This window comes from Hyperoodon ampullatus, assembly GCF_949752795.1.
Source record: "Hyperoodon ampullatus genome assembly, chromosome: X".
Classification (NCBI taxonomy): Eukaryota; Metazoa; Chordata; class Mammalia; order Artiodactyla; family Ziphiidae; genus Hyperoodon; species Hyperoodon ampullatus.
In genome coordinates this window covers 147,340,159-147,484,337 of record NC_136913.1, presented here as the reverse complement: position 1 = coordinate 147,484,337, position 144,179 = coordinate 147,340,159, and positions in this window count along the sequence as shown.

Genomic DNA, 144,179 nt, shown 5'->3' with positions numbered 1-144,179 from the left:
ATCACAGTGCTACATGTCCTTATCATCACAATGCTCCATGTCCCCTGACATCACAATGTTCCATAACCCCTGTCACAAAATGCTCTATGACCCATTTCATCTTAATGCTTCATGACCCCTGACACACAATGTTCCATAACCCCTGTCATCAAAATATTCCATGACACTTTTATTCAAATTGCTCCATGACCCTGTCATCACAATGCTCCCTGCCCTTCTCATCACAATGCACCACGCCCTTGTCATCAAAATGCCCCTTGACATTTGTCATCACAAAGCTCCATAACCCTTGGCATCACAGTGTTCCATGCCATTGTCATCACAATGCTCAAAGAAATCTCTCATCACATTACTCCATGCCCTTGTCATCACAATGTTACATTACACCTGTGATAACAATGCTCCATGACCCCTGCCATTACAATGTTCCACGGCCTTGTCATCACAATGCTCCATGACCCTTGTCATCGCAATGTTCCAAGCCCTTGTCATCAAAATGCTCCATTACCTTTGTCATCTCAATACTCCATGACACTTAGTATCACAATGCTCCATGCCATTGTCATCACAATGGACAATGACATTTGTCATCACAATGAAATCAAAATGCTCCATGTCCTCTGTCATCACAGTGCTCCAAACCCTTCTGATCACAATGTTCCATAACACTTGTCATCACATGCCCCATGACACTCGTCATCACAATGATGCAAGGTCTTCTCATCACAATGATCCATGACCTTTGTCACCACAATGCTCAATACACTTGGCATCAAATGCTCGCTGACAATTGTCATCATTATGCTCCTAGAACACTGTCATGACAAGGCTCCATGCCTTTTTCATCACAATGATCCATTCCCTTTTCATCACAATGCTCCAAGACCCCTGTTATCACAACGCTCCCTGACTCCAGTCATCACAATGCTTCATGACATTTGTCATCACAATGGTCCATGACCTCATCACACAAAGCTCTGTGACATTTGTCACCACAATGCTCCATGAAATTTTAATCACAATGCTCTGTGACCCTTGTCATCACAAAGCTCCATGCCGTTGTCAGCACAATGCTCCATGACCCTTGTCATCACAATGCTCGATGCACATGTCAGCACAATGCTCCATAACCCATGTCATCACAATGCACCATGCACTTGTCATCACAATTCTCCACATCCTTGTCATCAAAATTCTCCATAAACCTTGTCATCACAATGCTCCATGCACTTCTCCTCAAAATGCCTTCTCACCACTGATATCACAATGTTCCATCAGTAGTCATCACAATACTCCCTCACCCCTGTCATCACAATATTCCATGACCCCTGTAATCACTATTCTCCATGCCCTTGTCATCACAAATCTCCATGACGCATGTCATCAGAATGCTCCATGGCCTTCTCATCACAATGCTCCATGCCCTTGTCATCACAATGCCCCAACACCGCTGTAATCACAGTGCTCCATGCCCCTTTTCATCTCAATGCTCCATGAACCCTGTCATCACAATGCACCGTGCCCATCACCATAATATTTCATGCTATTGTCATCACAATGAAATCAAAATGCTCAATGACCTCTGTCATCACAATGAACCAAACCCTTCTGATCACAGTGTTCCATAACACTTGTCATCACAATGCCCCATGATGCTGGTCATCACAATTATCCATGGTCTACTCATCACAATGCTCCATGATCTTTGTCATCACAATGCTCAATACACTTATCATCACAATGCTCCCTGATAATTGTCATCAGTATGCTCTTTGAACCCTGTCATGAAAAGACTCCATGCATTTTTCATCACAATGACCCATTCCCTTTTCATCACAATGCTCCAAGACCCCTGTAATCACAATGCTCCATGTCCTTGTCATCACAAACCTCCATGACACATGTCATCAGAATGCTCCATTGCATTCTCATCACAATGCTCCATGCCCTTGTAATCACATTGCTTCAAAACCACTGTAATCTCAATGCTCCATGAAACTTTTCATCAGAATGCTCCATGCCCTTGTCATCACAATGCTCCATGACACCTGTCATCATAATGCTCCATTACCTTTGTCATCACAATCCTCCATGACACTTGGTATCACAATCCTCCATGACACTTGGTATCACAATGCTCCATGCCATAGTCATCACAATGGACAATGACATATGTCATCACAATGCTCCCTGACACCTCTCTTCACAATAGTCCATGACCTTGTCATCACAATGTTCCATGCCCTTGTCATCACAATGCACCATGCCCACTGTCATCACAATAATCCATGAAACATGTCAGACCAATGTTCCATGCACCTGTCATAACAATGCTCCATGCCATTGTCATCACAATGCTCCATGACCTCTGTCAACACAATGCTCCGTGACTCCAGTCATCACAATGATTCATGACCTTTGTCCTCACAATGGTCCATGCCCTCGTCACACAAGGTTATGTGACCTTTGTCACCACAATGCTCCATGCGCTTGTCATCTCAATGTTCCATGCCCTCTGTCATCACAAAAATCTATGAAACTTTTCAGACCAATGTTCCATGCCACTGTCATCAATTTGCTCCATGCCCTTGTCATCACAATCCTCCATGACCACTGTCATCACAATGCTCCGTGACTCCAGTCATCACAATTATTCATGACCTTTGCCCTCACAATGGTCTATGCCCTCGTCACACAAGGCTCTGTGATCTTTGTCACCACAATGCTCCATGAAATTTTCATCACAATGCTCTGTGTCCCTTGTCATTACAATGCTCCATGCCTTTGTCAGCACAATGCTCCATGACACTTCTCATCAAAATGCTCTCTCACCACATATATCACAATGTTCCATCACTAGTCATCACAATACTTGCTCACCCCTGTCATCACAATGTTCCATGACCACTGTCATCACAGGGCTACATGCCCTTATCATCACAATGCTCCATGACCCCTGACATCACAATGTTAATTAACCACTCTCACAAAATGCTCCATGACCCATTTCATCACAATACTTCATGACCCCTGACATCACAATGCTCCCTGCCCTTCTCATCACAATGCACCATGCCCTTGTCATCAAAATGCCCGTTGACTTTTGTCATCACAAAGCTCCATAACCCTTGGCATCACAGTGTTCCATGCCATTGTCATCACAATGCTCAATGAAATCTCTCATCACATTGCTCCATGCCGTTGTCATCACAATGCTCCTTTACACCTTTCATAACAATGCTCCATGACCTCTGCCATCACAATGTTCCACGGCCTTGTCATCACAAGGCTCCATGACCCTTGTCATCACAATGATCCAAGACCTCTGTAATCACAATTCTCCATGCCACTTTTCATCTCAATGCTCCATGAACACTCTCATCAAAATGCACCATGCGCAACACCATAATATTTCATGCTATTGTCATCACAATGAAATCCAAATGCTCCATGTCCTCTGTCATCACAATGCTCCAAACCCTTCTGATCACAATGGTCCATAACACTTGTCATCACATGCCCCATGACGCTGGTCATCACAATTATGCAAGGACTTCTCATCAGAATGCTCCATGACCTTTGTCACCACAATGCTCAATACACTTGGCATCACAATGCTCGCTGACACTTGTCATCAGTATGCTCCTTGAACACTGTCATGACAAGGCTTCATGCCTTTTTCATCACAATGATCCATTCCCTTTTCATCACAATGCTCCAAGACCCCTGTTATCACAATGCTCCGTGACTCCAGTCATCACAATGCTTCATGACACTTGTCATCACAATGGTCCATGACCTCGTCACACAAAGCTCTGTGACCTTTGTCACCACAATGCTCCATGAAATTTTTATCACAATGCTCTGTGACACTTGTCATCACAATGCTCGATGCGCGTGTCAGCAAAATGCTCCATAACACATGTCATCAAAATGCACCATGCACTTTTCATCACAATGTTCCACATCCTTGTCATCAAAATGCTCCATAAACATTGTCATCACAATGCTCCATGCACTTCTCCTCAAAATTCCTTCTCACCACTGATATCACAATGTTCCATCACTAGTCATCACAATACTCCCTCACCCCTGTCATCACAATATTCCATGACCCCTGTAATCACAACTCTCCATGCCCTTGTCATCACAAAGCTCCATGACGCATGTCATCAGAATGCTCCATGGCCTTCTCATCACAATGCTCCATGCCCTTGTCATCACAATGCTCCAACACCCCTGTAATCACAATGCTCCATGCCCCTTTTCATCTCAATGCTCCATGAACCCAGTCATCACAATGCACCGTGCCCATCACCATAATATTTCATGCTATTGTCATCACAATGAAATCAAAATGCTCAATGACCTGTGTCATCACAATGCAAAAATCCCTTCTGATCACAATGTTCCATAACACTTGTCTTCACAATGTCCAGTGACGCTGGTCATCACAATTATCCCTGGTCTACTCATCACAATGCTCCATGTTCTTTGACATCACAATACTCAATAAACTTATCATCACAATGCTCCCTGACAGTTGTCATCAGTATGCTCCTTGAACACTGTCATGACAAGGCTCCATGAATTTTTCATCACAATGACCCATTCCCTTTTCATCACAATGCTCAAAGACCCCTGTAATCACAATGCTCCATATCCTTGTCATCACAAAGCTCCATGACGCATGTCATCAGAATGCTCCATTGCCTTCTCATCACAATGCTCCATGCCCTTGTAATCACATTGCTTCAAACCCCCTGTAATCTCAATGCTGCATGCAACTTTTCATCACAATGCTCCATGCCATTGTCATCACAATGGACAATGACATATGTCATCACAATGCTCCCTGACACCTGTCTTCACAATACTCCTTGACCTTGTCATCACAATGTTCCATGCCCTTGTTATCACAATGCACCATGCCCACTGTCATCACAATAATCCATGAAATATGTCAGACCAATGTTCCATGCCCCTGTAATCACATTGCTCCATGACCTTGTCATCACAATGCTCCATTACCCCTGTCATCACAATGCTCCGTGACTGCAGTCATCACAATGATTCATGACCTTTGTCCTCACAAAGGTCCATGCCCTCGTCACACAAGGCTCTGTGATCCTTGTCACCACAACGTTCCATGAAATTTTCATCACAATGCTCTGTGTCCCTTGTCATCACAATGCTCCATGCCTTTGTCAGCACAATGCTCCATGACACTTGTCATCAAAATTTTCCATGCCCTTGTCAGCACAATGCTCCATGACACATGTCATCACAATGTGCCATGCTGTTTTCTTCACAATGCTCCACATCCTTTTCATCGCTATGCTCCATAATACTTGTCATCACAATGCTCCATGCACTTCTCATCAAAATGCTCTCTCACCACATATATCACAATGTTCCATCACTAGTCATCACAATATTTGCTCACCCCTGTCATCACAATGTTCCATGACCACTGTCATCAAAGGGCTACATGCCCTTATCATCACAATGCTCCATGACCCCTGACATCACAATGTTCCATAACCCCTGTCACACAATGCTCCATGAACATTTCATCACAATGCTTCATGACAACTGACATAACAATGTTCCATAACCCCTCTCTTCCAAATATTCCATGACACTTTTATTCAAATTGCTCCATGAACGTGTCATCACAATGCTCCCTGCACTTCTCATCACAATGCACCACGCCCTTGTCATCAAAATGCCCCATGATATTTGTCATCACAAAGCTCCATGACCCTTGGCTTCACAATGATCCATGCCATTGTCATCACAATGCTCAATGAAATCTCTCATCACATTGCTCCATGCCCTTGTCATCACAATGCTCCATTACACCTGTCATTACAATGCTCCATGACCCCTGCCATCACAATGTTCCACGGCCTTGTCATCACAAGGCTCCATGACCCTTGACATCACAATGCTCCAAGACCTCTGTAATCACAATTCTCCATTCAACTTTTCATCTCAATGCACCATGAAGGCTGTCATCACAATGCACCATGCCCATCATCATAATGATTCATGCTATTGTCATCAAAATGATATCAAAATGCTCCATGCCCTCTGTCATCACAATGCTCCATTACACCTGTCATAACAATGCTCCATGACCCCTGCCATCACAATGTTTCACGGCCTTGTCATCACAAGGCTCCATGACCCTTGTCATCGCAATGTTCCCAGCCCTTGTCATCAAAAGGCTCCATTACATTTTTCATCTCAATACTCCATGACACTTAGTATCACAATGCTCTGTGACCCTTCTCATCACAATGCACCACAAACTTGTCATCAAAATGCTCCATGACGTTTGTCATCACAAAGCTCCATGACCCTTGGCATCACAATGCTCCATGCAATTTCATCACAATGCTACATGAAACCTCTCATCACATTGCTCCATGCCCTTTTCACCACAATGCTCCATGACGCTTGTCATCACAAAGCTCGATACACTTCTCATCACAATGCTCCATGCCCTTGTCATTACAATCCTCCATAACACATGTATCACAGTGTTCCGTGCCCTAGTCATCACAGTGTTCCATGCCGAATCTCATCACAATAATCCATGAAATTTTCAGACCAGTGTTCCATGCCCTTGTCATCACAATGCTCCATTACCCCTGTCATAACAATGCTCCATGACCCCTGCCATCACAATGTTCCACCGCCTTGGCATCCAAGGCTCAATGACCCTTGTCATCACAATGCTCCAAGTCCCCTGTAATCACAATGCTCCATGCCCTTGTCATCACAAAAATCCATTACACATGTCATCAGAATGCTCCATGGCCTTCTGGTCACAATGCTCCATGCCTTGTCATCACAATGCTCCAAGACCCCTGTAATCACAATGCTCCATGCCCCTATTCATCAGAATGCTCCATGAGACTTGTCATCACAAGGCTCCATGGTCTTCTCATCACACTGCTCCAGGACCTTGTCATCACAATGCTCCATTCCCTTGTCATCACAATGCTCCTTGACCACTGTCATCACAATACTCCATGAATATTTTCAGGCCAATGCTCCATGACCTTCTCATCACAGTGTTCCATTACACTTGTCATCACAATGCTCCATGACCCCTCTCATCACAATGCTCCATGACACCTGTCATCAGAATGCTCCATGCCCCTTGTCATTACAATGATCCATTACGCTCTTCATCAAAATTATCCATGATCTTTTCATCACAATGCTCCACGGTCTTGCTATCACAGTTCTCCATTCCCTGTTCATCACAATGCTCCATGTCCCATGTCATTACAATTCTCCACCTCCTTGTCATCACAATGCTTCGTGACACATCTCATCACAATGTTACATGATCTTGTCATCACAATGCTCCATTCATTTGTCATCGCAATTCTCTATGACCCCTGTCATAGCAAGCTCCATGCGCTTGTCATCACCATGCTTCACGACGTTGTCATCAATATTCTCAATGGCACTTGTCATCAGAATGCTCCATGCCATTGTCATCACAATGCTCCATGACCCTTGTCATCACAATATTCCAAGCCCTTGTCATTAAAAATGCTCCATTACCTTTGTCATCACAATCCTCCATGACACTTGGTATCACAATGCTCCATGCCATTGTCATCAAAATGGACAATGACATATGTCATCACAATGCTCCCTGACACCTGTCTTCACAAGACTCCATGACCTTGTCATCACAATGTTCCATGCCCTTGTCAACACAATGCGCCATGCCCACTCTCATCAAAATAATCCATAAATCTTGTCAGAGCAATGCTCCATGACCCCTGTCATCACAATGCTCCGTGACTCCAGTCATCACAATGCTTCATGACATTTGTCATCACAATAGTCCATGACCTCGTCACACAAATATCTGTGACCTTTGTCACCACAATGCTCCAGGAAATTTTTATCACAATGCTCTGTGACCCTTGGCATCAAAAAGCTCCATGCCTTTGTCAGCACAATGCTCCATGACCCTTGTCATCACAATGCTCGATGTGCATGTCAGCATAATGCTCCATAACCCATGTCATCACAATGCACCATGCACTTGTCATCACAATGCTCTACATCCTTGTCATCAAAATTCTCCATAAACCATGTCATCACAATGCTCCACGCACTTCTCCTCAAAATGCCTTCTCACCACTGATATCACAATGTTCCATCACTAGTCATCACAATACTCCCTCACCCCTGTCATCACAATAATCCATGACCCCTGTAATCACAATTCTCCATGCCCTTGTCATCACAAAGCTCCATGACACATGTCATCAGAATGCTCCATGGCCTTCTCATCACAATGCTCCATGCCCTTGTCATCACAATGCTCCAACACCCCTGTAATCACAATGCTCCATGCCCCTTTTCATCTCAGTGCTCCATGAACCCTGCCATCACAATGCACCATGCCCATCACCATAATATTTCATGCTATTGTCATCACAATGAAATCAAAATGCTCAATGACCTCTGTCATCACAATGCAGCAAACCCTTCTGATCACAATGTTCCATAACCCTTGTCATCACAATGCCCCATGACGCTGGTCATCACAATTATGCATGGTCTTCTCATCACAATGCTCCATGATCTTTGTCATCACAATGCTCAATACACTTATCATCACAATGCTCCCTGACAGTTGTCATCAGTATGCTCCTTGAACCCTGTCATGACAAGGCTCCATGCATTTTTCATCACAATGATCCATTCCTTTTTCATTACAATGCTCCAAGACCGCTGTAATCACAATGCTCCATGTCCTTGTCATCACAAAGCTCCATGACGCATGCCATCCGAATGCTCCATTGCCTTCTCATCACAATGCTCCATGCCCTTGTAATCACATTGCTTCAAAACCCCTGTAATATCAATGCTCCATGCACCTTTTCATCAGAATGCTCCATGACCCTTTTCATCAAAATGCGCCATTACCCCTGACATCACAATGTTCCATAACCCCTGTCGTCAAATTGTTCCTTGACACTTTCATCAATTTGCTCCATGACCCTGTCATCACAATGCTTGCTACCCTTCTCATCACAATGCACCACGACCTTGTCATCAAATGCTCCATGACGTTTGTCATCACAAACCTCCATGACCCTTGGCATCACAATGCTCCATGCAATTTCATCACAATGCTACATGAAACCTCTCATCACATTGCTCCATGCCCTTGTCACCACAGTGCTCCATGACGCTTGTCATCACAATGCTAGATATTCTTCTCATCACAATGCTCCATGCCTTTGTCATTACAATCCTCCATAACACATGTATCACAGTGTTCCGTGACCTAGTCATCACAGTGTTCCATGCCGAATCTCATCACAATAATCCATGAAATTTTCAGACCAATGTTCCATGCTCTTGTCATCACAATGCTCCATTACCCCTGTAATAACAATGCTCCATGACCCCTGCTATCACAATGTTCCACCGCCTTGGCATCCAAGGCTCCATGACCCTTGTCATCACAATGCTCCAAGACCGGTGTAATCACAATGCTCCATGCCCTTGTCATCACAAAGATCCACGACACATGTCATCAGAATGCTCCATGGACTTCTCATCACAATGCTCCATGCCCTTGTCATCACAATGCTCCAAGACCCCTGTAATCACAATGCTCCATGCCCCTATTCATCAGAATGCTCCATGAGACTTGTCAACACAAGGCTCCATGGTCTTCTCATCACACTGCTCCAGGACCTTGTCATCACAATTCTCCATTCCCTTGTCATCACAATGCTCCTTGACCACTGTCATCACAATACTCCATGGGCATTTTCAGGCAAATGCTCCATGACCTTCTCATCACAGTGCTCCATGACCCTTGTCATGAAAATGCTCCATGACCCCTCTCATCACAATGCTCCATGACACCTGTCATCACAATGCTCCATGCCCCTTGTCATTATAGTGATCCATGACGCTCTTCATCATAATTATCCATGGTCTTTTCATCACAATGCTCCACGGTCTTGCTATCACAATTCTCCATGCCCTGTTCATCACAATGCTCCATGTCGCATGTCATTACAATTCTCCACGTCCTTGTCATCACAATGCTTCGTGACACTTCTCATCACAATGTTACATGATCTTGTCATCACAATTCTCCATTCACTTGTCCTCGTAATGCACTTTGACCCCTCTCATAGCAAGCTCCATGCGCTTGTCATCACAATGCTTCACGACGTTGTCATCAAAATTCTCAATGGCCCTTGTCATCACAATGCTCCATGACCCATGTCATTAAAATGAGCCATGCACTTGTTATCACAATACTCCACATCCTTATCATTGCTATGCTCCAAAGCACTTGTCATCGCAATGCTCCATGCACTTCTCATCAAAATGCTCTCTCACCATATATATCACAATGTTACATCACTAGTCATCACAATACTCCCTCACCCCTGTCTTCACAGTGTTCCATGACCCCTGTCATCACAGTGCTACATGCCCTTATCATCACAATGCTTCATGACACCTGACGTCACAATGTTCCATAACCCCTATCTCAAAATGCTCCATGACCCATTTCATCACAATGCTTCATGACCCCTGATATCACAATGTTCCATAGCGCCTGTCATCAATATATTCCATGTCACTTTTAATCAAATTGCTCCATGACCCTGTCATCACAATGCTCCCTGTCCTTCTCATCTCAATGCACCATGCCCTTGTCGTCAAAATGCCCCATGACCTTTGTCATCACAAAGCTCCATGAAAATGGCATCACAATGCTCCATGCCATTGTCATCACAATGCTCAATGAAATCTCTCATCACATTGGTCCATGCCCTTGTCATCACAATGCTCCATTACACTTTTCATAAGAATGCTCCATGAACACTGCCATCAAAATGTTCCACGGTCTTGTCATCACAAGGCTCCATGACCCTTCTCATCAAAATGCACCAAGACATCTGTAATCACAATTCTCCATGCCCCTTTTCATCTCAATGCTCCATGAATCCTGTCATTACAATGCACCATTCCCATCATCATAATGATTCATACCATTGTCATCACAATGAAATTAAAATGCTCCATGACCTCTGTCATCACAATGCACCAAACCCTTCTGATCACAATGTTCCATAACACTTGTCATCACAATACCCCATGACGCTCGTCATCACAATTATGCAAGGACTTCTCATCACAATGCTCCATGACCTTTGTCACCACAATGCTCAATACACTTGTCATCACAATGCTCCATGACCCTTGTCATCAAAATGCTCGATGCGCGTGTCAGCACAATGCTCCATAACCCATGTCATCACAATGCACCATGCACTTGTCATCACAATGCTCCACATCCTTGTCATCAAAATGCTCCATAAACCTTGTCATCACAATGATCCATGCACTTCTCCTCAAAATGCCTTCTCACCACTGATATCACAATGTTCCATCACTAGTCATCACAATACTCCCTCACCCCTGTCATCACAATATTCCATTGCCCCTGTAATCACAATTCTCCATGCCCTTGTCATCACAAAGCTCCATGACGCATGTCATCAGAATGCTCCATGGCCTTCTCATCACAATGCTCCGTGCCCTTGACATAACAATGCCCCAAGACCTCTGTAATCACAATTCTCAATGACCCTTTTCATCTCAATGCTCCATGAACACTGTCATCACAATGCACCCTGCCCAACACCATACTATTTCATGCGATTGTCATCACAATGAAATCAAAATGCTCCATGTCCTCTGTCATCACAATGCTCCAAACCTTTCTGATCACAATGTTCCATAACACATGTCATCACATGCCCCATGACGCTCGTCATAACAATTATGCAAGGTCTTCTCATCACAATGCTCCATGACCTTTGTCACCACAATGCTCAATACACTTGGCATCACAATGCTCGCTGACACTTGTCATCAGTATGCTCCTTGAACACTGTCATGACAAGGCTCCATGCCTTTTACATCACAATGATCCATTCCCTTTTCATCACAAGGCTCCAAGACCCCTGTTATCACAATGCTCCGTGACTCCAGTCATCACAATGCTTCATGACATTTGTCCTCACAATGGTCCATGACCTCGTCACACAAAGCTCTGTGACCTTTGTCACCACAATGCTCCATGAAATTTTTATCACAATGCTCTGTGACCCTTGTCATCACAAAGCTCCTTGCCTTTGTCAGCACAATGCTCCATAACCCATGTCATCACAATGCACCATGCACTTGTCATCACAATGCTCCACATCCTTGTCATCAAAATGCTCCATAAACCTTGTCATCACAATGCTCCATGCACTTCTCCACAAAATGCTTTCTCACCACTGATATCACAATGTTCCATCACTAGTCATCAAAATACTCCCCCACCCCTGTCATCACAATATTCCATGACCCCTGTAATCACAATTCTCCTTGCCCTTGTCATCACAATGCTCCATTACACCTCTCATAACAGTGCTCCATGACCCCTGCCATCACAATGTTCCACGGCCTTGTCTTCACAATGCTCCATGCCCTTGTCATCACAATGATCCTACACCCTTGTAATCACAATGCTCCATGCCCGTTTTCATCTCAATGCTCCATGATCCCTGTCATCACAATGCACCGTGCCCATCACTATAATATTTCTTGCTATTGTAATCACAAAGAAATCAAAATGCTCAATGACCTCTGTCATCACAATGCACCAAACCCTTCTGATCACCATGTTCCATAACACTTGTCAACACAATGCCCCATGACGATGGTCATCACAATTTTCCACGGTCTTCTCATCACAATGCTCCATGATCTTTGTCATCACATTGCTCAGTACACTTATCATCACAATGCTCCCTGACAGTTGTCATCAGTATGCTCCTTGAACCCTGTCATGACAAGGCTCCATGCATTTTTCATCACAATGACCCATTCCCTTTTCGTTACAATGCTCCAAGACCCATGTAATCACAATGCTCCATGTCCTTGTCATCACAAAGCTCCATGACGCATGTCATCAGTTTGCTCCATTGCCTTCTCATCAAAATGTTCCATGCCCTTGTAATCACATTGCTTCAAAACCCCTGTAATCTCAATGCTCCATGCACCTTTTCATCAGAATGCTCCATGCCCTTGTCATCACAATGCTCCATGACCCTTGTCATCACAATGTTCCAAGCCCTTGTCATCAAAATGCTCCATTACGTTTGTCATCACAATCCTCCATGACACTTGGTATCACAATGCTCCATGCCATTGTCATCCCAATGGACAATGACATATGTCATCACAATGCTCCCTGGCACCTGTCTTCACAATACTACATGACCTTGTCATCACAATGTTCCATGCCCTTGTTATCACAATGCACCATGCCCACTGTCATCACAATAATCCATGAAACATGTCAGACCAATGTTCCATGCCCCTGTCATCACATTGCTCCATGCCCTTGTCATCACAATGCTCCATGACCCCTGTCATCACAATGCTCCGTGACTCCAGTCATCACAATGCTTCATGCCACTTGTCATCACAATGATCCATGATCTCGTCACACAAAGCTCTGTGACCATTGTCACCACAATGCTCCATGAAATTTTTTTCACAATGCTCTGTGACCCTTCTCATCACAAAGCTCCATGCCTTTGTCAGCACAATGCTCCATGACCCTTGTCATCACAATACTCGATGCGCGTGTCAGCAAATGCTCCATAACCCATGTCATCACAATGCACCATGCACTTGTCATCACAATGCTCCCCATCATTGTCATCAAAATGCACCATAAACCTTGTCTTCACAATGCTCCATGCACTTCTCCTCAAAATGCCTTCTCACCAATGATATCACAAGGTTCCATCACTAGTCATCACAATACTCCCTCACCCCTGTCATCACAATATTCCATGACCCCTCTAATCACAATTCTCCATGCCCTTGTCATCACAAATCTCCATGACGCATGTCATCAGAATGCTCCATGGCCTGCTCATCACAATGCTCCATGCCCTTGTCATCACAATGCTCCAACACCCCTGTAATCACAGTGCTCCATGCCCCTTTTCATCTCAATTCTCTATGAACACTGTCACCACAATGAACCGTGCCCATCACAATAATATTTCATGCTATTGTCATCACAATGAAATCAAAATGCTCAATGACCTCTGTCATCACAATGCACCAAACTCTTCTGATCACAATGTTCCATATCCCATGTCATCACAATGCACCATGCACTTGTCATCACAATGCTCCACATCCTTGTCATCAAAATGCTCCATAAACCTTGTCATCACAATGCTCCATGCACTTCTCCTCAAAATGCCTTCTCACCACAGATATAACAATGTTCCATCACTAGTCAACACAATACTCCCTCACCCCTGTCATCAAAATATTCCATGACCCCTGTAATCACAATTATCCATGCTCTTGTCATCACAAAGCTCCATGACGCATGTCATCAGAATGCTCCATGGCCTTCTCATCACAATGCTCCATGCCCTTGTCATCACAATGCTCCAACACTCCTGTAATCACAATGCTCCATGCCCCTTTTCATCTCAATGCTCTATGAACCCTGTCATCAGAATGCACCGTGCCCATCACCATAATATTTCATGCTATTGTCATCACAATGAAATCAAAATTCTCAATGGTCTATGTCATCACAATGCACCAAAGCCTTCTGATCACAATGTTCCATAATACTTGTCATCACAATGCCCCATGACGCTGGTCATCACAATTATCCATGGTCTTCTCATCACAATGCTCCATGATCTTTGTCATCACAATGCTCAATACACTTATCATCACATTACTCCCTTACAGTTGTCATCTGTATGCTCCTTGAACCCTGTCATGACAAGGCTCCATGCATTTTTCATCACAATGATCCATTCCCTTTTCATCACAATGCTCCAAGACCCCTGTAATCACAATGCTCCATGTCCTTGTCATCACAAAGCTCCATGACGCATGTCATCAGAATCCTCCATTGCCTTCTCATCACAATGCTCCATGCCCTTGTAATCACATTGCTTCAAAATCCCTGTAATCTCAAAACTCCATGCACATTTTCATCAGAATGCTCCATGCCCTTTTAATCACAATGCTCCATGACACTTGTCATCGCAATGTTCCAAGCCCTTGTCGTCAAAATGCTCCATTACCTTTGTCATCACAATCCACCATGACACTTGGTATCACAATTCTCCATGCCATTGTCATCACAATGGACAATGACATATGTCATCACAATGCTCCCTGACACCTGTCTTCACAATACTCCATGACCTTGTCATCACAATATTCCATGCCCTTGTCATCAATATGTGCCATGCCCACTGTCATCACAATAATCCATGAAACATGTCAGACCAATGTTCCATGCCCCTGTCATCACAATGCTCCATGCCCTTGTCATCACAATGCTCCATGACTCCTGTCATCACAATGCTCCGTGACTCCAGTCATCACAATTCTTCATGACCTTTGTCCTCACAAAGCTCCATGACTCTTGGCCTCACAATGCTCCATGCCATTTCATCACAGTGCTACTGAAAGCTCTCTTCACATTGCTCCATGTCCTTGTCACCACAATGTTCCATGACGCTTGTCATCACAATGCTCGATACTCTTTTCATCACAATGTTCCATGCCCTTGTCATTACAATCCTCCATGACACATGTATCACAGTGTTCCGTGCCCTAGTCATCACAATGTTCCATGCCGAATCTCATCACAATAATCCATGAAATTCTCAGACCAATGTTCCATGCCCTTGTCATCACAATGCTCCATTACCCCTGTCATAATTATGCTCCATGACCCCTGCCATCACAATGTTCCACCGCCTTGGCATCCAAGGCTCCATGACCCTTGTCATCACAGTGCTCCAAGACCCCTGTAATCACAATGCTCCATGCCCTTGTCATCACAAAGATCCATGACACATGTCATCAGAATGCTTCATAGCCTTCTTGTCACAAAGGTCCATGCCCTTGTCATCACAATGCTCCAAGACCCCTGTAATCACAATGCTCCATGCCCCTATTCATCAGAATGCTCCATGAGACTTGTCATCACAAGGCTCCATGGTCTTCTCATCACACTGCTCCAGGACCTTGTCATCACAATGCTCCATTCCCTTGTCATCACAATTCTCCTTGACCACTGTCATCACAATACTCCATGAACATTTTCAGGCCAATGCTCCATGACCCCTCTCATCACAATGCTCCATGACCCTTGTCATGAAAATGCTCCATGACCCCTCTCATCACAATGCTACATGACACCTGTCATCAGAATGCTCCATGCCCCTTGTCATTAAAGTGATCCATGACGCTCTTCTCTATAATTATCCATGGTCTTTTCATCACAATGCTCCACGGTCTTGCTATCACAATTCTCCAAGCCCTGTTCATCACAATGCTCCAGGTCCCATGTCATTACAATTCTCCACGTCCTTGTCATCAAAATGCTTCGTGGTACTTCTCATCACAATGTTACATGATCTTGTCATCACAATTCGCCATGCACTTGTCATCGCAATGCTCTAGGACACCCGTCATAGCAAGCTCCATGCGCTTGTCATCACAATGCTTCACGACGTTGTCATCAAAATTCTCAATGGCCCTTGTCATCAGAATGCTTCATGCCTTGTCATCACAATGCTCCATGCCCCTTGTCATCGCAATGTTCCAAGCCCTTGTCATCAAAATGCTCCATTACCTTTGTCATCACAATCCTCCATGACACTTGGTATCACAATGCTCCATGCCATTGTCATCCCAATGGACAATGACATATGTCATCACAATTCTCCCTGACACCTGTCTTCACAATAATCCATGACCTTGTCATCACACTGTTCCATGCCCTTGTAATCATAATACACCATGCCCACTGTCATCACAATAATCCATGAAACATGTCAGACCAGTGTTCCATGCCCCTGTCATCACATTGCTCCATGCCCTTGTCATCACAATGCTCCATTACCCCTGTCATCACAATGCTCCGTGACTACAGTCATCACAATGATTCATGACCTTTGTCCTCACAAAGGTCCATGCCCTTGTCACACAAGGCTCTGTGATCCTTGTCACCACAACGCTCCATGAAATTTTCATCACAATTTTCCATGATACTTGTCATCAAAATGCTCAATGCGCTTGTCAGCACAATGCTCCATGACACATGTAATCACAGTGTGCCATGCTCTTTTCATCACAATGCTCCACATCCTTTTTATCGCTATGCTCCATAAAACTTGTCATCACAATGCTCCCTGCCCTTCTCATCACAATGCACCACGCCCTTGTCATCAAAATGCCCCATGACATTTGTTATCACAAAGCTCCATGACCCTTGGCATCACAATGCTCCATGCCATTGTCATCACAATGCTCAATGAAATCTCTCATCACATTGCTCCATGCCCTTGTCATCACAATGCTCCATTACACCTGTCATAACAATGCTCCATGACCCCTGCCATCACAATGTTCCACGGCCTTTTCATCACAAGGCTCCATGACCCTTGTCATCACAATGCTCCAAGACCTCTGTAATCACAATTCTCCATTCTACTTTTCATCTCAATGCTCCATAAACACTGTCATCACAATGCACCATGGCCATCATCATAATGATTCATGCTATTGTCATCACAATGAAATCAAAATGCTCCATGTCCTCTGTCATCAAAATGCTCCAAATGCTTCTGATCACAATGTTCCATAACACTTGTCATCATATGCCCCATGACGCTCGTCATCACAATTATGCAAGGTCTTCTCATCACAATGCTCCATGACCTTTGTCACCACAATGCTCAATACACTTGGCATCACAATGCTCGCTGACACTTGTCATCAGTATGCTCCTTGAACACTGTCATGACAAGGCTCCATGCCATTTTCATCACAATGATCCATTCCCTTTTCATCACAATGATCCAAGACCCCTGTTACCACAATGCTCCGTCACTCCATTCATCACAATGCTTCATGAAACTTGTTATCACAATGGTCCATGACCTCATCACACAAAGCTCTGTGACAATTTTCACCACAATGCTCCATGAAATTTTTATCACAATGCTCCATGACCCTTGTCATCACAATGCTCGATGCGCGTGTCAGCACAATGCTCCATAACCCATGACATCACAATGAACCATGCACTTGTCATCACAATGCTCCACATCCTTGTCATCAAAATGCACCATATACCTTGTCTTCACAATGCAGCATGCACTTCTCCTCAAAATGCCTTCTCACCACTGATATCACAAGGTTCCATCAAGTCATCACAATACTCCCTCACCCCTGTCATCACAATATTCCATGACTCCTCTAATCATAATTCTCCATGCCCTTGTCATCACAAAGCTCCAAGACGCATGTCATCAGAATGCTCCATGGCCTTCTCATCACAATGTTCCATGCCCTTGTCATCACAATGCTCCAACACCCCAGTAATCACAGTGCTCCATGCCCCTTTTCATTTCAATTCTCCATGAACACTGTCACCACAATGCACCGTGCCCATCTCCATAATATTTCATGCTATTGTGATCACAATGAAATCAAAATGCTCAATGACCTCTGTCAACACAATGCACCAAACTCTTCTGATCACAATGTTCCATAACCCATGTCATCACAATGCACCATGCACTTGTCATCACAATGCTCCACATCCTTGTCATCACAATGCTCCATTACCCCTGTCATCACAATGCTCCATGACTCCAGTCATCACAATGCTTCATGACCTTTGTCCTCACAAAGCTCCATGACCCTTGGCCTCACAATGCTCCATGCCATTTCATCACAGTGCTACTGAAAGCTCTCTTCACATTGCTCCATGTCCTTGTCACCACAATGCTCCATGACGCTTGTCATCACAATGCTCGTTACTCTTCTTATCACAATGCTCCATGCCCTTGTCATTACAATCCTCCATGACACATGTATCACAGTATTCCTTGCCCTAGTCATCACATTGTTCCAGGCTGAATCTCATCACAATAATCCATGAAATTTTCAGACCAATGTTCCATGCCCTTGTCATCACAATGCTCCATTACCCCTGTCATAATTATGCTCCATGACCCCTGCCATCACAATGTTCCACCGCCTTGGCATCCAAGGCTCCATGACCCTTGTCATCACAATGGTCCAAGACCCCTGTAATAACAATGCTCCATGCCCTTGTCATCACAAAGATCCTTGACACATGTCATCAGAATGCTCCATGGCCTTCTCATCACAATGCTCCAATCACTTGTCACCACAATGCTCCATGAAATTTTCATCACAATGCTCTGTGTCCCTTGTCATCACAATGCTCCATGCATTTCTCAGCACAATGCTCCATGACACTTGTCATCAAAATACTCCATGCGCTTGTCAGCACAATGTTCCATGACACATGTCATCACAATGTGCCATGCTCTTTTCATCACAATGCTCCACATCGTTTTCATCGCTATGCTCCATAAAACTTGTCATCACAATGCTCCATGCACTTCTCATCAAAATGCTCTCTCACCACATATATCACAATATTCCATCACTAGTCATCACAATACTCGCTCACCCCTGTCATCACAATGTTCCATGACCACTGTCATCACAGTTCTACATGCCCTTATCATCACAGTGCTCCATGACCCCTGATATCAAAATGTTCCATAACCCATGTCATCAAAATATTCCATGACACTTTTCATCAATTTGGTACATGACCCTGTCATCACAATGCTCCCTGCCCTTCTCATCACAATGCACCACGACCTTGAATCAAAATGCTCCATGACCTTTGTCATCACAAAGCTCCATGACACTTGGCATCACAATGCTCCATGCCATTTCATCACAGTGCTACATGAAATCTCTCATCACATTGATCCATGCACTTGTCACCACAATGCCCCATGACGCTTCTCATCACAATGCTCGATACTCTTCTCATCACAAAGCACCATGCCATTGTCATTACAATCCTCCATGACACATGTATCACAGTATTCCTTGCCCTAGTCATCACAATGTTCCATGCCGAATCAAATCACAATAATCCATGAAATTTTCAGACCAATGTTCCATGCCCTTGTCATCAAAATGCTCCACTACCCCTGTCATAACAATGCTCCATGACCCCTGCCATCACAATGTTCCACCGCCTTGGCATCCAAGGCTCCATGACCCTTGTCATCACAGTGCTCCAAGACCCCTGTAATCACAATGCTCCATGCTCTTGTCATCACAAAGATCCATGACACATGTCATCAGAATGCTCCATGGTCTTCTCATCACAATGCTCCATGCCCTTGTCATCACAATGCTCCAAGACCCCTGTAATCACAATGCTCCATGCCCCTATTCATCAGAATGCTCCATGAGACTTGCCATCACAAGGCTCCATGGTCTTCTCATCACACTGCTTCAGGACCTTGTCATCACAATGCTACATTCCTTGTCATTACAATACTCCATGAACATTTTCAGGCAAATGCTCCATGACCTTCTCATCACAATGCACCATGACACCTGTCATCACAATGCTCCATGCCCCTTGTCAATACAGTGATCCATGACGCTCTTCATCATAATTATCCATGGTCATTTCATCACAATGCTCCACGGTCTTGCATTCACAATTCTCCGTGCCCTGTTCATCACAATGCTCCATGTCCCATGTCATTACAATTCTCCACGTCCTTGTCATCACAATGCTTTGTGACACTTCTCATCACAATGTTACATGATATTGTCATCACAATTCTCCATGCATTTGTCATCGCAATGCTCTATGACCCCTGTCATAGCAAGCTCCATGCGCTTGTCATCACAATGCTTCACGACGGTGTCATCAAAATTCTCAATGGCCCTTTTCATGACAATGCTCCATGCCATTGTCATCACAATGCTCCATGACCCTTGTCATCACAATGTTCCAAGCACTTGTCATCAAAATGCTCCATTACTTTTGTCATCAAAATCCTCCATGACACTTGGTATCACAATGCTCCATGCCATTGTCATCACAATGGACAATGACATATGTCATCACAATGCTCCCTGACACCTGTCTTCACAATAGTCCATGACCTTGTCATCACAATGTTCCATGCCCTTGTCATCACAATGAGCCCTGCCCACTCTCATCACAATAATCCATAAATCATATCAGAGCAATGTTCCATGATCCCTGTCATCACAATGCTCCATGACTCCAGTCATCACAATGCTTCATGACTTTTATCATCACAATGGTCCATGACCTCGTCACACAAAGCTCTGTGACCTTTGTCACACAATGCTCCATGAAATTTTTAACACAATGCTCTGTGACCCTTGTCATCACAAAGTTCCATGCCTTTGTCTCCACAATGCTCCATTATCCTTGTCATCAGAATGCTCGATGCGTGTGTCAGCACATTGCTCCATAACCCATGTCATCACAATGCGCCATGCATTTGTCATCACAATGCTCCTCCTCCTTGTCATCAAAATGCTCCATGTGCTTGTCAGCACAATGCTCCATGACACATGTCATCACAATGTGCCATGCTCTTTTCATCACAATGCTCCACATCTTTTTCATCGCTATGCTCCTTAAAACTTGTCATCACAATGCTCCATGAACTTCTCATCAAAATGATCTCTCACCACATATATCACAATGTTCCATCACTAGTCATCACAATACTCGCTCATACCTGTCATCACAATGTTCCATGACCACCGTCATCACAGTGCTACATGCACTTATCATCACAATGCTCCATGACCCCTGACATCACAATGTTCCATAACCCCTGTCATCAAAATGTTCCATGACACTTTTCATCAATTTGCTCCATGACCCTGTCATCACAATGCTCAATGCCCTTCTCATCCCAAAGCACCACGACCTTGTCACCAAAATGCTCCATGACCTTTGTCATCACAAAGCTCCATGACCCTTGGCATTACAGTGCTCCATGCCATTTCATCACAGTGCTACTGAAAGCTCTCATCACATTGCTCCATGTCCTTCTCACCACAATGCTCCATGACCCTTGTCATCACAATGCTCGATACTCTTCTCATCACAATGTTCCATTCCCTTGTCATTACAATCCCCCATGACACATGTATCACAGTGTTGGGTGCCTTAGTCATCACAATGTTCCATGCCGAATCTCATCACAATAATCCATGAAATTTTCAGACCAATGTTCCATTCCCTGATCATCACAATGCTCCATTACCCCTGTCATAATTATGCTCCATGACCCCTGCCATCACAAAGTTCCACCGCCTTGGCATCCAAGGCTCCATGACCCTTGTCATCACAATGCTCCAAGACCCCTGTAATCACAATGCTCCATGCCCTTGTCATCACAAAGATCCTTGACACATGTCATCAGAATGCTCCATGGCCTTCTCATCACAATGCTCCATGCCCTTGTCATCACAATGCTCCAAGACCCCTGTAATCACAATGCTCCCTGACTCTATTCATCAGAATGTTCCATGAGACTTGTCATCACAAGGCTCCATGGTCTTCTCATCACACTGCTCCAGGACCTTGTCATCACAATGCTCCATTCCCTTGTCATCACAATGCTCCTTGACCACTGTCATCACAATACTCCATGAATATTTTCAGGACAATGCTCCATGACCTTCTCATCACAATGCTCCATGACGCTTGTCATGAAAATGCTCCATGACCCCTCTCATCACAATGCTCCATGACACCTGTCATCAGAATGCTCCATGCCCCTTGTCATTACAGTGATCCATGACGCTCTTCTTCATAATTATCCATGGTCTTTTCATCACAATGCTACATGGTCTTGCTATCACAAGTCTCCATGCCCTGTTTATCACAATGCTCCGTGTCCCATGTCATTACAATTCTCCACGTCCTTGTCATAACAATGCTTCGTGACACTTCTCATCACAATGTTACATGGTCTTTTCATCACAATTCCCCATGCACTTGTCATCGCAATGCTCTAGGACACCTGTCATAGCAAGCTCCATGCGCTTGTCATCACAATGCTTCACGACGTTGTCATCAACATTCACAATGGCTCTTTTCATCACAATGCTCCATGCCCTTGTCATCACAATGCTCCATGACCCTTGTCATCACAATCCTCCATGACACTTGGTATCACAATGCTCCATGCCATTGTCATCACAATGGACAATGACATATGTCATCACAATGCTCCCTGACACCTGTCTTCACAATACTCCATGACCTTGTCATCAAAAAGTTCCATGTCCTTTGTCATCACAATGCGCCCTGCCCACTCTCATCACAATAATCCATAAATCTTGTCAGAGCAATGCTCCATGACCCCTGTCATCACAATGCTCCGTGACTCCAGTCATCACAATGATTCAGGACCTATCTCATCACAATGCTCCATGTCCTCGTCCCACAAGGCTCTGTGATCATTGTCAACACAATGCTCCATGAATATTTCATCACAATGCTCCATGCCCTTGTCATCACAATGCTCCATTCCTTGTTCAGCACAATGCTCCATGACACATGTCATCACAATGTGCCATGCTCTTTTCATCACAATGCTCCACATCATTTTCATCGCTATTTTCCATAAAACTTGTCATCACAATGCTCCATGCACTTCTCATCAAAATTCTCTCTCAACACATATATCACAATGTTCCATCACTAGTCATCAAAATACTCCCTCAGCCCTGTCTTCACAATGTTCCATGACCACTGTCATCACAGTGCTACATGCCCTTATCATCACAATGCTCCATGACACCTGACATCACTACGTTCCACGGCCTTGTCATCTCAAGGCTCCATGACCCTTGTCCTCACAATGCTCCAAGACCTCTGTAATCACAATTCTCTATGCCACTTTTCATCTCAGTGCTCCATGAACACTGTCATCACAATGCACCATGCCCATCATCATAATGATTCATGCTATTGTCATCAAAATGAAATCAAAATGCTCCATATCCTCTGTCATCACAATGCGCCAAACCCTTCTGATCACAATGTTCCATAGCACTTGTCATCACATGCCCCATGACGCTCGTCATCACAATTATGCAAGGTCTTCTCATCACAATGCTCCATGACCTTTGTCACCACAATGCTCAATACACTTGGCATCACAATGGTCGCTGACACTTGCCATCAGTATGCTCCTTGAACAATGTCATGACAAGGCTCCATGCCTTTTCATCACAATGATCCATTCCCTTTTCATCACAATGCTCCAAGTCCCTTGTTATTGCAATGCTCCGGGACACCAGTCATCACAATGCTTCATGACACTTGTCATCACAATGGTCCATGACCTCATCACACAAAGCTCTGTGACCTTTGTCACCACAGTGCTCCATGAAATTTTTATCACAATGCTCTGTGACCCTTGTCATCAGAAATCTCCATGCCTTTGTCAGCACAAGGCTCCATGACCCTTATCATCACAAGGCTCGATGCACGTGTCAGCACAATGCTCAATAACCCATGTCATCACAATGCAGCATGCACTTGTCATCGCAATGCTCCACATCCTTGTCATCAAAACGCTCCATAAACCTTGTCATCACCATGCTCCATGCACTTCTCCTCAAAATGCCTTCTCACCACTGATATCACAATGTTCCATCACTAGTCATCACAATACTCCCTCACCCCTGTCATCACAATATTCCATGACCACTGTAATCACAATTCTCCAAGCCCTTATCATCACAAAGCTCAATGACGCATGTCATCAGAATGCTCCATGGCCTTCTCATCACAATTCTCCATGCCCTTGTCATCACAATGCTCCAACACCCCTGTAATCACAATGCTCCATGCCCCTTTTCATCTCAATGCTCCATGAACCCTGTCATCACAATGCACCGTGCCCATCACCATAATATTGCATGCTATTGTCATCACAATGAAATCAAAATGCTCAATGACCTCTGTGATCACAATGCACCAAACCCTTCTGATCACAATGTTCCATAAGACTTCTCATCACAATGCCCCATGACGCTGGTCATCACAATTATCGATGGTCTTCTCATCACAATGCACCATGATCTTTTTCATCACAATGCTCAATAAACTTATCATCACAAAGCTCCCTGACAGTTGTCATCAGTATGCTCCTTGAACCCTATCATGACAAGGCTCCATGCATTTTTCATCACAATGATCCATTCCCTTTTCATCACAATGCTCCAAGACCCCTGTAATCACAATGCTCCATGTCCTTGTCATCACAAAGCTCCATGAATCATGTCATCAGAATGCTCCATTGCCTTCTCATCACAATGCTCCATGCCCTTGTAATCACAATGTTTCAAAACACCTGTAATCTCAATGCTCCATGCACCTTATCATCAGAATGCTCCATGCACTTGTCATCACAATGCTCCAGGACCCTTGTCATCGCAATGTTCCAAGCCCTTGTCATGAAAATGCTCCATTACATTTGTCATCACAATTCTCCATGACACTTGGTATCACAATGCTCCACGCCATTGTCATCACAATGCACAATGACATATGTCATCACAATGCTCCCTGATACCTGTCTTCACAATACTCCATTACCTTGTCATCACAATGTTCCATGCCCTTGTCATCACAATTTGCCTTGCCCACTGTCATCACAATAATCCATGAAACATGTCAGACCAATGTTCCATGCCCCTCTCATCACAATGCTCCATGCACTTGTCATCACAGTGCTCCATGACCACTGTCATCACAATGCTCCAGGCCCTTGTCATCACAATGCTCCATGACACCCGTCATCACAATGCTCCGTGACTCCAGTCATCACAATGCTTCATGGCCTTTGTCCTCACAATGGTCCATGCCCTCGTCACAAAAGGCTCTCTGACATTTGTCAGCACAATGTTCCATGCACTTGTCATCTCAATGCTCCCTGCCTACTGTCATCACAATAATCCATGAAACATGTTAGGCCAATGTTCCATGCCCCTGTCATCACATTGTCCCATGCCCTTGTCATCACAATGCTCCCTGACCACTGTCATCACAATGCTCCTTGACTCCAGTCATCACAATGATTCATGACCTCTGTCCTCACAATGGTCCATGCCCTCGTCACACAAGGCTCTGTGATCCTTGTCACCACAACGCTCCATGAAATTCTCATCACAATGTTCTGTGTCCTTTGTCATCACAATGCTCCATGCCTTTGTCAGCACAATGCTCCATGACACTTGTCATCAAAATTCTCCATGCCCTTGTCAGCACAATGCTCCATGACAATGTCATCACAATGTGCCATGCTGTTTTCATCACAATGCTCCACATCCTTTTCATCGCTATGCTCCATAATACTTGTCATCAAAATGCTGCATGCACTTCTCATCAAAATGCTCTCTCACCACATATATCACAATGTTCCATCACTAGTCATCACAATACTCGCTCACCCCTGTCATCACAATGTCCCATGACCACTGTCATCACAGTGCTACATGCCCTTATCATCACAATGCTCCATGACACCTGACATCACAATGTTTCATAACCCCTGTCACAAAATGCTCCATGACCCATTTCATCACAATGCTTCATGACCCCTGACATCCCAATGTTCCATAACCCCTGTCATCAACATATTCCATGACACTTTTATTCAAATTGCTCCATGACCCTGTCATCACAATGCTCCCTGCCCTTCTCATCACAATGCACCACGCACTTGTCATCAAAATGCCCCATGACATTTGTCATCACAAAGCTCCATGACCCTTGACATCCCAATGCCCCATGCCATTGTCATCACAATGCTCAATGAAATCTCTCATCACATTGCTCCATGCCCTTGTAATCACAATGCTCCCTTACACCTGTCATAACAATGCTCCATGACTCCTGCCATCACAATGTTCCACGGACTTGTCATCACAAGGCTCCATGACCCTTGTCATCACAATGCTCCAAGACCTCTGTAATCACAATTCTCCATGCCACTTTTCATCTCAATGATCCATGAGCCCTGTCATCACAATGCACCATGCCCATCATCATAATGATTCATGCTATTGTCATCACAATGAAATCAAAATGCTCCATGTCCTCTTTCATCACAATGCTCCAAACCCTTCTGATCACAAAGTTCCATAACACTTGTCATCACATGCCCCATGACGCTCGTCATCACAATTATGCAAGGTCTTCTCATCACAATGCTCCATGACCTTTGTCACCACAATGCTCAATACACTTGGCATCACAATGCTCGCTGACACTTGTCATCAGTATGTTCCTTGAACACTGTCATGACAAGGCTCCATGCCTTTTTCATCACAATGATCCATTCCCTTTTCATCACAATGATCCAAGACCCTTGTTATCACAATGCTACGTGACTCCAGTCATCACAATGCTTCATGACACTTGTCATCACAATGGTCCATGACCTCATCACACAAAGCTCTGTGACCATTGTCACCACAATGCTCCATGAAATTTTTATCACAATGCTCTGTGACCCTAGTCATCACAAAGCTCCCTGCACTTCTCTTCACAATGCACCACGACCTGTCATCAAAATGCCTCATGACCTTTGTCATCACAAAGCTCCATGACCATTTGCATCACAATGCTCCATGCAATTTCATCACAATGCTACATGAAACCTCTCATCACATTGCTCCATGCCCTTGTCACAACAGTGCTCCATGACGCTTGTCATCACAATGCTCGATACTCTTCTCATCACAATGCTCCATGCCCTTGTCATTACAATCCTCCATAACACATGTATCACAGTGTTCCGTGGCCTAGTCATCACAGTGTTCCATGCCGAAACTCATCACAATAATCCATGAAATTTTCAGACCAATGTTCCATGCCCTTTTCATCACAATGTTCCATTACCCCTGTCATAACAATGCTCCATGATCCCTGCCATCACAATGTTCCACCGCCTTGGCATCCAAGGCTCCATGACACTTGTCATCACAATGCTTCAAAACCCCTGTAATCACATTGCTCCATGTCCTTGTCATCACAAAGATCCATGACACATGTCATCAAAATGCTCCATGGCTTTCTCACCACAATGCTCCATGCCCTTGTCATCACAATGCTCCAGGTCCCCTATAATCACAATGCTCCATGCCCCTATTCATCAGAATGCTCCATGAGACTTGTCAACACAAGGCTCCATGGTCTTCTCATCACACTGCTCCAGGACCTTGTCATCACAATGCTCCATTCCCTTGTCATCACAATGCTCCTTGGCCACTGTCATCACAATACTCCATGAACATTTTCAAGCCAATGCTACATGACCTTCTCATCACAATGCTCAATGACACTTGTCATGAAAATGCTCCATGACCCCTCTCATCCCAATGCTCCATGACATCTGTCATCACAATGCTCCATGCCCCTTGTCATTACAGTGATCCATGACGCTCTTCTTCATAATTATCCATGGTCTTTTCATCACAATTCTCCACGGTCTTGCTATCACAATTCTCCATGCCCTGTTAAACACAATGCTCCATGTCCCATGTCATTACAATTCTCCACATCCTTGTCATCACAATGCTTCGTGACACTTCTCATCACAATGTTACATGATGTTGTCATCACAATTCCCCATGCAATTGTCATCGCAATGCTCTATGACCCCTGTCATAGCAAGCTCCATGTGCTTGTCATCACAATGCTTCACGACGTTGTCATCAAAATTCTCAATGGCCCTTGTCATCACAATGCTCCATGCCCTTGTCATCACAATGCTCCATGACCATTGTCATCACAATGTTCCAAGCCCTTGTCATCAAAATGATCCATTATCTTTGTCATCACAATCCTCCATGACACTTGGTATCACAATGCTCCATGTCATTGTCATCACAATGGACAATGACATATGTCATCACAATGCTCCCTGACACCTGTCTTCACAATAATCCATGACCTTGTCATCACAAAGTCCCATGCCCTTGTCATCACAATGCGCCCTGCCCACTCTCATCACAACAAACCATAAATCTTGTCAGAGCAATGCTCCATGACCCCTGTCATCACAATGCTCCGTGACTCCAGTCATCACAATGATTCAGGACCAATCTCATCGCAGTGCTCCATGTCCTCGTCACACAAGGCTCTGTGATCTTAGTCACTACAATGCTCCATGAATATTTCATCACAATGCTCTGTGTCCCTTGTCATCAAAATGTTCCATGCCTTTGTCACCAAAATGCTCCATGCCCTTGTCATCACAATGCTCTATGCCCACTCTCATCACAATAATCCATGGAACATGTCAGACCAATGTTCCATGCCCGTGTCATCACATCGCTCCATGCCCTTGTCATCACAATGCTCCATGAACCCTGTCATCACAGTGCTCCGTGACTCAAGTCATCACAATGATTCATGACCTTTGTCCTCACAATGGTCCATCCACTCATCACACACGGCTCTGTGATCTTTGTCAAAACAACGCTCCATGAAATTTTCATCACAATGCTCTGTGTCCCTTGTCATCAAAATGCTCCATGCGCTTGTCAGCACAATGCTCCATGACACAAGTCATCACAATATGCCATGCCATTTTCATCAAAATGCTCCATGACCCCTGACATCACAGTGTTCCCTAACCCCTCTCACAAAATGCTCCATGACCCATTTCATCACAATGCTTCATGACCCCTGACATCACAATGTTCCATAACCCCTGTCATCAAAATATTCCATGACACTTTTATTCAAATTGCTCCATAACCCTGTCATCAAAATGCTCCCTGCCCTTCTCATCACAATGCACCACGCCCTTGTCATCAAAATGCCCCATATCATTTGTCATCACAAAGCTGCATGACACTTGGGATCACAATGCTCCATGCCATTGTCATCACAATGCTCGATGAAATCTCTCATCACATTGCTCCATGCCCTTGTCATCACAATGTTCCATTACACCTGTCATAACAATGCTCCATGTCCTTGTCATCACAAAACTCCATGACGCATGTCATCAGAATGCTCCATTGCCTTCTCATCACAATGCTCCATGCCCTTGTAATCACAATGCTTCAAAACCCCTGTAATCTCAATGCTCCATGCACCTTTTCATCAGAATGCTCCATGCCCTGGTCACCACAATGCTCCATGACACTTGTCATTACAATGCTCGATATCTTTTCATCACAATGCTCCATGCCCTTGTCATTACAATCCTCCATGACACATGTATCAAGTGTTCCGTGCCCTAGTCATCACAATGCTCCATGCTGAATCTCTTCACAATAATCCATGAAATTTTCAGACCAATGTTCCATGCCCTTGTCATCACAATGCTCCATTACCCCTGTCATAACAATGCTCCATGACCCCTGCCATCACAATGTCCCACGGCCCTGTCATCCAAAGCCCAATGACCCTTGTCATCACAGTGCTCCAAGACCTCTGTAATCACAATGCTCCATGCCCTTGTCATCACAGTGATTCATGACGCATGTCATCAGAATGCTCCATGGCCTTCTCATGAAAATACTCCATGCCCTTTTCATCACAATGCTCCAGGAACCCTGTAATCACAATGCTCCATGCCCCTTGTCATTCCAGAGCTCCATGACGCTCGTCATCACAATTATCCATGATTGTCTCATCACAATGCACCACGGTCTTGCCATCACAATGCTCCATGCCCTGGTGATCACAATGCTCCATGTCCCATGTCATCACAATTCTCCACATCCTTGTCATCACAATGCTCCATGACACTTCTTATCACAATGTTACATGATCTTGTCATCACAATTCTCCATGCACTTGTCATCGCAATGTTCTATGACCCCTGTCATAGCAAGCTCCATGCGCTTGTCATCACAATGCTTCACAACGTTGTCATCAAAATTCTCAATGGCCCTTGTCATCACAATGCTCCATGCCCTTGTCATCACAATGCTCCATGACCTTTGTCATCACAATGATCCAAGCCCTTGTCATCAAAACGCTCCATTACCTTTTTCATCACAATCCTCCATGACACTTGGTATCACAATGCTCCATGCCATTGTCATCACAATGGACAATGACATATGTCATCACAATGCTCCCTGACACCTGTCTTCACAATACTCCATGACCTTGTCATCACAATGTTCCATGCCCTTGTCATCACAATGTGCCATGCCCACTGTCATCACAATAATCCATGAAACATGTCAGACCAATGTTCCATGCCCCTATCATCACAATGCTCCATGCCCTTGTCATCACAATGCTCCAAGACCCCTGTAATCACAATGCTCCATGCCCCTTGTCATCACAGTGTTCCATGACGCTCGTCATCACAATTATCCGTGATTTTCTCATCACAATGCTCCACGGTCTTGCCATCACAATGCTCCATGCCCTGGTCATCACAATGCTCCATGTCCTGTGTCATCACAATTCTCCACGTCCCTGTCAACAAAATGCTCCATGACACTTCTCATCACAATGTTACATGATCTTGTCATCACAATTCTCCATGCACTTGTCACCGCAATGCTCTATGACCACTGTCATAGCAAGCTCAATGTGCTTGTCATCACAATGCTTCACGACGTTGTCATCAAAATTCTCAATGGCACTTGTCATCACAATGCTCCATGACCCTTGTCATCACAATCCTCCATGACCCCTGTCATCACAATGCTCCGTGACTCCAGTCATCACAATGCTTCATCACCATTTTCCTCACAGTGATCCATACCCTCGTCACACAAGGCTCTGTGACCTTTGTCACCACAATGCTCCATGCCCTTGTCATCTCAATGCTCCGTGCCCACTGTCATCACAATAATCCATGAAACTTGTCAGACCAATGTTCCATGCCCCTGTCATCACATTGCTCCATGCCCTTGTCATCACAATGCTCCATGACCCCTGTCATCACAATGCTCCGTGACCCCAGTCATTACAATGATTCATGACCTTTGTCCTCACAATGGTCCATGCCCTCGTCAGACAAGGCTCTGTGATCTTTGTCACCACAATGCTCCATGAAATTTTCCTCACAATGCTCTGTGTCCCTTGTCATCACAATGCTCCATGCCTTCCTTTGTCAGCACAATGCTCCATGACACTTGTCATCAAAATGCTCCATGCGCTTGTCAGCACAATGCTCCATGACACATGTCATCACAATGTGCCAAGCGCTTTTCATCACAATGCTCCACATCCTTTTCATCGCTATGCTCCATAAAACTTGTCATCACAATGCTCCATGTACTTCTCATCAAAATGCTCTCTCACCACATATATCACAATGTTCCATCACTAGTCATCACAATACTCGCTCACCCCTTCATCAAAATGTTCCATGACCACTGTCATCACAGTGCTACATGCCCTTATCATCACAATGCTCCATGACCCCTGACATCACAATGTTCCATAACCCCTGTAACAAAATGCTCCATGACCTATTTCATCACAATGCTTCATGACCCCTGACATCAAAATGTTCAATAACACCTGTCATCAAAATATTCCATGAAACTTTTATTCAAATTGCTCCATGACCCTGTCATCACAATGCTCCCTGCCCTTCTCATCACAATGCACCACACCCTTGTCATCAAAATGCCCCATGATATTTGTCATCACAAAGCTCCATGACCCTTGGCATCACAATACTCCATGCAATTGTCAGCACAATGCTCAGTGAAATCTCTCATCACATTGCTCCATGCCCTTGTCATCACAATGCTCCATTACACCTGTCATAACAATGCTCCATGACCCCTGCCATCACAATGTTCCACGGCCTTGTCATCACAAGGCTCCATGATCCTTGTCATCACAATGCTCCAAGACCTCTGTAATCACAATTCTCCATGCCACTTTTCATCTCAATGCTCCATGAACACAGTCATCACAATGCACCATGCCCATCATCATAATGATTCATGCTATTGTCATCACAATGAAATCAAAATGCTCCATGTCCTCTGTCATCACAATGCTCCAAACCCTTCTGATCACAATGTTCCATAACACTTGTCATCACATGCCCCATGACGCTCGTCATCACAATTATGCAAGGTGTTCTCATCACAATGCTCCATGACCTTTGTCACCACAATGCTCAATACACTTGGCATCACAATGCTCGCTGACACTTGTCATCAGTATGCTCCTTGAACACTGTCATAACAAGGCTCCATGCGTTTTTCATCACAGTGATCCATTCTCTTTTCATCACAGTGCTCCAAGTCCCCTGTTATCACAATGCTCCGTGTCTCCAGTCATCACAATGCTTCATGACATTGGTCATCACAATGGCCCATGACCTCGTCACACAAAGCTCTGTGACATTTGTCACCACAATGCTCCATGAAATTTTTATCACAATGCTCTGTGACCCTTGTCATCACAAAGCTCCATGCCTTTGTCAGCACAAGGCTCCATGAGCCTTGTCATCACAATGCTCGATGCGCGTGTCAGCACAAGGATCCATAACCAATGTCATCACAATGCACCATGCACTTGTCATCACAATGCTCGTTGTGCGTGTCAGCACAATGCTCCATAACCCATGTCATCACAATGCACCATGCACTTGTCATCACAATGCTCCACATCCTTTTCATCAACATGCTCCATAAATCTTGTCATCACAATGCTCCATGCACTTCTCCTCAAAATGCCTTCTCACCACTGGTATCACAATGTTCCATCACTAGTCATCACAATACTCCCTCACACCTGTCATCACAATATTCCATGACCCCTGTAATCACAATTCTCCATGTCCTTTTCATCACAAAGCTCCATGACGCATGTCATCAGAATGCTCCATGGCCTTCTCATCACAATGCTCCATGCCCTTGTCATCACAATGCTCCAACACCCCTGTAATCACAATGCTCCATGCCACTTTTCATCTCAATGCTCCATGAACCCTGTCATCACAATGCGCCGTGCCCATCACCATAATATTTCATGCTATTGTCATCACAATGAAATCAAAATTCTCAATGACCTCAGTCATCACAATGCACCAAACCCTTATGATCCCAATGTTCCATAACACTTGTCATCACATGCCCCATGACGCTCGTCATCACAATTATGCAAGGTTTTCTCATCACAATGATCCATGACCTTTGTCACCACAATGCTCAATACACATGGCATCACAATGCTCGCTGACACTTGTCATCAGTATGCTCCTTGAACACTGTCATGACAAGGCTCCATGCCTTTTTCATCACAATGATCCATTCCCTTTTCATCACAATGCTCCATGACCCTGTCATCACAATGCTCTGTGATCCTTGTCATCAGAAAGCTCCATGCCTTTGTCAGCACAATGCTCCATGACCCTTGTCATCACAATGCTCGTTGCGCGTGTCAGCACAATGCTCCATAACCCATGTCATCACAATGCACCATGCACTTGTCATCACAATGCTCCACATCCTTGTCATCAAAATGCTCCAAAAACCTTGTCATCACAATGCTCCATGCACTTCTCCTCAAAATGCCTTCTCACCACTGATATCACAATGTTCCATCACTAGTCATCACAATACTCCATCACCCCTGTCATCACAATATTCCATGACACCTGTAATCACAATTCTCCATGCCCTTTTCAACACGAATCTCCATGACGCATGTCATCAGAATGCTCCATGGATTTCTCATCACATTGCTCCATGCCCTTGTCATCACAATGCTCCAACACCCCTGTAATCACAATGCTCCATGCCCCTTTTCATCTCAATGCTCCATGAAACCTGTCATCACAATGCACCGTGCCCATCACCATAATATTTCATGCTATTGTCATCACAATGAAATCAAAATTCTCAATGACCTCAGTCATCACAATGCACCAAACAATTCTGATCACAATGTTCCATAACACTTGTCATCACAATGCCCCATGACGCTGGTCATCACAATTATCCATGGTCTTCTTATCAGAATGCTTCATGATCTTTGTCATCACAATGCTCAATACACTTATCATCACAATGCTCCCTGATAGTTGTCATCAGTATGCTCCTTGAAACCTGTCATGACAAGGCTCCATGCATTTTTCATCACAATGATCCATTCCCTTTTCATCACAATGCTCCAAGACCCCTGTAATCACAATGATCCATGTCCTTGTCATCACAAAGCTCCATGACGCATGTCATCCGAATGCTCCATTGCCTTCTCATCACATTGCTCCATGCCCTTGTAATCACATTGCTTCAAAACCCCCGTAATCTCAATGTTCCATGCAACTTTTCATTAGAAAGCTCCATGCCCTTGTCATCACAATGCTCCATGACACATGTCATCGCAATGTTCCAAGCACTTGTCATCAAAATGCTCCATTACTTTGTCATCACAATCCTCCATGACACTTGGTATCACAATGCTCCATGCCATAGTCATCACAATGGACAATGACATATGTCAGCACAATGCTCCCTGACACCTGTCTTCACAATACTCCATGACCTTGTCATCACAATGTTCCATGCCCTTGTCATCACAATGCCCCATGCCCACTGTCATCACAATAATCCATGAAATATGTCAGACCAATGTTCCATGCCCCTGTCATAAAAATGTTCCATGCCATTGTCATCACAATGCCCCATGACCCCTGTCATCACAATGCTCCGTGACTCCAGTCATCACAATGCTTCATGACCTTTGTCCTCACAATGGTCCATGCCCTCATCACACAAGGCTCTGTGACCTTTGTCACCACAATTATCCATGCCCTTGTCATCTCAATGCTCCATGCCCACTCTCATCACAAAAATCTATGAAACTTGTCAGACCAATGTTCCATGCCCCTGTCATCACATTGCTCCATGCCCTTGTCATCACAATGGTCCATGACCCCTGTCATCAAAATGCTCCGTGACTCCAGTCATCACAATGATTCATGACCTTTGTCCTCACAATGGTCCATGCCCTAGTCACACAAGGCTCTGTGATCTTTGTCACCACAATGCTCCATGAAATTTTCATAACAGTGCTCTGTGTCCCTTGTCATCACAATGCTCCATGCCTTTGTCAGCACAATGCTCCATGACACTTGTCATCAAAATGCTCCATGCGCTTGTCAGCACAATTCTCCATGACACATGTCATCACAATGTGCCATGCTCTTTTCATCAGAAGGCTCCACATCCTTCTCATCGCTGTGCTCCATAAAAATTGTCATCAAAATGCTCCATGCACTTCTCATCAAAATGATCTCTCACCGCATATATCACAATGTTCCATCACTAGTCATCACAATACTCGCTCACCCCTGTCATCACAATGTTCCATGACCACTGTCATCACAGTGCTACATCTCCTTATCATCACAATGCTCCATGTCCCTTGATATCACAATGTTCCATAACCCCTGTCACAAAATGCTCTATGACCCATTTCATCTTAATGCTTCATGACCCCTGACACACAATGTTCCATAACCCCTGTCATCAAAATATTCCATGACACTTTTATTCAAATTGCTCCATGACCCTGTCATCACAATGCTCCCTTCCCTTCTCATCACAATGCACCACGCCCTTGTCATCAAAATGCCCCTTGACATTTGTCATCACAAAGCTCCATAACCCTTGGCATCACAGTGTTACATGCCATTGTCATCACAATGCTCAAAGAAATCTCTCATCACATTGCTCCATGCCCTTGTCATCACAATGTTACATTACACCTGTGATAACAATGCTCCATGACCCCTGCCATTACAATGTTCCACGGCCTTGTCATCACAATGCTCCATGACCCTTGTCATCGCAATGTTCCAAGCCCTTGTCATCAAAATGCTCCATTACCTTTGTCATCTCAATACTCCATGACACTTAGTATCACAATGCTCCATGCCATTGTCATCACAATGGACAATGACATTTGTCATCACAATGAAATCAAAATGCTCCATGTCCTCTGTCATCACAATGCTCCAAACCCTTCTGATCACAATGTTCCATAACACTTGTCATCACATGCCCCATGACACTCGTCATCACAATGATGCAAGGTCTTCTCATCACAATGATCCATGACCTTTGTCTCCACAATGCTCAATACACTTGGCATCAAATGCTCGCTGACAATTGTCATCATTATGGTCCTTGAACACTGTCATGACAAGGCTCCATGCCTTTTTCATCACAATGATCCATTCCCTTTTCATCACAATGCTCCAAGACCCCTGTTATCACAACGCTCCCTGACTCCAGTCATCACAATGCTTCAGGACATTTGTCATCACAATGGTCCATGACCTCATCACACAAAGCTCTGTGACTTTTGTCACCACAATGCTCCATGAAATTTTTATCACAATGCTCTGTGACCCTTGTCATCACAAAGCTCCATGCCGTTGTCAGCACAATGCTCCATGACCCTTGTCATCACAATGCTCGATGCACATGTCAGCACCATGCTCCATAACCCATGTCATCACAATGCACCATGCACTTGTCATCACAATTCTCCACATCCATGTCATCAAAATTCTCCATAAACCTTGTCATCACAATGCTCCATGCACTTCTCCTCAAAATGCCTTCTCACCACTGATATCACAATGTTCCATCAGTAGTCATCACAATACTCCCTCACCCCTGTCATCACAATATTCCATGACCCCTGTAATCACAATTATCCATGCCCTTGTCATCACAAAGCTCCATGACGCATGTCATCAGAATTCTCCATGGCCTTCTCATCACAATGCTCCATGCCCTTGTCAGCACAATGCTCCATGACGCTTGTCATTACAATGCTCGATACTCTTCTCATCACAATGCTCCATGCCCTTGTCATTACAATCCTCCATGACACATGTATCACAGTGTTCCGTGCCCTAGTCATCACAATGTTCCATGCCGAATCTCATCACAATAATCCATGAAATTTTCAGACCAATGTTCCATGCCCTTGTCATCACAATGCTCCATTACCCCTGTCATAATTATGCTCCATGACCCCTGCCATCACAATGTTCCACCGCCTTGGCATCCAAGGCTCCATGACCCTTGTCATCACAGTGCTTCAAGACCCCTGTAATCACAATGCTCCATGACCATGTCATCACAAAAATCCATGACACATGTCATCAGAATGCTCCATGGCCTTCTCATCACAATGCTCCATGCCCTTGTCATCACAATGCTCCAAGACCCCTGTAATCACAATGCTCCATGCCCCTATTCATCAGAATGCTCCATGAGACTTGTCATCACAAGGCTCCATGGTCTTCTCATCACACTGCTCCAGGACCTTGTCATCACAATGCTCCATTCCCTTGTCATCACAATGCTCCTTGACCACAGTCATCACAGTACTCCATGAACATTTTCAGGCCAATGCTCCATGACATTTTCATCACAGTGCTACATGACCCTTGTCATGAAAATGCTCCATGTCCCCTCTCATCACAATGATCCATGACACCTGTCATCAGAATGCTCCATGCCCCTTGTCATTACAGTGATCCATGACGCTCTTCTTCATAATTATCCATGGTCTTTTCATCACAATGCTCCACGGTCTTGCTATCACAATTCTCCATGCCCTGTTCATCACAATGCTCCATGTCCCATGTCATTACAATTCTCCACGTCCTTGTCATCACAATGCTTCATGATACTTTTCATCACAATATTACATGATCTTGTCATCACAATTCCCCATGCACTTGTCATCGCAATGCTCTAGGACCCCTGTCATAGCAAGCTCCATGCGCTTGTCATCACAATGCTTCACGACGTTGTCATCAAAATTCTCAATGGCCCTTGTCATCACAATGCTCCATGCCCTTGTCATCACATTGCTCCATGATCCTTGTCATCACAATGTTCCAAGCCCTTTTCATCAAAATGCTCCACTACCTTTGTCATGACAATCCTCCATGACACTTGGTATCACAATGCTCCATGCCATTGTCATCACAATGGACAATGACATATGTCATCACAATGATCCCTGACACCTGTCTTCACAATACTCCATGACCTTGTCATCACAATGTTCCATACCCTTGTCATCACCATGTGCTCTGCCCACTCTCATCACAATAATCCATAAATCTTGTCAGAGCAATGCTCCATGACCCCTGTCATCACAATGCTCCATGCCCCTTTTCATCTCAATGCTCCATGAACCCTGTCATCACAATGCACCTTGCCCATCACCATAATATTTCATGCTATTGTCATCACAATGAAATCAAAATGCTCAATGACCTTTGTCATCACAGTACACCAAAACCTTCTGATCACAATGTTCCATAATACTTGTCATCACAATTCCCCATAACACTGGTCATCACAATTATCCATGGTCTTCTCATCACAATGCCCCATGATCTTTGTCATCACAATGCTTAATACACTTATCATCACAATGCTCCCTGACAGTTGTCATCAGTATGCTCCTTGAAACCTGTCATGACAAGGCTCCATGCATTTTTCATCACAATGATCCATTCCCTTTTCATCACAATGCTCCAAGACCCCTGTAATCACAATGCTCCATGTCCTTGTCATCACAAAGCTCCATGACACATGTCATCAGAATGCTCCATTGCCTTCTCATCACAATGCTCCATGCCCTTGTAATCACATTGCTTCAAAACCTCTTTAATCTCAAAGCTCCATGCACCTTTTCATCAGAATGCTCCATGCCCTTGTAATCACAATGCTCCATGACACTTGTCATCGCAATGTTCCAAGCCCTTGTCGTCAAAATGCTCCATTACCTTTGTCATCACAATCCTCCATGACACTTGGTATCACAATGCTCCATGCCATTGTCATCACAAGGGACAATGACATATGTCACCACAATGCTCCCTGACACCTGTCGTAACAATAATCCATGACCTTGTCATCACAATGTTCCATGCCCTTGTCATCACAATGTGCCATGCCCACTGATATCACAATAATCCATGAAACATGTCAGACCAATGTTCCATGCCCCTGTCATCACAATGCTCCATGCCCTTGTCATCACAATGCTCCATTACCCCTGTCATCACAATGCTCCATGACTCCAGTCATCACAATGCTTCATGACTTTGTCCTCACAAAGCTCCATGACCCTTGGCATCACAATGCTCCATGCCATTTCATCACAGTGCTACTGAAAGCTCTCTTCACATTGCTCCATGTCCTTGTCACCACAATGTTCCATGACGCTTCTCATCACAATGCTCGATACTCTTCTCATCACAATGTTCCATGCCCTTGTCATTACAATCCTCCATGACACATGTATCACAGTGTTCCGTGCCCTAGTCATCACAATGTTCCATGCCGAATCTCATCACAATAATCCATGAAATTTTCAGACCAATGTTCCATGCCCTTGTCATCACAATGCTCCATTACCCCTGTCATAATTATGCTCCATGACCCCTGCCATCACAATGTTCCACCGCCTTGGCATCCAAGGCTCCATGACCCTTGTCATCACAGTGCTTCAAGACCCCTGTAATCACAATGCTCCATGACCATGTCATCACAAAAATCCATGACACATGTCATCAGAATGCTCCATGGCCTTCTCATCACAATGCTCCATGCCCTTGTCATCACAATGCTCCAAGACCCCTGTAATCACAATGCTCCATGCCCCTATTCATCAGAATGCTCCATGAGACTTGTCATCACAAGGCTCCATGGTCTTCTCATCACACTGCTCCAGGACCTTGTCATCACAATGCTCCATTCCTTGTCATCACAATGCTCCAAGACCCCTGTAATCACAATGCTTCATGCCCCTATTCATCAGAATGCTCCATGACCTTCTCATCACAATGCTCCATGACCCTTGTCATGAAAATGCTCCATGACCCCTCTCATCACAATGCTCCATGACACCTGTCATCAGAATGCTCCATGCCCCTTGTCATTACAGTTATCCATGATGCTCTTCTTCATAATTATCCATGGTCTTTTCATCACAATGCTCCACGATCTTGCTATCACAATTCTCCATGCCCTGTTCATCACAATGCTCCATGTCCCATGTCATTACAATTCTCCAAGTCCTTGTCATCACAATGCTTCGTGATAATTTTCATCACAATGTTACATGATCTTGTCATCACAATTCCCCATGCACTTGTCATCGCAATGCTCTACGACCCTTGTCATAGCAAGCTCCATGCGCTTGTCATCAAAATGCTTCACGACGTTGTCATCAAAATTCTCAATGGCCATTGTCATCACAATGATCCATGCCCTTGTCATCACAATGCTCCATGACCCTTGTCATCACAATGTTCCAAGTCCTTTTCATCAAAATGCTCCATTACCTTTGTCATCACAATCCTCCATGACACTTGGTATCATAATGCTGCATGCCATTGTCATCACAATGGACAATGACATATGTCATCACAAAGATCCCTGACACCTGTGTTCACAATACTCCATGACCTTGTCATCACAATGTTCCATACCCTTGTCATAACAATGCGCCCTGCCCACTCTCATCACAATAATCCATAAATCTTGTCAGAGCAATGCTCCATGAACCCTGTCATCACAATGCTCCATGCCCCTTTTCATCTCAATGCTCCTTGAACCCTGTCATCACAATGCACCGTGCCCATCACCATAATATTTCATGCTATTGTCATCACAATGAAATCAAAATGCTCAATGACCTTTGTCATCACAATGCACCAAACCCTTCTGATCACAATGTTCCATAATACTTGTCATCACAATGCCCCATGACTCTGGTCATCACAATTATCCATGGTCTTCTCATCACAATGCTCCATGATCTTTGTCATCACAATGCTCAATACACTTATCATCACAATGCTCCCTGACAGTTGTCATCAGTATGCTCCTTGAACCCTGTCATGACAAGGCTCTATGCATTTTTCATCACAATGATCCATTCCCTTTTCATCACAATGCTCCAAGACCGCTGTAATCACAATGCTCCCTGTCCTTGTCATCACAAAGCTCCATGACGCATGTCATCAGAATGCTCCATTGCCTTCTCATCACAATGCTCCATGCCCTTGTAATCACATTGCTTCAAAACCCCTGTAATCTCCATGCTCCATGCACATTTTCATCAGAATGCTCCATGCCCTTGTAATCACAATGCTCCATGACACTTGTCATCGCAATGTTCCAAGCCCTTGTCGTCAAAATGCTCCATTACCTTTGTCATCACAATCCTCCATGAGACTTGGTATCACAATGCTCCATGCCATTGTCATCACAATGGACAATGACATATGTCATAACAATGCTCCCCGACACCTGTCTTCACTATACTCCATGACCTTGTCATCACAATGTTCCATGCCCTTGTCATCACAATGTGCCATGCCCACTGATATCACAATAATCCATGAAACATGTCAGACCAATGTTCCATGCCCCTGTCATCACAATGCTCCATGCCCTTGTCATCACAATGCTCCATGACTCCAGTCATCACAATGCTTCATGACCTTTGTCCTCACAAAGCTCCATGACCCTTGGCATCACAATGCTCCATGCCATTTCATCACAGTGCTACTGAAAGCTCTCTTCACATTGCTCCATGTCCTTGTCACCACGATATTCCATGACGCTTGTCATCACAATAATCGATAATCTTCTCAACACAATGCTCCATGCCCTTGTCATTACAATCCTCCATGACACATGTATCACAGTGTTCCGTGCCCTAGTCTTCACAATGTCGCATGCCGAATCTCATCACAATAATCCATGAAATTTTCAGACCAATGTTCCATGCCCTTGTCATCTCAATGCTCCATTACTCCTGTCATAACAATGCTCCATGACCCCTGCCATCACAATGTTCCACCGCCTTGGCATCCATGGCTCCATGACCCATGTCATCACAATGCTCCAAGACCACTGTAATCACAATGCTCCATGCCCATGTCATCACAAAGATCCATGACACATGTCATCAGAATGCTCCATGGCCTTCTCATCACAATGCTCCAATCACTTGTCATCACAATGCTCGAAGACCCCTGTAATCACAATGCTCCATGCCCCTATTCATCAGATTGCTCCATGAGACTTGTCATCACAAGGCACATGGTCTTCTCATCACACTGCTCCAGGACATTGTCATCACAATGCTACATTCCCTTGTCATCACAATGCTCCATGACCACTGTCATCACAATACTCCATGAACATTTTCAGGCTAATGCTCCATGACCTTCTCATCACAATGCTCCATGACACTTTTCAACACAATGCTCCATGACCCTTCTCATCACAATGCAAAATGACAGCTGTCATCACAATGCTCCATGGCCCTTGTCAATACAGTGATCCATGACACTCTTCCTCATAATTATCCATGGTCTTTTCATCACAGTGCTCCACGGTCTTGCTATCACAATTCTCCATGCCCTGTTCATCACAATGCTCCATGTCCCATGTCATTACAATTCTCCACGTCCTTGTCATCACAATGCTTCGTGACACTTCTCATCACAATGTTACATGATATTGTCATCACAATTCTCCATGCATTTGTCATCGCAATGCTCTATGACCTCTATCATAGCAAGCTCCATGCGCTTGTCATCACAATGCTTCACGACGTTTTCATCAAAATTCTCAATGGCCCTTTTCATCACAATGATCCATTCCCTTTTCATCACAATGCTCCAAGACCTCTGTAATCACAATGCTCCATGTCCTTGTCATCACAAAGCTCCATGACGAATGTCATCAGAATGCTCCATTGCCTTCTCATCACAATGCTCCATGCCCTTGCAATCACATTGCTTCAAAAACCCTGTAATCTCGAAGCTCCATGCACCTTTTCATCAGAATTCTCCATGCCCTTGTCATCACAATGCTCCATGACACTTGTCATCACAATGCTCCATGACACTTGTCATCGCAATGTTCCAAGCCCTTGTCGTCAAAATGCTCCATTACCTTTGTCATCACAATCCTCCATGACACTTGGTATCACAATGCTCCATGCCATTGTCATCACAATGGACAATGACATATGTCATCACAATGCTCCCTTACACCTCTCTTCACAATACTCCATGACCTTGTCATCACAATATTCCATGCCCTTGTCATCACAATGTGCCATTCCCACTGTCATCACAATAATCCATGAAACAGGTCAGACCAATGTTCCTTGCCCCTGTCATCACAATGCTCCATGCCCTTGTCATCACAATGCTCCATGACCCCTGTCATAACAATGCTCCGTGACTCCAGTCATCACAATGCTTCATGACTTTGTCCTCACAATGGTCCATGCCCTCGTCACAAACGGCTCTGTGACCTTTGTCACCACAATGCTCCATGCCCTTATCATCTCAATGCTCCATGCCCACTGTCATCACAATAATCCATGAAACTTGTCATACCGATGTTCCATGCCCCTGTCATCACATTGCTCCATGCCCTTGTCATCACAATGCTCCATGTCCCCTGTCTTCACAATGCTCCGTGACTCAAATCATCACAATGAATCATGACCTTTCTCCTCACAATGGTCCATGCCCACGTCACGCAAGGCTCTTTGATCTTTGTCACCACAATGCTCCATGAAATTTTCATCACAATGCTCTTTGTCCCTTGTCATCACAGTGCTCCATGCATTTCTCAGCACAATGCTCCATGACACTTGTCATCAAAATACTCCATGCGCTTGTCAGCACAATGTTCCATGACACATGTCATCACAATGTGCCATGCTCTTTTCATCACAATGCTCCGCGTCGTTTTCATCGCTATGCTCCATAAACCTTGTCATCACAATGCTCCATGCACTTCTCATCAAAATGCATTCTCACAACTGATATCACAATGTTCCATCACTAGTCATCACAATACTCCCTCACCCCTGTCATCACAATATTACCTGACCCCTGTAATCACAATTCTCCATGCCCTTGTCATCACAAAGCTCCATGACGCATGTCATCAGAATGCTCCATTGCATTCTCATCACAATGCTCCATGCCCTTGTCATCACATTGCTTCAAAACCACTGTAATCTCAAATCTCCATGCACCTATTCATCAGAATGCTCCATGCCCTTGTCATCACAATTCACCATGACCCTTGTCATCGCAATGTTCCAAGCTCTTGTCGTCAAAATGCTCCATTACCTTTGTCATCACAATCCTCCATGACACTTGGTATCACAATGCTCCATGCCATTGTCATCACAATGGACAATGATATATGTCATCACAATGCTCCCTGACACCTGTCTTCACAATACTCCATGACCTTGTCATCACAATGTTCCATGCCCTTCTCATCACAATGTGCCATGCCCACTGTCATCACAATAATCCATGAAACATGTCAGACCAATGTTCCATGCCCCGTCATCACAATGCTCCATGCCCTTGTCATCACAATGCTCCATGACCCCTGTCATCACAATGCTCCGTGACTCCAGTCATCACAATGCTTCATGACATTTGTCCTCACAATGGTCCATGCCCTCGTCTCAAAAGGCTCTGTGACCTTTGTCACCACAATGCTCCATGCCCTTGTCATCTCAATGCTCCATGCCCACTGTCATCACAATAATCCATGAAACTTGTCAGACCAATGTTCCATGCCCCTGTCATCACATTGCTCCATGCCCTTTTCATCACAATGCTCCATGACCCCTGTCATCACAATGCTCCGTGACTCCACTCATCACAATGATTCATGACCTTTCTCCTCACAATGGTCCATGCCCACGTCACACAAGGCTCTTTGATCTTTGTCACCACAATGCTCCATGAAATTTTCATCACAATGCTCTGTGTCCCTTGTCATCACAATGCTCCATGCATTTTTCAGCACAATGCTCCATGACACTTGTCATCAAAATGCTCCATGCGCATGTCAGCACAATGTTCCATGACACATGTCATCACAATGTGCCATGCTCTTTTCATCACAATGCTCCGCATCCTTTTCATGGCTATGCTCCCTAAAACTTGTCATCACAATGCTCCATGAACTTCTCATCAAAATGATCTCTCACCACATATATCACAATGTTCCGTCACTAGTCATCACAATACTCGATCACCCCTGTCATCACAATGTTCCATGACCACCGTCATCACAGTGCTACATGCCCTTATCTTCACAATGCTCCATGACCCCTGACATCACAATGTTCCATAACCCCTGTCATCAAAGTGTTCCATGTAACTTTTCATCAGTTTGCTCCATGACCCTGTCATCACAATGCTCCCTGCACTTCTCATCAAAATGCACCACGACCTTGTCATCAAAATGCTCCATGACCTTTGTCATCACAAAGCTCCATGACCCTTGGCATCACAATGCTCCATGGTATTTCATCACAGTGCTACTGAAAGCTCTCTTCACATTGCTCCATGTCCTTGTCACCACAATGCTCCATGACGCTTGTCATCACAATGCTCGTTACTCTTCTTATCACAATGCTCCATGCCCTTGTCATTACAATCCTCCATGACATATGTATCACAGTATTCCTTGCCCTAGTCATCACATTGTTCCAGGCTGAATCTCACCACAATAATCCATGAAATTTTCAGACCAATGTTCCATGCCCTTGTCATCACAATGCTCCTTTACCCCTGTCATAATTATGCTCCATGACCCCTGCCATCACAATGTTCCACCGCCTTGGCATCCAAGGCTCCATGACCCTTGTCATCACAATGGTCCAAGACCCCTGTAATAACAATGCTCCATGCCCTTGTCATCACAAAGATCCTTGACACATGTCATCAGAATGCTCAATGGCCTTCTCATCACAATGCTCCATGCCCTTGTCATCACAATGCTCCAAGACCCCTGTAATCACAATGCTCCATGCCCCTATTCATCAGAATGCTCCATGAGACTTGTCATCACAAGGCTCCATGGTCTTCTCATCACACTGCTCCAGGACCTTGTCATCACAATGCTCCATTCCTTGTCATCACAATGCTCCTTGATCACTGTCATCACAATACTCCATGAACATTTTCAGGCCAATGCTCCATGACCTTCTCATCACAATGCTCCATGACCCTTGTCATGAAAATGCTCCATGACCCCTCTCATCACAATGCTCCATGACACCTGTCATCAGAATGCTCCATGCCCCTTGTCATTACAGTGATCCATGACGCTCTTCTTCATAATTATCCATGGTCTTTTCATCACAATGCTCCACGGTCTTGCTACCACAATTCTCCATGCCCTGTTCATCACAATGCTCCATGTCCCATGTCATTACAATTCTCCACGTCCTTGTCATCACAATGCTTCGTGACACTTCTCATCACAATGTTACATGATCTTGTCATCACAATTCCCCATGCACTTGTCATCGCAATGCTCTAGGACCCCTGTCATAGCAAGCTCCATGCGCTTGTCATCACAATGCTTCACGACGTTGTCATCAAAATTCTCAATGGCCCTTGTCATCACAATGCTCCATGCCCTTGTCATCACAATGCTCCATGACACTTGTCATCACAATGTTCCAAGCCCTTTTCATCAAAATGCTCCATTACCTTTGTCATCACAATCCTCCATGACACTTGGTATCACAATGCTCCATGCCATTGTCATCACAATGGACAATGACATATGTCATCACAATGATCCCTGACACCTGTCTTCACAATACTGCATGACCTTGTCATCACAATGTTCCATTCCCTTGTTATCACAATGCGCCCTACCCACTCTCATCACAATAATCCATAAATCTTGTCAGAGCAATGCTCCATGACCCCTGTCATCACAATCCTCCGTGACTCCGGTCATCACAATGATTCAGGACCTATCTCATCACAATGCTCCATGTCCTCGTCACACAAGGCTCTGTGATCTTTTTCACCACAATGCTCCATGAATATTTCATCACAATGCTCTCTGTCCCTTGTCATCAAATGCTCCATGCCTTTGTCAGCACATGTTTCTTGACATTTGTCATCAAAATGCTTCATGCGCTTGTCAGCACACTGCTCCATGACACATGTCATCAAAATGCACCATGAACTTGTCATCACAATACTCAACATCCTTATCTTTGCTATGCTCCATAACACTTGTCATCACAATGCTCCATGCACTTCTCATCAAAATGCTCTCTCACCACATATATCACAATATTCCATCACTAGTCATCACAATACTCGCTCACCCCTGTCATCACAATGTTCCATGACCACTGTCATCACAGTTCTACATGCCCTTATCATCACAGTGCTCCATGACCCCTGATATCACAATGTTCCATAACCCATGTCATCAAAATATTCCATGACACTTTTCATCAATTTGCTACATGACCCTGTCATCACAATGCTCCCTGCCCTTCTCATCACAATGCACCACGACCTTGAATCAAAATGCTCCATGACCTTTGTCATCACAAAGCTCCATGACCCTTGGCATCAAAATGCTCCATGCCATTTCATCACAGTGCTACATGAAATCTCTCATCACATTGATCCATGCACTTGTCACCACAATGCCCCATGACGCTTCTCATCACAATGCTCGATACTCTTCTCATCACAACGCACCATGCCCTTGTCATTACAATCCTCCATGACACATGTATCACAGTATTCCTTGCCCTACTCATCACAATGTTCCATGCCGAATCAAATCACAATAATCCATGAAATTTTCAGACCAATGTCCCATGCCCTTGTCATCACAATGCTCCACTACCCCTGTCATAACAATGCTCCATGACCCCTGCCATCACAATGTTCCACCGCCTTGTCATCCAAGGCTCCATGACCCTTGTCATCACAGTGCTCCAAGACCCCTGTAATCACAATGCTCCATGCTCTTGTCATCACAAAGATCCATGACACATGTCATCAGAATGCTCCATGGTCTTCTCATCACAATGCTCCATGCCCTTGTCATCACAATGCTCCAAGACCCCTGTAATCACAATGCTCCATGCCCCTATTCATCAGAATGCTCCATGAGACTTGCCATCACAAGGATCCATGGTCTTCTCATCACACTGCTTCAGGACCTTGTCATCACAATGCTACATTCCCTTGTCATCACAATACTCCATGAATATTTTCAGGCAAATGCTCCATGACCTTCTCATCACAATGCACAATGACACCTGTCATCACAATGCTCCATGCCCCTTGTCAATACAGTGATCCATGACGCTCTTCATCATAATTATCCATGGTCTTTTCATCACAATGCTCCACGGTCTTGCTATCACAATTCTCCATGCCCTGTTCATCACAATGCTCCATGTCCCATGTCATTACAATTCTCCACGTCCTTGTCATCACAATGCTTCGTGACACTTCTCATCACAATGTTACATGATATTGTCATCACAATGCTCCATGCATTTGTCATCGCAATGCTCTATGACCCCTGTCATAGCAAGCTCCATGCGCTTGTCATCACAGTGCTTCACGACGGTGTCATCAAAATTCTCAATGGCCCTTTTCATGACAATGCTCCATGCCATTGTCATCACAATGCTCCATGACCCTTGTCATCACAATGTTCCAAGCACTTGTCATCAAAATGCTCCATTACTTTTGTCATCAAAATCCTACATGACACTTGGTATCACAATGCTCCATGCCATTGTCATCACAATGGACAATGACATATGTCATCACAATGCTCCCTGACACCTGTCTTCACAATAGTCCATGACCTTGTCATCACAATGTTCCATGCCCTTGTCATCACAATGAGCCCTGCCCACTCTCATCACAATAATCCATAAATCATATCAGAGCAATGTTCCATGATCCCTGTCATCACAATGCTCCATGACCCCAGTCATCACAATGCTTCATGACTTTTATCATCACAATGGTCCATGACCTCGTCACACAAAGCTCTGTGACCTTTGTCACACAATGCTCCATGAAATTTTTATCACAATGCTCTGTGACCCTTGTCATCACAAAGTTCCATGCCTTTGTCTGCACAATGCTCCATTATCCTTGTCATCAGAATGCTCGATGCACGTGTCAGCACATTGCTCCATAACCCATGTCATCACAATGTGCCATGCATTTGTCATCACAATGCTCCTCCTCCTTGTCATCAAAATGCTCCATGTGCTTGTCAGCACAATGCTCCATGACACATGTCATCACAATGTGCCATGCTCATTTCATCACAATGCTCCACATCTTTTTCATCACTATGCTCCATAAAACTTGTCATCACAATGCTCCATGAACTTCTCATCAAAATGATCTCTCACCACATATATCACAATGTTCCATCACGAGTCATCACAATACTCGCTCATACCTGTCATCACAATGTTCCATGACCACCGTCATCACAGTGCTACATGCACTTATCATCACAATGCTCCATGACCCCTGACATCACAATGTTCCATAACCCCTGTCATCAAAATGTTCCATGACACTTTTCATCAATTTGCTCCATGACCCTGTCATCACAATGCTCCCTGCCCTTCTCATCCCAAAGCACCACGACCTTGTCACCATAATGCTCCATGACCTTTGTCATCACAAAGCTCCATGACCCTTGGCATCACAATGCTCCATGCCATTTCATCACAGTGCTACTGAAAGCTCTCTTCATATTGCTCCATGTCCTTGTCACCACAATGCTCCATGACACTTGTCATCACAATGCTCGATACTCTTCTTATCACAATGCTCCATGCCCTTGTCATTACAATCCTCCATGAAACATGTATCACAGTATTCCTTGCCCTAGTCAACACAATGTTCCAGGCTGAATCTCACCACAATAATCCATGAAATTTTCAGACCAATGTTCCATGCCCTTGTCATCACAATGCTCCATTACCCCTGTCATAATTATGCTCCATGACCCCTGCCATCACAATGTTCCACCGCCTTGGCATCCAAGGCTCCATGACCCTTGTCATCACAATGCTCCAAGAACCCTGTAATAACAATGCTCCATGCCCTTGTCATCACAAAGATCCTTGACACATGTCATCAGAATGCTCCATGGCCTTCTCATCACAATGCTCCATGCCCTTGTCATCACAATGCTCCAAGATCCCTGTAATCACAATGCTCCATGCCCCTATTCATCAGAATGCTCCATGAGACTTGTCATCACAAGGCTCCATGGTCTTCTCATCACACTGCTCCAGGACCTTGTCATCACAATGCTCCATTCCCTTGTCATCACAATGCTCCTTGACCACTGTCATCACAATACTCCATGAACATTTTCAGGCCAATGCTCCATGACCTTCTCATCACAATGCTCCATGACGCTTGTCATGAAAATGCTCCATGACCCCTCTCATCACAATGCTCCATGACACCTGTCATCAGAATGCTCCATGCCCCTTGTCATTACAGTGATCCATGACGCTCTTCTTCATAATTATCCATGGTCTTTTCATCACAATGCTCCACGGTCTTGCTACCACAATTCTCCATGCCCTGTTCATCACAATGCTCCATGTCCCATGTCATTACAATTCTCCACGTCCTTGTCATCACAATGCTTCGTGACACTTCTCATCACAATGTTACATGATCTTGTCATCACAATTCCCCATGCACTTGTCATCGCAATGCTCTAGGACCCCTGTCATAGCAAGCTCCATGCGCTTGTCATCACAATGCTTCACGACGTTGTCATCAAAATTCTCAATGGCCCTTGTCATCACAATGCTCCATGCCCTTGTCATCACAATGCTCCATGACACTTGTCATCACAATGTTCCAAGCCCTTTTCATCAAAATGCTCCATTACCTTTGTCATCACAATCCTCCATGACACTTGGTATCACAATGCTCCATGCCATTGTCATCACAATGGACAATGACATATGTCATCACAATGATCCCTGACACCTGTCTTCACAATACTGCATGACCTTGTCATCACAATGTTCCATTCCCTTGTCATCACAATGCGCCCTACCCACTCTCATCACAATAATCCATAAATCTTGTCAGAGCAATGCTCCATGACCCCTGTCATCACAATGCTCCGTGACTCCGGTCATCACAATGATTCAGGACCTATCTCATCACAATGCTCCATGTCCTCGTCACACAAGGCTCTGTGATCTTTTTCACCACAATGCTCCATGAATATTTCATCACAATGCTCTCTGTCCCTTGTCATCAAATGCTCCATGCCTTTGTCAGCACAATGTTTCTTGACATTTGTCATCAAAATGCTTCATGCGAATGTCAGCACACTGCTCCATGACACATGTCATCAAAATGCACCATGCACTTCTCATCACAATACTCAACATCCTTATCATTGCTATGCTCCATAACACTTGTCATCACAATGCTCCATGCACTTCTCATCAAAATGCTCTCTCACCACATATATCACAATATTCCATCACTAGTCATCACAATACTCGCTCACCCCTGTCATCACAATGTTCCATGACCACTGTCATCACAGTTCTACATGCCCTTATCATCACAGTGCTCCATGACCCCTGATATCACAATGTTCCATAACCCATGTCATCAAAATATTCCATGACACTTTTCATCAATTTGCTACATGACCCTGTCATCACAATGCTCCCTGCCCTTCTCATCACAATGCACCACGACCTTGAATCAAAATGCTCCATGACCTTTGTCATCACAAAGCTCCATGACCCTTGGCATCACAATGCTCCATGCCATTTCATCACAGTGCTACATGAAATCTCTCATCACATTGATCCATGCACTTGTCACCACAATGCCCCATGACGCTTCTCATCACAATGCTCGATACTCTTCTCATCACAACGCACCATGCCCTTGTCATTACAATCCTCCATGACACATGTATCACAGTATTCCTTGCCCTAGTCATTACAATGTTCCATGCCGAATCAAATCACAATAATCCATGAAATTTTCAGACCAATGTTCCATGCCCTTGTCATCACAATGCTCCACTACCCCTGTCATAACAATGCTCCATGACCCCTGCCATCACAATGTTCCACCGCCTTGGCATCCAAGGCTCCATGACCCTTGTCATCACAGTGCTCCAAGACCCCTGTAATCACAATGCTCCATGCTCTTGTCATCACAAAGATCCATGACACATGTCATCAGAATGCTCCATGGTCTTCTCATCACAATGTTCCATGCCCTTGTCATCACAATGCTCCAAGACCCCTGTAATCACAATGCTCCATGCCCCTATTCATCAGAATGCTCCATGAGACTTGCCATCACAAGGCTCCATGGTCTTCTCATCACACTGCTTCAGGACCTTGTCATCACAATGCTACATTCCGTTGTCATCACAATACTCCATGAACATTTTCAGGCAAATGCTCCATGACCTTCTCATCACAATGCACCATGACACCTGTCATCACAATGCTCCATGCCCCTTGTCAATACAGTGATCCATGACGCTCTTCATCATAATTATCCATGGTCTTTTCATCACAATGCTCCACGGTCTTGCTATCACAATTCTCCATGCCCTGTTCATCACAATGCTCCATGTCCCATGTCATTACAATTCTCCACGTCCTTGTCATCACAATGCTTCGTGACACTTCTCATCACAATGTTACATGATATTGTCATCACAATTCTCCATGCATTTGTCATCGCAATGCTCTATGACCCCTGTCATAGCAAGCTCCATGCGCTTGTCATCACAATGCTTCACGACGGTGTCATCAAAATTCTCAATGGCCCTTTTCATGACAATGCTCCATGCCATTGTCATCACAATGCTCCATGACCCTTGTCATCACAATGTTCCAAGCACTTGTCATCAAAATGCTCCATTACTTTTGTCATCAAAATCCTACATGACACTTGGTATCACAATGCTCCATGCCATTGTCATCACAATGGACAATGACATATGTCATCACAATGCTCCCTGACACCTGTCTTCACAATAGTCCATGACCTTGTCATCACAATGTTCCATGCCCTTGTCATCACAATGAGCCCTGCCCACTCTCATCACAATAATCCATAAATCATATCAGAGCAATGTTCCATGATCCCTGTCATCACAATGCTCCATGACTCCAGTCATCACAATGCTTCATGACTTTTATCATCACAATGGTCCATGACCTCGTCACACAAAGCTCTGTGACCTTTTTCACACAATGCTCCATGAAATTTTTATCACAATGCTCTGTGACCCTTGTCATCACAAAGTTCCATGCCTTTGTCTGCACAATGCTCCATTATCCTTGTCATCAGAATGTTCGATGCACGTGTCAGCACATTGCTCCATAACCCATGTCATCACAATGCGCCATGCATTTGTCATCACAATGCTCCTCCTCCTTGTCATCAAAATGCTCCATGTGCTTGTCAGCACAATGCTCCATGACACATGTCATCACAATGTGCCATGCTCTTTTCATCACAATGCTCCACGTCTTTTTCATCGCTATGCTCCGTAAAACTTGTCATCACAATGCTCCATGAACTTCTCATCAAAATGATCTCTCACCACATATATCACAATGTTCCATCACTAGTCATCACAATACTCGCTCATACCTGTCATCACAATGTTCCATGACCACCGTCATCACAGTGCTACATGCACTTATCATCACAATGCTCCATGACACCTGACAACACTACATTCCACGGCCTTGTCATCTCAAGGCTCCATGACCCTTGTTCTCACAATGCTCCAAGACCTCTGTAATCACAATTCTCTATGCCACTTTTCATCTCAATGCTCCATGAACACTGTCATCACAATGCACCATTCCCATCATCATAATGATTCATGCTATGGTCATCAAAATGAAATCAAAATGCTGCATATCCTCTGTCATCACAATGCGCAAAACCCTTCTGATCACAATGTTCCATAGCACTTGTCATCACATGCCCCATGACGCTCGTCATCACAATTATGCAAGGTGTTCTCATCACAATGCTCCATGACCTTTGTCACCACAATTCTCAATACACTTGGCATCACAATGGTCGCTGACACTTGCCATCAGTATGCTCCTTGAACACTGTCATGACAAGGCTCCATGCCTTTTCATCACAATGCTCCAAGTCCCCTGTTATCGCAATGCTCCGGGACAACAGTCATCACAATGCTTCATGACACTTGTCATCACAATCGTCCATGGCCTCGTCTCACAAAGCTCTGTGACCTTTGTCACCACAATGCTCCATGAAATTTTTATCACAATGCTCTGTGACCCTTGTCATCACAAATCTCCATGCCTTTGTCAGCACAAGGCTCCATGACCCTTGTCATCACAAGGCTCGATGCACGTGTCAGCACAATGCTCCATAACCCATGTCATCACAATGCACCATGCACTTGTCATCGCAATGCTCCACATCCTTGTCATCAAAACGCTCCATAAACCTTGTCATCACCATGCTCCATGCACTTCTCCTCAAAATGCCTTCTCACCACTGATATCACAATGTTCCATCACTAGTCATCACAAGACTCCCTCACCCCTGTCATCACAATATTCCATGACCACTGTAATCACAATTCTCCAAGCCCTTATCATCACAAAGCTCCATGACGCATGTCATCAGAATGCTCCATGGCCTTCTCATCACAATGCTCCATGCCCTTGTCATCACAATGCTCCAACACCTCTGTAATCACAATGCTCCATGCCCCTTTTCATCTCAATGCTCCATGAACCCTGTCATCACAATGCACCGTGCCCATCACCATAATATTGCATGCTATTGTCATCACAATGAAATCAAAATGCTCAATGACCTCTGTGATCACAATGCACCAAACCCTTCTGATCACAATGTTCCATAAGACTTCTCATCACAATGCCCCATGACGCTGGTCATCACAATTATCCACGGGCTTCTCATCACAATGCACCATGATCTTTTTCATCACAATGCTCAATAAACTTATCATCACAAAGCTCCCTGACAGTTGTCATCGGTATGCTCCTTGAACCCTATCATGACAAGGCTCCATGCATTTTTCATCACAATGATCCATTCCCTTTTCATCACAATGCTCCAAGACCCCTGTAATCACAATGCTCCATGTCCTTGTCATCACAAAGCTCCATGAATCATGTCATCAGAATGCTCCATTGCCTTCTCATCACAATGCTCCATGCCCTTGTAATCACATTGTTTCAAAACACCTGTAACCTCAATGCTCCATGCACCTTATCATCAGAATGCTCCATGCACTTGTCATCACAATGCTCCAGGACCCTTGTCATCGCAATGTTCCAAGCCCTTTTCATGAAAATGCTCCATTACATTTGTCATCACAATTCTCCTTGACACTTGGTATCACAATGCTCCACGCCATTGTCATCACAATGCACAATGACATATGTCATCACAATGCTCCCTGATACCTGTCTTCACAATACTCCATGACCTTGTCATCACAATGTTCCATGCCCTTGTCATCACAATTTGCCTTGCCCACTGTCATCACAATAATCCATGAAACATGTCAGACCAATGTTCCATGCCCCTCTCATCACAATGCTCCCTGCCCTTCTCATCACAATGCACCACGCCCTTGTCATCAAAATGCCCCATGACATTTGTCATCACAAAGCTCCATGACCCTTGGCATCCCAATGTTCCATGCCATTGTCATCACAATGCTCAATGAAATCTCTCATCACATTGCTCCATGCCCTTTTCATCACAATGCTCCATTACACCTGTCATAACAATGCTCCATGACTCCTGCCATCACAATGTTCCACGGCCTTGTCATCACAAGGCTCCATGACCCTTGTCATCACAATGCTCCAAGACCTCTGTAATCACAATTCTCCATGCCACTTTTCATCTCAATGCTCCATGAGCCCTGTCATCACAATGCACCATGCCCATCATCATAATGATTCATGCTATTGTCATCACAATGAAATCAAAATGCTCCATGTCCTCTTTCATCACAATGCTCCAAACCCTTCTGATCACAAAGTTCCATAACACTTGTCATCACATGCCCCATGACGCTCGTCATCACAATTATGCAAGGTCTTCTCATCACAATGCTCCATGACATTTGTCACCACAATGCTCAATACACTTGGCATCACAATGCTTGCTGACACTTGTCATCAGTATGTTCCTTGAACACTGTCATGACAAGGCTCCATGCCTTTTTCATCACAATGATCCATTCCCTTTTCATCACAATGATCCAAGACCCCTGTTATCACAATGCTCCGTGACTCCAGTCATCACAATGCTTCATGACACTTGTCATCACAATGGTCCATGACCTCATCACACAAAGCTCTGTGACCATTGTCACCACAATGCTCCATGAAAGTTTTATCACAATGCTCTGTGACCCTAGTCATCACAAAGCTCCCTGCACTTCTCTTCACAATGCACCACGACCTGTCATCAAAATGCCTCATGACCTTTGTCATCACAAAGCTCCATGACCCTTGGCATCACAATGCTCCATGCAATTTCATCACAATGCTACATGAAACCTCTCATCACATTGCTCCATGCCCTAGTCACAACAATGCTCCATGACGCTTGTCATCACAATGCTCGATACTCTTCTCATCACAATGCTCCATGCTCTTGTCATTACAATCCTCAATGACACATGTATCACAGTGTTCCGTGCCCTAGTCATCACAATGCTGCATGCCGAATCTCATCACAATAATCCATGAAATTTTCAGACCAATGTTCCATGCCCTTGTCATCACAATGCCCCATTAACCCTGTCATAACAATGCTCCATGACCCCTGCCATCACAAGGTTCCACGGCCTTGTCATCCAAGGCTCCATGACCCTTGTAATCACAATTCTCCAAGACCCCTGTAATCACAATGCTCCATGCCCTTCTCATCACAAAGATCCATGATGCATATCATCAGAATGCTCCCTGGCATTCGAATCACAATGCTCCATTCCCTTGTCATCACAATGCTCCAAGACCCCTGTAATCACAAGGCTCCATACCACTTTTGATTTCAATGCTCCATGAACACTGTCATCACAATGCACCATGCCAATCATCATAATGCTTCATGCTATGTCATCACAATGAAATCAAAATGCTCCATTACCTCTGTCATCACAATGTTCTAATCCCTTGTGATCACAATGTTCCATAACACTTGTCATCACAATGCCCCTTGACGATGGTAATCACAATTATCCATGGTCTTCTCATCACAATGCTCCATGACCTTTCTCATCACAATGCTCAATACACTTATCATCACAATGCTCCCGGACACTTATCATCAGTATGCTCCTTGAACACTGTCATGACAAGGCTCCATGCATTTTTCATCACAATGATCCATTCCCTTTTCATCACAATCCTCCAAGACCCCTCCTATCACAATGCTCCACATCCCTCTCATCACAAAGCTCCATGACGCATGCCATCAGAATGTTCCATGGCCTTCTCATCACAATGCTCCATGCCCTGGTCTTCACAATGCTACAAAACCCCTGTAATCACAATGCTCCATGAACCTTTTTATCAGTATGCTCCATGAGACTTGTCATCACAAGGCGCCATGGCCCTCTCATCACAATGCTCCAGGAACTTCTCTTCGCATTGTTCCATTCCCTTCTCATCACAATGCTCCATGACCCCTGTCATCACAGTACTCCTTGAACATTTCCAGCCCAATGCTCCATGACCTTAGCATCAAAAAGCTCCATGACCCATGTCATCACAATGCTACATGACCACAGTCATCAAAATGATCCATGCCACTTGTCATCAGAATGTTCCCTGTGTTTGTCATCCCAATGCTCCATGACCCCTGTAATCACAATGCTCCTTGACGCTTGTCATCTCAGAGCTCCATGATACTTGTCATCACAATTCTCCATGCCTTTGTCAGCAAAATGCTACATGACTTTGTCATCACAATGCTCCATGCACTTGTCATCACAATGCTCCATTACCAGTGTCATCACAATCCTCCGTGAACCTTGGGATCACATTGTTTCATGCCCTTGTCATCACAATATTCGATGATACTTGAAATCAAAATGATCCATGACCTGTGTCATCACAGTGCTCCAAACACTTTTGATCACAATGTTCCATAACAATTGTCATCACAACGCTCCGTGATGCCTGTCATCACAATACTCCATGCCCTTGTCATCACAATGCTCCAACAGCCCTGTAATCACAATGCTCCATGCCCCTTTTCATCTCAATGCTCCATGAACCCTGTCATCAGAATGCACCGTGCCCATCACCATAATATTTCATGCTATTTTCATCACAATGAAATCAGAATGCTCAATGACCTCTGTCATCACAATGCACCAAACCATTCTGAACACAATGTTCCATAACACTTGTCATCACAATGCCCCATGACGCTGGTCATCATAATTATCCATGGACTTCTCATCATAATGCTCCATGATATTTTTCATCACAATGCTCCCTGACACTTTTCGTCAGAATGCTCCTTGAAACCTTTCATAAAAAGGCTCCATGCCTTTTTCATAACAATGCTCCATGCCCTTTTCCTCACAATGCTCCATGCCATTGTCATCACAATACTCCACAAGCTTGTCATCAGAATGCTCCATGACCCTTGACATCACAATGCTCCATGACCCCTGTCATCACAATGCTCCATGACACCTGTCATCACAATGCTCCATGCCCCTTGTCATTACAGTGCTCCATGACGCTCATCATCAAAATTATCCATGGTCTTCTCATCACAATGCTCCACGGTCTTGCCATCACAATGCTCCATGACACTTCTCATCACAGTGTTACATGCTCTTGTCATCACAATTCTCCATGCACTTGTCATCGAAATGCTCCATGACCCCTTTCATAGTAAGCTCCATGTGCTTTTCCTCAGAATGCTTCATGAACTTGTCATCAAAATTCTCAATGGCCCTTGTCATCACAATCCTCCATGCCCTTGTCATCAAAATGCTCCATGACCCTTGTCATCACAATGTTCCAAACCCCTGTCATCACAATGCTCCATTTATTTTGTCATCACATTCCTCCATGACACTTGGCATCACAATGCTCCGTGCCATTGTCATCACAATGGACCATGACATATGTCATCACAATGCTCCCAGACAACTCTCTTCACAGTACTCCATGACCTTCTCATCACAATGCTCCATGATCTTCTCATCAGAATGCGCCTTGCCCACTGTCATCACAATAAACCATGAAACTTGTCAGACCAATGCACCATGCCCCTGTCATCAGAATGCTCCATACCCTTGTCATCACAGTGTTCCGTTACTCCAGTCATCACAATCCATCATGACCTTTGTCATCACAATGGTCCTTGAGCTCCTCATCACAAGGCTCTGTGACCATTGTCACAATGCTCCATGAACTTTTCATCACAATGCTCTGTGACCGTTGTCATCACAATGTTGCATGCCTTTGACAGCAGAATGCTCCATGACACTTGTCATCACAATGCTCCATGCGCTTCTCAGCACAATGCTCCATGACCCATGTCATCAAAATGCGCCATGCACTTGTCATCACAATGCTCCACAGCCTTGTCATCACAATGCTCCATAAACCTTGTCATCACAATGCTCCATAAACCTTGTCATCACAATGCTCCATGCACTTCTCATCAAACTGATTTCTCACCACTGATATCACAATGTTCCATCACTAGTCATCACAATACTCGCTCACCCCTGTCATCACAATATTCCATGACCCCTATAATCACAATTCTCCATGCCCTTGTCATCACTAAGCACCATGACGCATGTTATCAGAATGCTCCATGGCTTCTCATCACAATGCTCCATGCCCTTGTCATCAGAGTGCTACAAAACCCCTGTAATCAAAATGCTCCATGCACCTTTTCATCAGAATGCTCCATGACACTTGTCATCACAAGGCTCCATGGTCCTCTCATCACAATGCTCCAGGACCTTGTCATCACATTGCTCCATTCCCTTGTCATCACAGTGCTCCATGACCCCTGTCATCACAATACTCTATGTACATTTTCAGCCCAGTGCTCAATGACCGTCTCATTACAATGCTCCATGACCCATGTCATCACAATGCTCCATGACCACAGTCATCAAAATGCTCCATGACCTTTGTCATCACAATGCTCCATGTGCTTGTCCGCACAATGCCCCATGACATGTGTCATCACAATGCGACATGCGCTTGTCATCACAGTGCTCCACAACCTTGTCATCACAGTGCTCCATAAACCTTGTCGTCACAATGCTCCATGCACTTCCCATCAAAATGTTCTCCCATCACTGATATCATAATGTTCCATCACTAGTCATCACAATACTCCCTCACCCCTGTCATCACAATGTTCCATGACCCCTGTCATCACAATGCTCAATGACACTTTTCATCACAATGCTCCCTGACACCTGACATCACAATGTTCCATAACCCCGTCATCAAAATGTCCCATGACACTTTTCATCAAATTGCTCCATGACCCTTTCATCACAATGCTCACTGCCCTTCTCATCACAGTGCACCATGCCCTTGTCATCAAAACCCTCCATGACCTTTGCCATCACAAAGCTCCGTGACCCCTGGCATCACAATGCTCCATGCCATTGTCATCAAAATGCTCCGTTAACCCTCTCAACACATTGATACCTGTCCTTGTCATCACAGGCTCCATGATGCTTTTCATCACAATGCTCGATGCTCTTCTTAACACAAAACTCCAAGGCTTGTCATTACAATCCTCAATGACCCATGTATCACAGTGTTCCGTGCCCTTGTCATCACAATGTTCCATGCCCCCTCTCATCACAATAATCCATGAAAATTTTCAGACCAATGCTCAATGCCCTTGTCAAGAAAATGCTCTATTACCACTGTTATAACAATGCTCCATGAAAACTGCCATTACAATGTTCCACAGCCTTCTCATCACAAGGCTCCATGACCCTTGTCATCACAATGCTCCAAGACACCTGTAATCACAATGCTCCATGCCCTTGTCATCACAAATCTCCATGACGCATGTCATCAGAATGCGCCTTCGCCTTCTCATCACAATGCTCCATGACCTGGTCATCGCAAGGCTCCAAGACCCCTGTAATCACAATGCTCCATGCCCCTTTTTATCTCAATGCTCCATGAACCCTGTCATCACAAAGCACCATGCCCATCATCATAATGCTTCATGCTACTGTCATCACAATGAAATCAAAATGCTCCACGACCTCTGTCATCACAATGCTCCAAACCCTTGTGATCACAATGTTCCATAACACTTGTCATCACAACGCCCCATGACGCTCATCATCACAATTATCCATGGTCTTCTATTCACAATACTCCATGACCTTTTTCATCACAATTCTCAATAAACTTGTCATCACAATGCTCCCTGACAATGGTCGTGAATATGCTCCTTGAAACCTGTCATGACAAGGCTCCATGCATTTTTCATCACAATGATCCATGCACTTTTCATCACAATACTCCAAGACTCCTGTAATCACAATGCTCCATGCCCTTGTCATCACAATTATCCATGCACTTTTCATCACAATACTCCAAGACTCCTGTAATCACAATGCTCCATGCCCTTGTCATCACAAAGCTTCATGAAGCATGTCTTCAAAATGCTCCATGACCTTCTCATCACCATGCTCCATGCCCTTTTCATCACAATGCTCCATTCCCTTGTCATCAAAATGCTCCATGACCCCTGTCATCACAATTATCCACGAATATTTACAGCCCAATGCTCCATGACCTTCACTTCACAATGCCCCATGAACCCTGTCATCACTATGCTCCATGACCACTGTCATCACAACGATCCATGACCCATGACAACACAATGATCCTGGACACTTGTCATCAAAATGCTCCATGACCCTTGTCATCAAAATAATCCATTACCTTGTCATCAAAATGATCCATAACCCTTGTCATCACAAGGCTTCAAGCCCTTGTCATCATAATGCTCCATTATATTTGTCATCACATTTCTCCATGACACTTGGCATCACAATGCTCCATGCCATTGTCATCACAATGGACCATGACATATGTCACCACAATGCTCCCTGACAACTGTCTTCACAATAATCTACGACCTTGTCATCACAATGCTCCATGCCCCTGTCATCACAATGTTCCATGCCCTTGTCATCACAATGATCCATTCCCTTGTTATCACAATGCTGCATGACCCCTGTAATCACAATGTTCAGTGACGCTTGTCATCACAGTGCTCCATGACCCTTGTCATCAAAATGCTTCATGAACTTGTCATCACAATGCTCCATTCCCATTGTCATCAAAATCCTCGATGAAACTTGGGTTCACATTGCTTGATGCACTTGTCATCACAATACGCCATGGTCCTTGAAATGAAAATGATCCATGACCTCTGTCATCACAATGCTCCATGCCCACTGTCATAGCAATAATCCATGAAACTTGTCAGACCAATGCTCCATGCCGCTGTCATCACAATGCTCCATGCCCTTTTAATCACAATGCTCCATTACCCCTCACATCAAAATGTTCCTTGACTCCAGTCATCACAATGCTTTATGACCTTTGTCATCACAATGGTCCATTCCCTCGTCATCACAATGCTCTGTAACACTTCTCATCACAATGCTCCATGCCTTTGTCAGCACAATGCTCCATGACACTTGTCATCACAATGCTCCATGTGCTTCTCAGCACAATGCTCCAAGACACATGTCATCACAATGTGCCATGCACTTGTCATCACAATGCTCCACAACCTTGTCATCACAATGCACCATAAACCTTTTTATCACAATGCTCCATGCACTTCTCATCTAAATGCTCTCTCACCACTGATATCACAATGTTCCATCACTAGTCATCACAATACTCCCTCACCCCTGTCATCACAATGTTCCATGACCCCTGTCATCAAAATGCTACATGCCCTTATCATCACAATCCTCCATGACCACTGACATCACAATGTTCCATGACCCCTGTCATCAAAATGTTCCCTGACCCTTTTCATCAAATTGCTCCATGACCCTGTCATCACAATGCTCCCTGCCCTTCTCATCAAAATGCACCACGCACTTGTCATTAAATGCTCCATGACCTTTGTCATCACAAAGCTCCATGACCCTTGGAATCACAATACTCCATGCCATTGTCATCACAATGCTCCATGAACATTCTCATCACATTGCTCCCTGCCCTTGTCATCACAATGCTAAATGGCCTTTTCATCACAATGCTCCATGCAATTGTCATAATCATACGCCTCAAGCTTGTCGTCCGAATGCTCCATGAATCTTGTCATCACAATGCTCCATGACCCTTGTCATCACAATGCTCCATGAGCTTGTCAGCACAATACTCCATGACCCATGTCATCACAACGTGCCATGTGCTTGTCATCACAATGCTCCACATTTTTATCATCACGATGCTGCTTAAACCTTGTCATTACAGGGGCCTCCCTGGTGGCGCAGTGGTTGAGAGTCCGCCTGCCGATGCAGGGGATACGGGTTCGTGCCCCGGTCTGGGAGGATCCCATATGCCGCGGAGCGGCTGGGCCCGTGAGCCATGGCTGCTGAGCCTGCGCATCCGGAGCCTGTGCTCCGCAACGGGAGAGGCCACAACAGTGAGAGGCCCGCATACCACAAAAAAAAAAAAAAAAAAAAAAAAACCTTGTCATTACAGTGCTCCGTGCACTTCTCATCAAAATGCTCTCTCACCACTGATATCACAATGTTCCATCACTATTCATTCCAATACTCCATCACCCCTGTCACCACAATTTTCCATGACCCGTGTGATTAAAATGCTACATGCACTAATCATCACAATGTTCGATGACCCATGACATCACAATATTCCATAACCCCTGTCATCAAAATGCTCCATGACACTTTTCATCACAAAGCTCCATGACCCCTGACATCACAATATTCCATAACCACTGTAATCAAAATGTTCCATGACCCTTTTATTCAAATTGCTCAATGACCCTGTGACCACAATGCTCCCTGCCCTTCTCATCACAATGCACGTCACCCTTGTCATCAGAATGCTCCATGACATTTGTCATCACAAAGCTCCATAACGCTTGGCATCACAATGCTCCATGACATTGTCATCACAATGCTCCATGAACCCTCTCATCACATTGCTCCATGCCCTTGTCATCACAAAGCTCCATGACGCTTGTCATCACAATGCTCGATGCATTTCTCATCACAATGCTCCATGCCCTTGTCATTACAATCCTCCATGACCCCTGTATCACAGTGTTGCGTGAACTTGTCATCACAATGCTCCATTCCCCCTGTCATAACAATGCTCCATGACACATGCCATCACAAGGTTCCACAGCCCTGTCATCACAAGACTCTATGACCCTTTTCATCACAATGCTCCAAGAACATGTAATCACAATGCTCCATGCAATTGTCATCAGAAAGCTCCATGACGAATGTCATCAGAATGCCCCATGGACTTCTCATTCACTACGCTCCATGCCCTTGTCATCACAATGCTCCAAGACCCCTGTAATCACAATGCTCCATGCCCCTTTTAATCTCAATGCTCCAAGAACCCTGTCATCCCATGCACCATGCCCATCATCTTAATGCTTCATGCTATTGTCATCACAATGAAATCAATATGCTCCATGACTTCTGTCAACACAATGCTCCAAACACTTGTGATCACAATGTTCCATAACACTTGTCATCACAATGCCCCATGACGCTCCTCATCACAGTTAACCATGGTCTTCTCATCACAATGCTCCATGAACTTTGTCATCACAATGCTCAATACACTTGTCATCACAATGCTCCCTGACATTTGTCGAGAGTATGCTACTTGAACCCTGCCATGACAAGGTTCCATGCCTTTTTCATCACAATGATCCATGCCCTTTTCATCACAATGCTCCACGTCCCCTGTAATCAAAATGCTCCATTCCCCTTTTCATCACAAACATCCTTGACACATGTCATCAGAATGCTCCATGACCTTCTCATCACAATGCTCCATGCCCTTGTTATCACAGTGCTCCAAGACCCCTATCATCACAATACTCTATGAACATTTTCAGCCCAATGCTCCATGATCTTCTCATCACAACGCTTCATGATCGCTGTCATCACAACGCTCCGTGCTCCTTGAAATCAAAATGATCCATGACCTCTGTCATCACAATGCTCCAAACCCTTGTGATCACATTGTTCCACAACACTTGTCATCACAACGCTCCATGATGCCTGTCATCACAATACTCCATGCCCTTGTCATCACAATGCTCCATGACCTTTCTCATCTCAATGCTCAATACACTTGTCATCACAATGCTCCCTGACACTTGTCGTCAGAATGCTCCTTGAACGCTGTCATGAAAAGCCTCCATGCCTTTTACATCACAATGCTCCATGCCCTTTTCATCACAATGCTCTATGCCACTGGCATCACATTACTCCACAAGGTTGTCATCAGAATGCTCCATGACCCTTGTCATCACAATGCTCCATGACCCCTTTCATCACAATGCTCCATGACCCCTGTCATCACAATGCTCCATGCCCCTTGTCATTACAGTGCTGCATGACGCTCAACATCACAATTATCCATGGTCTTCTCAGTACAGTGCTCCACGGTCTTGCCATCACAATGCTCCATGACACTTCTCATCACAATGTTACATGATCTTGTCATCACAATTCTCCATGCACTTGTCATCGCAATGCTCCATGACCCCTGTCATAGCAAGCTCCAAGTGCTTTTCATCACAGTGCTTCACGACATTTTCATCAAAATTTTCAACGGCCGTTGTCATCACAGTGCTCCTTGCCCTTGTCATCACAGTGCTCCATGACAATTGTCATCAAAAAGCTCCAAGCCCTTGTCATCACAATGCTCCATTACCTTTGTCATCACAATCCTCCATGACACTTGCCTTCACAATGCTCCATGCCATTGTCATCACAATGCACCAAGACATATGTCATCACAATGCTCCCTGACACCTGTCTGCACAATAATTCATGACCTTCTCATAACAATGCTCCATGCCCTTGTCATCACACTATGCCATGCCCACTGTTATCTCAATAATCTATGAAACTTTTCAGACCAATGTTCCATGCCCCTGTCATCGCAATGCTCCATGTCCTTGTCATCACAATGCTTCATGACCTTTGGCATCAAAATGGTCCATGCCCTCGTCATCGCAGGGCTCTGTGAAATTTGTCACCATAATGCTCCATGAACTTTTCATTCACAATGCTCTGTGACCCTTGCATTCACAGTGCTCCATGCCTTTGTCAGCAGAGTGCTCCATGACCCTTGTTATCACAATGCTCCATGCGCTTGTTATCAAAATTTTCCACAAACTTGTCATCAAAATGCTCCATAAAACTTGTCATCACAATGCTCCATGTACTTCTCTTCAAAATTCTCTCTCACCACTGATATCAAAATGTTCCATCACTAGTCATCACAATACTCCCTCCCCCCTGTCATGACAATGTTCCACGGCCTTGTCATCACAAGGCTCCATGACCCTTGTCATCACAATGCTCCAAGACCCCTGTAGTCACAATGCTCCCTGCTATTGTCATCACAAAGCTCCATGACGCATGTCATCAATCTGATCCATGGCCTTCTCATCACAATGCTCCATGCCCTTGTCATCACAATGCTCCAAGAGACCTGTAATCAAAATGCTCCATGCCACTTTTCATCTAATTAATCCATGAACTCTGTAATCACAATGAACCATGCCCATCATCAAAATGCTTCATGCTATTGTCATCACAATGAAATCAAAATGCTCCATAACCTCTGTCAACACAATGCTCCAAACCCTTGTGATCACAATGTTCCATAACACTTGTCATCACAACACCCCATGATGCTCATCATCACAATTATCCATGGTCTTCTCATAACAATTCTCCATGTCCTTTGTCATCACAATTCTCAATACACTTGTCATTACAATGCTCCCTGACACTTGTCGTCTGTATGCTCCTTGAACCCTGTCATGACAAGTCTCCATGCCTTTTGCATCACAATCGCCCATGCCATTTTCATCACAATGCTCCAAGACCCATGTAATCACTATGCTCCACACCCCTTTTCATCAGAATGTTCCATGACACTTGTCATCACAAGGCTCCATGGTCTTCTCCTCACAATGCTCCAGGACCTTGTCATCACAATGCTCCGTTCCATTGTCATTGCAATGCTCCATGACCACTGCCAACGCAATACTCAATGAATACTGTCAGCCCAATGCCCCATGAACTTCTCATCACAGTGCTCCATGACCCCTGTCATCACAATGCTCCATGACCACTGTCATCACAGTGCTCCATGACACCGGACAACACAATGATCCGGGACTCTTGTCATCAAAATGCTCCATGACACTTGTGATCACAATGATCCATGCCCATGCCATCCCAGTGCTCCTTGACCCCTGTAATCACAATGCTCCATGACGCTTGTCATTACAGTGTTCCATGACACTTGTCATCAAAATGCTCCATGCATTTGTCAGCAAAATGCTACATGACCTTGTCATCACAATGCTCCATGCGCTTGTCATCACAATACTCCATTCCCATTGTCATCAAAACCCTCCATGAACCTTGGGTTCACAGTGCTTCATGCCCTTGTCATCACAATGCTCCATGCACCTTGAAATGAAAATGATACATGACTTCTGTCATCACAATGCTCAAAACCCTTGTGATCACAATGTTCCATAACATTTGTCATCACAACACTCCATGATGCCTGTCATCACAATGCTCCATGACCTTTGTCATCACAATGCTCAATACACTTGTCATCACAATGCTCCCTGACACTTGTCGTAAGAATGCTCCTTGAACCCTGTCATGAAAAGGCTCCATGCCTTTTTCATCACAATGCTCCATGCCCTTTTCATCACAATGTTCCATGCCATTGTCATCACATTACTCCACAAGCTTGTCATCAGAATGGTCCATGACCCTTGTCATCACAATGATCCATGACACCTGTCATCACAATGCTCTATGCCCCTTGTCATTACAGTGCTCCATGACGCTCATCATCACAATTATCCATGGTCTTCTCATCACAGTGCTCCATGATCTTTCCATCACAATGCTCCATGCACTTGTCATCACAATTCTACATGTCCTTATCATCAAAATGCTCCATGACACTTCTCATCACAATGTTACATGATCTTGTCAATACAATTCTCCATGCACTTGTACATCACAATGCTCCATGACCCCTGTCATAGCAAGCTCGGTGCGCTTTTCATCACAATGCTTCACGACCTTCTCATGAAAATATTCAATGGCCCTTCTTATCACAATGCTCCAAGATCTTGTCATCACAGTGCTCCCTGACCCTTGTCATCACGATGCTCCAAGCCCTTCTCATCACAATGCTCCATTACTTTGTCATCACAGTCCTCCATGACACTTGGCATCACAATGCTCCATGCCATTGTCATCATAATGGACCATGACATATGTCATCACAATGCTCCTTGACACCTGTCTTCACAATACTCCTTGACCTTGTCATCACAATTCTCCATGCCCCTGTCATCACAATGCTCCATGCCCTTGTCATCAAAATGCTCCTTGACCCCTGTCATCACAATGCTCCGAGACTCCAGCAACCACAATACTTCATGACTTTGTCATCAAAATGGTCCATGCCCGCATCATCACAATGTTCCGTGACCTTTGTCATCACAATGCTACATGCAGTTATCATCACAATGCTCCATGACGCCTGAAATCACAATGTTCCGTAAACCCAGCATCAAAAAGCTCCATGACCCTTTTCATCACAAAGCTCCATGACCCCTGACATCACAATGTTCCATATCCCCTGTCATCAAAATGTTCCATGACAGTTTTCATCAAATTGCTCTATGACCCTGTCATCACAATACTCCCTGCCCTTCTCATCACAATGCACAACGCCCTTCTAATCAAAATGCTCCATGACCTTTGTCATCACAAAGCTCCATGACCCTTGGCATCACAATGCTCCATGCCATTGTCATCACATTGCTCCATGAACCCTTTCATCACATTGCTTCATGCCCTTGTCATCACAAAGCTCCATGACGCTTGTCATCACAATGCTCGATTCTCTTCTCATCACAGTGCTCCATGCCCTTGTCATTACAATCCTCCATGATCCATGTATCACTGTGTTCCTTGCCCTTGACATCACAATGCTCCATGACATTGTCATCTCCATGGACCATGACATATGTCATCACAACGCTCCCTGTCACCTGTCTTCACAATATTCCATGACATTGAAATCACAATGCTCCATGCCCTTGTCATCACAATGCACCATGTCCACCATCATCACAATAATCCATGAAACTTGTTAGACCAATTTTGAATGCCACTGTCATCACAATGCTCCATGCCCTTGTCATCAAAAAGCTCCATGACGCATGTCATCAGAATGCTCCATTGCCTTCTCATCACAATGCTCCATGCCCTTGTCATCACAGTGCTCCAAGACCAATTTAATCACAATGCTCCATGCCCCTTTTCATCTCAATGCACCATGAACCCTGTCATCACAGTGCACCATGCCCATCATCATAATGCTTCATGCTATTGTCATCACAATGAAATCAAAATGCTCCATGACCTCTGTCATCACAATGTTCCAAACCCTTGTGATCACAATGTTCCATAACACTAGTCATCACAACGCCCCATGATGCTCGTCATCACAATTATCCATGGTTTTCTCATCACAATGCTCCATGACCTTTGTCATCACAATGCTCAATACACTTGTCATCACAATGCTCCCTGACAGTTGTCATCAGTATGCTCCTTGAAACCTGTCATGACAAGGCTCCATGCCTTTTCCATCACAATGATCCATGCCCTTTTCATCACAATGCTCCAAGACCCCTGTAATCACAATGATCCTTGCCCTTGTCATCACAAAGCTCCATGATGCATGTCATCAGAACGCTCCATGGTCTTCTCATCCCAATGCTCCATGCCCTTGTCATCACAATGCTCCAAGACCCCTGTAATCACAATTCTCCGTGCCCCTTTTCATCAGAATGCTCCATGAGACTTGTCATCACAAGGCTCCATGGTCTTCTAATTACAATGCTCCAGGACCTTGTCATCACAATGATCCATGACCCATGTCATCACAATACTCCATGAACATTTTCAGCCAAAAGCTCCATGACCTTCTCATCTCACTTCTCCATGACCCTTGTCATCACAATGCTCCATTACCACTGTCATCACAACCCTCCATGACGCCTGACAACACAGTGATCCAGGACTCTTGTCATCAAAATGCTCCATAACCCTTGTCATCACAATGATCCATGCCCTTTTCATCCCAATGCTCCATGACCCCTGTAATCACAATGCTCCGTGACACTTGTCATCACAGTGCTCCGTGACCCTTGTCATCACAATGCTCCATGCCTTTGTCAGCAAAATGCTCCATGACCTTGTCATCACAGTCCTCCATGACCCTTGGGATCACATTGCAACATGCTCTTGTTATCTCTGTCTTTATTTTCTGGTTTTTACAGATTTTCCGATGTCCCTTTTGAGTGGTGGGAAGTGACAATTCTTTGTAGTGTGGATTTGCATTGTGGGCTTGCTTGATTGGCCAAAAAGGGAGTGTGCATCTTCTCCTGAATATATACAGCAGAAAATGCATACACCCTTTTTGGCCAAGTGCATCATTGTCGAAGTTGTTACGCTTTTCCTGTGCTTTAAAGACGATTCCAATTTACCTCTTGAAATATGTTTTGGGCAATTCTGCCTCATTTTCAAGTCTGCTTCGTTGCCTTCCCTCAACAGATTTTTGGAAGAGAGTTGTCCTTTATAACTCTGCAGGTTTGTGAATTGCTGTGCCCCTGAGCTCCAATTTTCAACTCGTGTTTTTGTGAGCTGACCACAAATCCACAATTTTGCTACAGGACCTATACTGGTTCCGGGGGTGCAGGCTGACGCTTTGGTTAATTCTTCCTTCCAGAGGGGAAATTAGAGTGACATGTGTCCGTCCAAATGCCTACAGCTACTCTCTGATTGGTTCTCCCTCTTCCCTTTCATCCACTGCACAATTTGCAAACTGTGCGAAGCAGGAGCTTATAGGGGCTGACTCTCCAAGTTGGGAGATTGGTAGTAAAGCAGTTGGAATGCCAAACTGGAGCACAAGGAGAGGAAAAAATTAGGAGCCTTTTAGAAATCTTTTGTTATCACAGGGTGTCCATTCTCTAGGTTTCCCATACATGTTACAACTGTAGTGATATTCCATTCTACCTGGAGAGTTGGGACCCATGGAATGGATGGCATGCATTACTGCTTTAAAGGGTCTGCATTTTCTCACGCTATCTCACCAGTCCTCTCAGCCCCAAGTGTCCAGCCTTATGTCTCATCTAGCTGTCTTTGCAGATATGGTCATTCCAGGCTTCATCAAAACCCCTGAAGGAATTGTGTAACAATTTTGCTGTTTTTTTTTTGTTTGTTTTTGAAATTCATTTTTATAATGGGGTTGAGCTGATTTTCACTGACATGTTTATGCCGGTCTAGACACACTTGATTCCCTTATGGAGACATATCAATATATAGGTTTTAAGATTCTTACTAGTCAGATATATTCCTGTGCTGGGAATTGGGGTTTTGAGTCCCATTCACTGAGGAAGGTGTAGGTTTTGTCTATTCTGTATTTGCTTCATGGAATGCTACATGTGTTAATATCACACTCTGGTTTTATGCATCACCCCACCTCTCCTTCCCCCTTAAGCAGGCATAAGAGTGTTTCCTCAATGTGAGACTCTGTTCTCTTTCCTCAGTTCATGTGTAGCCATGTTTACAGGGTCTTCATAAGTGATATCTTATGATAAGTTTCTTTTTCTGTGTGACTTATTTCACTTAGAATCATCGTACCTAAATCCACTCATTATGCTGCTACTGGCCTTATGACATTGATTTCATGTCTGAGTGATATTCCATTGTACAAAATTACCACAAGTTCTTTATGCAAATTTCTGTTTCCTGGAATATTTTAGTTGTACCGATGTTGAGGTTCTTGTATGCAGAGCAGCCCTAAACTTTGGGGTGCCTGTGTCTTGTTGATATTTAATCTTCCCAAGTTATATGCCCATGAGTGGAAGTGCCCTATGCTCGGTAGCTTTGTATTTAAGATGTTTTAGGAAACAGCATACACTTCTTCAGAGTGGCTCTTGGATATTTATATCCCACCCATCAGCGTGACTAGCTCCCTGTTCTCCATGGCCTCTCCTGCATTTCTGGTTTGTACACATTTTTTGGATGGCCTTTCTGAGCAGTGGAAATTGCGACTTCTTTGTTGTGCAGATTTGCATTTCCCGCTTGCTTGGTTGGCCAAAAAATCTGTATGTGTTTTTTTCCTGAAGTTATTCATGAAAAAAACGCATACACACTTTTGCCCAACTACATCATTTTAGAAATTCTGCTGCATTTCATATGCTTTAAATGTGAGTCCAATCTACCTTTTGAAATCTGTTTCCTGCAATTCTGCCTCTCATTGAGATCCTCTTCGTTGCCTTACCTGAATATATTTTTGGACGTTGGTTATCATTTTTATCTTTGCAGGTCTTTGAATTGTCTGCTCCTGAGCTGCATTTTTCAACTCGCTTTTTTTGTGAGCTGGCCGCCTAACCATTGTATTGCTTCCGGCCCTATTCTGGTTCTGGGGAGGCAGTCTGAGCCTTTGGTTAATTTTTCTTCCTAATGGGAAATTAGAGTGACATGTGCCTGTCAAAACTCCTACAGCTAGTCTCTCATTGGTTCCCCCTCTTCCCGTTTATCCTCTGCACAATTGCAAACTGTGTGAAACAGGAGGTTAAAGGTGCTGATTCTCCAAGTGGGGAGATTGTTAGTAATTTGGCTGGAATGGCGAACCCCAGCACCAGGAGATCAAAAATGAGGTGCATTTAGACCCCTTTCCTGATCACATGGTGTACATTCGTCTCGGTCTCCCAGGCATGTTTTTGCTGTCAGAAGATTCCCTTGAACCGGCAGATTTGGGACCCATGGAATGGGAATCAGGCAGCATTTCTTTTAAAGGTCTGCATTTCCTCACCCAGCCTCTCTAACATCTCTTAGCGTGCATAGCTTCCTGCCTTATATATCATCCTGCTGTGGGTTTACATGTGTTCAATCCATGTTACATCATAGCCCTTCAAAAAAAGTTGTAAGAAATTTTGTCTGTCTCACTGTTTTTCTAAATATTATTAAATTTATTTTTATATTGGTTACAGCTGATTTTCAAAGCTCTGTTTTTTGCTGCTGTACATCCACTTGATTCATGTACTGTGAGACATCAATAAATTCTTTTTCAGATGCTTACCATTCATATGTATTATTTTCCAGTGACTTGAGTGGGCTGAGTGCAGTTCTTTGAGGTACCGTGTAGGCATTGTCAGTTATTCAATATGGTACTTGGAATGGTATCTTTGCTAATTACAACCTCCTGGATAATACCTCACCCTTCCTCACCTTTCCCATTTAGCAGCCTTATGTCTATTTTCTACATATTTGACTATGTTTCTGTTTTGTAATTTATTTCATGTGTAGCCATTTTTGATTCCACCTTTAAGTGACATCTTATGATATGTGTCTTTTTCTTTCTGACATACGTCACTTAGAATGATCATATGTAACTCCTCCAGAGTTGTTACAACTGGCCTTATTTCATTGATTTCTGGATGAGTAATATTCCACTCTACATAAGTACCCCATCTCTTTTATCCATTTTATCCTTACAGGGACATTTAAGTTATATCCAAGTTGAGGCCCTTTTTAACAGAGAGGTGGTAAACGTTGGGGTGCCTGTGTTCTGTCGATTTTTGTTTTTCCCAAGATATATGCCCATGAGTGCAAGTGCCCTATGCTCTGTAGCTCATTTTTTCGATGTTTTAGCAAACACAATACACTTCTCCAGAGTGGCCGTTGGCAAATTACATTTCCACAATCAGCCTCACAGGGCTCCCTTTTCTCCTCAACCTGTCCTGCATTTCGTGTGTTTACATTTTATGTGGATGGCCCTTCTGACTGATGTGAAGTGATACATTTTGTAGTATTGATTTCCAGTGCCCACCTGTTTGGTTGGATAAAAAGTGTGTATGGCCTTTACTTGAATATATTCAGAAAAAATGCATACGCCCTTTTTGGCCAACTGCATCATTGGCGATGTTCAGCCACTTTTCTTGTGCTTTAATGGGGAGTCCTTTCCACCTCTTCAAATCTGTTTCCTGCCACTATCCCTTGCTTACAAGTCCTTTTCTGTGACTTACCTCAAGACATTTTTTGACGATAGATATTTTCAACTCTGCAGTTTCATGAATTTTAGTGCCCCTGAGTTCCATATTTCAACTTGTGTTTTTGGAAACTGGACACAAAACAGTGGGTTTTCCTCCTGTCCTATTCTGTTTCCATGGGCAATTCTAGCCTTTGATGAATTTGTCTTCCGGATTGGAAATTAGAGTGGCATGTGCCTGTCCAAACACCTAAGACTTGTCTCTAAATTTTTCTCATCCTTCCGCTTCATCCTCTGGACACATTCCAAACTGTGTGCAACAGGATGTTGACGGTGCTGATATCCCCAAGTGAGGAGATTGTTAGGAAAGATGCTGGAGGGGAGAACCCGAGCACCAGGCGATGAGGAGATGAGGTGCCTTTTCCAAACTGTTTCCGATCAAACGGTGTACCATCCTCTAAGAGAGACAGGCATGTTTTAGCCGTAGGAATGGTCCCGTGCATGTAAGGAGAACACCAGGGATTTTTCCAAATCAGTGCCTCCCCGAACCCCAAACTGGGGAATTTTTAAGCTACGGCTACACATATGTCCATTAAGGGCCTTGGGAAATAGGCAGAGTCCAAACTTTAGATGATTGAAATCTTCAGAGTCAGAAGTGCTCACCATCGGCCTTGCTTAGGTTACATTTTATCTGTCATTGATAGATGATGTCAATAAAAATATCTATTCTTTTTCAGATTATTTCCCCTTATAGGTTATTGCAAAATATTCAGTGTAGTTCCCTGTGCTATACAATAGTTCCTTGTTGATGATCTGTTTTATACATAGCAGTGTGTATGTGTTAATCCCAAACTGTTAACTTATCCCTTCTCCTACCTTTCCCCTTTGGTAATAATAAATTATAAGATTTTATACTTCTCAGAAATGGGGAAACTGAAAGAGAGGTAACATTTTCAATGGAAAAGCATTCAAAACAAGATTGAAGCTTCAGCCAAGAGTATTCGATGTACATCCTTGGGAATAAATCACTTCATTTCTCTAATGTTGACCTGCCAAGTAAGACAGACGTCTTCACTGAACTTGCTTATAATAAAGTGATGGAAATATTAAATGTAAGGCTTAGAAACATCTTATTTTACACGAGCCTTATACACTGCTCTAGGTTGACTACAGTTTGGCTCACACATCTGTTCATTGAAGTTACAATGTTCTCAATTTCTGTTACTGATCCTCCAGAGTGTACCCCAACAGGAGTCCCCGTGCCCAGTGTCATTGGAGCCAACAGATCAAGACTGAATTTGTTTCAGAAGCAAAGGAAACTTTATATTTTGAAAACAGAATGGAGAGGTGAGAGCGTGCACTCCCCCATGGGCTGTGGGCTGGGCTGCTGTGTAGGGATCCTGGCAGCATCAGCAGGAGGGAGGGGATGGAGCTCTCGAGGGCTGGGTTGGCTGCAGCTCAGGCTCTATGTCGCAGAGTCTGCATGGGACCCCTCTAGCTGAGGTGTCCACCCAGCCATTCTGCACTAGGAAATCGGGTCTGAAGTGCCGTGTGTGGGACCTCTGCATGCGGAACCCTAGGAGCACGTGATATTAGACAAAGCACAAAGGAAAAACAGGTTAGACTTTATTTTATTGCCCTGATTCTCTTTTTATCTCCCAGGAATTTTTAATGAACGTTGCCGGAGACTAACAACTCCTCTGCTTTTTGTCCTGTTCCTCATTCTTGGGGTGCTGAGGGTGCAGACCCCTCTTTTGTAAATGCTTCATGCTGAGGTGGGAGCCCTCATACACGGGGGGAGGGGCAAAACTTCTCCCCAGCAGCCTCCAGGTGAGGTTGATTGTCCCCAGGACTCCTGCCTCACTGGTCATCCACCTAAGCACCAGCATTGGAAGTGTTATAGATTCTAATGACCTTTAAGGGTCCAGGAAAGAGATGCACAGATATGCTGCGGTGGCAGGTTTCACCCCACCCCACATTTGTTTGGCGACCTTAGGCTGACGGTTTTTGCCAGCCTAGATGCACTGACCAGTAGTCTGTGCTTTCTTTAATTAGGTCCCTGAATTAATGTACAAACAGCACCATGTGTCAGAGCCCTGCCCGCTCAAATCCGAGACAGTCTAGAGTGGGTGGTGATCCAGGACCATGACGTCCACTGAGTCAACGGCCTTTTGAAGTAGCCAGCAGTGCAGCCGGTCATATTGGCCACCATCACCGCGGTGTCTGTAGGGTTTTCTATAGTGAAATCGTGATATACGTTACCTCCGCCAAGCTTGTTAGCTCCCGTCAGGGTGCAGTAAGTCCTCCAAGCAGTAGTCTGCTCTTTCGGGGTACAGACTTGTTTTCTGAGAGAAACTCCAGGTCAAGTGATGGTCACACGTGTCTTCTTGGGGGCCCATTGCCCCCGTTTGTCTCTCTGGAGGTTGGAGTTGGAGGGCCTCCTCACTCGAGGTCATTGTGTCCACAGAGCGACCCCTGCAACTTCAGGGCATAATGGGTGGTTAGGATCACCACGTGGGGTCCTTTTCCCTTAGGAGGGAGCTGGCCTTGTAGGCTGCTGATTTCAAGCTTTTTAGATACCCCAGTATCCTGGCCTGATGGGGCGGGGGGCAAAGCCCTTGGTGACCATAGTTTATCATACCTGAAGGGCATTATTGTGTTGCCCCATTTCAAGTGGTCCCAGTTTTAGCACTAAGGCTCCAAGGGCATTTAACCTTTGACCGGGTATGTAAAGATCAAAGGGTTTAGCTAAATTAGGGAGTTCCTGGGCAAGGGTCTGAATTGACTGCTCTATCCATTCTTGAAAGGCTGCTTCTGGATTCTATTCAAAAGGATCATCATCTTTTCGTGTCAGTGTTTCATGTAGAGGCCCAGCTATTAGACTGTAGTTAGTGATCCAGATGCAGAAAACCTTGGCCTCCCCAGGAACCCCTAAGCTGTCTTCTAGTTTTAGAAGAGGTAAGGCTGCAAATGGCTTCTTCCCTATCCTGGGATGCGTTTCTCCGAATATCTGTGAGAATGAAGCCCAGGCATGTCGCCTTAGCCTGGGATATTTGAGCCTTTTTCTTGGACACCTTCTATTCTTTCTTGGCTAGGTAGTTCAGAGGCGTCTTTAGTAGGCCTGGCGATCAGAATGTCATCTGCATATTGAAGGAGGGTTCCCTTTTACAGAGGTAGAACTTTGAGGTCTTTAGAGGACATTTCCCCAATGATGGTGTGGGGATTTTTGAACCATTGGGGCAGGACGGCCCAGCATTATTGCTTTTGTTGCATGTTGTGTCCTGCCACTCACAAGCCAAAAGTTCTTGTGACTCTGAGATGAATGGAATACAGAAGAAGGCATCATTGAAGTCTAATACAGAATGCCATGGCATGGTGGATGTTAGAATGACCAGCAGGGTGTAGGAAATAGGAGCTACTTGATGTATATCCTCGGTGGCTTCACTGACTGTCCTGATATACTTTACCAGGTCTCCAGCAGCCAATGGGGCTCTCGTGGTCAGGCCAATCCCAGGATATGGAGCTCACCTGGTCTGCAAACCCCACCGCACAGCCCACGGGGCTCTCGTGGTCAAGTCCCTCCCAGGGTATGGAGCTCACCTGTGCAGCTACCCAGCAGCCCATGGGGCTCTCATAGTCAGGCCCTTAACAGGATACGGAGCTCCCCTGGGCATGTACCCCAGCAGGGCTGGACACACAGGAACCGTGCACATAGCCCACCTTGCAGAGAACCCCAAGCTCACCTGTCGCTCACAGCTGACACAGAACACCTCAGAGCAGGACTTGAACTAACAAACAGCAGCTCTGACAGGTCTGTGACCCTGGGTATCACTCTGTGTGGCCTCTGTCTGCTTGGTCTTCCAGACACTTCCACTGCAGCCAGGGCAACAGGACTCTGTCTCCACCCACCATCACTCCTCTCCCTGACTCCTGGGTTCCTCTCATTAGGATAGGGTCTTTTTGAAATTGTTTTCCTCTCATGGACCACATAAAATGATAAGAAAACAAGCTGCAGCTGCAGCCCCTTGTCTATCCTGACTCTCAAGAGCCCACACCTGTTCCTTGGGCCTGGCCCGTTTAGCAAGGCTCATTTTCTGCAACTGTGAGCCCCGGAGGGGTGAGGATTGGCTGATTTGGGCAGCCTGACCCCGCCTGCCAGCCCTCCCCAAGTGTGCCTGGGTTGAGGTCAATATAAACACCTCTCCAGTCAGCAAGAGCTCCTGTAGCTGTGCCTGAAGCCATATTCTCTTCCCAGTCAGCAGTGTCGGGGCTGGGGTGGTGGGAGGGAGTGAGGGGCCGTGGCTTTGTGGGTGGTCCAGTGTGAGTGGGGCTCTGCTGGACTTTCTGCAGGAGTTGCCAGGCTGCCACCTGCTAAAGAAGACGATGTGTCACCCATACCTGCCGCTGGAATTTCTCCCCAGGCAGAGGTGAGGAAGTAAAAAAGCAGTGGGGGCCGTGGCAGGAGGGGTATCTCAGGCAGGGAAATGGAAAGCTTCCAGAAGAGCATCTGGTGCCAGGACCATCCTGGCTGTCCTGCAGGCACCACGTCGGCCTGCATGCTGTCACTGTTGAGGCTCCACATCCCTTCCTCTAGGCTTGCAAGTTCTTGTACATATTCAGGTGATTTACCTGGAAAGGGTGGGAAGATTTCAGCTGCAGCAGGACTGGGGCTCAGCTCACATTTACTCACAGACGCCTCGTCATAGTCCCCTAGCTTTTCAATGAGGATGCTCCTTGTGGGGGGGAGCGCTGCTGACTGCATGGGAGATGATATCCCACATCTGACCAACTTAAGAGTTTTTTACCACTGGAGCAAGTGCCCTGATACGATTTTCCTCTGTATAACTGCTGGGTTCTGTTTTTTTTTTTTTTTTTTTTTTTTTTTTTCCTTTTTTCTTTTTGGTTCAAGGTAGGTTTTATTTATTCCTCTTTTTTTTTAATTTTAGAGATATAAACATGGAAATAATGCATTAATATAAAGATGTCTATATGAAGGGAAAAACTTTTTTTCTGTTTTATTTTATTAAATGTTATTTATTTATTTTTATTTTTTAAAAATTTATTTATTTCTTTTATACAGCAGGTTCTTATTGGATATCTATTTTATACATATAAGTGTGCACATGTGAATCCCAGTCTCCCAATTCATCCCACCACCACCCTCACATGGCGTTCCCCCCTTGTTGTCCATATGTTTGTTCTCTACATCTGTGTCTCTATCTCTGCCCTGCAAACCGGTTCATCTGTACCAATTGTCTAGGTTCCACATATATGCATTAATATACAATATTTGTTTTTCTCTTTCTGACTTACTTCACTCTGTATGACAGTCTCTAGATCCATCAAGGTCTCTACAAATGACCCAATTTCATTCCTATGTATGGCTGAGTAATATTCCATTGTATATATGTACCACATCTTTATCCATTCGTCTGTCTGTGGGCACTTATGTTGCTTTCATTACCTGGCTATTGTAAATAGTGCTGCAATGAACAGTGTGGTGAATGTGTCTTTTTGATTTATGCTATTCTCTGGGTATATGCCCAGTAGTGGGATTGCTGGATTATATCGTAATTCTATTTTTAATTTTTTAAGGAACCTCCATTCTGTTCTCCATAGAGACTGTATCGATTTACATTCCCAACAATACTGGAAGAAGGTTCCTTTTCTCCACACCCTCTCCAGCATTTGTTGTTTGTAGATTTTCTGATGGGGCCCATTCTAACAGGTGTGACGTGATACCTCATTGTAGTTTTGATTTCCATTTCTCTAATAATTAGTGATGTTGAGCAGATTTTCATGTGCGTCTTGGCCATCTCTATGTCTTCTTGGAAGAAATGTCTATTTAGATCTGCTTCCATTTTTGTATTGGGTTTTTTGTCTTATTAATGTTGACCTGCATGAGCTGTTTATATATATTGGAGATTAATCATTTGTCCATTGTTTCGTTTGCAAATATATTCTGCCATTCTGAGGGTTGTCTTTTCGTCTTGTTTGTAGTTTCCTTTGCTTTGCAAAAGCTTTTACGTTTCATTAGGTCCCATCTGTTTAGCTTCTTTTTTTTTATTTCATTAGTATAGGAGGTGGATCAAAAAAGATCTTGCTGTGATTTACTTCAGAGTATTCTTCGTAAGTTTTCCTCTCAGAGTTTTATACTGTCCGGTCTTACATTAAGGTCTCTAATCCATTTTGAATATATTTTTATGTATGGTGTTGGGGAGTGTTCTAATTTCATTTTTTACATGTAGCTTTCCATATTTCCCAGCACCACTGATTGAAGAGACTGTCTTATCTCCATTGTATAGTCTTGCCTCCTTTGTCATACATTAGTTGACCATAGGTGTGTAGGTTTATCCCTGGGCTTTCTTTTTTTTTTTTTTTTTTCCTTTTACACGTTTATTGGAGTATAATTGCTTTACAATGGAATGTTAGTTTCTGCTGTATAACAAAGTGAATCAGCTATACATATACAAATATCACCAGATCCCCTCCCTCTTGCATCTCCCTCCCACACTCCATATCCCATCTCTTTATGTGGTCACAAAGCACTGAGCTCATCTCCCTGTTCTATGTGGCTGCTTCCCAGTAGCAATCGGTGTTACATGTGGTAATGTATTTATGTCCATGCCACTCTCTCACTTCGTCCCAGCTTGCCCATACCCTTTCCGGTGTCCTCAAGTCCTTTCTCTACAACTGTGTCCTTAATCCTGTCATGCCACTAGGTTCTTCATAATCTTTTTTTTTTTTTTCATTAGATTCCGTATATCTCTGTTAACATACAATATTTGTTTTTCCCTTTCTGACTTACTTCACTGTGTAGGACAGATTCTAATCCATCCTCCTCAGTACAAATAACTCAGTTTTGCTTCTTTTTATGGCTGAGTAATATTACATTGTATATATGTGCCAGATCTTCTTCATCCATTCATCTGTCGATGGACACTTAGGTTGCTTCCATGTCCTGGCTATTGTAAATAGAGCTGCAATGAATATTATTGTACATAACTCTTTTTGAATTATGGTTTTCGTAAGGCAAATGCCCAGTAGTTGGATTGTTGTGTTGTATCGTACTTCTATTGTTAGTTATTTAAAGGAACCTCCTTAATGTTCTCCCTAGTGCCCATATCAATTTACATTCCCACCCACAGTACAAGTGTGTTCCCTTTTCTCCAATAAAGGCCTCTCCATCATTTACTGTTTTGTACATTTTTTTGATGATTGGCACTCTGACTTCTGTGAGGTGATACCTCACAGTAGTTTTGATTTGCATTTCTCTAATGATTAGTGATGTTCAGCATCCTTTCATGTCTTTCTTGGTAATCTGTATATCTTCTTTGGAGAAATGTCTATTTACGTCTTCTGCCCGTTTTTCAATTGGGTTGTTTGTTTTTGTGATATTGAGCTACATGAGGTGCTTGTAAAGTTTGGAGATTAATCCTTTATCAATTGCTTCATTTGAAAATATTTTCTGCCATTCAGAGGGTTGTTTTTGCATCTTGTTTATGTTTTCCTGTACTGTGTAAAAGCTTTTAAGTTTCATTAGGTCCCATTTGTTGATTTCTGTTTTTATTTCCATTTCTCTAGGAGGTGGGTCAAAAAGGATCTTGCTGTGATTTATGTCATAGAGTGTTCTGCCTATGGTTTCCTCTAAGTGTTTTATAGTGTCTGGTCTTATATTTAGATCTCTAATCAATTTAGAGTTTATTTTTGTGTATGGTGTTATGGAGTGTTCTAATTTCATTCTTTTATGTGTAGGGGTCCAGTTTTCCCAACACCAATTACGGAAGAGACTGTCTTTTCTCCATTGTATATCCTTAGCTCCTTTGTCATAGATGAGATAGCCATAGGTATGTAGGTTTATCTCTGAGCTTTCTGTCCTGTTCCATTGATCTGTGTTTATGCCAATCTACATACACTTGATTCCATTATGGAGACATATAAATACATAGGTTTCAAGATTATTACCAGTCATATATATTCCTCTTCAGTGAATAGGGTGTTTTGTGTCCAGTTCATTGAGAAAGGAGTAGGTCTTGTCTATTACATATTTGGCATATGAAATGGTATCTGTGCTGATTTCAAACTCTGCTTTTACACATCACCCCAGGTCACCTTTCCCCTTAAGGAGGCATAAGTGTGTTTTCTAAATGTGTAACTCTGTTCTCTTTTGAAATTCAGTTCATGTGTATCCATGTTTACATTCCCTCTATAAGTGATATATTACAATAAGTTTCTTTTTCTTTGTGGCTCATTTCCCTTAGCATCATCATACCTAAAGCCACTCATTATGCTGCTATTGGCCTTATGACATTGATTTTATGTCTGAGTGACATTCCATTGTATATAAGTACCACAACATCTTTATCCTTTATTTTCCTTTTCCTGGGATATCTAAAGTGTACCAAAGTCGAGGTTCTTGTAAACAGAGCAGCTCTAAACTTTGGACAGGCTGTGTTTTGTGGATTTTTAACTTTCCCAAAATACACGCCCATGAGTTGAAGTGTGCTATGCTCTGTAGCTCTGTTTTAGAAAACAACATACAGTTCTCCAGAGGGGCTGTTGGCAATTTACATCCTGTCCATCGGCGTAACCAGGCTCCCTTTTCTCCTTGGCCTGTCCTGTATTTGTGGTTTTTACACTATTTGCGGATGGCCCTTTTGACCGGATGTAAGTGACACTTCTATGTAGGGTGGATTTGCAATGCCTGATGGCTTGCTTGGCCAAAAAGGGTGTATGCATTTTTTTCCCGAATATATTCAAGAAAATACACATACTCCCTCTTCGGCCAAGGGCAACATTGACGAAGTTCTGTCACTTTTCATGTGCTTTAAATACGACTCCAATCTACCTCTTGAAATCTGTTTCCTTCAATTCTGCCTTGCTTTCAAATCCTCTTCACTGCCTTACCTCAATATAATTCTGGATGATAGTTGTCCTTTATAACTCGGCAAGTTTGTGAATTGCTGTGCCCCTGATTTCCATTTTTCAACTTGCTTATTTGTGAGCTGGCTGCAATACCGCAGGATGGCTTTACGCCCTAGTCTGGTCCCCGGGTTGCAGGCTGAGCCTGTGTTTAATTCTTCTTCCTGATGGGAAACTAGAGTGACATGTGCCCATCCAAACACCTACAGCTAATCTCTCATTTGTTTCCCTACTTCCTGTTCATCCTCTGCACAATTTGCAAACTGTGCATAACAGGAGGGTAAAGGCGCTGACACTCCAAGTGGGGAGATTTTTAGTAATGAAGATGGAATGGCGAAGCCGAGCACGAGGAAAGGAAAAATGAGGTACCTTTTAGAAAACTTTCCCGATTACACAGTGTACCATTCACTGGGTTCCCCAAGCATGTCTTAACTGTAGGAAGATTCCCTTAAACCTGGAGAGTTTGGGCCACTAGAATGGGTAGCACACAGTATTGCTCTAAGTGGTGTTCTTTTGCTCACACAACCTAAGCAATCTTGTCAGACCCAAGTGTCCAGTCTTATGTCTCATCCAGCTGTGGATGTAAAGGTGGTCAATTCAGGTTGCATCACAGGCCCTGAAAGTAATTTTTAAGACTTTTTCCCTGTTTCGCTGGTTTTCCATTTTGCTTTTCAAATTTATTTTTTAAGGAGGTTTAGCTGAATTTCAGTTCTCTTTTCATGTCATTATACACACATATGATTCATTTATGGAGACATGAGTATACATATGTTTTAAAATTCTTACTAGTCAGATATATTCCTCTTCAATGAATAGGGGTTGTTGAGTCCAGTTTATTTTGCCGGGAGTAGGTGCTGTCTATTACATACTTGGTTTATGGAACGATATCTGTGCTAATTAAGGACTGTGGATTTATGCATCACCCCAAATCGCCTTTCCCCTTAATCAGGCAGAAGTTTGTTTTCTAAATGTGTGACTCTGTTGTGTTTGTAATTCAGTTCATGTGTAGCCATGTGCACATTCCCGCTATGAGTGATATCTTATGATAAGTTTCATTGTTCTGTTGTCTTTCCTAACTCAGTTCATGTGTAGCCATGTTTACAGGACCTTCATAAGTGATATCTTCTGATAAGTTTCTTCTTCTCTGTGACTTCTTTCACTTAGAATCATCGTACCTGAATCCACTCATTTTGCTGCTACTGCCCTTATGAGATTGATTTCATGGCTGAGGGATATTCCATCATACGTAAGTACCACAATTTCTTGAAGCATTTTTGTCTTTCCTGGGATATTTAAGGTGTACCAAAGTAGAGGTTCTTGTAATCAGTGCAGCCCTAAATTTCGGGGTGGTTCTGACTTATTGATTTTCAGTTTTCCCAAGGTATCTTCCCTAGACTGGAAGTGCCCTTTGGCTCTGTAGCTCTGTTGTTTACTTGTTTTAGGAAGCACAATGCACTCCTCCAGAGAGGCAGTTGGCAATTTACATCCTGCCCTTCAGCATAACTAGGCTCCCTGTTCTCCAGCGCCTGTCTTGCCTTTGTCATTTTTACACATTTTGCGATGTCCCTTTTGACCTGTGGGAAGTGATACTTCTTTGTAGTGCAGATTTGCATTGCCTGCCTAGTTGCTTGGCCAAAATGGGCATAAGCGTTTTCTCCTGAATATATTCAGGAGAAAAGGCATACGCCCTTTTTTGGCCAAGTGCATCATTGTCGAAGTTGTGCCCCTCTTCCTGTGCTTTAAAAGCGATTCCAATGTACCTCTTGAAATCTGTTTCCTGCTATTCTGGCTCGCTTTCAACTCCACCTCGTTGCCTTCCCTCAACAGATTTTTGGACGATTGTTGTCCTTTATTACTCTGCCAGTTTGTGAATTGCTGTGCCCCTGAGCTCCATTATTCAACTCGTTTTTTGTGAGCTGACCGCAAGACCAAAATCTTGGTTCAGGATCTATACTGGTTCCTGGCGGGATGCTGAGACTTTGGTTAATACTTCTTCCTTCCGGGAAATTAGAGTGACATGTGCCCGTCCAAATGCCTAACAGCTACTCTCTCATTGGTTCTCCCTCTTCCCTTTCATCCTCTACTAAATTGGCAACCTTTGCGAACCAGGAGTTTAAAGGGGCTGTCTCTCCAAGTTGGGAGATTGATAATAAAGCAGTTGGAAAGTCAAACAGGATCACCGAGAGAGGGACTATTAGTTGAGTTTTAGAAACCTTTCGTATTCACAGTGTGTCCATTCTTTAGGTTTCCCGTACATGTTATAGCTGTAGTAATATTCCCTTCAACCTGGAGACTTGGGACCCTTGGAATGTGTGCCACACATAATTGCTTTAAATGGTCTGCATTTGCTCACCGAATCTCACCAATCCTCTCAGTCCCACGTGTCCAGCCTTATGCCACATCCAGCTGTCGTTGTAGATAGGGTCATTCCAGGTTTCATCAGAGACCCTGAAGGAATTGTAAAGAATTTCCCTGTTTTTTTGTTTTGTTTTTGAAATTCCTTTTTATAGTGGGTTTGAGCTGATTCTCACTGCCATGTTTATGCCAGTCTAGACACAATTGATTCCCTTATGGAGACATATCAATACATAGGTTTTAAGATTCTTACTAGTCAGATATATTCCTCTGCGGGAAATATGGTGTTTTGAGTTCCGTTCACTGAGGAAGGTGTAGGTCTTGTCTTTTCCGTAGTTGGTTTTTGGAATGGTACCTGTACTAATATCACCCTCTGGTTTTATGCATCACCCCACCTCTCCTTCCCCCTTAAGCAGGCATAAGAGTGTTTTCTAAATGTGAGATTCTCTTCTCTTTCGTAACTCAGTTCATGTGTAGCCATGTTTACAGGGCCTTCATAAGTTATATCTTATGATAATTTCTTCTTCTCTGTGACATATTTCACTTAGAATCATCGTACCTGAATCCACTCATTTTGCTGCTACTGGCCTTATGACATTCATTTCATGGTTGAGGGGTATTCCATTGTACATAAGTAACACAATTTCTTGAAGCATTTTTGTCTTTCCTGGGATATTTAATGTGTACACAAGTTGAGGTTCTTGTAAGCAGTGCATCCCTCAATTTTGTGTTTGCTCTGTCTTATTGATTTTCAGTTTTCCCAAGGTATATTCCCTAGAGTGGAAGTGCCTTTGGCACTGTAGCTCTGTTGTTTACTTGTTTTAGAGAACACAGTGCACTCCTCCAGAGAGGCAGTTGACAATTTACATCCTGCCCTTCTGCATAAGTAGGCTCCCTGTTCTCCAGGGCCTGTCTTGCCTTTCGGGTTTTTTACACATTTTGCGGATGTCCCTTTTCACCGGTTGCAAGTGATACGTCTTGGTAGTGCAGATTTGCATTGCCCGCTTGCTTGCTGGGCCAAAAAGGGCGTATGCGTTTTTTCCTGAATATAATCTGGAGAAAACGCATACGCCCTTATTGGCCAAGTGCATCATTGGGGAAGTTGTGCCCCTCTTCCTGTGCTTTAAAGGCAATTCCAATGTACCTCCTGAAATCTGTTTCCTGCTATTCTGGCTCGCTTTCAAGTCCGTCTCGTTGCCTTCCCTCAACAGATTTTTGAACAATAGTTGTCCTTTATTACGCTGCCAGTTTGTGAATTGCTGTGCCCCTGAGCTCCATTTTTCAACTCGTCTTTTGTGAGCTGACCGCAAGTCCAAAATTTTGGTTCAGGACCTATACTGGTTCCGGGCGGGTGGCTGAGACTTTGGTTAATTCTTCTTCCTAATTAGAAAATTGAGTGACATGTGCCCGTCCAAATGCCTAACAGCTACTCTCTCATTGGTTCTCCCTCTTCCCTTTCATCCTCTGCCAAATTGGCAACCTGTGCGAACCAGGAGTTTAAAGAGGCTGTCTCTCCAAGTTGGGAGATTGATAGTAAAGCAGTTGGAAAATCAAACCGGAGCACCAGGTGCGAGATTATTATTTGAGTTTTAGAAACCTTTCATATACACAGTGTGTCCATTCTCTAGGTTTCCCGTAGATATTATAGCTGTAGTAATATTCCCTTCAACCTGGACTGTTGGGACCCTTGGAATGTGTGACATGCATTATTGCCTTAAATGGTCTGCATTTCCTCACCGAATCTCACCAATCCTCTCAGTCCCAAGTGTCCAGCCTTATGACACATCCAGCTGTCGTTGTAGATAGAGTCATTCCAGGTTTCATCAGAGCCCCTGAAGGAATTGTAAAGAATTTCCCTGTTTTTTTGTTTTGTTTTTGAATCTCCTTTTTAGAGTGGTTTTGAGCTGCTTCACAGTGCCATGTTTATGCCCGTCTAGACACACATGATTCCCTTACGGAGACATATCAATACATAGGTTTTAAGATTTTACTAGTCAGATATATTCCTCTGAGGGAAATATGGGGTTTTGAGTCCCTGTCACTGAGGCAGGTGTAGGTCTTTTCTATTCCATAGGTGCTTTTTGGAATGGTACATGTACTAATATCACACTCTGGTTTTATGCATCACCCCACCTCTCCTTCCCCATTGAGCAGGCATAAGAGTGTTTTCTATATGTGAGATTCTGTTCTCTTTCCTAACTCAGTTCATGTGTAGCCATGTTTACAGTACCTTCATAAGTGATATCTTATGTTAAGTTTCTTTTTCTCTGTGACGTATTTCACTTAGAATCATCGTACCTGAATCCACTCATTTTGCTGCTACTGGCCTTATGACTTTGATTTCATGGCTGAGGGATAATCCATCGTATGTAAGTAACACAATTTCTTGAACCATTTTTGTCTTTCCTGGGATATTTTTGGTGGACCCAAGTTGAGGTTCTTGTAAACAGTGCAACCCTAAATTTTGGGGTGGATCTTTCTTATTGATTTTCAATTTTCCCAAGGTATATTCCTTAGATTGGAAGTGACCTTGGCTCTGTAGCTCTGTTGTTTACTTGTTTTAGGGAACACAATGCGCTCCTCCAGAGAGGCAGTTGGCATTTTACATCCTGCCCATCATCATAAGTAGGCTCCATGTTCTCCAGGCCCTGTCTTGCCTTTCTGTTTTTTTACAAATTTTGCGGATGTCCCTTTTGACCGCTGGGATGTGATACTTCTTTGTAGTGCAGATTTGCTTTGCCCGCTTGCTTGCTTGGCCAAAAAGTGCGTATGCGTTTTCTCCTGAATATATTCATGGGAAAACACATACGCCGTTTTTTAGTCAAGTGCATCACTGTCGAAGTTGTGTCCCTCTTCCTGTGCTTTAAAGTTGATTCCAATGTACCTCTTGTAATCTGTTTCCTGCTATTCTGGCTCGCTTTCAAGTCCGCCTCGTTGCATTCCCTCAACAGATATTTGGTTGATAGTTGTCCTTTATTACTCTGCCAGTTTCTGAATTGCTGTGCCCCTGAGCTCCATTTTTCAACTCGTTTTTTGTGAGCTGACCACAAGTCTAAAATTTAGGTTCAGGAACTATATTGGTTCCCGGAGGGTGGCTGAGACTTTGGTTAATTCTTCTTCGTGCCGGGAAATTAGAGTGACATGTGCCCGTCCAAATGCCTAACAGCTACTCTCTCATTGGTACTCCCTCTTCCCTTTCATCCTCTGCCAATTTGGCAACCTGTGCGAACCAGGAGGTTAAAGGGGCTGTCTTTCCAAGTTGGGAGATAGATAGTAAAGCAGTTGGAAAGTCAAACCAGAGAACGAGGAGAGGGACTATTAGTTGAGTTTTAGAAACATTTCGGTTCTTCACAGTGTGTCCATTCTCTAGGGTTCCCGTACATGTTATAGCTGTAGTAATATTCCCTTCTACCTGGAGAGTTGGGACCCAAGTAATGGGTGCCACGCATTATTGCTTTAAAGGGTCTGCATTTGCTCACCGAATCTCACCAATCCTCCCAGTCCCAATTGTCCAGCCTTATGCCACATCCAGCTGTCGTAGATAGGGTCATTCCAGGTTTCATCAGAGCCCCTGAAGGAATTGTAAAGAATTTCCCTGTTTTTTGGTTTTGTTTTTAAATTCCTTTTATCGTGGGTTTCAGCTGATTTTCACTGCCATGTTTATGCCAGTCTAGACACACTTGATTCCCTTACGGAGACATATCAATACATAGGTTTTAAGATTCTTACTAGGCAGATATATTCATCTGCGGAGAATAGGGGTGTTGAGTCCCGTTCACTGAGGAAGGAGTAGGTCTTGTCTATTCTGTATTTGGATTATGGAATGGTAGCTGTGCTAATATCAAACTCTGGTTTTATGCATCTCCCTACCTCTCCTTTCCCCTTAAGCAGGCATAAGTATGTTTTCTCTATGTGAGACTCTGTTCTCTTTACTAATTCAGTTCATGTGTACCCATGTTTACATTTCCTTCATAAGTGATATCTTATGTCAGAATGCTCCATGGCTCTTGTCATCATAATGCTCCATGATGCTTGTCACCACGATTATCCATGGCCTTCTCATCACAATACTCCACGGTCTTGCCATCACATTGCTCCATGCCCTGGTCATCACAATGCTCCATGTCCCTTGTCATCACAATTCTCCACCTCTTTGTCATCACAATGTTCCATGACACTCCTCATCACAATGTTACATGCTCTTGTCATCACAATTCTCCATGCACTTGTCATCGCAATGCTCCCTGAACCCTGTCATAGCAAGCTCCATATCCTTGTCATCACAATGCTTCATGACATTGTTATAAAAATTCTCAATGTCCCTTGTCATCACAATGCTCCCTGCCATTGTCATCACAATGCTTCATGACACTTGTCATCACAATGCTCCAAGCCCTTGTCATCACAATGCTCCATGCCCTTTTCATCACAATGCTACATGACCCATGTCATCACAATGTTCCCTGACACCTGTCATCACAATGCTCCTTGCCCCTTGTCAGTACAGTGCGCCATGATGCTCGTCATCACAATTACCCAAGGTCTTCTCATCACAATGCTTCACGGTTTTATCATCACAATGCTCCATGCCCTGGTCATCTCAATGCTCCATGTACCTTGTCATCACAATTCTCCACGTCCTTGTCATCACAATGCTTCTTGACACTTCTCATCACAATGATATATGCTCTTGTCATCACAATTCTGCATGCACTTGTCATCACAATGCTCCATGACCCTTGTCATAACAAGCTCCATGTGCTTGTCATCACGATGTTTCAAGACCTGTTCATTAAAATTCTCAATGGCCCTTGTCATCACAATGATCCATGCCCTTGTCATCACAATGCTCCTTTACCTTTGTCATCACAATCCTCCATGACACGTGGCATCACAATGCTCCATGTCATTGACATGACAATGGACCATGACATATGTCATCAAAATGCTCCCTGACACCTGTCTTCACAATAATCCATGACGTTGTCATCACAATGTTCCATGCTTTTGTCATCACAATGCACCATTCTCACTGTCATCACAATAATCCATGAAACTTGTCAGACCAATGCTCCATGCCCCTGTCATCACAATGCTCCATGCCCTTGACATCCCAATGCTCCATGACCCCAGTCATCACAAGGCTCCGTGACTCCATTCATCACAATGCTTCATGATCTTTGTCATCACAATGGTCAATGCCCTCGTCATAACAAGTCTCTTTGACCTATGTCACCACAATGCTCCATGAACTTTTCATCACAATGCTCCGTGACCCTTGTCATCACAACGCTCCATGCCTTTCTCAGCACAATACTCAATGAGACTTGTCATCACAATGCTCCATGAGCTTGTCAACACAATGCTCCACCAGCTTGTCATCACAATGCTCCATGCACTTCTCATCAAAATGCTCTGTCACCACTGATATCACAATGTGCCATCAGTAGTCATCACAATACTCCCTCACCCATGTCATCACAATGTTTCATGACACCTGTTATCACAATACTACATGCCCTTATCATCACAGTGCTCCATGACCCCTGACATCACAGTGCTCCAAAACCCATGTCATCAAAATGCTCCATGACCCTTTTCATCACAATGCTCCATGACCCCTGACCTCACAATATTCCATAACACATGTCATCAAAATGCTCCATGACCTTTGTCATCACAAAGCTCCATGACCCTTGGCATCACAATGCTCCATGTCATTGTCATCACAATGCTCCTTGAACGTTCTCCACACATTGCTCCATGCCCTTGTGATCACAAATCTCCATGACGCTTGTCATCAAAATGCGCGATGCCCTTCTCATAACATTGCCCCATGCCCTTGTCATTACAGTTCTCCATGAACACTGTACTACAGTATTCCGGGCCCTTGTCATCACAATGCTCCATGCCCACTCTCATAACAATAATCCATGAAAATTTTCAGACCAATTCCACATGGCCTTGTCATCACAATGCTCCATTACCCCTGTCATTACAATGCTCCATGATCCCTGTCATCATAATGTTCCACAGCCTTGTCATCACAAGTCTCTATGACCCTTGTCATCATAAGGGTCCAAGACCCATGTACTCACAGTCCTCCATGCCCTTGTCATCACAAAGATCCATGATGGATGTCATCAGTATGCTCCATGGCTTTCTCATCGCAATGCTCCTTTCCCTTGTCATCAGAATGCTCCAAGACCCCTGTAATCACAATGCTCCATGCCCATTTACATCAGAATGCTCCATGAGACTTGTCATCACAAGACTCCATGGTTTTCTCATCACAGTGCTCCAGGACCTTGTCATCACAATGCTCCATTCCCTTGTCATCACAATGCTCCATGACTGCTGTTATCACAATACTCCATAAACATTTTCAGCCCAATGTTCCATGACATTCTCATCAAAATGCTCCATGACCCCTGTCATCACAATGCTCCATGACCACTGTCATCACAGTGCTCCATGACCCCTGACAAAACAGTGATCCGGGACACTTGTCACCAAAATGCTCCATGACACTTGTCATCACAATGATCCTGCCCTTGTCATCCCAATGCTCCATGTTCCCGTAATCACAATGCTCCGTGACGCTTGTCATCACAGTGCTCCATGACCTTGTCATCACAATGCTCCATGCCTTTGTCATCAAAATGCTCCATGATTTTGTCATCACAATGCTCCATGCCCTTCTCATCACAATGCACCACAACCTTGTCATCAAAATGATCCATGACCTTTGTCATCACAAAGCTCCATGACCATTGGCATCACAATGCTCCATGCTCCGTTAAATCAAAATGATCCATGACCCCTGTCATCACAATGCTCCAAACCCTTGTGATCACAATGTTCCATAATTCTGGTCATCACAACGCTCAATGATGCCTGTCATCACAATACACCATGCCCTTGTCATCACAATGCTCCATGACCTTTGTCATCACAATTCTCAATACACTTGCCATCACAATGCTCCCTAACACTTGTCGTCAGAATGCTCCTTGAACCCTGTCATGAAAATGCTCCATGCCTTTTTCATCACAATGCTCCATGCCATTTTCATCACAATGCTCCATGCCATTGTCATTACAATACTCCACAAACTTGTCATCAGAATGCTCCATGACCCTTGTCATTACAATGCTCCATGACCACTGTCATCAGAATTCTCTATAACACCTGCCATCTCAATGCTCCATGCCCCTTGTCATTACAGTGCTCCATGACACTCGTCATCACAATAATCCATGGTCTTCTCATCACAATGCTCCACGGTCTTGCCATTACAATGCTGCATGCCCTGGTCATCACAATGCTCCATGTCTTTGGTGATCACAGTTCTCCACGTCCTTGGAATCACTATGCTCCTCACAGTGTTAAATGTTTGTCATCACAATTCTCTATGCACTTTTCATCGCAATGCTCCATGACCCCTGTCATAGCCAGCTCCATGTGGTTGTCATCACAATGCTTCATGAATTGTCATCAAAATTATCAATGGCCCTTGTTATCACAATGCTCCATGCCATTGTCAACACAATGCTCCAAGCCCTTGTCATCACTATGCTCCATTACCTTTGTCATCACAGTCCTCAATGACACTTGGTATCACAATGCTCCATGGCATTGTCATCACAAGGGATCATGACATATGTCATCACAATGCTCCCTGACACCGGTCTTCACAATAATCCATGACCTTGTCATCACAATGATCCATGCCCTTGTCATAACAATGCACCATACCCACTGTCATCACAATAATCCATGAAACTTGTCAGAACAATGCTCCATGCCCCTGTCATCACAATGCTCCATGCCCTTTTCATCACAATGCTCCAAGAACCCTGTAATCACAATGCTCTATGCCCCTTTTCATCAGAATGCTTCATGAGACTTGTCATCACAAGTCTCCATGGTCTTCTCATCATAATGCTCCAGCACCATGTCATCACAATGCTCCATTCCCTTGTCATCACAATGTTCTATGACACCTGTCATCACAATACTCCATGAACATTTTCAGCCCAATGTTCCATGACATTCTCATCACAATGCTTCATGACACATGTCATCAAAATGCTCCATGACCACTGTCATCACATTGATCCATGCCCTTGTCATCCCAGTGGTCCATGGCCCCTGTAATGACAATGCTCTGTGACGCTTGTCATCACATTGCTTCGTGACACTTGTCATCACAATGCTCCATGCTTTGTCAGCAAAATGCTACATGACATTGTCATCACAATGCTCCATGCGCTTGTCATCATAATTCTCCATTACCATTGTCATCAAAATCCTCCATGAACCTTGGGATCACATTGCTTCAAGCCCTTGTCATCAAAATGCTCCATGTTCCTTGAAATCAAAATGATCCATGACCGCTGTCATCACAGTGCTCCAAACACTTGTGATCACAATGTTCCATAACACTTGTCATCACATCATCACAATTATCCAGGACTTCTCATGACAATGCTCCATGAAATTTGTCATCACAATGCTCAATACAATTATCATCACAATGCTCCCTGACATTTCTCCTCAGAATGCTCCTTGAACCGTTTCATGAAAAGGATCCATGCACTTTTCATCACAATGCTCCATGCCATTGTCATCACGCCACTTCACAAGCTTGTCATCAGTATCCTCCATGACCCTTGTCATCACAATGTTCCATGACACTTGTCATCACAATGCTCCACGCCCATGTAATTACATTGCTCCATGACGCTCGTCATCACAATTATCCATGGTTTTCTCATCACAATGCTCCACGGTCTTGCCATCACAATGCTCCATGACACTTCTCATCACAATGTTACATGATCTTGTCATCACAATACTCCATGCACTTGTCATCGCAATGCTCCATGACCCGTCATAGCAAGCTCCATGTGCTTTACATCACAATGCTTCACGACCTTGTCATCAAAATTCTCAATGGCGCTTGTCATCACAGTGCTCCATGCACTTGTCATCACAATGCCCCATGACCTTTGTCATCGCAATGTTCCAAGCTCTTGTCATCAAAACGCTCCATTACCTTTGTCATCACAATCCTCCATGACACTTGGTATCACAATGTGCCATGCCATTGTCATCACAATGGACAATGACATATGTCATCACAATGCTCCCTGACACCTGTCTTCAAAATACTCCATGACCTTGTAATCACAATGTTCCCCGCACTTTTCATCACAATGCGCCATGCCTACTGTCATCACAATAATTCATGAAACATGTCAGATCAATGTTCCTTGCCCCTGTCATCACAATGCTCCATGCCCTTGTCATCACAATGCTCCATGACCCCTGTCATCACAATGCTCCGTGACTCCAGTCATCACAGTGCTTCATGACCTTTGTCCTCACAATGCTCCATGCCCTTGTCACACAAGGCTCTGTGACCTTTGTCACCACAATGCTCCATGCCCTTCTCATCTCAATGTGCCATGCCCACTGTCATCACAATAATCCATGTAACATGTCAGACCAATGTTCCATGCCCCTGTCATCACAATGCTCCATGCCCTTGTCATCACAGTGCTCCATGACCCCTGTCATCACAATGCACCGTGACTCCAGTCATCACGATGCTTCATGACCTTTGTCCTCACAATGGTCTATGCCCTCATCACACAAGGCTCTGTGACCTTTGTCACCACAATTCTCCATGCCCTTGTCATCTCAGTGCTCCATGCCCACTGTCATCACAATAATCCATGAAACTTGGCAGACCAATGTTCCATGCCCCTGTCATCACATTGCTCCATGCCCTTGTCATCACAATGCTCCATGACCCCTGTCATGACAAAGCTCCGTGACTCCAGTCCTCACAATGATTCATGACATATCTCATAACAATGGTCCATGCACTCGTCACACAAGGCACTGTGATCTTTGTCACAAAAATGCTCCATGAAATTTTCATCACAGTGCTCTATGTCCCTTGTCATCACAATGCTCCATGCCTTTGTCATCACAATGCTCCATGAAACTTGTCATCAAAAAGCTCCAAGCACTTGTCAGCACAATGCTCCATGACGCATGTCATCAAAATGTGCCATGCCATTTTCATCAAAATTCTCCACATCCTTTTCATCGCTATGCTCCATAAAACTTGTCATCACAATGCTCCATGAACTCCTCATCAAAATACTCACTCAGCACATATATCACAATGTTTCATCACTAGTCATCACAATACTCGCTCACCCCTGTCATCACAATGTTCCATGACCACTGTCATCACAGGGCTACATGCCCTTATCATCAGAATGCTCCATGACCCCTGACATCACAATGTTCCATAACCCCTGTCACAAAATGCCCCATGACCCATTTCATCACAATGCTTCATGACCCCTGACATCGCAATGTTCCATAACCCCTGTCATCAAAATATTCCATGACCGTTTTATTCAAATTGCTCCATGACCCTGTCATCACAATGCTCCCTGCCCTTCTCATCACAATGCACCACGCACTTGTCATCAAAATGCCCCATGACATTTGTCATCACAAACCTCCATGACAATTGGCATCACAATGCTCCATGCCCTTGTCATCACAAAGCTCCATTACACCTGTCATAACAATGCTTCATGAACCCTGCCATCACAATGTTCCCCGGCCTTGTCATCACAAGTCTCAATGACCCTTGTCATCACAATGCTCCAAGACCTCTGTAATCACAATTCTCCAAGCCACTTTTCATCTCTATGCTCCATGAACACTGTCGTCACAATGCACCATGCCCATCATCATAATGATTCATGCTATTGTCATCACAATGAAATCACAATGCTCCATGTCCTCTGTCATCACAATGCTTCAAACCCTTCTGATCACAATGTTCCATAACACTTGTCATCACATGCCCCATGACGCTCGTCATCACAATTATGCAAGGTCTTCTCATCACAATGCTCCATGACATTTGTCACCACAATGCTCAATAGATTGGCATCACAATGCTCCCTGACACTTGTCATCAGTGCACTCCTTGAACACTGTCATGACAAGGCTCCATGCCTTTTTCATCACAATGATCCATTCCCTTTTCATCACAATGCTCCAAGACCCCTGTTATCACAATGCTCCGTGTCACCAGTCATCACAATGCTTCATGACATTTGTCATCACAATGGTCCATGACCTCGTCACACAAAGCTCTGTGACCTTTGTCACCACAATGCTCCATGAAATTTTTATCACAATGCTCTCTGACCATTGTCATCACAAAGCTCCATGCATTTGTTATCACAATGCTCCATGACCCTTGTCATCGCAATGTTCCAAGCCCTTGTCATCAAAATGCTCCATTACCTTTGTCATCACAATCCTCCATGACACTTGGTATCACAATGCTCCATGCCATTGTCATCACATTGGACAATGACATATGTCATCACAATGCTCCTTGACACCTGTCTTCACAATACTCCATGACCTTCTCATCACAATGCTCCATGCCTTTGTCAGCACAATGCTCCATGACACTTTTCATCAAAATGTGCCATGCTCTTTTCATCACAATGCTCCACATCCTTTTCATCGCTATGCTCCATAAAACTTCTCATCACAATGCTCCATGCACTTCTCATCAAAATGCTCTCTCACCACATATATCACAATGGTCCATCACTAGTCATCACAATACTCGCTCACCCCTGTCATCACAATGTTCCATGACCATTGTCATCACAGTGCTACATGCCCTTATCATCACAATGCTCCATCACCCCTGACATCACAAAGTTCCATAACCCCTGTCACAAAATGCCACATGACCCATTTCATCACAACGCTTCATGACCCCTGACATCGCAATGTTCCATAACCACTCTCATCAAAATATTCCATGACAGTTTTATTCAAATTGCTCCATGACCCTGTCATCACAATGCTCCCTGCCCTTCTCATCACAATGCACCACGCCCTTGTCATCAAAATGCCCCATGACATTTGTCATCACAAAGCTCCATGACCCTTGGCATCACAATGCTCCATGCCCTTGTCATCACAATGCTCAATGAAACTCTCATCACATTGCTCCATGCCCTTGTCATCACAGTGCTCCATTACACCTGTCATAACAATGCTCCATGAACCCTGCCATCACAATGTTCCACGGCCTTGTCTTCACAAGGCTCCATGACCCTTGTCATCACAATGCTCCAAGACCTCTGTAATCACAATTCTCCATTCCACTTTTCATCTCAATGTTCCATGAACACTGTCATCACAATGCACCATGCCCATCATCATAATGATCATGCTATTGTCATCACAATGAAATCAAAATGCTCCATGTCCTCTGTCATCACAATGCTCCAAACCCATCTGATCACAATGTTCCATATCACTTGTCATCACATGCCCCATGACGCTTGTCATCACAATTATGCAAGGTCTTCTCATCACAATGCTCCATGACCTTTGTCACCACAATGCTCAATACACTTGGCATCACAATGCTCGCTGACACTTGTCATCAGTATGCTCCTTGAACACTGTCATGACAAGGTTCCATGCCTTTTTCATCTCAATGATCCATTCCCTTTTCATCACAATGCTCCAAGACCCAAGTTTTCACAATGCTCCGTTACTCCAGTCATCAAAATGCTTCATGACATTTGTCATCACAATGGTACATGACCTGGTCACACAAAGCTCTGGAACATTTGTCACCACAATGCTCCATGAAATTTTTATCACAATGCTCTGTGACCCTTGTCATCACAATGCTCAATGAAACTCTCATCACATTGCTCCATGCCCTTGTCATCACAATGCTCCATTACACCTGTCATAAAAATGCTCCAAGACCCCTGCCATCAGAATGTTCCACGGCCTTGTCATCACAATGCCTCATAAAACTTGTCATCACAATGCTCCATGCACTTCTCCTCAAAATGCCTTCTCACCACTGATATCACAATGTTCCATCACTAGTCATCACAATACTCCCTCATCCCTGTCATCACAATATTCCATGACCCCTGTAATCACAATTCTCCATGCCCTTGTCATCACAAAGCTCAATGACGCATGTCATCAGAATGCTCCATGGTCTTCTCATCCCAATGCTCCATGCCCTTGTCATCACAATGCTCCAACACCCTTGTAATCACAATGCTCCATGCCCCTTTTCATCTCAATGCTCCGAGAACCCTGTTATCACAATGCACCGTGCCCATCACCATAATATTTCATGCTATTGTCATCACAGTGAAATCAAAATGCTTAATGACCTCTGTCATCACAATGGACCAAACCCTTCTGATCACAATGTTCCATAACACTTGTCATCTCAGTGCCCCATGACGCTGGTCATAACAATTATCCATGGTCTTCTCATCACAATGCTCCATGATCTTTGTCATCACAATGCTCAATACACTTATCATCACAATGCTCGCTGACAGTTGTCATCAGTATGCTCCTTGAAACCTGTCTTGACAAGGCTCCATGCATTTTTCAACACAATGATCCATTCCCTTTTCATCACAATGCTCCAAGACCCCTGTAATCACAATGCTCCATGTCCTTGTCATCACAAAGTTCCATTGCTCATGTCATCAGAATGCTCCATTGCCTTCTCATCACAATGCTCCATGCCCTTGTAATCACATTGCTTCAAAACCCCTGTAATCTCAATGCTCCATGCACCTGTTCATCAGAATGCTCCATGCCCTTGTCATGACAATGCTCCGTGACCCTTGTCGTCGCAATGATCCAAGCCCTTGTCATCAAAATGCTCCATTACCTTTGTCATCACAATCCTCCATGACACTTGGTATCACAATGCTCCATGCCATTGTCATCACAATGGACAATGACATATGTCATCACAATGCTCCCTGACACCTGACTTCACAATATTCCATGACCTTGTCATCACAATGTTCCATGCCCTTGTCATAACAATGCGCCATGCCCACTGTCATCACAATAATCCATGAAACATGTCAGACCAATGTTCCATTCCCCTGTCATCACAATGCTCCATGCCCTTGTCATCACAATGCTCCATGGCCCTTGTCATCACAATGCACCGTGACTCCAGTCATCACAATGCTTCATGAACTTTGTCCTCACAGTGGTCCATGCACTCGTCACACAAGGCTCTGTGACCTTTGTCAGCACAATAATCCATGCCCTTGTCATCTCAATGCTCCATGCCCACTGTCATCACAATAATCCATGAAACTTGTCAGACCAATGTTCCATGCCCCTGTCATCACATTGCTCCATGCCTATGTCATCACAATGCTCCATGACCCCTGTCATCACAATGCTCCGAGACTCCACTCATCACAATGATTCATGACCTTTCTCATCACAATGGTCCATTCCATCGTCACACAAGGCTCTGTGATCTTTGTCACCACAATGCTCCAGGAAATTTTCATCACAATGCTCAGTGTCCCTTTTCATCACAATGCTCCATGCCTTTGTCAGAACAATGCTCCATGACACATGTCATCACAATGTGCCATGCTCTTTTCATCACAATGCTCCACATCCTTTTCATCGCTATGCTCCATAAAATTTGTCATCACAATGCTCCATGCACTTCTCATCAAAATGCTCTCTCACCACATATATCACAATGTTCCATCACTAGTCATCACAATACTCGCTCACCCCTGTCATCACAATGTTCCATGACCATTGTCATCACAGTGCTACATGCCCTTATCATCACAGTGCTCCATGACCCCTGACATCACAATGTTCCATAACCCCTGTCACAAAATTCCCCATGACCCATTTCATCACAATGCTTCATGACCCCTGACATCGCAAAGTTCCATAACCCATGTCATCAAAATATTCCATGACACTTTTAATCAAATTGCTCCATGACACTGTCATCACAATGCTCCCTGCCCTTCTCATCACAATGCACCACGCCCTTGTCATCAAAATGCCCCATAACATTTGTCATCACAAAGCTCCATGACACTTGGCATCACAATGCTCCATGCCATTATCATCACAAGGCTCAGTGAAATCTCTCATCACATTGCTCTATGCCCTTGTCATCACAATGCTCCATTACACCTGTCATAACAATGCTCCATGACCCCTGCCATCACAGTGTTCCACGAACATGTCATCACAAGGCTCCATGACATTTTTCATCACAATGCTCCATGTCCTTGTCATCACAATGCTCCATGACGCATGTCATCAGAATGCTCCATTTCCTTCTCATCACAATGCTCCATGCCCTTGTAATCTCATTGCTCCAAACCACTCTAATTCAATGCTCCTTGCACCTTTTCTTCAGAATGCTTCATGACCTTTTTCATCAAAATGCTGCATGACCCCTGACATCACAATGTTCTATAACCCCTGTCATCAAAATGTTCCATGACACTTTTCATCAATTTGCTCCATGACCCTGTCATCACAGTGCTCCCTGCCCTTCTCATCACAATGCACCACGACCTTGTCATCAAAATGCTCCATGACCTTTGTCATCACAAAGCTCCATGACCCTTGGCATCACAATACTTCATGCCATTTCATCACAATGCTACATGAAACCTCTCATCACATTGCTGCATGCCCTTGTCACCACAATGCTCCATGATGCTTGTCATCACAATGCTCGATACTCTTCTCATCACAATGCTCCATGCGCTTGTCATTACAATCCTCCATGACACATGTATCAAAGTGTTCCGTGCCCTAGTCATCACAATGTTCCATGCCGAATCTCATCACAATAATCCATGAAATTTTCAGACCAATGTTCCATGCCCTTGTCATCAAAATGCTCCACTACCCCTGTCATAATTATGCTCCATGACCCCTGCCATCACAATGTTCCACCGCCTTGGCATCCAAGGCTCCATGACCCTTGACATCACAATGCTCCAAGACCCCTGTAATCACAATGCTCCATGCCCTTGTCATCACAAAGATCCATGACACATGTCATCAGAATGCTCCATGGCCTTCTCATCACAATGCTCCATGCCCTTGTCATCACAATGCTACAAGACCCCTGTAATCACAATGTTCCATGCCCCTATTCATCAGAATGCTCCATGAGACTTGTAATCACAGGGCTCCATGGTCTTCACATCACACTGCTCCAGGAACTTGTCATCACAAAGCTCCATTCCCTTGTCATCACAATGCTCCTTGACCCCTGTCATCACAATACTCCATGAACATTTTCAGGCCAATGCTCCATGACCTTCTCATCACAATGCTCCATGACACTTGTCATCACAATTCTCCATGACCACTCTCATCACAATGCTCCATGACACCTGTCATCACAATGCTCCATGCCCCTTGTCATTACAGTGATCCATGACGCTCTTCATCATAATTATCAATAGTCTTTTCATCACAAAGCTCCAAGGTCTTGCTATCACAATTCTCCATGCCCTGTTCATCACTATGCTCCATGTCCCATGTCATTACAATTCTCCACGTCCCTGTCATCACAATGCTTCGTGACAATTCTCATCACAATGTTACATGACCTTGTCATCACAATTCTCCATGCACTTGTCATCACAATGCCCTATGACCACTGTCATAGCAAGCTCCATGTGCTTGTCATCTCAATGCTTCACGACGTTGTCATCACAATTCTCAATGGCCCTTGTCATCACAATGCTCCATGCCCTTGTCATCACAATGCTCCAAGACCATTGTCATTGCAATGTTCTAAGCCCTTGTCATCAAAATGCTCCATTACCTTTGTCATCACAATCCTCCATGACACTTGGTATCACAATGCTCCATGCCATTGTCATCACAATGGACAATGACATATGTCATCACAGTGCTCCCTGACACCTGTCTTCACAATAATCCATGACCTTGTCATCACAATGTTCCATGCCCTTGTCATCACAATGCGCCATGCCCACTCTCATCACAATAATCCATAAATCTTGTCATCAAAATGCTCCATGACCCCTGTCATCACAATGCTCCGTGACACCAGTCATCACAATGCTTCATGACCTATCTCATCACTATCGTCCATGCCCTCGTCACACAAGGCTCTGTAATCTCTTTCACTACAATGCTCCATGAATATTTCATCACAATGCTCTGTGTCCCTTGTTATCAAAATGCTCCATGCCTTTGTCATCACAATGCTCCATGACACTTTTCATCAAAATTCTCCATGCGCTTGTCAGCACAATGCTACATGACCCATGTCATCACAATGCGCCATGTGCTTGTCATCACTATACTCCACATCCTTATCATTGGTGTGCTCCATAACACTTGTCATCACAAAGCTCCATGCACTTCTCATCAAAATGCTCTCTCACCACATATATCACAATGTTTCATCACTAGTCATCACAATACTCCCTCACCCCTGTCATCACAGTGTTCCATGACACCTGACATCACAGTGCTACATGACCTTCTCATCACAAAGCTCCATGACCACTGACATCACAATGTTCCAAACCCCTCTCACAAAATGCTCCATGACCCATTTCATCACAATGCTTCATGACCCTTGACATCACAATGTTCCATAACCCCTGTCATCAAAATATTCCATGACACTTTTCATCAAATTGCTCCATGTCCCTGTCATCACAATGCTCCCTGTCCCTCTCATCTCAATGCACCATGCCCTTGTCGTCAAAATGCCCCATGACCTTTGTCATCACAAAGCTCCATGACACTTGACATCACAATGCTCCATGCCATTGTCATCACAATGCTCAATTACATCTCTCATCACATTGCTCCATGCCCTTGTCATCACAATGCTCCATTACACCTGTCATAACAATGCTCCATGACCCCTGCCATCACAATGTTCCACGGCCTTGTCACCACAAGGCTCCATGGCCCTTGTCATCACAATGCACCAAGACCTCTGTAATCACCATTCTCCATGCCCCTTTTCATCTCAATGCTCCATGATACCTGTCATCACAATGCACCATGCCCATCACCATAATGTTTCATGCTATTGTCATCACAATGAAATTAAAATGCTCCATGACCTCTGTCATCACAATGATCCAAACCCTTCTGATCACAATGTTCCATAACACTTGTCATCACAATACCCCATGACACTCGTCATCACAATTATGCAAGGTCTTCTCATCACAATGCTCCATGACCTTTGTCACCAAAATGCTCAATACAGATGTCATCACAATGCTCCCTGACACTTGTCATCATTATGCTCCTTGAACACTGTCATGACAAGGAACCATGCCGCTTTCATCACAATGATCCATTCCCTTTTCTTGACAATGCTCCAAGATCACTTTTATCACAATGCTCACTGACTTCAGTCATCACATTGCTTTATGACATTTGTCATCACAATGGTCCATGTCCTCGTCACACAAAGCTCTGTGACCTTTGTCACCCCAATGCGCCATGAACTTTTAATCACAATGCTCTGTGATCCTAGTCATCACAAAGCTCCATGCCTTTGTCAGCACAATGCTCCATGACCCTTGTCATCACAATGCTCGATGCGCGTGTCAGCACAATGCTCCATAACCCATGTCACCACAATGCTACATGAAATTTTTATCACAATGCTCTGTGACCCTTGGCATCACAAAGCTCCATGCCTTTTTCAGCACAATGCTCCATGACCCTTGTCATCACAATGCTCGATGTGCGTATCAGCACAATGCTCCATAACCCATGTCGTCACAATGCGCCATGCACTTGTCATCACAATGCTCCACATCCTTGTCATCAAAATGCTCCATAAAACTTGTCATCACAATGCTCCATGCACTTCTCCTCAAAATGCTCTCTCACCATTGATATCACAATGTTCCATTACTAGTCATCACAATTCACCCTCACCCCTGTCACCACAATGTTCCATGACCCCTGTCATCACAATGCTACATGCCCTTATCATCACAATGCTCCATTACTCCTGAAATAACAATGTCCCATAACCCCTGTAATAAAAATGCTCCATGACACTTTTCATCACAAAGCTCCATGACCCCTGGTATCACAATGTTCTATAACCCATGTCATCAAAATATTCCATGACACTTTTCATCAAACTGCTCCATGACCCTGTCATCACAATGCTCCATGCCGTTCTCATCACAATGCACCACGCCCTTGTCATCAAAATGCTCCATGAGATTTGTCATCACAAATGTCCATGACCCTTAGCATCACAATGCTCCATTCCATTGTCATCACAATGCTGCATGAACGCTCTCATCACATTGTTCCATGCAATTGTCATCCCAAATCTCGATGACGCTTGTAATCACAATGCTTGATGCCCTTCTCATTACAATGCTCGATGCCTTTGTCATTACAGTCCTCCATGATCTATGTATCACAGTGTTCCGTGCCCTTGTCATCACAATGCTCCATTACCCCTGTCATAACAATGCTCCATGACCCCTGCCATCACAAGGTTCCACGGCCTTGTCATCACAAGCCTCGATCAACCTTGTCATCAAAATGCTCAATGAAACCTGTAATCACAATGCTCCATGCCCTTGTCATCACAAAGCTCCATGACGCATGTCATCAGAATGCTCCATGGCCTTCTCATCACATTGCTCCATGCCCTTGTCATCACAATGCTCCAAAACCCCTGTAATCACAATGCTCCATGCCCCTTTTCATCTCAATGCTCCATGAATCCTGTCATCACAATGCACCGTGCCCATCACCATAATATTTCATGCTATTGTCATCACAATGAAATCAAAATGCTCAATGACCTCTGTCATCACAATGCACCAAACCCTTCTTATCACAATGTTCCATAACACTTGTCATCACAATGCCCCATGACGCTGATCATCACAATGATCCATGCCCTTTTCATCACAATGCTCCAAGACCCCTGTAATCACAATGCTCCATGTCTTTGTCATCACAAACCTCCATGACACATGTCATCAGAATGCTCCATTGCCTTCTCATCACAATGCTCCTTGCCCTTGTCATCACAATGCTTCAAAACCCCTGTAATCACAATGCTCCATGCACCTTTTCATCAGAATGCTCCATGACACTTTTCACCAAAATGCTCCATGACCCCTGACATCACAATGTTCCATAACCCCTGTCATCAAAATGTTCCATTACCTTTGTCATCACAATCCTCCATGAAAATTGGTATCACAATGCTCCATGCCATTGTCATCACAATGGACAATGACATATGTCATCACAATGCTCCCTGACACCTGTCTTCACAATATTCCATGACCTTGTCATCACAATGTTCCATGCCCTTGTCATCACAATGCGCCATGCCCACTGTCATCAAAATAATCCAGGATACTTGTCAGACAGATATTCCATGCCACTGTCACCACAATGATCCAAGCCCGTGTCATCACAATGCTCCATGACCCCTGTCATCACAATGCTCCGTGACTCCAGTCATCACAATGCTTCATGACCTTAGTTATCACAATGGTCCATGCCCTCGTCACACAAGGCTCTGTGACCTTTGTCAACACAATGCTCCATGCCCTTGTCATCACAATGATACATGCTCACTGTCATCACAATAATCCATGAAACTTGTCAGACCAATGGTCCATGCCCTCGTCACACAAGGCTCTGTGATCTTTTTCACCACAATGCTCCATGAATATTTCATCACAATGCTCTGTGTACCTTGTCATCAAAATGCTCCATGCCATTGTCAGAACAATGCTCCATGACACTTGTCATCAAAATGCTCCATGTGCTTGTCAGCACAATGCTCTATGACACATGTCATCACAATGGGCCATGCACTTGTCATTACAATACTCCATATCCTTATCATTGCTATGCTCCATAACACTTGTCATCACAATGCTCCATGCACTTCTCATCATAGTGCTCTCTCACCATATATATCACAATGTTCCATCACTAGTCATCACAATACTCCCTCACCCATGTCACCACAGTGTTCCATGACCCCTGTCATCACAGTGCTACATGCCCTTATCATCACAATGCTCATGAGCCCTGACATCACAATGTTCCATAAACCCTGTCACAAAATGCTCCATGACCCATTTCATCACAATGCTTCATGACCCCTGACATCACAATGTCCCATAACCTCTGTCAACAAAATATTCCATGACCCTTTTCATCAAATTGCTCCAAGACCCTGTCATCACAATGCTCCCTGTCCTTCTCATCTCAATGCACCATGCCCTTGTCGTCAAAATGCCCCATGACCTTTGTCATCACAAAGCTCCATGACCCTTGGCATCACAATGCTCCATGCAATTGTCATCACAATGCTCAATGAAATATCTCATCACATTGCTCCATGCCCTTGTCATCACAATGCTCCATTACATCTGTCATAAAAATGCTCCATGACCCCTGCCATCACAATGTTCCACGGCCTTGTCATCACAAGGCTCCATGACCCTTGTCATCACAATGCACCAAGACCTCTGTAATCACCATTCTCCATGCCCCTTTTCATCTCAATGCTCCATGAACCCTGTCATCACAATGCACCATGCCCATCATCATAATGATTCATGCTATCGTCATCACAATGAAATTAAAATGCTCCATGACCTCTGTCATCACAATGCTCCAAACCCTTCTGATCACAATGTTCCATAAAACTTGTCATCACAATACCCCTTGACGCTCGTCATCACAATTATGCAAGGTCTTCTCATCACAATGCTCCATGACCTTTGTCACCACAATGCTCAATACAATTGTCATCACAATGCTCCGTGACACTTGTCATCAGTATGCTCCTTGAACACTGTAAGGACAAGGATCCATGCCTATTTCATCACAATGATTCATTCCCTTTTCATTACAATGCTCCAAGACCACTGTTATCACAGTGCTCTGTGACTTCAGTCATCACAATCCTTCATGACATTTGTCATTACAATGGTCCATGCCCCTGTCACACAAAGCTCTGTGACCTTTGTCACCACAATGCTCCCTGAAATATTCATCACAATGCTCTGTGACACTTGCCATCAAAATGCACCATGCCTTTGTCATCACAAAGCTCCATTACCCTTGGCATCACAATGCTCCATGCCATTGTCATCACAATGCTTCATGAAGCCTCTCATCACATTGCTCCATGACCTTGTCATCACAAATCTCCATGACGCTTGTCATCACAATGCTCGATGCAGTTCTCATAACAATGCTCCATGGCCTTGTCATTACAGTCCTCCATGAACCCTCTACCACAGTGTTCCAGGCCCTTGTCATCACAATGCTCCAGGCACACTCTCATCACAATAATCCATGAAATTTTTCAGACCAATGCCCCATGGCCTTGTCATCACAATGCTCCATTACTCCTGTCATAACCGTGCTCCATGTCCCAGTCATCACAATGTTCCATAGCCTTGTCATCACAAGGATCCATACACATGAAATCACAATGCTCCATGCCCTTGTCATCACAAAGCTCCATGATGCATGTCTTCAGAATGCTCCATGGCCTTCTCATCACAATTCACCATTCCCTTGTCATCAGAATGCTCCACGACCCCTGTAATCTCAATGCTCCATGCCCATTTTCATTAGAATGCTCCATGAGAATGTCATCACAAGGCTCCATGGTTTTCTCAACACAATGCTCCAGGACCTTGTCATCACAATGCTCCTTTCTCTTGTCATCACAATGCTCCATGACTCTTGTCAACTCAATACTGCATGAGCATTTTCAGCCCAGTGTTCCATAACATTCTCATCACACTGCTCCATGACACCTGTCATCACAATGCTCCTTGACCAATGTCATCACAACCTCTATGACCCCTGACAACACAATGATCCGGGAGTCTTGTCATCAAAATGCTCCATGACACTTGTCATCACAATGATCCATGCCCATGTCATCCCAATGCTCCATGACCCCGTAATCACAATGCTCCGTGACGCTTGTCATCACAGTGCTCCATGACACTTGTCATCACAATGCTCCATGCCTTTGTCATCAAAATGCTCCATGACATTTGTCATCACAAAGCTCCATGACCATTGGCATCACAATGCTCCATGCTCCTTTAAATCAAAATGGTCCATGACCCCTCTCATCACAATACTCCAAACCTTTGTGATCACAGTGTTCCATAACACTTGTCATCACAACGCTCCATGATGCCTGTCATCACAATACACCATGCCCTTGTCATCACAATGCTCCATGACCTTTGTCATCACAATTCTCAATACACTTGTCATCACAATGCTCCCTAACCCTTGTCTTCAGAATGCTCCTTGAACCCTGTAATGAAAAGGCTCCATGCGTTTTTCATCACAATGCTCCATGCCCTTTTCATCACAATGCTCCATGCCATTGTCGTCACAATACTCCACAAGCTTGTCATCAGAATGCTCCATGACCCTTGTCATCACAATGCTCCATGACCTCTGTCATCACAATTCTCCATAACACCTGTCATCACAATGCTCCATGCCCCTTGTCATAACAGTGCTCCATGACACTCATCTTCACAATTATCCATGGTCTTCTCATCACAATGCACCACGGTCTTGCCATCACAATGCTGCATGCCCTGGTCATCACAATGCTCCATATCTTTGGTGATCAAAATTATCCACGTCCTCGGCATCACTACGCTCCATGACACTTCTACTCACAGTGTTATATGCTTTGTCATCACAATTCTCTATGCACTTTTAATCGCAATCCTCCATGACCCCTGTCATAGCAAGCTCCATGTGGTTGTCATCACAATGCTTCATGAATTGTCATCAAAATTATCAATGGCCCTTTTCATCACAATGGTCCATGCCCTCGTCATCACAATGCTCCAAGCCTATGTCATCACAATGCTCCATTACCTTTGTCATCACAATCCTCCATGACACTTGGCATCACAATGCTCCATGCCATTGTCATCACAATGGACGATGACATATGTCATCACAATGCTCCCTGACACCTGTCTTCAAAATACGCCATGACCTTGTCATCACAATGTTCCATGCCTTTGTCATCACAATGTGCCATGCCCACTGTCATCACAATAATCCATGAAACTTGTCAGACCATTGTTCCATGCCCCTGTCATCAAATTGCTCCATGCCCTTGTCATCACAATGCTCCATGACCCCTGTCATCACAATGCTCTGTGACTCCAGTTATCACAATGCTTCATGACCTTTGTCATCACAATGGTGCCTGACCTCGTCACACAAGGCTCTGTGACCTTTGTCACCACAATGCTCCTTGCCCTTTTCATCACAATTCTCCAAGCTCACTGTCATCACAATAAACCATGAAACTTGTCAAACCAATGTTCCATGTCCCTGTGATCACATTGCTCCATGCCCTTGTCATCACAGTGCTCCATGACCCCTGTCATCACAATGCCCTGTGACTCCAATCATCACAATGCTTCATGACCAATCTCATCACAATGGTCCATGCCCTCGTCACACAAGGCTCTGTGATATTTGTCACCACAATGTTCCATGAAATTTTCATCACAACTCTCCATAAACCTTGTCATCACAATGCTCCATGCACTTTTCAGCAAAATGCTCTCTCAACACATATATCACAATGTTCCATCACTAGTCATCACAATACTCCCTCACCCCTGTCATCACAGTTTTCCATGACCCCTGTCATCACAGTGCTACATGCCCTTATCTTCACAATGCACCATGACCCCTGACATCACAATGTTCCATAACCCCTGTCACAAATTGCTCCATGACCCATTTCATCACAATGCTTCATGACCCATGACATCACAATGTTCCATAACCCCTGTCATCAAAATATTCCATGACGCTTTTCATCAAATTTCTCCATGACCCTGTCATCACAATGCTCCTTGCAATTCTCATCTCAATGCACCACGCCCTGGTCACCTAATGTCCCATGTGTTTGTCATCACAAAGCTCCAAGACCCTTTGCATCACAATGCTTCATGCCATTGTCATCACAATGCTCAATGAAATCTCTGATCACATTGCTCCATGCCCTTGTCATCACAATGCTCCATTACAACTGTCATAACAATGCTCCATGACCCCTGCCATCACAGTGTTCCACGGCCTTGTCATCACAAGGCTCCATGACCCTTGTCATCACAATGCTCCAAGACCCCTGTAATCACAATGCTCCATGCCCCTTTTCATCTCAATGCTCCATGAACCCTGTCATCACAATGCACCATGCCCATCATCTTAATGCTTCATGCTATTGTCATCACAATGAAATCAAAATGCTCCATGACATCTGTCACCACAATGCTCCAAATCCTTGTGATCACAGTGTTCCATAACACTTGTCATCAAAATGCCCCCTGATGCTCGTCATCACTATTATGAATGGTTTTCTCATCACAATGCTCCATGATCTTTGTCACCGCAATCCTCAATACATTTATCATCACAATGCTCCCTGACACTTGTCATTAGTATGCTTCATGAACACTGTCGTGAAAAGGCTCCATGCCGTTTTTATGACATTGATCCATTCCCTTTTCATCACAATGCTCCAAGACCCCTGTAATCACAATGCTCCCTTCCCTTGTCATCACAAAGCTCCATGACACATGTCATCAGAATGCTCCATGGCCTTCTCATCACAATGATCAATGCCCTTGGCATCACAATGCTCCAAGGACCCTATAATCACAATACTCCGTGACTACAGTCATTGCAGTGCTTCATGACATTTGTCATCACAATGGTCCATGACCTCGTCACAGAAGGCTCTGTGACCTTTGTGACCACAATGCTCCATGAACTTTTCATCACAATTCTCTGTCACCCTTGTCATCACAATGCTCCATGCGTTTGTCAGCACAATGCTCAATGACCCTTGTCATCACAATGCTCCATGCGCTTGTCAGCACAATGCTTCATAACACATGTCATCACAATGCGCCATGTGCTTGTCATCACAATGCTCCACATCCTTGTCATCAAATTCTCCATAAACCTTGTCATCACAATGCTCCATGCACTTCTCATCAAAATGCTCTCTCACCAATGATATCACAGTGTTCCATCACTAGTCATCACAATACTCCCTCACCCCTGTCATCACAATGCTCCATGCCCCCTGACATCAGAATGTTCAATAATCCCTGTCACAAAATGCTCCATGACCCTTTTCATCACAATGCTCCATGACACCTGACCACAATTTTCGATAACCCCTCTCATCAAAATGTTCCGTGACCCTTTTGATCAAATTGCTACATGACCCTGTCATCACAATGCTCCCTGCACTTCTCATCACAATGCACCACGGCCTTGTCATCAAAATGCTCCATGACATTTGTCATCACAAAGCTCCATGAACATTGGCTTCACAATGCTCCATGCCGTTATCATCAAATGCTCCTTGAACCCTCTGATCACATTGCTCCATGCCCTTGTCATCACAAAGCTCATGACGCTTGTCATCACAATGCTCGATGCCATTCTCATCACAATGCTCCATGCCCTTATCATTACAATCCTCCATGACCTATGTATCATAGTGTTCCATGCCCTTGTCATCACAATGCTCCATTCCCACTCTCATCAAAATAATCCATGAAACTTTTCAGACCAATGCTCCATGCCCTTGTCATCACAAGGCTCAATTACCCCTGTCATTATAATGCTCCATGACATATGCCATCACAATGTTCCACCGCCTTGGCATCCAAGCCACCATGACCCTTGTCATCACAATGTTCCAAGACCCCTCTAATCACAATGCTCCTTGTCTTTGTCATCACAAAGCTCCATGATGAATGTCATCAGAATGCTCCATGGCCTTCTCATCACAATGCTCCATGCCCTTGTCATCACAATGCTCCAAGACCCCTGTAATCACAATGCTCCATTCCCCTTTTCATCACAATGCTCCATGAACCCTGTCATCACAATGCACCATGCCCATCATCATAATGCTTCATGCTATTGTCATCACAATGAAATCAAAATGCTCCATGACCTCTGTCATCACAATGCTCCAAACCCTTGTGATCACAATGTTCCATAACACTTGTCATCACAATGCCCCATGACGCTGGTCATTACAATTATCCATGGTCTTCTCATCAAAATGCTCCATGACCTTTGTCATCACAATGCTCAATACACTTGTCATCACAATGCTCACTGACACTTGTCGTCAGTATGCTCCTTGAACCCTGTCATGACAAGGCTCCATGCATTTTTCATCACAATGATCCATGCCCTTTTCATCACAATCCTCCAAGACCCCTCGTATCACAATGCTCCATGTCCTTTTCATCACAAAGCTCCATGACGCATGTCATCACAATGTTCCATGGACTTCTCATCACAATGCTCCATGCCCTGGTCTTCACAATGCTACAAAACCCCTGTAATCACAATGCTCCATGAACCTTTTTATCAGTATGCTCCATGACAATATTCATCACAAGGCGCCATGGCCCTCTCATCACAATGCTCCAGGACATTCTCATCGCATTGCTCCATTCCCTTCTCATCACAATGCTCCATGACCCCTCTCATCACAGTACTCCATGAATATTTTCAGCCCAATGCTCCATGACCTTCTCATCACAATGCTCCATGACCCATGTCATCACAATGCTACATGACCACAGTCATCAAAATGATCCATGCCACTTGTCATCAGAATATTCCATGAGCTTGTCATCCCCATGCTCCATGACCCCTGTAATCACAATGGTCCTTGACGCTTGTCGTCACAGAGCTCCATGACACTTGTCATCACGGTGCTCCATGCCTTTGTCAGCAAAATGCTACATGACCTTGTCATCACAATGCTCCATGCACTTGTCCTCACAATTCTCCATTACCAGTGTCATCACAATCCTCCATGAACCTTGGGATCACATTGCTTCATGCCCTTGTTATCACAGTGCTCCATGATTCTTCAAATCAAAATGATCCATTACCTCTGTCATCACAATGCTCCAAACACTTGTGATCACCATTTTCCATAACACTTGTCATCACAACGCTCCATGATGCCTGCCATCACAATACTCCATGTCCTTGTAATCACAATTCTCCATGAACTTTGTCATCACAATGCTCAATACACCTGTCATCACAATGCTCCCTGACACATTTCCTCAGAATGCTCCTTGAACCCTGTCACGAAAAGGCTCTATGCCTTTTTCATCACAATGGTCCATGCCCTTTTTCTCACAATGCTCCATGTCATTGTCATCACAATACTCCACAAGCTTGCCATCAGAATGCTCCAAGACAATAGTCATCACAATGCTCCATGATCCCTATCATCACAATGCTCCATGACACCTGTCATCACAATGCTCCATGCCCCTTGTCATTACAGTGCTCCATGACACTTGTCATCACAAATATCCATGATCTTCTCATCACAATGCTCCACGGTCTTTCCATCACAATGCTCCATGACACTTCTCATCACAATGTTACATGCTCTTGTCATCACAATTCTCCATGCTCTTGTCATCGCAATGATCAAAGACCCCTGTCATAGCAAGCTCCATGTGCTTTTCATCACAATGCTTCACGAACTTGTCATCAGAATTCTCAATGGCCCTTGTCATCACAATCCTCCATGCCCTTGTCATCAAAATGCTCCATGACCCTTGTTCTCACAATGCTCCAAACCCCTGTCATCACAATGCTCCATTAACTTTGTCATCACATTCCTCCATGACACTTGGCATCACAATGCTCCATGCCATTGTCATCAAAATGGATCATGACATATGTCATCACAATGCTCCCTGACACCTGTCTTCACAGTACTCCATGATCTTCTCATCACAATGCTCCAAGACCTTGTCATCAGAATGTGCCATGCCCACTGTCATCACAATAAACCATGAAACTTGTCAGAACGATGCACCATGCCCCTGTCATCACAATGCTCCATACCCTTGTCATTACAATGCTCCGTGACTCCAGTCATCACAATGCTTCATGACCTTTTTCATCACAATGGTCCATGCCCTCGTCATCACAAGGCTCTGTGACCATTGTCACCACAATGCTCCATGAATTTTTCATCACAATGTTCTGTGATCGTTGTCATCACAATGTTCCATGCCTTTCTCAGCACAAGGCTCCATTCGGTTCTCAGCTCAATGTTCCATGATGTATATCATCAAAATGTGCCATGCACTTGTCATCACAATTCTCCACAGCCTTGTCATCACAATGCTCCATAAATCTTGTCATCACAATGCTCCATAAACTTTGTTATCACAATGCTCCATGCACTTCTCATCAAAATGCTCTCTCAGAACTGATATCACAATGTTCCATCACTAGTCATCACAATACTCCCTCACCACTGTCATCACAATTTTCCATGACCTCTGTCATCACAATGCTACATGCCCTTATCATCACAATGCTCCATGACCCCTGACATCAAAATGTTCCATATCCTCTGTCATCAAAATGCTCCATCACCCTTTTCATCACAATGCTCCAAGAACCCTGAAATCACAATGTTCCATAACCACTGTCATCAAAATATTCCATGACACTTTTCATCAAATTGCCCCATGACCCTGTCATCACAATGCACCATGTCCATCGTCATCATATTTCATGCTATTGTCATAACAATGAAATCAATATGCTCCATGACCTCTGTCATCAAAATGCTAAGAACCCTTGTGATCACAATGTTCCATAACCATTGTCATCACAATGCACCATGTCACTCATCATCACAATTATCCATGGACTTCTCATCACAGTGTTCCATGAACTTTGTCATCACAATGCTCAATGCACTTGTCATCACAATGCTCCCTGACACTTTTCATCAGTATGCTCCTTGAACCCTGTCATGACAAGGCTCCATGCCTTTTTCATCACAATGATCCATACCATTTTCATCACAATGCTCCAAGACCCGTGTAATCACAATGCTCCATGACCTTAATCACAAAGCTCCATGATGCATGTCATCAGAATGCTCCATGGCCTTCTCATCACAATGCTCCATGTCCTTGTCATCACAGTGCTCCAAGACCCCTGTCATCTCAATGCTCTGTGATTCCAGTCATCACAAGGCTTCATGACATTTGTCATCACAGTGGCCCAAGTCCTCATCACACAAGTCTCTGTGACCATTTTCACCACAATGCTCCGTGAAATTTTCATCACAATGCTCTGTGATCCTTGTCATCACCATGCTCCATGCCTTTGTCAGCACAATGCTACATGACCCTTGTCATCATAATGCTCCATGCACTTGTCAGCACAATGCTCCATTACCCATGTCATCACAAGGCGCCATGCGCTTGTCATCACAATGCTCCACATCCTTGTTGTTACAGTGCTCCAAAAACTTTGTCATCACAATGCTCCATGCACTTCTCATCAAAATGCTCTCTCACCCCTGTCATCACAATGATCCATGATCCCTGTCATGACAATGCTACATGATCTTATCATCACAATGCTCCATGAACCATGACATCGCAATGTTCCATAACCCCTGTCATCAAAATGCTCCATGACCCTTTTCATCACAATGCTCCATGAGCCCTGTAATAACAATGTTCCATAACCACTGTCATCAAAATGTTCCATGATCCCTTTCATCAAATTGCGCCATGACACTGTCATCACAATGCTCCCTGCCCTTCTCATCACAATGCACCTCGACCATGTCATCAAAATGCTCCATGAACTTTGTCATCACAAAGCTCCATGACCCTTGGCATCACAATGCTCCATGCCATTTTCATCAAATGCTCCATGACCCCTGTAATCACAGTGCTCCATGCCAGTTTTCATCAGAATGCTCCATGAGAATTGTCATCACAAGTCTACATTGTCCTCTCATCACAATGCTCCAGGACCTTGTCATCACAATGCTCTGTGACTCCAGTCATCACAATGCTTCATGACCTTTGTCAACACAATGGTCCATGCCCTCGTCATCAAAAGGCTCTGTGATATTTGTCACCAAAATGCTCCATGAAATTTTCATCACAATGCTCTGTTACCCATGTCATCACTATGCTCCATACTTTTGTCAGCACAATGCTCCCTGACCATTGTCATCACAATGATCCATGCGCTTGTCCACACAATGCCCCATGACCTGTGTCATCACAATGCTCCACTACCTTTTCATCACAGTGCTCCATAAATCTTGTCATCACAATACTCCATGCACTTCCATCAAAATGCTGTCCCACCACGGATATCATAATGTTCCATCAAGAGTCATCGCAATACTCCCTCAACCATTTCATCACAATGTTCCAGGACCCCTGTCATCAAAATGCTCCATGACCCTTTTCATCATAATGCTCCCTGACCCCTGACATCACAATGTTCCATAACCCCTTTCATCAAAATATCCCATGACACTTTTCATCAAATTGCTCCATGACCATTTCATCACAATGCTCTCTGCACTTCTCATCACAGTGCACCACACCCTTGTCATCAAAATGCTCCATGACATTTGTCATCACAAAGCTCCATGACCCTTGGCATCACAGTGCTCCATGCCATTGTCATCAAAATGCTCCATGAACACTCTCATCACATTGTTCCATGCAATTGTCATCACAGGCTCCATGATGCTTTTCATCACAATGCTCGATGCTTTTCTTAACACAATGCTCCATGCCCTTTTCATTAAAATCCGCTATGACCCATGTATCACAGTGTTCTGTGCCCTTGTCATCACAATGCTCCATGCCCCCTCTCATCACAATAAGCCATGAAACTTTTCAGACCAATGCTCCATGCCCATGTCATCAAAATGCTCCATTACCCGTTATAACAATGCTCCATGACACCTGCCTTTACAATGTTCCACGACATTGTCATCACAAGGCTCCATAACCCTTGTCATCACAAAGCTCCATGACACATGTCATCAGAATGCTCCATGGCCTTCTCATTCACGATGCTCCATGCCCTTGTCATCACAATTCTCCTAGACCCCTGTAATCACAATGCTCCATGCCCCTTTTCATCTCAATGCTCCAAGAACCTTGTCATCACAATTCACCATGCCCATCATCATAATGCTTCATGCTATTGTCACAAAATGAAATCAAAATGCTCCATGACCTCTGTCATCACAATGCTCCTAACCCTTGTGATCACAATGTTCCATAACACTTGTCATCACAACGCCCCATGACGCTCATCATCACAATTATCCATGGCCTTCTATTCACAATACTCCATGACCTTTGTCATCACAATGCTCAAAACACCTGTCATCACAATACTCCCTGACACTTGTCGTCAGTATGCTCCTTGAAACCTGTCATGACAAGGCTCCATGCCTTTTTAATCACAATGATCCATGCCCTTTTCCTGACAATGCTCCAAGTCCCCTGTAATCACAATGCTCCATGCCCTTGTCATCACAAAGCTTCATGACATATGTCTTCAGAATGCTCCATGGCCTTCTCATCACCATGCTCCATGCCCTTTTCATCACAATGCCCCTTTCCCTTGTCATCAAATTTCCCCACGACCCCTGTCATCACAATACTCCTTGAATATTTTCAGCCCAATGCTCCATGACCTTCTCATCACAATGCCCCATGAATCCTGTCATCACAATGCTCCATGACGCCTGTCATCACAATGCTCCGTGACCACAGTCATCACAATGCTTCATGACTTTTGTCATCAGAACGGTCCATGCCCATGTCACACAAGGCTCTGTGTCATTTGTCACCCCAATGCTGCATGAACATTTCATCACAATGCTCTGTGACCCTTGTCATCACAATGCACCATGCATTTGTCAGCACAATGATCCATGACACTTGTCATCAAAATGCTCCTTGACCCATGGCATCACAATGTACCATGTGCTTGTCATCATAATGCTCCACATCATAGTCATCACAATGTTCCATAAACCTTGTCATCACAATGTTCCATGCACTTCTCATCAAAATGCCCTCTCATCACTGGTATCACAATATTCCATCACTAGTCTTCACAATATTCCCTCACCACTCTCATCACAATGTTCCATGACCCCTATCATCACAATGCTACATGCACTTATCATCAAAATGCTCCATGACCCCTGCCATCACAATGTTCCATAAGCCCTGTCATCAAAATGCTACATTACCCATTTCATCTCAAAGCTCCATGACCCCTGTCATCACAAATTTCCATAACCACTCTCATCAAAATGTTCCATGACCTTTTTCATCAAATTGCTCCATGAACCTATTATCACAATGCTCGCTGCACTTCTCATCACAACGCACCACGACCTCGTCATCAAAATGCTCCATGACCTTTGTCATCACAAAACTTCATGACCCTTGGCATCACAATGCTCCATGAAGCCTCTCATCACAGTGCTCCATGCCCTTGTCATCACAAAGCTCCATGAGGCTTGTGATCCCAATGCTCGATGCCTTTCTCATCACAATGTTCCATGCCCTTGTCATTACAATCCTCCATGACCCATGTATCAAAGTGTTCTGTGCCCTTGTCATTACCATCCTCCATGACCCATGTATCAAAGTGTTCTGTGCCCTTGTCATCACAATGCTCCATGCCCGCTCTCATCATAATAATCCATGAAATATTTCAGACCAGTGCTCCATGCCCTTGTCATCACAATGCTCCATTACCCCTGTCATAACAATGCTCCATGACCCGTGCCATCACAATGTTCCATGGCCTTGTCATCACAAGACTCCATGACACTTGTCATCACAATGTTCCATGACACTTGTCATCACAATGTTCCAAGACACTGTAATCACAATTCTCCATACACTTGTCATCACAAAGCTCCATGACGCATGTCATCAGAATGCTCCATGTCCTTCTCATTTACGATGCTCCATGCCCTCATCATCACAATGCTCCAAGACCCCTGTAATCACAATGCTCCATGCCCCTTTTTATCTCAATGCTCCATGATCCGTGTCATCACAATGCACCGTGCCCATCATCATAATGCTTCATGCAGTTGTTATCAAAATGAAATCAAAATGCTCCATGACCTCTGTCATCACATGATCCAAACCCTTGTGATCACAATGTTCCATAACACTTGTCATCACAACGCCCCATGACGCGCATCATCACAATTATCCATGGTCTTCTATTCACAATACTCTAGGACCTTTGTCATCACAATGCTCAATACACTTGTCATCACAGTGCTCCCTTACACTTGTCGTCAGTATGCTCCTTGAACCCTGTCATGACAAGGCTCCATGCCTTTTTAATCACAATGATCCATGCTATTTTCCTCACAATGCTCCAAGACCCCTGTAATCACAATGCTCCATGCCCTTGTCATCACAAAGCTTCATGACACATGACTTCAGAATTCTCCATGGCCTTCTCATCACCATGCTCCTTGCCCTTTTCATCACAATGCTCCATTCTCTTGTCATCAAAATGCCACATGAGCCCTGTCATCACAATACTCGATGAACATTTTCAGCCCAATTCTCCATGACCTTCTCATCACAATGCCCCATGAACCCTGTCATCACAATAAACCATGACCACTGTAATCCCAATGCTCCGTGACTCCAGTCATCAAAATGCTTCATGACCTTTGTCATCACAATGGTCTATGCCCATGTCACACAAGGCTCTGTGACCTTTGTCACCACAATGCTCCCTGAAATATTCATCACAATGCTCTGTGACACTTGCCATCAAAATGCACCATGCCTTTGTCAGCACAATGATCCATGACACTTGTCATAACAATGCTCCATGCACTTTTCAGCACAATGCTTTTTGACCCATGTCATCACAATGCTCCACATCCTTGTCACCACAATGCTCCATAAACCGTGTCATCACAATGCTCCATGCTCTTCTCATCAAAATGCTCTCTCACCACTGATATCACAATGTTCCATCACTAATCTTCACAATACTCCCTCATCCCTGTCATCACAAAGTTCCATGACCCCTATCATCACAATGCTACATGCACTTATCATTAAATGCTGCATGACCCATGACATCACAATGTTCCATAAACCCTGTCATCAAAATACTCCAATACCCTTTTCATCACAATGCTCCATGACCCCTGACACCACAATTTTCCATAACCACTCTCATCAAAATGTTCCATGACCTTTTTCATCAAATTGCTCTATGACCCTGTTATCACAATGCTCCCTGCCCTTCTCATCAAAACACACCTCGAACTCGTCATCAAAATGCTCCATGAGCTTTGTCATCACAAAGCTCCATGACCCTTGGCATCACAATGCTCCATGCCATTGTCATCACAATGCTCCATGAAGCCTCTCATCACATTGTTCCATGCCCTTGTCATCACAAAGCTCCATGACGCTTGTGATCCCAATGCTTGATGCCCTTCTCATCACAATGCTAAATGCCCTTGTCATTACAATCCACCATGACCCATGTATCAAAGTGTTCCGTGCCCTTGTCATCACAATAATCCATGAAACTTTCCAGACCAATTCTCCATGCCCTTGCCATCACAACGCACCATTACCACTGTCATAACACTGCTCCATGACACTTGCCAACACAAGGTTCCACGAACTTGTCATCACAAGACTCCATGACACTTTTCATCACAATGCTCCAAGACAATGTAATCACAATTCTCCATACCCATGTCATCACAAAGATCCATGACACATGTAATCAGAATGCTCCATGGCCTTCTCATTCACGATGCTCCATACCCTTGTCATCACAATTCTCCAAGACTCCTGTAATGACAATGGTCCTTGTCCCTTTTATTCTCAATGCTCCATGAACCCTGTCATAACTATGCACCATGCCCATCATCAAAATGCTTCATACTATTGTCATCACAATGAAATTAAAATGCTCCATGACCTCTGTCATCACAATGCTCCAAACCCTTGTGATCACAATGTTCCATAACACTTGTCATCACAATGCCCAATGACTCTGGTCATCACAATTATCCATGGTCTTCTCATCACAATGCTCCATGATCTTTGTCATCCCAATGCTCAATACACTTGTCATCACAATGCTCCATGACACTTGTCATCAGAATGCTCCTTGAACCCTTTCATGACAAGGCTCCATGCATTTTTCATCACAATGATCCATGCTCTTTTCATCACAGTGCTCCAAGACCACTCTAATCTCAATGCCCCTTGCTCTTGTCATCACAAAGCTCCATTATGCATGTATTCAGAATGCTCCATGGCCTTCTCATCACTATGCTCCATGACCTTGTCATCTCAATGCTCCAAGACCACTGTCATCATAATGATCCATGCCCCTTTTCATCAGAATGCTCCATGAGACTTGTCATCACAAGGCTCCATTGTTTTCTCATCACAGTGCTCCAGGACCTTGTCATCACAATGCTCCATTCCCTTGTCATCACAATGCTCTATGACCCCATTCATAACAATACTCCAAGAACATTTTCAGCCCAATGCTCCATGAACTTCTCATCACAATGCTCCATTACCCCTATCATTACAATTCTCCATGCTCCTTGAAATCAAAATGATCCATGACCTCTGTCATCACTACGTTCCAAATCATTGTGATCACATTGTTCCATAACACTTTTCTTCACAACACTCCAGGATGACTGTCATAACCATACTCCATGCCCTTGTCATCACAATGCTCCATGACATTTTTCATCACAATGCTCAATACACTTGTCATCACAATGCTCCCTGACACTTGTCGTCAGAATGCTCCTTGAACCCTGTCATGAAAAGGCTCCATGCCTTTTTCATCACAATGCTCCATGCCCTTTGCATCACAATGCTCCATGCAATTTTCATCACAATACTACACAAGCTTGTCATCAGAATGCTCCTTAACACCTGTCATCACAATGCTCCATGACCCCTGCTATCACAATGCTCCATGACACCTGTCATCAAAATGCTCCTTGCCCCTTGTCATTACAGTGCTCCATGACGCTCGTCATCAAAATTATACATGGTCTTCTCATCACAGTGCTCCACGATATTGCCATCACAAGGATCCATGACACTTTTCATCACAATGTTACATGATCTTGTCATCACAATTCTCCATGCAATTGTCATCGCAATTCACCATGAACCCTGTCATAGCAAGCTCCATATGTTTTTTATCACAACGCTTCAAGACCTTGTCATCATAATTATCAATGGCCCTTTTCATCACAATGCTCCATGCTCTTCTCATCAAAATGCTCCATGACCCTTGTCATCACAATGCTCCAAGCACTTGTCATCACAATGCTCCATTACATTTGTCATCACAATCCTCCATGACACTTGGCATCACAATGCTCCATGCCATTGTCATCACAATGGACCATGACATATGTCAATAAAACGCTCCCTGACACCTGTCTTCACAATACACTTGACTTTGTCATCACAATTCTCCATGCCCTTGTCATCACAATTTGCCTTGCCCACTGTCATCAAAATAATCCATGAAACTTGTCAGACCAATGTTCCATGCCACTGTTATCTCAGTGCTCCATGCCCTTGTCATCACAATGCTCCGTGACACCAGTCATCACAATGCTTCATGACCTTTGTCATCACAATGTGCCATGCCCTCGTCATCACAAGGCTCAGTGACCTTTGTCACCACAGTGCTCCAGGAACTTTTGGTCACAATGCTCTGTGAACCTTGTCATCACAATGATCCTTGCCTTTGTCTGCACAATACTCCAGAAGCTTGTCATCAGAATGCTCCATGTCCCTTGCCATCACAATGATCCATGACACCTGTCATCACAATTCTCCATGCCACGTGTCATTACAGTGCTCGATGACACTCGTCATCAAAATGCTCCATGGTATTGCCATCACAATGCTCCACGGTCTTGCCATCACAATGCTCCATGCCCTGGACATCACAATGCTCCATGTCCCTTGTCATCACAGTGCTCCATGACACTTCTCATCACCATGTTACATGCTGTTGTCATCACAATCCTCCATGCCATTGTCATCACAATGGACCATGACATATGTCAACACCATGCTCCCTGACACCTGTGTTCACAATACTCCATGCCCTTGTCATCACAATGCTCCATGCCCTTGTCTTCACAATGCACCATACCTACACTCATCACAATAATCCATGAAAGTTGTCAGACCAATTCTCCATGCCCCTATCATCACAGTGCTCCTCGCCGTTGTCATCACAATGCACCATGAACCCTGTCATCACAATGCTCCGTGACTCCAGTCATCACAATGCTTCATGACCTTTGACATCACAGTGGTTCATGCCCTGGTCATCAGAAGTCTCTGTGAACTTTTTCACCACAATGCTCCATGAACTTTTCATCACAATGCTCCATGACCCTTGTCATAACAAAGCGCCATGCGCTTCTCAGCACAATGCTCCATGACCCATGTCATCACAATGTGTCATGTGCTTGTCATCACAATGCTCCACAACCTTGTCATCACAGTGCTCCATAAACCTTGTCATCACAATGCACCATGCACTTCTCATCAAAATGCTCTCTCACAACTGATATCACAATGTTCCATCACTAGTCATCACTATACTCCCTCACCCCTCTTATCACAGTGTTCCATGACCTCTGTAATCACAATGCTCCATGCCCTTGTCATCACAATGCTCCATGACCACTCTCATCACAATAATCCATAAAACTTGTCACATCATTGCTCCATGCACTTGTCATCAAAAGGCTCCATTAACCGTGTCATAACAATGTTCCATGACCCCTGCAATCAAAATGTTCCACGGCCTCATCATCACAAGGCTCCATGACCCTTGTCATCACAATTCTCCAAGAACACTGTAATCGCAATGTTCCATGCACTTGTCATCACGAAGCTCCATGACGCATGTCATTAGAATGCTCCATGGCCTTCTCATCAAAACGCTAAATGACCTCTGTCATCTCAATGCTCCAAACAATTGTGATCCCAATGTTCCATAACACTTGTCATCACAATTCCCCATGACGCTCCTCATCACAATTATCCATGGTCTTCTCATCACAATGCTCCATGACCTTTGTCATCACAATGCTCAATACACTTGTCAGCTCAATGCTTCCTGACACTTGTACTCAGTTTGCTCCTTGAACCCTGTCATGACAAGGCTCCATGCCTTTTTCATCACAATGATCCATGCACTTTTCATCACAATGCTCCAAGACCCCTGTAATCACAATGCTCCATGCACTTGTCATCACAAAGCTCCATGACCCATATCATCAGAAGTCTCCATGGCCTTCTCATCACCATGCTCCATGCCCTTGTCATCACGATGTTCCCTGACATTTGTCTTCAGAATGCTCCTTGAAAGCTTTCATGAAAAGGCTCCATGCCTTTTTCATCACAATGCTCCATGCCCTTTTCATCACTATGCTCCAGGCCATTGTCATCACAAAACTCCACAAGCTTGTCATAAGAATGCTCCATGACCCATGTAATCACAATGCTCCATGACCCCTGTCATCACAATGCACCATGACACCTGTCATCACAATGCTCCATGCCCCTTGTCATTACAGTGCTCCATGACTCTCGTCATCACAATTATCCATGGCCTTCTCATCACACTGCTCCACGGTCTTTCCATCACTATGCTCCATGCCCTGGTCATCACAATGATCCATGTCCCTTGTCATCACAATTCTCCTCGTCCTTGTCATCACAATACTCCATGACACTTCTCATCACAATGTTACGTGGTCTTGTCATCACAGTTCTCCATGCACTTTTCATAGCAATGCTCCATGTCCCCTGACATAGCAAGCTCCGTGCGCATGTCATCACAATGCTTCACGACGTTTGCATCAAAATTCTCAATGGCCTTTGTCATCACAATGCTCCATGTCCTTGTCATCACAATGCTCCATGCCATTGTCATCACAATGCACCATGACATATGTCATCACAGTGATCCCTGACACCTGTCTTCACAATACGATATGACCTTGTCATAACTATGTTCCATGTCCTTGTCATCACAATGTGCCCTGTCCACTCTCATAGCAATAATTCATGAAAATTGTCAGACCAATGCTCCATGCCCCTGTAATCACAATGCTCCATGCCATTGTAATCACAATGCTCCATGACCCCTCACATCATAATGCTCCGTGACTCCAGCCATCACAATGCTTTATGAACTTTTTCATCACAATGGTTAATTCCCTCGTCATCACAATGCTCTGTAACACTTGTCATCACAATGCTCCATGCCATTGTCAGCACAATGCTCCATGACCCTTGTCATCACAATGCTCCATGCGCTTGTCAGCACAATGCTCCAAGACACATGTCATCACAATGTGCCATGCACTTGTCATCACAATTTTCCATAAACCTTGTCATCACAATGCTCCATGCACTTCTCATCTAAATGCTCTCTCACCACTGATACCACAATGTTCCATCACCAGTCATCACAATACTCCCTCAACACTGTCATCACAATGTTCCTTGACCCCTGTCATCAAAATGCTACATGCCCTTATCATCACAATGCTCCATCACCACTGACATCACAATGTTCCATAACCCCTGTCATCAAAATATTCCCTGACACTTTCCATCAAATTGTTCCATGAACCTGTCATCAGAATGCTCCCTGCCCTACTCATCACAATGCACCACGCCCTTGTCATCAAAATGCTCCATTACATTTGTCATTACAAAGCTCCATGACCCTTGGCATTACAATGCTCCATTCCATTGTCATCACAATGCTCCATGAAACATCTCATCTCATGACTCCATGCACTTGTCATCCCAAATCTCCATGACGCTTCTCATCACAATGCTCGATGCCTTTCTCATCACAATGATCCATGCCTTGTCATTACAATCCTCCATGACCCATGTATCACCGTGTTCCCTGCCCTTGTCATCACAATGCTCCATGCCCACACACATCACAATAATACATGAAACTTTTCAAAACAATGCTCCATGCCCTTGTGATCACAATGCTCCATTACCCCTGTCATAACAATGCTCCATTACCCCTGCCATCACAATGTTCCACGGCGTTGTCAACACAAGGCTCCATGAACATTGTCATCACAATGCTCCAAGACCCCTGTAATCACAATGCTCCATACACCTTTTCATCTCAATTCTCCATGAACACTGTCATCAAAATGCACCATGCCAATCATCATAATGCTTCATGCTATTGTCATCACAAAGAAATCAAAATGCTCCATTGCATCTGTCATCACATTGCTCCAAACCCTTCTGATCACAATGTTCCATAACACTTGTCATCACAATGCGCCATGACGCTCGTCATCACATTTATCCATGGTCTTCTCATCAAAATGCTCCATGACCTTTGTCAACACAATGCTCAATACACTTGTCATCACAATGCTCCCTGACACTTGTCTTCAGTATGCTACTTGAAACCTGTCATGACAAGGCTCTTTGCCTTTTCCTCAGAATGATCCATGCATTTTTCATCACAATGCTCCAAGACCCCTGTAATCACAATGCTCCATGTGCTTGTCATCACAAATCTCCAGGACGCATGTCATCAGAATTCTCCATGGCATAGTCATCACCATGCTCCATGCCCTTGTCATCACAATGCTCCAAGACCCCTCTAATCACAGTGCTCCATACACTTGTCATCGCAATGCTCCATGACCCATGTCATAGCAAGCTCCATGCGCTTGTCATAACTATGCTTCACGACCTTGTCATCAGAATTCTCAATGGCCCTTGTCACCACAATGCTCCAAGCCCTTGTCATCACAATGCTCCATTACCTTTGTCATCACAATCCTCCATGAAACTTGGCTTCACAATGCTCCATGACATTGCCATCACAATACACCAGGACATATGTCATCACAATACTCCCTGATACCTGTCTTCACAATAATCCATGACCTGGTCATAACAATGCTCCATGCCCTTGTCATCACAATGCGCCATACACACTTTCATCACAATAATCCATGATACTTCTCAGACCAATGCTCCATGCCCCTGTCATCACAATGCTCCATGCCGTTGTCATCACAATGCTCCGTGACTCCAGTCTTCACACTGCTTCTTGACCTTTGTCATCGCAATGGTCCATGCCCTCATAATCAGAGGGCTCTGTGAACTTTGTCACCATAATGCTCCATGAAATTATCATCACAATGCTCTGTGACCCTTGTCATCACAATGCTCCATGCCTTTGCTAGCAGAGTGCTCCATATCCCTTGTCATCACAATGCTCCATGCGCTTGTCAGCACAATGCTCCATGACCCATGTCATCACAATATGCCATGCGCTTGTCATCACAATGTTCCACATCTTTGTCATCCCAATGCTCCATAAACCTTGTCATCACAAAGCTCCATGCACTTCTCATTAAAATGCTCTTTCACCACAGATATCAAAATGTTCCATCACTAGTCATTACAATACTCCCACACCCCTGTCATGACAATGTTCCACGGCCTTGTCATCACGAGGCTTCATGACCCTTGGCATCACAATGCTCCAAGACCCCTGTAATCACAATGATCCATGCTCTTGTCATCACAAAGCACCATGACACATGTCATCAGACAGCTCCATGGCCTTCTAATCACAATGCTCCATGCCCTTTTCATCACAATGCTCCATGAACTCTGTCATCACAATGAACCATGCCCATCATCATAATGCTTCATGCTATTGTCATCACAATGAAATCAAAATGCACCATAACCTCTGTCATCACAATGCTCCAAACCATTGTGTTCACAATGTTCCATAACACTTGTCATCACAACTCCCCATGACGCTCATCATCACAATTATCCATGGTCTTCTCATCACAATGCTCCATGACCTTTGTCATCACAATGCTCCATACACTTGTCATCACAATGCTCCCTGAGACTTGTCGTTAGTATGCTCCTTGAACCCTCTCATGACAAGGCTCCATGCTCTTTCATCACAATCATCCATGCCCTATTCTTCACAATGCTCCAAGACCCATGTAATCACAATGCTCCATGCCCCTGTTCATCAGAATGCTCCATGATACTTGTCATCACAAGGCTCCATGGTCTTCTCCTCACAATGCTCCAGGACCTTGTCATCACAATGCTCCATTCCATTGTCATCACAATGCTCCATGACCCATGCCATCACAATACTGAATGAATACTGTCAGTCCAATGCTCCATGAACTTCTGATCACAATGCTCCATGACCCCTGTCATCACAATGCTCCATGACCCCTGTCATCACAACGCTCCATGACACCAGACAACACAATGATCCCGGACACTTGTCATCAAAATGCTCCATGACACTTGTCATCACAATGATCCATGCCCTTGCCATCACAATGCTCCATGAGCCCTGTCATCACAATGCTCCATGACTCCAGTCATCACAATGCTTCATGACCTTTGTCATCACAATGGTCCATGCCCTCGTTTTCACAAGGCTCTGTGATATTTGTCACCACAATGCTCCATGAAATTTTCATCATAATGGTCTGTGACCGTTGTCATCACAATGCTCCAAGCCTTTCTCAGTACAATGCTCCATGCCTTTTTCATCACCATGCTCCATGCCCTTGTCATCACTATGCTCCAGGCCATTTTCATCACAAAACTCCACAAGCTTATCATCAGAATGCTCGATGACCCATGTCATCAAATTGCTCCATGACCCCTGTCATCACAATGCTCCATGACACCTGTCATCACAATGATCCATGCCCCTTGTCATTACAGTGCTCCATGACTCTCCTCATCACAATTATCCATGGCCTTCTCATCACACTGCTCCACGGCCTTGCCATCACTATGCTCCATGCCCTGGTCATCACAATGCTCCATGTCCCTTGTCATCACAATTCTCCACGTCCTTGTCATCACAATACTCCATGACACTTCTCATCACAATGTTACGTGGTCTTGTCATCACAGTTCTCCATGCACTTTTCATAGCAATGCTCCATGTCCCCTGTCAAAGCAAGCTCCGTGTGCTTGTCATCACAATGCTTCACGACGTTTGCATCAAAATTCACAATTGCCCTTGTCATCACAATGCTCCATGACACATTTCTTCACAATTCTAAAAGAAATTGTCATCACAATGCTCCATTACCTTTGTCATCACAATCCTCCATAACACTTGGCATCACAAGGCTCAATTACATTTGTAATCACAATCCTCCATGACACTTGGCATCACAATGCTCCATGCCATTGTCATCACAATGCACCATGACATATGTCACCACAGTGCTCCTTGACACCTGTCTTCACAATACTACATGACCTTGTCATAACTATGTTCCATGCCCTTCTCATCACAATGTGCCCTGTCAACTCTCATAGCAATAATTCATGAAAATTGTCAGACCAATGTTCCATGCCCCTGTCATCACAATGCTACATGCCCTTGTAATCACAATGCTCCATGACCCCTCACATCATAATGCTCCGTGACTCCAGCCATCACAATGCTTTATGAACTTTTTCATCACAATGGTTAATTCCCTCGTCATCACAATGCTCTGTAACACTTGTCATCACAATGCTCCATGCCATTGTCAGCACAATGCTCCATGACCCTTGTCATCACAATGCTCCATGCGCTTGTCAGCACAATGCTCCAAGACACATGTCATCACAATGTGCCATGCACTTGTCATCACAATGCTCCACAACCTTGTCATCACAATTTTCCATAAACCTTGTCATCACAATGCTCCATGCACTTCTCATCTAAATGCTCTCTCACTACTTATATCACAATGTTCCATCACCAGTCATCACAATACTCCCTCAACACTGTCATCACAATGTTCCATGACCCCTGTCATCAAAATGCTACATGCCTTATCATCACAATGCTCCATGACCACTGACATCACAATGTTCCATAACCCCTGTCATCAAAATATTCCCTGACCCTTTCCATCAAATTGTTCCATGAACCTGTCATCAGAATGCTCCCTGCCCTACTCATCACAATGCACCACGCCCTTGTCATCAAAATGCTCCATTACATTTGTCATCACAAAGCTCCATGACCCTTGACATCACAATGATCCATTCCATTGTCATCACAATGCTCCATGAAACATCTCATCACATTAATCCATGCACTTGTCATCCCAAATCTCCATGACGCTTGTCATCACAATGCTCGATGCCTTTCTCATCACAATGATCCATGCCTTGTATTAAAATCCTCCACGACCCATGTATCACCGTGTTCCCTGCCCTTGTCATCACAATGTTCCATGACCCATGTCATAGCAAGCTCCATGCGATTGTCATAACTATCCTTCACGACCTTGTCTTCAGAATTCTCAATGGCCCTTGTCACCACAATGCTCCAAGCCCTTGTCATCACAATGCTCCATTACATTTGTCATCACAATCCTCCATGGCACTTGGCTTCACAATGCTCCATGACATTGTCATCACAATGCACCAGGACATATGTCATCACAATACTCCCTGATACCTGTCTTCACAATAATCCATGACCTGGTCATAACAATGCTCCATGGCCTTGTCATCACAATGCGCCATGCACACTTTCATCACAATAATCCATGATACTTCTCAGACCAATGCTCCATGCCCCTGTCATCAGAATGCTCCATGCCCTTGTCATCACAATGCTCCGTGACTCCAGTCATCTCACTGCTTCTTGACCTTTGTCATCACAATGGTCCATGCCCTCGTAATCACAGGGCTCTGTGAAATTTGTCACCGTAATGCTCCATGAACATATCATCACAATGCTCTCTGACCCTTGTCATCAAAATGCTCCTTGCCTTTGTCAGCAGAGTGCTCCATGTCCCTTGTCATCACAATGCTCCATTCGCTTGTCAGCACAATGTTCCATGACCCATGTAATCACAATATGCCATGCGCTTGTCATCACAATGTTCCACATCTTTGTCATCCCAATGCTCCATAAACCTTGTCATCACAAAGCTCCATGCACTTCTCATTAAAATGCTCTTTCACCACAGATATCAAAATGTTCCGTCACTAGTCATTACAATACTCCCACACCCCTGTCATGACAATGTTCCACGGCGTTGTCATCACAAGGCTCCATGACCCTTGTCATCACAATGCTCCAAGACCCCTGTAATCACACTGCTCCATGCTCTTGTCATCACAAAGCACCATGACGCATGTCATCAGACAGCTCCATGGCCTTCTCATCACAATGCTCCATGCCCTTTTCATCACAATGCTCCATGAACTCTGTCATCACAATGAACCATGCCCATCATCATAATGCTTCATGCTATTGTCATCACAATGAAATCAAAATGCACCATAACCTCTGTCATCAAAATGCTCCAAACCATTGTGTTCACAATGTTCCATAACACTTGTCATCACAACTCCCCATGACGCTCATCATCACAATTATCCATGGTCTTCTCATCACAATGCTCCATGACCTTTGTCATCACAATGCTCCATACACTTGTCATCACAATGGTCCCTGAGACTTGTCGTTAGTATGCTCCTTGAACCCTCTCATGACAAGGCTCCATGCTCTTTCATCACAATCATCCATGCCCTATTCTTCACAATGCTCCAAGACCCATGTAATCACAATGCTCCATGCCCCTTTTCATCAGAATGCTCCATGATACTTGTCATCACAAGGCTCCATGCTCTTCTTCTCACAATGTTCCAAGACCTTGTCATCACAGTGCTCCATTCCATTGTCATCACAATGCTCCATGACCCATGCCATCACAATACTCAATGAATACTGTCAGTCCAATGCTCCATGAACTTCTGATCACAATGCTTCCTGACCCCTGTCATCACAATGCTCCATGACCCCTGTCATCACAACGCTCCATGACACCAGACAACACAATGATCCGGGACACTTGTCATCAAAATGCTCCATGACACTTGTCATCACAATGATCCATGCCCTTGCCCTCACAGTGCTCCATGAGACCTGTCATCGCAATGCTCCATGACTCCAGTCATCACAGTGCTTCATGACCTTTGTAATCACAATAGTCCATGCCCTCGTTTTCGCAAGGCTCTGTGATATTTGTCACCAAAATGTTCCATGAAATTTTCATCATAATGGTCTGTGACCGTTGTCATCACAATGCTCCAAGCCTTTCTCAGTACAATGCTCCATGACCATTGTCATCACAATGCTCCATGCCATTGTCAGCACAGTGCGCTTTGAACCTTGTCATCAGAAGGCTCCAAGCCCTTATCATCACAATGCTCCATTACCTTTGTCATCACAAACCTCCATGACACTTGGCATCACCACGCTCCATGGCATTGTCATCACAATGGGCCATGACTTATGTCTTCAAAATGCTCCCAGACACCTGTCTTCAAATACTGAATGACATTGTCATCTCAATGTTCCATCCCCTTGTCATCACAATGCACCATTCCCACTGTCATCGCAATAATCCATGAAACTTGTAAGACCAATGCTCCATGCCCCTGTCATCACAATGCTCCATACCCTTGTCATCACAATGCTCCATGACCTGTCATCATAATGCACCGTGACTCCTGTCATCACAATGCTTCATGGCATTTCTCATCACAATGGTCCATGTCCTCGTCATCACAAGTCTCTTTGACATTTGTCTCCACAATGCTCCATGAACTTTTCATCACCATGCTCTGCGACCCTTGTCATCACAATGCTCTAGGACCCTTTTAATCACACTGCTCCATGACCCCTGACATCACAATATTCTATAACCCATGTAATCAAAATGTTCCATGACACTTTTCATCAAATTGCTCCATGAACCTGTTATCACAATGCTCGCTGCCCTTCTCATCACAGTGCTCCATGCCCTTGTCATCAAAATGCTCCATGACATTTGTCATCACATAGCTCCATAACCCTTGGCATCACAATGCTCCATGCCATTGTCATCACAATGCTCCAAGACCCCTGTAATCACAATGCTCCATGCACTTGTCATCGCAATGCTCCTTGACCCCTGTCATAGTAAGCTCCATGTGCTTGTCATAACAATGCTTCACGACGTTGTCATCAAAATTCTCAATAACCCTTGTCACCACAGTGCTCCAAGCCCTTGTCATCACAATGCTCCATTACATTTGTTATCACAATCTTCCATGGCACTTTGCTTCACAATTCTCCATGACATTGTCATCACAATGCACCAGGACATATGTCATCACAATGCTCCCTGACAACTTTCTTTACAATAATCCATGACCTGGTCATAACCATGCTCCATGCCCTTGTCATCACAATGCTCCATGCCCTTGTCATCACAATGCTCCGTGACTCCAGTCATCACACTGCTTCTTGACGTTTGTCATCACAATGGTCCATGCCCTCGTAATCACAGGGCTCTGTGAACTTTGTCACCGTAATGCTTCATGAACTTATCATCACAATGCTCTCTGACCCTTGTCATCACAATGCTCCATGCCTTTGTCAGCAGAGTGCTCCATGACCCTTGTCATCACAATGCTCCATGTGCTTGTCAGCACAATGCTCCATGACCCATGACATCACAGTGCTCCATGCGCTTGTCATCACAATGTTCCACATCTTTGTCATCCCAATGCTCCATAAACCTTGTCATCACAAAGCTCCATGCACTTCTCATTAAAATGCTCTTTCACCACAGATATCAAAATGTTCCGTCACTAGTCATTACAATACTCCCACATCCCTGTCATGACAATGTTCCACGGCCTTGTCATCACAAGGCTCCATGACCCTTGTCATCTCAATGCTTCAAGACTCCTGTAATCACACTGCTCCATGATCTTGTCATCACAAAGCACCATGACGCTTGTCATCAGACAGCTCGATGGCTCTCTCATCACAATGCTCCATGCCATTTTCATCAAAATGCTGCATGAACTCTGTCATCACAATGAACCATGCCCATCATCATAATGCTTCATGCTATTGTCATCACAATGAAATCAGAATGCACCATAAACTCTTTCATCACAATGCTACAAACCCTTGTGTTCACAGTGTTCCATAACACTTGTCATCACAACTCCCCATGACGCTCATCATCACAATTATCCATGGTCTTCTCATCACAATGCTCCATGACCTTTGTCATCACAATGCTCCTGACAATTGTCGTTAGTATGCTCCTTGAACCCTCTCATGACAAGGCTCCATGTCCTTTCATCACAATCATCCATGCCCTATTCTTCACAATGCTCCAAGACCCATGTAATCACAATGCTCCATGCCCCTGTTCATCAGAATGCTCCATGATACTTGTCATCAAAAGGCTCCATGGTCTTCTCCTCACAATGCTCAATTCCATTGTCATCACAATGCTCCATGACCCCTGCCATCACAATACTCAATGAACACTGTCAGCCCAAAGCTCCATGAACTTCTGATCAAAATGTTCCATGACCCTTTGCATCACACTGCTCCATGACCCCTGACATCACAATATTCTATAACCCCTCTAATCAAAATGTTCCATGACACTTTTCATCAAATTTCTCCATGACCCTGTCATCACAATGCTCCCTGCCCTTTTAATCACAATGCTCCATGCCCTTGTCATCAAATTGCTCCATGACATTTGTCATTACAAAGTTCCATAACCTTTGGCATCACAATGCTCCATGTCATTGTCATCACAATGCTCCATGAACCCTCTCATCAAATTGCTCCATGCACTTGTCATCACAAAGCTCCATGACGCTTGTGATACCAATGCTCAATGCCCTTCTCATCACAATGCTCCATGCTGTTGTCATTACAATCCTCCATGACCCATGTAACACAGTGTTCCGTGACCTTGTCATCACAATGCTCCATGCCCACTCTCATCACAATAATCCATGAAACTCTTCTGACCAATGCTGATGCCCTTGTCATCACAATGCTCCATTACCCCTGTCATAACAATGCTCCATGACACCTGCCATCACAAGGTTCCACGGCCTTGTCATCACAAGACTCCATGACCCTTGTGATCACAATGCTCCAAGACCCTGTAATCACAATGCTCCATGCAGTTGTAATCACAAAGTTCCATGGCGCATGTCATCAGAATGCTCCATGGCCTTCTCATCACAATGCTCCATGCCCTTGTCATCACATTGCTCCAACACCCCTGTAATCACAATGCTCCATGCCCCTTTTCATCTCAATGCTCCATGAACCCTGTCATCACAATGCACCGTGCCCATCTCCATAATATTTCATGCTATTGTCATCACAATGAAATCAAAATGCTCAATGACCTCTGTCATCACAATGCACCAAACCCTTCTGATCACAATGTTCCATAACACTTGTCATCACAATGCCCCATGACGCTGGTCATCACAATTATCCATGGTCTTCTCATCACAATGCTCCATGAACTTTGTCATCACAATGCACAATACACTTGTCATCACAATGCTCACTGACACTTGTCATCAGAATGCTCCTTGAACCCTGTCATGAAGAGCTCCATGCCTTTTCCATCACAATGCTCCATGCCCTTTTCATCACAATGCTCCATGACCACTGTCATCACAATTCTCCATGCACTTTTCATCGCAATGCTCCATGTCCCCTGTCATAGCAAGCTCCGTGCACTTGTCATCACAATGCTTCACGACGTTGGCATCAAAATTCTCAATGGCCCTTGTCATCACAATGCTCCATGACGCTCGTCATCACAATTATCCATGGTCTTCTCATCACAGTGTTCCACAGTCTTGCCATCAAAATGCTCCATGACACTTCTCATCACAATGTTACATGCTCTTGTCATCACAATTCTCCATGCACTTGTCATCACAATGCTCCATGACCCCTGTCATAGGAAGCTCCATATGCTTTTCATCACAGTGCTTCACGAACTTGTCATCACAATTCTCAATGGCCCTTGTTATCACAATGCTCCATTACCGTTGTCATCACAATCCTCCATGACACTTGGCTTCACAATGCTCCATGCCATTGTCGTCACAATGCACCATGACATATGTCATCACAATGCTCCCTGACACCTGTCTTCACACTACTCATGACCTGGTCATGACAATGCTCCATGCGCTTCTCATCACAATGTGCCATGCCCACTATCATCACAATAATCCATGAAACTTGTCAGACCAATGCTCCATGCCCCTATCATCACAATGCTCCATGCCTTTGTCATCACAGTGCTCCGTGACTCCAGTCATCACATTGCTTCATGACCTTTGTCATCACAATGGTCCATGCCCTCCTCATCACAGTGCTCTTTGAAATTTGTCACCATAATGCTCCATGAACTTTTCATCACAATGCTCTGTGACCCTTGTCATCACAATGCTCCATGCCTTTGTCAGCAGAGTGCTCCATGACCCTTGGCATCACAATGCTACATGCGCTTGTGAGAACAATGCTCCATGACCCATGTCATCACAATGTGCCATGCGCTTGTCATCACAATGTTCCACAACCTTATCATCACAATGCTCCGTAAACATTGTCATCACAAAGCTCCATGCACTTCTCATCAAAATGCTCTTTCACCACTGATATCAAAATGTTCCATCACTAGTCATTACAATACTCCCTCACCCGTGTCATGACAATGTTCCACGGCCTTGTCATCACAAGGCTCCATGACCCTTGTCATCACAATGCTCCAAGACCCCTGTAATCTCAATGCTCCATGCCCCTTGTCATCAGTGTGCTCCATGAGACTTGTCATCACAAGGCTCCATGGTCTTCTCATCACAATGCTCCAACACCTTGTCATCACAATGCTTCACGATCTCCACATCAAAATTCTCAATGTCCCTTGTCATCATGATATTCCAAGCCCTAATCATCACAATGCCCATTATCTTTGTCATCACAATCCTCCATAACACTTGGCATCACAATGCCCCATGCCACATTCATCGCAATGGAACATGACATATGTCATCACAATGCTCCCTGACACCTGTCTTCACAATACTCCATGACCTTGTCATTACAATGCTCAATACACTTGTCATCACAATGCTCAATACACTTGTCATCACAATGCTCCCTGACACTTGTCGTCAGTATGCTCCTTGAACCCTGACATGACAAGGCTCCATGCATTTTTCATCACAATGATCCATGCCCTTTTCTCACAATGCTCCAAGACCCCTGTAATCACAATGCTCCATGCCGTTGTCATCACACAGCTTCATGATGAATGTCTTCAGAATGCTCCATGGCCTTCTCATCACCATGCTCCATGATATTTTCATCAAAATGCTCCATTCCCTTTTCATCAAAATGCTCCATGACCCCTGTCACCACAATACTCCATGAACATTTTCAGCCCAATGCTCTATGACCTTCACATCACCATGCCCCATGAACCCTGTCATCACAGTGCTCCATGACCCATGTCATCACAATGCTCCATGAACCCTGACAACACAATGATCCGGGACTTTTGTCATCAAAATGCTCCATGACCCTTGTCATCACAATGATCCATTCCCTTGTCATCACAATGCTCCTTTACCCTTGTCATCACAATGCTCCAAGCCCTTGTCATCACAATGCTCCATTACATTTGTCATCACATTTATCCATGAGACTTGGCATCACAATGCTCAATGCCATTGTCATCACAGTGCACCGTGACATATGTCACCACAATGCTCCCTGACACCTTTCTTCACAATAATTAATGACCTTGTCATCACAATGCTCCATGTGCTAGTTATCACAATGTGCCATACCCTCTGTCATCACAATAATCCATGAAACATGTCAGACCAATGCTCCATGCCCCTTTCATCCCAATGCTCCATGCCCTTGTCATCACAATGCTCGATGACCTCTGTCATCACAATGCTCCGTGACTCCAGTCATCACAATGCTTCGTGACATTTGTCATCACAATGTTCCATGCCACTTTTCATCTCAATGCTGCAGGAACCCTGTCATCACAATGCTCCATGCCCATCATCATAATGCTTCATGCTATTGTCATCACAATGAAATCAAAATGCTCCATGACCTCTGACACCAAAATGCCCCAAACCCTTGTGATCACAATTTTCCATAACACTTGGCATCACAACGCCCCATTACGCTCGTCAACACAATTATCTATGGTCTTCTCATCACAATGCTCCATGACCTTTGTCATCACAATGCTCAATACACTTGTCATCTCAATGCTCCCTGACAATTGTCCTCAGTGTGCTCCTTGAACTCTGTCATGACAAGGCTCAATGCATTTTTCATCACAATGATCCATGCCGTTTTCATCACAATGCTCCAAGATGCCGGTAATCACAATGCTAAATGTGATTGTCTTCACAATGCTCCATGACGCATGTCATAAGAATGCTCCATGCCCTTGTCATCTCAATGCTCCAAGACCCCTGTAATTACAATGCTCCATGCTGCTTTTCATCAGAATGCTCCATGAGACATGTCATCACAAGAGTCCATGGCCTTCTCAGCACAATTCTCCAGGACCTTGTCATCACAATGCTCCATTCCCTTGTCATCACAATGCTCCATGACCCCTGTCATCAAAATACTCCATGAATATTTTCAGCCCAATGATCCATGACCTTCTCATCACAATACACCATGACCCCTGTCATCACAATGCTCCATGACCACTGTCATACCCGCGCTCCATGACTCCTCACAACACAATGATCCAGGAATCTTGTCATCAAAAATCTCCATGACACTTGTCATCACAATGATCCATGCCCTTGTCATCCCAATGCTCCATGACACCTTTAATCAGAAAGTTCCGTGACGCTTGTCATCACAATGCTCCATGACCCTTGTCATCATAGTGCTCCATGACCCCTGTTATCACAATGCTCCATGAAGATTTTCAGCCCAATGATCCATGACCTTCTCATCACAATGCTCCAAGACCCCTATAATCACAATGCTCCATGCCCCTTTTCATCTCCGTGCTCCATGAACCCTGTCATCACAATGAACCATGCCCATCATCATAATGTTTCATGCTATTTTCATTACAATGAAATCAAAATGCTCCATGACCTATGTCATCACAATGTTCCAAACCCTTGTGATCACAGTGTTTCATAAAACTTGTCATCACAACACCCCATGATGCTCGTAATCACAATTATCCATGGTCTTCTCATCACAATGTTCCATGACCTTTGTCATCACAATGCTCAATACACTTGTCATCACAATGCTCCCTGACACTTGTCGTCATTATGCTCCTTGATCCCTGTCATGACAAGGCTCCATGCCTTTTTCATCAAAATGATCCATGCCCTTTTCATCACAATGTTCCAAGACCCATGTAATCACAATTCTCCATGCCCCTTTTCATCAGAATGCTCCATGAGACTCGTCAATACAAGGCTCCAGTGTTTTCTCATCACTATGCTTCATTACCTACTCACCACAATGCTCCATTCCCTTGTCATCACAATGCTACATGATCCCCGCCTTCACAATACTCCATGAACATTTTTAGCCCAATGCCCTATGACCTTCTCATAACAATGCTGCATGAACCCTGTCATCACAATGCTCCATTACCACTGTCATCACAATGCTCCATGACCCCTGACTACACAATGATCCGGGACTCTTGTCATCAAAATGCTCCATGACACTTGTCATCACGATGATCCATGCCCTTGCCATCCCAATGCTCCATGACCTCTGTAATCACAATGCTCCATGACGCTTGTCATCACAGTGCTCCATGACACTTGTCATCAAAATGCTCCATGCCTTTGTCAGCAAAATGTTTCATGACATTGTCATCACAATGCTCCATGCGCTTGTCATCACAATACTCCATTCCCATTGTCATCAAAATCCTCGGTGAAACTTGGGTTCACATTTCTTCATGCCCTTGTCATTACAATGCTCCATGCCCATTGAAATGAAAATGATCCATGACATCTGTCATCACAATGCTACAAACCCTTCTGATCACAATGTTCCATAACACTTGTCATCAAAACGCTCCATGATGCCTGTCATTACAATGTTGCATGAACATTGTCTTCACAATGCTAAGTACACTTGTCAACACAATGCTCCCTGACACTTGTCGTCAGAATGTTCCTTGAACCCTGTAATGAAAAGGCTCAATGCCTTTTTCACAACAATGCTCCATGCCCTTTTCATCACAATGCTCCATGCCAGTGTCATCACAATGATCCATGACACCTGTCATCAAAATGCTCTATTTCCCTTGTCATTACAGTGCTCCATTACGCTCGTCATCACAATTATCCATGACCTTCTCATCACAATGCTCCACGGTCTTACAATCACAATGCTCAATTCCCTGGTCATCACAGTGCTCCATGTCCCTTGTCAACACATTTCTCCACGTCCATGTCATCACAATGCTCCATGAAACTTATCGTCACAAAGTTACATGCTATGGTCATCACAATTATACATGCACTTGTCATCACAATGCTCCATGACACCTGTCATAGCAAGTTCCGTGTGCTTGTCATCACAATGTTTCACGAAGTTGGCATCAAAATTCTCAATTGCTCTACTCATCAAAATGCTCCATGCCCTTGTCATCATAATGCTCCATGACACTTCTCATCACAATGCTCCAAGCGCTGGTCATCACAATGCTCCATTACCTTTGTCATCACAGTCCTCCATGACACTTGTCATCACAATGCTCCATGCCATTGTCATCACAATGCACCATGATATAAGTCATCACAATGCTCCCTGACAACTGACTTCACATTAATCCATGACCTTTTCTTCACAGTGCTCCATGCCCTTGTCATCACAATGCGCAATGCCCACAGTCATCACAATAATGCATGAAATTTTTCAGACCGATGCACCATGCCCCTCTCATCACAATGCTCCATGCACTTGTCAACACAATGCTCCATGACACCTGTCATCACAATGCTCCATGACTCCAGTCATCACAGTGCTTCAAGACTTTGTCATCACAATGGTCCATGCCCTGGTCATCACAAAGCTCCATGATGCATGTCATCAGAATGCTCCTTGGACATCTCTCACAATGCTCCATGCCCTTGTAATCACAATGCTCCAAGACCCCTGTAATCACAATGCTCCATTCCCCTTTTCATCAGAATGCTCCATGAGACTTCTCATCACAAGGCTCCATGGTCTTCTCATCAGAGTGCTCCAGGACCTTGTCATCACAATACTCTATGACCCCTTTCATCAGAATACTCCATGAACGTTTTCAGCTCAATGCTCCATGATTTTCTCATCACAATGCTCCATGACCCCTGTCATCACAATGCTCCATGACACCTGTCATCACAATGCTCTAGGCCCCTTGTCATTACAGTTCTCCATGACGCCTGTCATCACAATTATCCATGGTCTTCTCATCACAATGCTCCACAGTCTTGCCATCACAATGCTCCCTGACACTTCTCATCAAAATGTTCCATGACCTTTGTAATCACAATGCTCAATACACTTGTCATCACAATGCTCCCTGACGCTTGTCGTCTGTATGCTCCTTGAACCATGTCATGACAAGGCTCCATGCCTTTTTCATCACAATGATCCATGCTCTTTTCATCACAATGCTCCAAGACACCTGTAATCAAAATGCTCTATGCCCTGGTCTTCACAAACTGCATGACGCATATCATCAGAATGCTCCTTGGACATCTCTCACAATGCTCCATGCCCTTGTAATCACAGTGCTCCAAGACCCCTGTAATCACAATGCTCCATGCCCCTTTTCATCAGAATGCTCCTTGAGACTTCTCATCACAAGGCTCAAGGACCTTGTCATCACAATGCTCCATGACCCCTTTCATCAGAATACTCCATGAACATTTTCAGCTCAAGACTCCATGATCTTCTCATCACAATGCTCCATGACTTCTGTCATCACAATGCTCCATGCTCCTTGATATCAAAATGATCCATGACCTCTGTCATCACAGTGCTCCTGACCCTTGTGATCACATTGTTCCATAACATTTGTCATCACAACGCTCCATGATGCCTGTCATCACAATACTCCATGCCCTTGTCATCCCAATGCTCCATGCCATTGTCATCACAATACTCCACAAGCTTGTCTTCAGAATGTTCCATGACCCTTGTCATCAGAATGCTCCATTACCACTTTCATCAGAATACTCCATGAATATTTTCAGCTGAATGCTCCATGACCTTTTCATCACAATTCTCCAAGACACCTGTAATCACAATGCTTCATGCCCCTTTTCATCTCCGTGCTCCATGAACCCTGTCATCACAATGAACCATGCCCATCATCATAATGCTTCATGCTATTTTCATTACAATGAAATCAAAATGCTCCATGACCTCTGTCATCACAATGTTCCAAACCCTTGTGATCACAATGTTCCATAAAACTTGTCATCACAATGCCCCAAGACGCTCGTCATCACAATTATCCATGGTCTTCTCATCACAATGCTCCATGACATTTGTCATCACAATGCTCAATACACTTGTCATCACAATGCTCCCTGACTCTTGTCGTCATTATGCTCCT